A 141,508-nucleotide genomic window follows, 5' to 3' on the forward strand; every position below is an offset into this window, starting at 1 on the left:
TATTATATGTATATGTTGCAATATATTATATTGTGTGTATATATATATATATAATATTTATATTCTTAATTTTCAATAAAATTAATTTTGAATTGAGACATGCACGTATATGTAAATTATAAACGAGTCCGGTCATTGATTTACATGTTTGCATAATAAGGCACAAATTCTATAAACTGATTACTTTAAAACAAAATCTTATTATATGTCTATCAAAATAATTAAAATTTTATTTTTATTTTTTATAAAATAAATCCATACATTTTATTTATATAGGGAAGAAAAATATATTTTTCATTTCTGCAAACTTTATTTGCTTCTGTTCGTCCATTACTACAACAACAACAACAACAACAACAACAACAACAACAACAACAACAATAATAATAATAATAATAATAATAATAATAATAATAATATCTATTCTATAATACGATTAGGCCTTAGCCTACGTGGCAGGCCTCAAATTCTTTCTTTTCAATCTCAATTTGCAACGTGGCATTTGAGAATCCAATTTATATATTCTCATTCTCACTTTTAAAACAAAAGTCAGGCCTCCCTCTTCCTCACGCCTCCATTTTCCTCACCCCATTGCCGCCGTCCCTGAATCAGGTCGGCGTCGTCTCCCCCTTCACTGTCTCTCTCTTCTCTCAATCATTTTATCTCTCTAAAGTCGATTGCACACTCAAATTGAGCCCTAATTCACCCCCTTAAACTGTCTGCCTCTCTCTCCCTCTAAATTCAGGCGTCGCCGCCGTCCTAAGGGCGGCGTTGCTCCGCCTCATCTCTGACTCCCTCTTCCATTCCTTAATTAGTTCGATTATGTTTCCACTTCTTAAACCCATGAGAATTCTCTATTCGAAGCAATTAATACAAGAGCCCTAAGATTTCTTTTTCCTATAACCCGTTGCCGTTCCTTCTTCTAAACTCCGGCGAAATAGTCGCCGCTGAGCTTGCGGTTCGTCCGCTGCCGAGTCACCGCTGAGTTGAGCTGCCAGAGCAGAGCTACCAGAGCAGAGATGCCAGAGCCAGAGCAGAGATGCCAGAGCCAGAGCTAACCAGAGCAGAGATGCCAGAGCAAAGCTTCCAGAGCAGAGCTGCCAGAGCAGAGTTGCCAAAGCAGAGCTTCCAGAGCAAAGCTGCCAGAGCCAGAGCTAACCAGAGCAGAGCTTCCAGAGGGCCAGAGCCAAGTTGCCAGAGCAGAGATGCCAGAGCTAAGTCATTAAAGTCAGAGCCAGAGCCAAGTCGCCAGATCCAGAGTCAGAGCTAAGTCGTTAGAGTCAGAGCCAGAGCCAAATCGCCAGATCCAGAGTCAGAGCTAAGCTATTGGAGCCAGAGCGCGGAGCCACACGCCAGAGACAATTCGCCAGAAGGCGGAGCTATTTAGCAGAGCGGAGCCAAAGAGTAAAAGTCTGCCCCAAGGAAGGAAATCCAGAGCTACTAGACTGAGCGGGATGATGAGGACAAAATCCAACTCTGTAATTAGGGGACAACGACCTGACAAGTTATAATCTAATAATAGCCTTAATTAGTTTAATGGCGAGCATGCGGAATAGATGACCAAACGAATTTACTACTTTACCCCGACTGTAATGCCTATAAATACCTACGATGATGAAATAAAGCACACGCTCTCTCTTTTACTGCTTTAAGATCTCTTATCTTTCCTTTCTCTCTAGAGTTTGAACTAATAAAATTACATATATAAATAAAATATCTCACTACAAAAAAGCGCCGATTTACCGGCAGGATTTACCGGCGGCAGTCTCGCCGCCGGCGATCACCGGCGGCTTTTCGACGGCGGTGCTGCCGACCCGTATTTTTTGAATATATGGCGTTGATACCGGCGGCAACGTCACCGCCGGTGATCACCGGCGGCATAGCGGCCGGTAAATATTAAGGCCGCCGGGAATTTTATTTTTAAATTTTATTTTTTAATATTTAGCAGATAGCGGCGGCATCTGCCGCCGGTGATTCGCGGCGGTAAGTTGCCGCCGGTAAAAAGAGTGCGGATCGGGCTTTAGCGGCGGTAATGGGCCGCCGCTAATTTTAAAGCCCAAAATCGTGCCCTAACCCTCTCTCCTCCAGAACAGATCCCCCCCCCCGCGCGCCTCCAGCCCCCCTGCCCCCCCCCCTGCCCTGCCGCTGCCCTGCCCTGCTGCCGCCGCCTGTCGCCGTCGCCGGTCGCCGCCGTCGCCTCCGTCAAGGTAAGCCCCTCCTTTCCTTCTCTCTCTCTGTCTCTCTCTCACCCTCTCATCCTCTCTTCATCTTTCTCCTCCTAATTGCAGGCCAATCCTGCCGTCTCACCGCTCCTGCCACCGCACGGTTCCGCCGTCAACTCCTACGGTACACTTTCGTTTTTAATAGACTTTTATTTATTTGTTTATTTATTTATTATTTATTTGTTTGATGAAAATTAACATAATTCTAATTACTTTATAGGATGTTTAAAGTATGATAAATTGAAATTAATTTGGTAATTAGATACTTTATAGGATGTTTAAAGTATGATTAATTGAAATTAATTTGGTAATTAGATTAATTATGAATTGATTTAACTATAGTTACTTTATAGGATGTTTAAAGTATGATTAATTGAAATTAATTTGTTAATTAGATTAATTTTAAATTGATTTTCTGTTTTGGATGAAATGATATGTTATTATATATTGTGGGATAGATTTAATCAATTTCTTAAGGATCTTCTCCCTTTGGGATAGAAATTGATTATTTCTTAAGGATCTTCTCCCAACAAATGATTGTGTTTGCTTTTATTACTTTATTTTTTTTATTGTTTTATATGTTATTTTATTATTGTTTCGACATTGGGGGGCCGGGTAGACCTAGTATAGGTTTAGTAAATTAGGACCACTATGGTCACTATAGTTGCTGGTAGAGTCGAGCACTTGGTAGTTAGGATAGTGGGGTTATGCTGTCGAAATTTTCTTAGATTCAAGTAATTTATTGTATTTGATTTATTTTTATTCTCAATTAGAATTTGCAAGAATGAGTGATAATCGATCGTGGATGTACGCGAGATACAATGATCGTGCTGCATTTGAAACGGGACTTGAGAGTTTCCTCGAGTTTGCGATAAATCAAACAGCGTATACAGATGGAATTGGTAACATTAGGTGCCCGTGTAGGAAGTGTAAGAATAAAGTCTTTGCATCTGTACCTACAGTCAGAGAACATGTTACTAGGCGTGGATTTGTCCACAATTACACGAACTGGTGTTATCAAGGGGAAGCACCAGTGTATATGCCAGCAGAACATACTATAATGGATGAGGATGATGGGTCATACAGTAATTACCAAAGGATGGTGCATGATCATGCTGGACCTAGTAATTATCAAGATCCTCCAAATCTTGAGGAGCCGCCTAATCCTGACGCTCAACAAATTTATGACATGTTGAACGCAGCCGATAGTCCTCTATACCCAGACTGTGATACTTACTCACAGTTATCCTGGATGACACAGATGATGAGCATAAAGGTTGAAAATCACATGTCAGAGAGATGTTTTAATCAAATATCTGAGATGGTTCAAAAGGCTTTACCGAAGGATAACAACTGCCCTGACAGCTTTTACAGTACGAAGAGAAATCTGCGCGGGTTGGGTTTGCCAGTAGAGAAGATTGATTGTTGCGTTAATAACTTGACAAACATGATTTTCGTACCTCAATATCACATGAATTGTTGTCATTTTCCCCCATGAATTGATTGCTAATATGTGTTTGTATCCCGATTTTGAGTTTTGTTGAGTTTTGATTCCTTGGTGTAGTTTTGGAGTGATTTCAGGGAAAATCAAGGATTAATTGGAGGATTTTGAAGACATAAGATCGAAGTACGTCTCGATAGGAATTCGTGAGCGCAAACGGCGACCAAATCCGAGTCCGGACGAGGGAGAACGGAGCCGAACAAGCGGACTGCGCATAAAGCCCAGGCACCCGCGGTCCGGGCCGCGGCCACGGGCCCGACCGCGGGCCTCTGCTCCAAAATTGCCCAGTAACCCGCGGTCCGGGCCGCGGCCACGGGCCCGACCGCGGGCCTCTGCTCCAGAGCAGTCCAGAACGTTTTTGACAGTCACCCGCGGTCCGAGCCGCGGGCGCGGCCCATGACCGCGGCCTCCCCTGCTTCCAACCGCGTTTTCAACCGCGGTTCATGCCGTGACCTCGGGGAAGAGGCGGGGATCCGCCTTTTGGTGGGCCCAGACGTGATTTTTAGCCCAAAACTCCATTTTTCCCCTCTTTTCTCACATCATTCATTACACACACCCATTTTTCCATCTTCCCCAATCCTCCACACAAACCCTAACCTCCATTAATGCTCACACCTACCTTTTGAAGAAGTATTGAAGAAGAGAGAAGATTCAAGAAAGGCCATTAATAGGATTTGTCACTCATTACTCTCTCTTTCATATATGTATTTCTTTGATTTAAGTATGTTGTTTGTGAACATGGTAGGCTAAAATCCCCCATTGGTTTGGGGGTTAGGCTAGTAGATTATGTAAGGGATTGATTATTATGCTTAATATATGTCTTGATTATTTCCTTATTATTATCTTTTCAAGCCCTAGCTTTAATTCTTGTATGGATTGTTGGCCACTTTCTCTGCATTTCTAATTTGTGATTTGAATCGGGAGAGGATAATCACAATAGATTAGGAGCTTGAAACATATTGACTCAATAAACCGGGAGGTTGAGAGTTGGGTGAGAGTATACCGATCATTTGTGCTCTTGGGAGTTATAGGTTAGAAGTTGACCGGGGACGGCAACTATGACCCGTAATCTACCGTTTTAGTCGTCCGAGAGGGGGCTAGAACTAGTGGGGAGATCACTCTAGATAAATAGGAATATCAAGACTAATATTGAGCTAATTTGAAGTCCATTGCTAATCCATCGATGCCTAATCCCTAAACCACCTTCATCACTTAATTAATCCACTTTGTTTGATTGTTCTTATTTTGTTTTTGAATTTGTTAGTTAATCAAACCATTCACCTCCTTGTTTAGTCTAAATAGCTCTAGCATAATGACTTAAGGTAATCACTAGAATTTGACTACTAATCCTTGTGGAATACGACCTTGCTTCCCTATATTGCAACTACACCGTGCACTTGCGGCGTATCGAAAATAATAGCGAACAAGTTTTTGGCGCCGTTGCCAGGGATTAGTTTAGTTTGATTACTTGTGATATTTTGAATCATTGTGCTTAACTACTTTGGACATTTTACTTGCTTTATTTTATTTTATTTTTTTTTCAATTTTAAGATTGTGTCTTGACTCTTTTTTTCTTTTTGGTTGGTAGGTAGTGTATGAACACAAGGTCTAAGAGTGCACCTCTTATACCCATTGACCTTGAGGTTGAAGCATTTTGCCGACACAACAAAGCAAGAGCAAGAAGAGAGAAAGAAATGGAGGGAAACATGATGGAAAATCAAGAATTGATCCTCCAACTCCAAAGACAATTGGAGGCTATGCAAGGGCATATCAATGAGCAAGAGGCTCGAAGGAATGCACCACCACCACCACCTATTAGCAATATGTTCCAACCCGTGGTCCAACAAGGGGGAGTGCATGCCCCAAGAATCAATGCCAACAATTTTGAACTCAAGGCGAGTCTCATCAACATGGTGCAACAAAATCAATTTTCCGGTCTTTCTCAAGATGACCCGAATGGACATCTCGGCAATTTCTTGGAGATATGCGATACTATCAAGATAAATGGAGTCCCGGAGGATGCCATTCGACTCCGACTCTTTCCCTTCTCACTAAGGGGCATAGCCAAGACATGGTATCAATCTTTGGAGATTGGTTCCATCACTACATGGGAGAAAATGGCTCAAAAGTTCCTTATCAAGTTCTTCCCTCCAAGTAAGACAATGAAGATGAAGAAGGACATTGTCCAATTTCATCAATTCGATGGAGAGACCTTCTATGAAGCTTGGGAGAGATTCAAAGAGATGATAAGGAAGTGTCCCAACCATGGTTTGGATCAAAACACCATTATTTGCTCATTCTATACCGGGTGTAGTGGTGAGATGCAAAGAGACATGAATGCATCGGCCAATGGAGCATTGTTGGAGAAGAGCCACGAGGAGGCCGCCCACATCATTGAAAATTTAGCCGCAAATAGCTACCAATTTTCGGGGGAGATGACTATTTTGAAGAAGGTGGCGGCTACAACAAGCTCGGATCCGATAGCTCTTTTGACGGCTCAATTGACCGCTATGAATAGCAAAATTGATGCTATGTCCACATCAAAGTCGGAGCCTATAGTGGTGGAACGAACCAATATTGAGGATGTGAACTACATTAACAATAATCGAGGCTTTGGAAACTTTCATCCTCAACACCAAGGAGGGTATCAAGGGCAAGGGCAATACAATCAAGGATTTCAAACAAATCGCCACCCAAATCTTGCCTATGGTAATCCCAACAACTTCTTGCAACCACCACCCGGATTTGCGGTAAGCGATGGTATGATCAAGGAAGAGAAGAAACTCAACCTTGAAGAAATTTTAATGAAATTCATGACGGCCACTCAAGCCCACATGACGAGAACCGATGAAAGGTTGGAGGCTCAAGCGACCCAATTGAAAATGTTTGAGATGAAAGTGGGACAAATTGCCGAATCTTTAAGCAATCAACGCCAACAAGGGCAATTTCCAAGCAACACAATTGTAAACCCTAAAGAGCATTGCAAAGCTATTAACATACTAGGTGAGACAACCTTTGAAGAGTCCAAGATGTGCTTGGGAGAGGAGGACATGGTTGAAATAGAGAAGAGCAATGATGGAGGCATTTCTTCAAAAATGCAAAATGATGAAGAAAAGAAGAAGGAAGTGTACAAAGCTCCACCTCCTTATTGCCCACCAATCCCCTTTCCTCAAAGGCTTCCCAAGAAGAATGTGGAGAGTGAGTTCTCCAAATTCCTTGAAATCTTTCGGAAGGTGAATGTCAACATCCCCCTTGTTGAAGCTTTGCAACAAATGCCCAAGTATGCAAATTTTCTCAAGGAAGTTCTATCTAAGAAGAAGAAATTGGAAGAATTTGAAACGGTCAACCTCACCAAAGAATGTTGTGCCGTTCTTCAAAAGAAGCTACCTATCAAGATCAAGGATCCCGGGAGCTTTACTATCCCATGTGATGTTGGAAATGGTCGTTTTGGAAAGGCCTTGTGTGATTTGGGAGCAAGCATAAATTTGATGCCTCTCTCCATCTTCAACAAGCTTGAAATAGGAACCATTAAGCCAACCACGATTGCTTTGCAAATGGCGGATCGTTCCGTTTCATATCCTAAAGGGATAGTGGAGGATGTCTTGGTGAGGGTTGAAAAATTCATTTTTCCGGTGGATTTTGTGGTGTTGGATATGGTTGAGGACAAGGATGTACCTTTGATCCTTGGACGTCCATTCTTGGCGACGGGGAGGGCCCTAATTGATGTTGCAAAGGGCAAGCTCACATTGAGAGTGAATGATGAGAGTGTTACCTTCTCAATCCACAAAGCTCCCAAGCACAAAGATGAGGAAGAAAGAATGAAAATGGAGGAATGCAAAATGATGCAAGTGATCGAACCTTGCATCAACTTGAAGGAAAAATTGAAGAAAGAAAAGGGAGAGGAGAAATCTCCAAGCTTGGAGTTGAAGCTTCTCCCCACACACTTGAAGTATGCATTCTTTGGTGAGAATGAGATACATCCAATGGGGCAAGACCGTGTACTCCAACTCAATGAGTTAGATGAGTATCACACATTTGAGAAGTCAAACCTCTACAAGGAGAGGACAACAAGTGCTAATGACGAGATGATACACAAACGGGAGTTTGCACCCGATGATGAAGTCCTTCTCCTCACCTTTCGTCAATCACTACCTCCGGAAAAGCCAAGATCGAAATGGTCGGGTCCTTTCAAAATCAACAAGGTTTTCAATAATGGAGCAATTGAATTGAGAAAGAAGGATGGAAGAACCTTTGTGGTTGAGAAGGAAAGAATCAAGGTGTATTTGCCCTTGAAACCAAAAGTTGAAGTGTTCGTTGGCACCATCCCCGAGCCATGACACCATCGTGAAGACGTCGAGCTCACGACGTTAAACTAAGCGCTAGTTGGGAGACACCCCAACAAGGTACCCTTTAATTATTGCAAGTTCAATAATCACACACATACATATGTATTTATATATTAATCTATGTATATATTTATATATGTGTGTGGTTTTTTATGTTAGTTTTTTTTGTGAGTCCGAGACAACTTCTCATTATCTTTTCCTCCAAACTCATTTCCACTTTGTGTGAAATAAGTTTGGGGGGAGGGGAAAGATGGATTAGTTGTCTCATCTATCTTTTGCTTTACTTGTTTTTATTTGGTTTAGTTTTATTGTCTTGTTTTTGTTATTGTTGAATAAATGATAGTTTGAGAGTTAGTTGGGTTGATTTTTTTGTTTTTGTTTTGCTTGGGATAATTGTAGCAAATATTGTGATGATGAATTGATTGATTTTTGGGCTTATGATTGTTGTTTTTGAAAAAAAAAAGTTGTTGTGTATCACATGTTGATTTTGCATGTAGAGTTTGAACTTGTGACAATGAGCTAAATGTTGTACCTCCAAGAACTTGAAAAAGAAATGAGCTTGTGAGAATTGAGCCTTTGATTGTCATACATTTACAATCTCATTTTGTTCTTGAGTGTAAATCATTTGAGCATGTGTGTTGATCTCTAGAACTTGCCATGAGTCCTCTCTTGAAAATAAAAGTAGATGTGTTGTTAATATTGAAGTGATTTAAGGCCATCTTTGTTAGCCACTTAACTCAAATTGTGTCCAAATTCTCATATGATCCTAGTTTACCCAATTTGTGCCTCGTAGCCATTCTTTGAATGAACCAATGATAAAGGGGTAGAACTTAGAGTGTTAGTGGTTGCTTTGATGAAAAAGTTTGGGAAATGATTAAAATTGCCTATCAAGCTTTGATTGAGTGAAAATCACTAGTCCCCTATAAGCTTAAAAAGAAAAAGAAAGAAAAAGAAATGGAAATGAATGTGAATAAAAGAGCATAAAGGGGAGTGATTTGCCTTTTGAATCATATCATGATAAGTATCACTAAGGGTGAAAAGAAGAAATGTGGGGATTTTGGTTTTTGGTTGATTAGAAAAGAGAAATGATGAATTTGACTTGTTCATTGTGATTGTTAGATTGTGGGATATGAGTCATTTGCCTAAAAACACCTCACCTCACCAAAGAGCCCTCATTACAACCTTATGAAAGCCCTTGTTGATCATTATTTATAACACATTGAAGTATAGAGAGTTAGGATAAATGGCAAGCATATGGTAGATTGCATACATGATTCATTTTGAGTGCAAACACGTCCAATCTAAACACTTGAGAGTTGAGTGCATCATTGAAACATCAACATTTGTGAGGATTCAAGTTTGGAGGCTATAATGTTGAACTCATTATCACTTGTGACTTCTTGGAATGCATTTCTACTTGTGATACACTTTTTAAAGATTTTTGAAAAATTTGAAGCCCTTGAAATGACACCAATTCATTCTCACATGTTTGTTATATTTTATTTCTCTTCTCTTTGTTGTTTGGGGACAAACAACGCTTTAAGTTTGGGGGGTTGACAAACATGATTTTCGTACCTCAATATCACATGAATTGTTGTCATTTTTCCCCATGAATTGATTGCTAATATGTGTTTGTATCCCGATTTTGAGTTTTGTTGAGTTTTGATTCCTTGGTGTAGTTTTGGAGTGATTTCAGGGAAAATCAAGGATTAATTGGAGGATTTTGAAGACATAAGATCTAAGTACGTCTCGATAGGAATTCGTGAGCGCAAACGGCGACCAAATCCGAGTCCGGACGAGGGAGAACGGAGCCGAACAAGCGGACTGCGCATAAAGCCCAGGCACCCGCGGTCCGGGCCGCGGCCACGGGCCCGACCGCGGGCCTCTGCTCCAAAATTGCCCAGTAACCCGCGGTCCGGGCCGCGGCCACGGGCCCGACCGCGGGCCTCTGCTCCAGAGCAGTCCAGAACGTTTTTGACAGTCACCCGCGGTCCGAGCCGCGGCCGCGGCCCATGACCGCGGCCTCCCCTGCTTCCAACCGCGTTTTCAACCGCGGTTCATGCCGTGACCTCGGGGAAGAGGCGGGGATCCGCCTTTTGGTGGGCCCAGACGTGATTTTTAGCCCAAAACTCCATTTTTCCCCTCTTTTCTCACATCATTCATTACACACACCCATTTTTCCATCTTCCCCAATCCTCCACACAAACCCTAACCTCCATTAATGCTCACACCTACCTTTTGAAGAAGTATTGAAGAAGAGAGAAGATTCAAGAAAGGCCATTAATAGGATTTGTCACTCATTACTCTCTCTTTCATATATGTATTTCTTTGATTTAAGTATGTTGTTTGTGAACATGGTAGGCTAAAATCCCCCATTGGTTTGGGGGTTAGGCTAGTAGATTATGTAAGGGATTGATTATTATGCTTAATATATGTCTTGATTATTTCCTTATTATTATCTTTTCAAGCCCTAGCTTTAATTCTTGTATGGATTGTTGGCCACTTTCTCTGCATTTCTAATTTGTGATTTGAATCGGGAGAGGATAATCACAATAGATTAGGAGCTTGAAACATATTGACTCAATAAACCGGGAGGTTGAGAGTTGGGTGAGAGTATACCGATCATTTGTGCTCTTGGGAGTTATAGGTTAGAAGTTGACCGGGGACGGCAACTATGACCCGTAATCTACCGTTTTAGTCGTCCGAGAGGGGGCTAGAACTAGTGGGGAGATCACTCTAGATAAATAGGAATATCAAGACTAATATTGAGCTAATTTGAAGTCCATTGCTAATCCATCGATGCCTAATCCCTAAACCACCTTCATCACTTAATTAATCCACTTTGTTTGATTGTTCTTATTATGTTTTTGAATTTGTTAGTTAATCAAACCATTCACCTCCTTGTTTAGTCTAAATAGCTCTAGCATAATGACTTAAGGTAATCACTAGAATTTGACTACTAATCCTTGTGGAATACGACCTTGCTTCCCTATATTGCAACTACACCGTGCACTTGCGGCGTAGCGAAAATAATAGCGAACATAACTGCATGTTGTATTGGGGGGACGACAGTGAGCTAGAGAGTTGTAATTTTTGTGGTGCATCACGATATAAGGAGAACTTGCGTGCATCTGGAAGCCGCCGAAAGAAACGTGTGGCCGCCAAACAGATGCACTATTTTCCTTTGACGCCTCGACTGCAAAGGTTGTTTGCATCTGCGGCAACAGCCGAAAATATGCGATGGCATGCGACTTCAATAGAAGATGGGATCATGCGCCACCCAGCAGACTCTCCGGCATGGAAACACTTGAATTCAGTATATCCTGGATTCACCGAGGAGATAAGAAATGTGAGATTAGGCCTCTCTACAGATGGTTTTGCCCCATTTGCACAATCAGGGCGTCAATATTCTTCTTGGCCGGTCATTGTCACACCGTATAACTTGCCTCCGTGGTTGTGCATAAAAGAACAATTCATGTTCCTCACTGTCCTCGTGCCTGGGCCATCTAACCCAAAGATGAAGTTGGACGTTTTCTTACAGCCACTGATACATGAGTTGAAATATTTGTGGGAGGTTGGTGTGAACACTTATGACATATCGTTGCAGCAAAATTTTCAGATGCGGGCAGCTCTAATATGGACTATTAGTGATTTTCCAGCGTACGCTATGTTGTCTGGGTGGGGTACAGCTGGGAAATTGGCATGTCCACACTGTATGGAGAATACAGACGCATTTACACTAACGAAGAGTGGTAAACAATCGTGGTTTGACAATCATCGGAAGTTCTTACCTCGTGACCATGTGTTTAGGAGAAATAAGACTTCATTCTTGAAGAATAAGACATGCAATGTGGGTCCACCAGAACACAGATCCGGAATAGAAATCTTGAATCAAATTGAGGGGTTGGGCTTCGTGAAGGTTACCGAAGACTTCGATAACAGGAACGCTCAACTTGCAAAATATGAACATGTTGGGTGGAAGAAGAAAAGCATATTTTGGGATCTTCCCTATTGGAAGGACCTTTTGATTCGACATAATCTGGATGTCACGCACATTGAAAAAAATGTGTTTGATAATGTGTTTAATACCGTCCTCAATGTGAAGGGGAAGACAAAAGATACCGAAAAGTCGAGAGAAGAATTGAACATCTTCTGTCGACGGCCTGAATTGAAGAAAGTGGATGGATCCCGACTGTATCCAAAAGCATGTTATACGCTTGAAAGGGATGAAAAGAAAATCTTACTTCAATGGATCAAGAGTCTTAAGTTTCCCGATGGGTACATGTCAAATATTAGCAGATGCGTTGATTTGAACGCTCTGAAGATGCATAACATGAAAAGCCACGACTGTCACGTGTTCATGCAATTACTACTACCTGTAGCCTTTAAAGAACTTCTTCCTAAGAATGTTTGGGAGGAAATTACAGAGTTAAGTTGTTTCTTTAGAGAATTAACAGCCCGCAATATCCCAATACATGATATGGGAATACTCAATGAGAAGATATCAGTTACTCTATGCAAACTTGAGCGTATCTTCCCCCCGAGTTTCTTTGATTCAATGGAGCATCTACCAGTTCATTTGGCAGATGAAGCACGATTGGCTGGTCCAGTGCAGTATCGGTGGATGTATCCTTTTGAACGATATTTGAGGACATTGAAAAATCATATCAGAAACAAAGCCAAGGTTGAAGGATCCATCAGCAATGCATATATACTAGAGGAAATGTCCACCTTCTCTTCATATTACTTTGAGGATCATGTGACTACAAAGTGGAGAAATTTGCCTCGCAATATTGAAGAGTCTGTTGAAGACAGTGATGATCCTAATCAACTCTTAATCTTCAAACCAGTTGGACGTCCGATTGGGCGAATGACAAAGAGATACATGGATCCTAAAGAATACATGGCTGCGCATATGTATATTTTGAGCAATTGTGCGGAGGTTGCAAACACATATATCAAGTGAGTATTGTTGACTCAATTTATGTATATCAATTCTCGACGTACGTAACTTATAACTTTTTTCTTTATATCTTAGGATCTTCGAGGACGAAATGCGCTACGTAAATCCTTCACTAACCGAAGCCGAGTTAGAGAGTGCTTTCGACAAGGATTTTATGTTGTGGTTTGGCCATTATGTAAGATGTGACAAATTTATATTCAATATACATTTACTTGACTAAAAATGGGGTTGCAAAACTAAAAGATTGTATGGAACAGGTGATTCGCCCTTCTAACAATGATTTGAACCCGTATATCAAGTCGCTTGCAGCCGGGCCTTTAACTGAGATTGAGACATACTCCGGGTATTTTGTGAATGGCTATAGATTTCACACGACTGATCTTGATGGAGAGCGCGCAACTGTGAACAGTGGCGTGTGCATAAAAGGCTCGGTCTATGGTAGAGATGTGCAAGACTTTTATGGGCGTCTACAAGAGGTGTGTGTGCTGGAGTATGGGGGTATCCAATTAAGAAGACAGTCTTGTTCAAATGTGAATGGTTTGACTTGTCTGCTCGGGGAACTTCTATTGATACAAACTTCAAGTTGGTATCAGTGAACCAGACAAGAAAATATCAGAAGTATGATCCATTTGTTTTAGCGAGTCAGGCGGTTCAAGTGTTTTACTGTCCCTATCCCAGTACGAACCAAGCAAAGAAAAACTGGTTGTCAGCATGCAAAGTCAACGCAAGATCAAAGGTTGAAGTCTCCACTGCCGCATCTAACTCAACATTAGATCAACCGTTTCAAGAAGAGGTTGTTACTATTACGTCTACCCACACAACTGTGGACATTGACCCACCAATTCTTGTTCATCCCCTCGGTGGAATCGTTGACATTGAAGATGACGATGACCCAGAAGACGAGGACCAACCGTTCACATCTGATGACGACGCCAGTAATGATGATGACAGTAGTTGAGGTTATTTGGCAATGTATTTGTTTATACTTGTTATTCATGTGTGATTAGAAACTTCCTGCAATTTACAGACTGTCTATACTTATCTTAATCAATTTCTGTGACATGAGTGTTATTTTGATCACTGTATACAGGTTGTGTCTATACTTATTTGAATCAATTTGAAATAGGTACCATGTCTCATCGTAGAGGATTGTTGGGGTTTGGTAGTCGGTCTTCTGGGCCTGAGGCACAGTCCTCCTCAGGCTCTGGGCCGTATATTTCCGCTACTCCAGAGTCTGGTTCCCCTCCACAGAGCGCTGCTGCATCTGGGTCTAGAAGGCCCAAAGGCAAATCAGTGGCGCAGATTAGGGCTGAGTGTGTTAGGCGCGACGGGAGGATCCTCTTTCAGAGGAATACTGTTGGGTGAGTATTTTTATTTAAATCATTATTTGTCTATATCAAGTAATTTTTTAAATTATTTTGATATATTGGGACAGTAAGTTGATCGAGCCCCCGGGGATCTCCACCTGCTGCACGAACTCGTTTAAGAGGATTCCGAACCCAGGCGGGTACACGTGGAAGTTAACTCCGCCAACGGTGCAGGACTTGTATTTTGAGAAATTCAAGGTAAATGAATTTCTACTATATATAAATTTAGCATTATATATTGTTAAAATGTTATATTAATTTCACCAATATATTCAACAGAAAGAGTTTACTTGGAACCCTGAGGATGAGGCTGATGTGAAAAAAATGTGGTTAGACAAGGCCCGTAAAAGGTACAGTGACAACATGAGCGAGTATAAGAGACTGCTCAAGCAGAAGACCGAGGCAGGGGAGATGATGGAGACACCGCTGGGCATGTCCGACACCTTTTGGACGGGACTCAAGGCATACTGGGATCAAGATGAGGTTAAGGCCGTTTCTAGGCGCGCACGTGAGAACCGATACTCTGAGCCAGATGGAGTTGGTACAGGGATCAGTCGGCACGTTGGAGGGTCTCAGTCGAGTCGTATTCTGCAGCAGAGTCTGGTTAGTAATTATCGATTGAGTATTTATCTAATAAATATAAATATTAATATATATATATATATTACCTTATTTTTCTTATATAAATGCATGAACAGCTCGTGGATGGTGAAGTCCCCCCAACTGCATCTAACTACAGCACTTTCCTCCGCCTACACATATACGCAGATGGAACTTTTGTGTCAGAAAAGGATGCCAACCTTGATGTAAATGTTTAAGTTTGAACAAATATTAGTAATACATAGTAAAATGTATTTATTTTATAATAATTGTGTATTGTTATGTATGAATTAGGCGGAGATTCATCGTGTTGCTGCTGAGACAGGACGAGAGGACCGACTCGATGAGGTCTACTTGGAGCTCGTACGTCCCGGTAGGTCACGACTGTACGGCACTGGAAGTGCTGGTGTGAGCCAGTTCAGTAGGGGGTCTACCAACAGTACATGCTCTTCCCAGATGTCTCAGCGGATGTATGAGACTCGGATCTCCACACTGGAGGAGCGTCTCCAAAAGGCTGAGGAGGATAGGGCGGCCCAAGAAGCAGCACGTGAGGCCGAACAAGCAGCACGTGAGGCCCTTGAGCAGCGGATGAGTCAGTTCGAGGAGATACTGAGGCGGTCGGGTCAGCTACCTTGAGCATCACTTCTATGTATCTATATCATGTTGAACTTTTTTTTTATGTTATGTTTCTGAACAAACACAATTACACTTGAACTTTGTTTAACATTTGTGTTTTGTTGAACAATTTAATTGTTTTATGTTTTCAAATCGTTCTATTTATTGTGAGTGAATTCAAGGTATGCAAATGAATTCAAAATACATTATAATTACAAAATGAAAATACTTATATTCTATAACGTATATTGATAAAAAAAAATTAATAACATATTGATTAATAAATAGATATATTGTTTCGACATAAAAATAAAGACATATATGCAAATGAATTCAAAAATACATTAAAACTATCAAATTAAAATACTTATGATTAATAAACTATATTGATAAAAAAATTAAAAAAAAAATAAAATAAATTAAAAAATAAATTAAAAAATAAATATTTATTTGCCATAAAAATACGGGCGGCACGAGACTGGTCCGTAATTAACATTACTTGGATATAATCTCCTCATATTCAAATGTTATGAATATATGATATATATTGTATATTGAAATAGCCTTTAAATGATTTAATAGGCAATAGATATATCAATTATACGAGTGTTCTCTACTGGGGACAATTCAAAAGGAACTTCAAGGTTAAGCGTGCTTGACTTAGAGCACAACTAAGATGGGTGACCCACTGGGAAGTTCGCCTAAGGTTTGAAATATTGTATAAATACGAAAATATTAGTGGAGATAAATAAAATAAATAAAATAAATAATTTAAATAAATAAATAATTTAAATAATTAATTCATTACCGGCGGCAATATCCCGCCGGTAATTGGCGGCGGCAAAGGGCCGCCGGTAATCCCCAACTATCGACGACCATCGGTGTAGTGGTGGTGATCACCGGCGGCAATGCGACCGCCGCTGATTACCGGCGGCATATAGCCGCCGCTGATTACCGGCGGCAATGACCGCCGGTAAACGTTCGGGAAATCACCTGAGCTTCCCAAGAAACTCCACCGGCGGTAGGGCCGCCGCCAATCTCCGGCGGCTGAGCTTCGCCGTCGGGATTCACATCTCCGACGAGATAAATACCGGCGGTAGGTTGCCGCCGGTAATTGAATCGCCGGCGGCCGTCCCTTTTTTACCGGCGGCAAATGCCGCCGGTAATCACTTATTTTTTTGTAGTGTCTAAATTGTTAGAGTTATGTTTGTTAGATAGTTGACAATTGGAGTCATGGTTGAATATAATTTCATATTTGATGATGCTCTCTCAAACTCTAGATGAGATGATGCTCAAAACTCCAGACGAGATGATGCCCACAACTTGGTTGGTCTTAAAACTCCAAATGATACGATGTTCGATAAATCAGTTATGGTCTTTTAAATATCAGGCGAGATTATTTTCATAATTAGTTATGCTTTTAGAAGTTCGGAATTATATGATACTCACAATTCAATTATAATTTTTCAAACTCCATATAAAATTATGGTCAAAAGGCAAAAAAAAAAAAAAAAAAAAATGAACAAAATTAATAAATCTTGTAACAACAAATGCAACAAATCAATCCGCCATCATACCTATGTCAAATTTATATGTATTTCTACATTTTTTTTTTCTTACGCGTTAACTTTTTATAAAATTTCATATGAAAACTAATGGGTATTTTTATGATCTCAACAAAATTAATAATTTAATTGCTAAAAATTGTTGAGATTAATATAATTTAAAATGTATTACTAATTTAATTAAATTTAATTAATTATATAAAAAATTAACATAAAAATTTATTTTATATAATTATAATAAGAATAACATAAAATATATAAATGACAAAAAATATGTACCCGTCGAATTTCGACGGGTAATACACTAGTACAAAATGTAAAGTTTAATGTAGCAAGAGATCCACGGCCTTATTGATGTACTCAAACATTAGGATTATACAACTATTAATTTTATCCATATATATGAAAAGCGGTTATAAAAAACACATTAATTTACTCGATTAATTATATTCATATCATAGTCCTATACATTTCCAAAAACCATCCAAATCACGACCTACTTAAATAATTAGAACAAAAATGAGAGATCAAATTATTTAATACTACTACCCAAAAGAAATTAATTAAAGAAAATAATAGTGTAATTACATGAGGGAGCATGCATTTGGGTTGTCATCGCTGAACATAGCCATGTAACTGTAAGGGTCCTCGAACTTAACGGCGGCGACGGTGGCGGGTGTCGGGTTGTCGACTTTCCTGACGAAGCCCGGCGGAGCCTTCTTGTCGTAGGCCTGCGGCGCGTAGGGATGCGCCACCAGATTGTAGGGCACGTACGGCCAAATCTCCGCCTTCTTCCCCGTCGATTTCGCCTTCTTCAGCACCAGGGCCGGTCCTGACAGAAATGAGGCCCTGGGCGAAATTAGAATAATGGGCCCCCAATATATTATTGTACGCCATACATTGAAAAATAAAAAAATATACATTGTTCATACAAAGAAATTGCCAAATACTAATATTCCAAAACCAGAATGTGGATATGTTATTTGTATACCTTTCCCTTTAAAAGTCTTCATATGCTATTGCTACCAAATATCAAGCAAATTCGCATCCACATAATTATTTGTGCCACTAATTGATGATTGAACAAATTGAGCAAATAATTATTTTTTTGATTCAATAGCCTATGGCCGTGCAGCAAAAGAAAAAAAGAACAAATATACATGACTAATACAGGGATTAGAAATTTTTATGTGTCAGTATACTTCTCTGAATGACTAAACTTAATAGCTACTAAAATTACGACCTAAAAATATAATATTAATCTAAATATACATTATGAAAAAATATAATACAAGTTCTTCGCCTAAAGACATAACAGTAATACAAGTTCTTCGCCTAAAAAAAAGCAGTACAGGTTCTTCGAAAATTAAGTAAAATCAATAAATATAATAAAACATTACGTACGATATATAAATTTACATACTCAAAAAAACCAAAACCAAAAAGTAGATAATCTGAATTCAGAATCTGCAGTGTAAATTTTTTTTGCTCGAATAATTAGGCAGATAATCAAAAATCAAGAAATAAATTGATATAAGAGAATTCATACGATACCTTATATTTATATTCGCGATTCAATCAACGGTGAGAAATAAATTGCAGAGACAACGTTCTTCATTCTAATTTTTTCGAGAAGATGAAGAGGTTTTCTTTTTTCCAAGAAATACGTTGGAAGAGGACGAAATTTAATGGTATCTGATAAAACCTATAACTTTGTTAGACCCAAAATTAAAACCTATAATTAATGGAATATAATAAAAATTTTGGGCCCCAAAAATTTTGGGGCCCTGGGCCGTTGCCCAGGCTCGCCCACCCTCAGGACCGGCCCTGTTCAGCACCTTGCCTTGCTCCACGTACCCCGTCACCGTCACCTTCTGCTGCTTCCTGTTTATTTCCACAGATTTCACTCCTGCATCATTATCATCATTTTCAAATTACTAGCTAGCCTTTTCCCCACCTAATTAACAGACAAATTAATTCTATAATAATTACCTGAGAGAGAAGACAAGGCGTTCTTGACTTTGAGCTCACAGCCATCACAGTCCATTCTCACCTTGAGGTTTACTGTTTGAAATTGCTTCTTCTTTTTGTGCTTCTGTCTGCTGCTCATCATCTCTGATATGTATTCCAAAGTTCCTGATACACCCATTTTTCAGAAAACCTCAATTTCTCACTGCCTACCTATTTCAGTTTTGAAATACCTCGCTTGTTTATATAGACATTTCTGCAGATCAAAGGGGCTGTGGCCCCCCTCCCATAACACACCATTTTTTCGACATGGCATGGGATTATTTAATACAGAATGTTATTCACTTATTCTTGAGGTTTTTTAATTAATGTGTTTACTAGATGTGGGAGAAAGTGACAGAAAGTGAGGGGAAATATAAAGTAAAGTAGAGGAGTAGTTTAAAGTGTCAAACCAGTGGAAATTTTTTAGACCCAAATTCACCCAAGAAAGAGACATGTTTTGCTCTTTGTCAAAGGGTGCGAGTATTTTCGGGGAGAGGTGAAAAAAATTCACCATCTTGGAATAAAATTTCGATTATTATTATTTTTTAATTCGGATTCAAATTGTTCGACATAAAAGGGTACAAAAGATTTGAGGTTTTAACATGGTCAAATTTCATGAGACTCATAACAGATGTAACTATACAATATTATATGGAGTTTGAAATTAGTCCAACAAGTTCGCAATATTGGACATCAGATACTCAAAATTTTCGTACATGATACAAAATGATGAATACAACAACATGCTAGATTTAAAATCAAGGAAATACACCATTAATAATATAGAATTATCATCATGCTTTTTTTTTTCTTTGTAGATGATAATTAGCATCGATTTGAAAAGGAGACCAGGTTGATTTTTTGGGAAGTTACTATTATAGAAAGGAAGTTGTTTTAGTAAAATAATAATGGTGCAGAATATTAAAAAAATCATAATAATGGTTCAGCATTAACAAAATTACAACCACCAATAATAGAGGGGAATAGCAGTCACGTCCCGAGACGGGACACGTGGCCATATCAGATCGACGGGGTTCAAATCGAACGGTTTGAAACGAGCGAATCAATGTTTTGGTTTGATAGATAACTTGCGATGATATTTATGAAGGGAAATGCTTCACTCTTGCCAACTTTGAAACCGCGTGTATGAATTAATTACGCTGGGGAATCGTCTTTTTCTTTGTTATTTGTATTTTAAATTGGTTTTGGGAGGATTAAGAATACCCATTTTGACATCAAATATTAGCTTTGCTTATTTTAATGTTGTTGGACTCATAAATGTGTGTATACTTTCGACTAACAGCTCAGATTTCCTCCCCTTTTAAGTGTTGTTTTAGGTATTTTAGTTTTTCGGCTATGATACAACTTAATTAGGCTGACTCATAAATTCCTGATAATTTTCTTTTTGGAATTATCTATTATGTGAAGCAGATTATTAGATAATCAAGGATAACATTTTTTGCCTTTTTAGAAAAAGTATAGTTAAGTTGGAAAAATTTATGGATAAACTTGGATAACCAAATAATTGTTTTTCTTAATTTTAATTTAAAATTAATATGCATCGTTGATCTTGTATATATGATCTATATGGTTATTATTAAAAGAAATATTATTGTGATATAAAAAGAATCATTTTCATATAAAAGCACTATTGTAAAAAATATCATTATTAAAGAAACATTATTATAATATTAAATTAGCAATAATCTACTTAAAAATTAATCCAATCATTCATTTAATCAATAACAACAATGCAGATTAATTTTCAACCATATGGATAGAAAAGTTTGTGTCAATGGTTCGAAATATTCATTGAAAATGGTGAAAATCAACAATTGTCCACCCAATATTATTTTAATAAGTATAACCAATTTTTAGTATTTTGGATGTAATAATTCTTGTCTTTCTCTTTTGTACGTACAAAAATACAACCTCTTTTTTGTTTTGTTCTCTCTCTCTCTCTCTCAAATCCTAGTTGTTCCACCGTTAAAGTCCTAATCTTCTCGACGAGTTACTCTCTTTTTCTCTCTCTGTTGACCTCTTCTGCGATTTTACCGGTATGTCGTCGCCAACATTTTATTCTCCAGGTAAACTTCTCTTTTTCTGATATTGATGAGTTTCAAGAGTTTCAGATCTAAGAGAGTTATGAGATATAAATGCAGATCTAAGAAGACTTGGAACAAATTTATACCATCCGTATTAAAATTTATCGGATAAGCCTGAGGAATGGAAAGAGCCAACCCGCCTACTTGCACCATCCATTCTATCCATTCATAGATCTGTCGTACATATGTGCGACACGAATGATACGAAATATGTCATTTTGTATCATTTGTACCAAGTGTACCGATAAATACTTTTTGGGTGGTAAGGAAACCAATCTCGAGTTTTCTTCATAATACCTTCTAGATTTAATTTTGAGATATAGTTAGATTAGCGAGATTTCGTTTTGGTTTTGTGAGATTTGTACTTGTATTTATTATCGAATTTGTTATAAAATAAAAAAGGTAAATAAAATGTTGTTTCGAATTTGTATTATTTCAAATTTTTGTCGCGCCAGAACCTAGGACGAAATACAAATTTCTATTTTGCATCATTTGTCCTAAGCTGGTTTGTCGTGCCGAGTTTTAGAATGAATGATACAAAATAACATATTCATATCATTCGTCTCAAGAGGTTGTCGTGCCAAAGTCTATCGCGCTAGTGTTGATACGAATATGTAATTTCGTACCACTTGTGTCAAGGTCTTTCGCGCCAACACATAGAACGAATGTTACCAATATGCTATTTTAATTTGTATCATTCATCCCAATGTATGTTGCGCCAAGTATTTGGCACGAATAGTACGAATATGCAATTTCGCATTATTCGTACAATGATTTATCGCGCCAGCACTTGGAACAAATGGTACGAATATCTCATTTCGTATCATTTGTCCGTAATTAAAAAAAACTATAAAGTATAACTAAATCCATAAACTACGTACATCTTCATTCTTTATCATGTCTTTCACTTTCTTGTACTGAAGGAAAGCGTCGTACGGAGACAACGATATTTTATAATTTATTAATCTTATATATAAGAAATAATTGTTGATTTTCACTATATATTTTATATAATTAGTCTAAAAAATTCCCCTCAAAAAGTTATCGCAATCTATATACCTACTTATTCATGGCCATTACTTCCCCCATAAAATTCAAAGCTTGCAAATATTTAAAGTCAACATGACAAGATATCATAGGAAATATATTTGAAATTTTTGTGACGATGATATAAATAGAAATGAGTTAAGACGTGATTGGGGGGGACACAGCTGGAAGGAAACTGGTTACCATGACATAGTGCCCTAAAATTCCAAAGATTCCACGTCTCTCAAATTCAAGGTACAATAATTTTTTACAATGTTGTAACTATTTATTGTCTACTAAAATTATTATGATTTTATTAAAAGGACAATTGTAATTTATGGTCCGAATCTTAGCATCATTTGTGAATATAACTCGAATTTTAAAATATATAAATAAATAGTCTAAACTTTGAAGTTATTTGTAAAAATAACTCGAACTTTAAAAAGTATAGAAAAATAGCCTGAACTTTAGAGTCATTTGTAAAAATACCATAAACTTTAAAATATATAAAAAACGACACAAACCTTGAAGTCATTTGTAAAAATGGCCCGAACTTTAAAGTCACTTGTAAAAATGGCAAGAAGTTTAAAAAATACAAAAAACAATTTGAATTTTTGAAGATTTGTAAAAATGTTCTGAACTTTAAAAAATACAAAACTAGTTTGAATTTTGAAGATTTGTAAAAATGGCCTGAACTTTAAAAAACTAAAATGACTCGATCATTTCATAAATACAAAAAATAACTTGAACTATGGCGATGTAGAAGGTCTGAAGTTGATGTGAAAAGTATGTGAAAAATCTCAGTCTATCCATAAGTAGGATTTTATGAACTCGAAGTTAAAAAAAATCGTATTTTCAATAATATTTAAGAGAGAAGAATTATTTCTGCGAGATTAAAATTCATATGAGAAAAGAATTATTATACTTTCTTATGAATATTCCAAGTGAATTTATAATTTTTACATCAACTTCAAACTTTTCAAGTTATCATAATTCAAATCCGAAAGTGTAAGCTCATGCCATTTTCATACATTTTATAAAAGTTGAGGTCATTTTTTGTATTTAATAAAGTTCGTCCATGCCATTTTTTTATATTTTGAAAGGTCATGCCATTTTTACAAATGACTCCCAAGTTCAGTCATTTTTAGAAATGACTCCAAAGTTAATGCCATTTTTCTATATTTTTTAAAATTTGGGCCATTTTTACAAATAACTTTAAAGTTTGGACTATTTTTTTTATATTTTTTAAAATTTAGGTCATATTTCCAAATGACTTTAAATTTCGAACCTTTAACTAGCCCTTTATTAAATTGAATTATGTGTGGTATCTCTATCTCATGTGTTGTCACATTGTTTTCCACCTAAAGAAGATTTTGTCACGATATAATTTATCATATGAAGAAATGTATATAACTCCAAGAATATAATAAAATTTTGAATTTGAATTATATCGGAGAATATGACCCTTTAATATTTTTACTAGTGTTTCTTTATATAGACAATTATAATTTAAATCTCAATAGTTGGACTTTGTAGCAAATTAACTAATATTTTAGATAGTTTCAATAATGTTTCAGCATTTTCATTTAATAGTAATTCATTCCTTCTAATTGTTCGCATGAGTTTTAGATTGAGGTTTAAACATTCGTCTATCAAGAAATGCAAATTAACTGAAATGAAATTTTATTGAGAAAAAAGAAAACGAAAATGAAAAATAATAAAAAAATCAAAGAAAAACCCGTTGAAGGCACATCAGTGTAAACTAACGGGCTTCGAAAAACATAACAGAAAATCAATAGGCAAGAGCATCATCGTCAGAAAGATGAGAATCCATGATGGCCCCCCAACGTTGAGAAGAGACCGGCGTCATCGCAAGACCGGCAGCATCCCCAGGAGCGTAGATTGTAAAAGCATTGAGAAGAAGACCTTTGACTGTGGTTTCTTGGATCTTGCTCTGAAAACCAAAATATCCGAAGGCAAACTAACATATAGGAGCTCTGAGTAGCAGAGTGCCGTAGTCGGTGCTTTATAGAGGTATCAGAATCCCCTCCTTCCTGTTTTTTTAGTAGCGCCCTTAGGGCGCCCTCGGCTGCACTTGACATCAGTCGAATGATCGTCAATAACCGGCATATCAAGCGCAAAAGATGCCGAGTCCGAGGCAGCGAGCCCAATCTCCGAAGCAGGAGGCATCCCATCCGATGATTCACGCTAAATGCAAATTAACTAGTAATATTTTAGATAGTTTCAATAATGTTCTAACATTTTCATTTAATAGTAATTCATTCCTTCTAATTGAGGTTTAAACATTCGTCTATCAATAAATTCAAAATTGATTGAGAGTTTTTGAAATTTATTTGTTTGGGTTGCCTTCTCACACTATCAATTTTATCGTTAGGCATCTAATGATTAAGTAATTGAGTCAAAAGTTAGTAACACAAAATTAGAGTTTCAATTATTCGAGTTGCAAATTTGAACATTCAACAACAAATTCCTCTCTCATATTCGGACATCCAGGGATGGGGCTCTTTCGTCTTTAAAGAAAAATTAAAGAGAGTCAAATCTATGCTTAAGGAATGGAACAAGAGCACCTTTGGCAATCTTGAGCAGTCAATCACCGAACTAAAGAACGAGCTTCAATCTTGTGATGCCGTGGATGATGCTTTTGGTCTGGAAGAGGACGAAGTTCTAACAAGAAATGAAATCAGAGCCAACCTTTTACTGCAAACAAAGAAGAAAGTCAGCCTGCTACAACAGAAATCCAAGATCCGTTGGTTAAAGGAGGGTGACCTGAACTCTAGCTTTTATCATAAAGCTATTGTGGGGCGAAGGAAGAAGAATGAGGTTCACGGTTTAAAGATCGAAAACCAATGGGTTGAGGAACCGAGGGCGATCAAAGAGGGAGTGAAAAACCTTCTTTGAAAAGCTTTTTAAGAAGAAAACAAGGACGCTGCCGACGCTCCCTCGAGATTTTACAGTTAAATGTTTGTCCAATGAAGATAAGCTCGGCTGATACAACCCTTCACGGAGGAGGAGATTAGAGAAGCAGTTTGGAGTTGTGATGGGAATAAAAGCCCGGGACCAGACGGATTCAACGTGAACTTTTGGAAAAAGTCATGGGAGGTTATCAAAAAAGATTTTCTGCAGGTTATGCGTGAGTTTCATTCTAATGGGAAGCTTTCACGAGGCTGTAATTCGTCTTTCATCGTTCTTATCCCAAAGAAAGAGGAGATCTGTTCCCTTGACGATTTCCGACCAATTTCCTTAATTGGTAGCTTATACAAGATTATTGCAAAAGTTCTTGCCGGGAGAATGAAAGCTGTGATGGACTCGATCGTCTCGGAAAATCAGAGTGCTTTTATTGGTGGTCGGTTTATTCTCGATGGGGTCGTGATCCTGAACGAGGCAATCAACGAGGCAAAGAAAAGAGGTAAAACAAGGCTCATCTTCAAAATCGATTTTGTAAAAGCCTACGATTCGGTCGAGTGGGATTTCCTTGACCTCATGATGGAAAAATTCAATTTTGATATTAAATGGAGAAGTTGGATTAGAGGTTGCCTCTCCTCTGCCTCAGCCAATGTACTGATCAACGGGTCGCCGTCTGGTGAATTTTTGTTGGAGAGAGGATTGAGGCAGGGGATCCTCTTTCCCCGTTTCTCTTCCTTTTGGTGGCTGAAGGACTTCATCTGTTGATTGATAGAGCAGTTGGGAAATCACTCCTCAAGGCGGCTGAGATTGGTAGAGAAAAAGTTAAGTTGTCCCACCTTCAATACGCAGACGACACCATTTTTATCATGGACAATGAAGTTCGAAATGTGATCGCAGTTAAAAATATTTTGAAACTTTTCCAGTGGATGTCGGGATTGACGGTTAACTTCAACAAAAGCTGCTTGATGGGCATTGGGGTGGATGAGGAAAGGGTGGCTCTTTTGGCTGCAATGTTAAAGTGTAAGACCGGAAATACTCCTTTCAAATACCTCGGAGTCAAAGTGGGAGGACATTGTAAAAGAGTGGTGGATTGGAACTACATGGTGGACAAAGTCAAGAAGAAAAATGAGGGGTGGAAAAACAGGAAACTCTCTCTGGCCGGACGGATTACATTAGTAAAGGCAGTCCTCCAAGCTATTCCAACTTTCCAACTTTCCTTCACCTTTATGCCTAAAGCAACGGTAAAATCTCTTCACTCTTTGTTTGGCCGTTTTCTGTGGGAAGGAGGGAGGTGTGAGTCCTCTCGCTCGATTTCTTGGGTTAGATGGTGTGACCTGTGTCTCAATAAAACCGAAGGGAGGTTGGGACTCATTAATATTGAATGGTTTAATATTGCTTTGGTGATGAAATGGTTGTGGAGATTCCTTGCTGGGAAGGATGCTTTGTGGGTTAAAATCGTTAAATCTCTGTATGGGGATTTGGTGTGGGAGGAGGACGGATTGAGATGTGAAGGGAGGAGGAGGGCGATGACAGGGTGGTGGGATCTGATCGTGAAAGCCGGGAATGGGATGATGGGTGGCTGATTCGAAAACAACATCTCTCGAAGAATTGGGGATGGAAGGAATACGAGGTTTTGGACTCATAAATGGGTTGGGGATAAACCTCTTTCTCTCGGGTTCCCAAGATTGTTTAATCTCCGCGAGAATAAAGAGGAATTGGTGTGCGATTTGGGAAGATGGGTGAATGGGAGATGGGTTTGGGAATTTAGATGGAGACGGGAACTTTTCGAGAGGGAGAAGGAGAGCGTTAACACTCTACTGTCTTGTCTTTCTGGATGCGTTCTTATTGCAGGCAAAACGGATGGCTGGATCTGGAAAGAGACTAAGGATGGAATTTACACAACAAAATCTGCCTATTCCATTCTCCAATCTGGAAGTTCGGAGAGCTCGGCGCCAAACGACAGAGTGAAGATGACAGCAACGGTCTGGGACATTCCAGCCCCACAGAAAGCTAAAGTCACGGCATGGCGAGCGCTCAGAGATAGATTACTGACGTGCGCAAACTTGAGAAAAAGAAATGTCATGATCGATGAAGTCGAGATGAACTGTAACGCATGCTTCGAATCAGTTGAGGACCTTAACCATACTCTTCTCCGCTGTCCGAAGGCTTCGGCAATTTGGGATGGTATTTCAAGGTGGATTGGTTTCCAAACGGCCCGATCGCAAGCTGTGCAGGATCACTATTTTGCTTTCTCTCATTTGGGCAAAGGTAAGAAGAGTAAGTAGTTCTTGAAGTCTCTTTGGGTGTGCACTGTGTGGATTTTCTGGAGGCAAAGGAACGCAAGCAGATTCGATCAAAAGGGGTGGGACATCCCTGGTACAGTGGGGGAAATCATCACTAGAATGTGGAGCTGGATTAATATCTATAACATCTTTGTTTGGGATACTTCTTTTTCTTCTTGGTTCTCTCTTGGCCCCTCGGCCTTCCTCTGTACTTAATGGTTTGTGGTACCTCTGGTACCTTCGGCTCTATTTTAATCTACTTTCGTTTTTCTGGTCAAAAAAAAAAAACTTCTCTCTTTGTCATACGTCTAATGATTAAGTGATCAAGTTAGAAGTTGGCACCAGGGGCGGATCCAGAATTTGTTGATAAGGGGGACTGACCTTCGCCCCCGAGCCAAAATTTTAGAACAGTCCGTACAGTTCATTTTTATGTTCAAATAGAATTTTAATAGACTTAGGATTAGAATTCGATCACCTACTATAATAAATAACTATTCTCTTTCTATTGATTCAATAACACATACTCACATTGAAAGCAGATAAAAAACTACCGCTATTTATTTAAAAAAAAAATAATCTAGCTTCTACAAGAATAAACTTATTTTTATTAGTGTATTGAAAGGTATTTTTATTTTTTTTTCTGAAAGTTAGACTGGACTAAAACTAAACTATAAAGATATTAGGCTAATTATATTTAATACTCCCTCCGTCCGCCAAGATTATGGCAATTTGCTTGGGCACGGGATTTAATAAAATTGGTGATGATTTTGATGTAGTGGAGAAAGAGTCCCACCACTTTATGAAATGAGTGGTTGAAATTGAATTTTGAGTGGTTTTTTGTAAATAAAGAGTGTTAGTAAGGATAAAATATTAAAGAGGATGGTGGGACCATTGCCATAAAAGGAAAGTGACATAATCTTGGCGGACGCCCGATATAGTAATTGTGACATAATCTTGGCGGACGGAGGGAGTATATATAAGACAAAATTTTAGGCTTGCACTCGGTTGGAGCCTAATGCACCTACTATGTGGATCCGCCCATGGTTGGAACCACAAAATTAGAGTTTTCCAATTATTCGAGTTACAATTTTATGGTTGGAACCACAAAATTAGAGTTTTCCAATTATTCGAGTTACAATTTTGGTCATCGGACAACAAATTTCTCTTTCTTCTCTTCTCTCTTTATTATTTTTATTTTTTTGGATTATTTCAAAAAATTGTCAAATTTGAGTTATGAAACAAATATTCAATATGTATATTAAAGTAACGATAATTACAAAGTCTTTAATTTGGTGTAAAAAATATATAAAATGAATTTTGAATTAGTAACTTATGATAATTTAAAATTTTAAATATTTTTTTTCTCTCTTCTTTCTCTACTATCTCTTCAATGGTTTTTGAAATATTCTCTCTTTAATTTCAAACACACGTTTACTTTTTTTCATGCTATATTATTTGATTTATTTTTCTATATTTCTATTACTTTTATTTTTATAGTTATTAGAAGAAAAATAAGTAGATGTCAGATTTTGTGTTTTGCATATCTTTTAACTATAAGGACGTAACTTCTCTTTGATTGATAACTTTATCGTAAAAAAGTAAAGGATAATAAAAAAATTCCCTTTAACTCCTTCTGTTTTTTTCCCCCTCATCTATCTATCTATTTAATATATAAAAGAGGAATTTTTCCCTTCATTTTTCCCTCTCTTTTTCTCTCTCTTCTTCCACCAAAATTTTCATTATTTTTAGTTTATTTTTTTATATTGTAATTATTTTCTAAACGTCATCAAATTTGACCATGAAAAAATAAACAATATACATCTTATATTTAATATAGTATAAAAATCATAAAAAATTGAATAAGTTATGAAAATATTAAAATATTTTATTTTCTTTCTCTTCATTAAAAATTTATAACTTTTTATTTACGTTTGTATAAAAATATTTATTATGATTAATAATATATGCAGAGTGCAAATTTTCAATATCGAATAATTTTTAAATTTATTTAATAACTTTAATTATCATTACACTTTGTATAAATTGAATATTTTCATTTTTAAATTAAGGATTTTATTGAGTAATTGGTGTGAACTTCTCCCTCCGTCCCACTTCAATAGGCTCACTTCTATTGAGTACGGAGATTAAGAAAACTTACTTTTTAGTAGGAAAGTGGTAGTAAAGTGGTGTGGTCCACGCCAATTAAGTACAACTTTTTTACCCAAAAAGGAAAATGAGCCTATTGGAGTGGGACATCCTAAAAAGGAAAATGAGTCTATTGGAGTGAGACGGAGAGAGTATTATATTTTATTAAAATATATTTTGTATTTGTGTTATATTTAATTTTTTTATTGTTTAAATTTATTTATTTATTTAAATTTATCGTTTAATTTCGATGTCGATTCGTGCATCGCACGAATGGGTGTATACGAGTCTATATAAAAGAGGAGTTTTTTCCCTCCCTTCTCCCACCATATTAGTTGATACTTTTTCAGTTAACTTCAAAAGGTTGTTCTGTGTGTTTTGAAAAAACTATTGATAGGTGTATTCCCCCCCCCCCCATATATACACATATTCTAGACCTTCTGGGACCTAACATATATATATATATATATGTATATGTATATATATATATATATATAGGCCAAAGTTCAATGAAGAAGGCCTAAATGTAAGAAAGAAGAGAGAAGTAATCTCATCCGTTGATCTTATCTAATCTAACGGACATGATTTGTTCACGCCATGTTCAACGGAGTTTTTCGTTGAACATATGGGGGGTCGAAACCCAGAACCCCCAAAATATTGTATATGTTCACGAATGTTCAACGAAAAAATCCGTTGAACATGGCGTGAACAAATCATGTCCGTTAGATTAGATAAGATCAACGGATGAGATTACTTCTCTCTTCTTTCTTACATTTAGGCATTTTTCATTGAACCTAACCCTATATATATATATATAATAATTAATCATCTAACTTAATTTTTATAAAAATAAATCAATCAATTAACAATATTTTATATATAAAAATTTAATATGAAATTACAATAAATATTAATACATGTGATGATCAATAATCTAAATAAAGTCATGTTATAATTAAGATTAAATTGAAACTTGGTGTATTTTCTAGTCAGACTATAAGGTCATGTTATAATTGCGATTAAATTGAAAATTGATATTTTCTAATCAAATTATAAGGTCATGTTATAAATTAGAAAATTGACAAACTATAGGTATTTTCCGGCAATAACCCCAACATTTAACTATTTCCTCTCTTTTTAATAGTTTATTTTTCCTAACGAGCATCTCATATTCTAATGGGCACAACTAACCTAAATAGGTCAACATTTAACTCTATTGATAATTATTATATTTGTAATTTTGACTAAAGAATACAATACATGTAGAGGGTTTTTTTTTTGTTTAAACAATACATGTAGAGGGTTATCTCTATTCATAAACAAATAAATCTGGGTACCGAAATTTAGGTAGTCACATCATTAGTTTTAATAGACCAAATGATTAAGAAAAATGGGCCTTCCCCTAACCAATATTTTAGATAAATCTATATTGTCATACAAATTAAAAACTATATTATTCCTTTCCAATCAAATTTTTTTTTGTCAAACGTTGTCTTCTCCTGAATGTATTGTTCCTTCCGAGCAACTTCAAACATCAATTCTTGAGATATTGAATTTTCTAATACAATGTACTAACGAAATGAGATTTTCTTTGACAAAATGAAATGAAATGAGATATCTAGTGTGGTTTTACAATAGATTCATGTATAATGACTTTCGCTCTTGCCTACATTTTTCTTATCCTAATTCATAATGGATCCTTTATACAACTTAGATTTGGATACAATCATAGACTTGGAGAAAGTTGTATTGAAATTACAATACATAATCTACCATTTATGTTAACGAATTGACCAATTTTAAACTTATTGTATTATCTAATTCTTTAAATAATTAATTATATATATTTTATTAATCTAATCTATCAAGCAAAGTAAACTCTCGTAGGCTCGTAGCAACATCTCATAAGAGCCAATTAACGAAGAAAACCTCCCTAAAAATGATTTCATATCTAATGTCTTTTTTTAAAATTTTTTCTAAGTCTTAGTTGCATATACCTTCAAAAATTAATATATACACACATGACACATCTATGAAATCAGATTAAAAATTTACATGGAAAACATAGATCCTAAAGAACCAAAAGCTTAAAGGTAGAGCTAGGATGAGTTTCTCTTTATGCAAAACAACAAAGGAAATAGTAGCTTTTGGGATTGGAGTTGGAAGAGGTGCCAAATGCCAATTCTTAAAAGCCACACTCATCCAATCTTGATAGTTTATTCATTCTTTTTACCTCATTGTCTTCACTTGCTAGCATCTACTACAAACACAGTCCAAAACCCTCCAACTCCCCCACTCAACAACGCATCACAAAAATATGTTTTGATCTAGTGTTGCTAGATTTCACCACTCACATAAATTCATAAAATAAACACAAATGCTAACAGCATTATGAATCTTAGAAAAGTAGGGGTGTCAATAAGCCGGACCTAATATATATTTGCATAAATCCAAAACGCACTCCCAAGTATATGTGAGAGTATATTATAACTAGTTGCATACTCCTCTGTCATATATCTTATTTTCACATTTTGTGCAAACATGATATCCAATTGCCAAAGTTTTACTTTCTCCATCCCATAGATAATTACTCACTTCTCTTTTTCATCTGTTCCATTGATAATGATCTGTTCTGAAAATATAAATCACCTTCTCTCACAACAAGTTATGTGATCCATCATTTTCTATTACTTTTATCCTTTAATCACTATTCTTCTTAATAACTGTGTCGAACACTACTAAATCATTATCAATGGGACGTAGAGAGTATTTATTTATTTTTCAATACGATTGATTTTGTAGACTCTTCATATTCCCCAGATTAATTAAAAATAAAAAAAGTAAACGTCTCCACTTTCTTAATATACATTGTCAAACGATTAGAGATATTGATTAAAAAATACTCCCTTCATCCCTCAAACACATTCCTAAAGGAGAGTGACACGAGTTTTAATAAAAGTTAATTGTGTATTTGATGAGTGGAGAATGAGTTCCACAAAAAATAAAGATTGTAAGAATAATAGTTAGTGAAATTATTTTCAAAAGTAGGTTAGGAAGATGTTTTGAGGACGAACCAAAATGAAAAGAGAAGAAGATGTCTGAGGAACGAAGGAAGTATATTGGATAAGTTCGTAGCCATAAAAGAATTTCAAGGGGTGGGTGGTCTATTCCATTAGTGACAATTGTTCAAGCTGGCATTTCAAAAGTTCAAACTAAAACCAAGAAAATATATTCATGTTTATTCAGCAGGGGCCTTCCTACTTGATGCAAAAATCAAGAATAGTAAGAAAATGCTTCAATTATGCAAGCTGTCAATTTGGACTAATGTGCTCGAAACAACATTATATAATAAAAGCTTGGAACATAAATATTTGAATAAAAACAGACCTTATAATGCTTCCTTAGATTGAGAAACACACCTGCACCAAGACTAAGCTTGTTAGGTAAACAAGAATCTTTCTCAAATTTTTGAAATTTGCTGCACAAATGAAAAAATATCTGCAATCAACATAGAAATATTCTTCAGTACTTGTTAACAGATAAGGTTTCTCTGGCTTCCAGCTAAGTTCTATCAATATGATTTGAGAGAAGCCCTACCTCAAAGGCTACCTATTGAAATGAGAGTCCAAGCCTACATAAATTCCAAGTTAAAGTTAGTATCCTATAATAAAGGATTAACTTTTCCCAGAAATGGTGCATAAAAATGCAATATTTGCAGTTCAAGAAGCAAAAAGTGCAATAATAGACCTTACAGATCGGATGCCATTGAGCAACTATGGAAATATCACAAGACTGTAAGGCGTGCTCGAATTGAAGTTACACAAAAGAGAGAGAGAATCAAACAGAGACAACTGTAAAAAACTGTAAATGCCATGGTTGATGTAATATACAACCAAAATTGGGGAATTATGTATATCTCTATGTAAAGAAAGTTTTACTATTACATACAACAATACACAAGTGGAAAAGGGTAAATCAAAGGGGAAAAGGTGCTAGGAAGAACTCTACGTATCACCACCCTATTTCAAAGCCTAAATAAGAATATATAAAGAAGGAATGTTGTGATGGTGAATAGTTATGATGCAATGGAAAAGAATGAAGCTAGGAATCAGAATTTACATAGAACTAACAAAGAACTATATGTTATGTACTTATGAGAAGTGGGCTATGAGCATCAATGAAAACAGCTTTGCCAAACATGACAGGCATGTGGCGGAGGATTTGGAAGGTGTCCTTCCGGCTACTGCAGGAGCAACTGCACGACTATTTGGCGCACTCTGCTGCTCTGTTGTTGGCAGAGAATTAGAAGAGCTGTTATTGCCTGATGGATTTGGAGGCGCTCTACCATCAAGATCCTTACCTGGAAAGGAAAAATTAACATTCAGATTGATGGTGTGAGCTAGATAGAGAAACGAGGTTTTAGGTAGACTGGTAGAGAAATATGAAATATAAGCGCACAACTCTAATTCAAACTTAATGACTAAAAAGAATGTCTCAGATCTTGTAGAGTCCTCATTTATGTTTCTTCACTACATCTACAGAAAAGCACACTCTAGAGAGGGAAAACAATAGAATTTCCTAGGATGCCATGGACCAATCCTAATAAGATGCCATGGACCAATCCTAATAATAAGTTATTAGTAGTGCAAAAGCCATAAGTTGACCATGAAAAAACAGCTATTACAGACTCAGTATTATGGATTTTGTTCAAATCTTACAGGGACTGGCACCTCAAGGGACCAAGGCGTGATCTTGAAATTGTATGCATTTTTTAATGTTGCCATTAGTATTCTAGTACTTCTTTTTAGTACCATTTTGAAGTTTTGTACTTTTTTTATGTTCATTTTTCAAACTGTGAGTTCTAGCATATATATAATGAATCTTCTGCTAACAATCAAGTTACTGAGATTACTAAAGCCAAATAATAAAACATTAGCAAGCACAGCCTGAAGTATCACTAGTATACAGGTAGCAATATTTTGTTGAAATTGGTACATTTATCAGCAGAAGATGCGAAAAACAGCCATGCAATTGAATTGCGTGGTATTTGTTGTAGAATATTTTGTATATATGTTTTCTTATTTATCTTGTAACCCCAGTTCTCTCTATATATATGTGAGAGTCTCTTGTATTCTACACAATGAACATAATAAACTATTCTTCTCCTCTCCTGCGTGTCTCCATATTTTACCATTCTATATGGTATCCGGGTATGAATTCTTCACCCCAATCATCTCAGTAGCAGTGCGAGCCATAGCTCTGTACTCAGCCTCGGCAGAAGATCTAGCAACAATGTGTTGTTTCTGACTTTGCCAAGTTATCAAATTTCCTCCCAAATAGGTGCAATATTTACCTATGCATTGTGATAACCAAGCAGCTATCTACATTGCCAACAACCCAGTGTTTCATGAGAGGACTAAATATATTGAGATTGACTGCCGTTTCATTCGAGAGTGCGTCTTGAGTTAGACTATTGCTACCCCTTTCACTTCTTCGTCCAACCAGATTGTTGATATTTTCACTAAACCATTGGCGGAAAACGTTTCTCAGGACTTTGCACCAAGATGGACATGATCGATATATATGCTCCAACTTGAGGGGGAGTGTTGTAGAATATTTTGTATATATGTTTCTTTATTTATCTTGTAACCCTAGTTCTCCCTATGTATATGTGGGAGTCTCTTGTATTTTACGCACTGAATATAATAAACTATTCTTAAACTATTCTTCTCCTCTTCTACATGTCTCCATATTTTACCATTCTACAGTTTTATATGAACAAAATAGATAAATTTAAGCACACGCTAGAATCTGACACTCACAATTTGATTGAGACCAACCCATCTTGAAGTTTTCCCGATCATATACAATCTGATATCCAGTCATGAAGTTCTCTGCAAGACATAGTCAAATCAGAAAGATGATAGACAAAAGGGCATTCAAATGATGCCAACCAAATGGAAAAGGACACAAAACTCATTGCTGTCCATAGTAAAAGTCAAAAGCATTTATTAATATGCACTTACGTCCGATTGTCCCAATATCTCCATCCATGGGCTGTACTGCAAAACAGAATCCAACAGCTCCCTGTACCAAAAACAGACAATAAAAAGATTTTACATGTTTCGCATCTTAAATATCACCATTCATGAATTAACAATCAAAACCATCTATAACTCCAGAAACCGAAGAACCTGAGTTCCGTATATCACAAAAACTGGATTCTTGACCACAAAACTTTTGGATGTTGCAAACTTCAGAGTGAAAGAAGGAAGCTTAGGCACCCCATTGGAACTGTTTAACCATAAAACAATCAGCTGTGGTAGATAAACAAATCAGCAGGTAGCCATATGGTTAACAGTCAAAATAAACACACCTGGATTTGTAACAGTACTGCCATGGGTATCCTTCAAAACTAGATTTTGAAGCATTTACTTGTCTGTCAAACTACAACCGAAAGTGATTCAAAACAAACTTGCTTACTTTTACAGCATATACTAAACAGGATGAATAAAACTGAAAGAAAAAGGAAGACAAAGAATTACCTCATTAGCCACCTTTTCAAAAATTTGTGCTGGGAGATAAGAGAATGAAGACCCACTGTCAACCAGCATCTGGAAATCCGTATTGTCAAGACATAAACTCTCGATGCAGCAGGCATCCACTCCAACAATATAAGTTAAACTGTAATGTATCATGAACTAGATCAAACTTGATCTACAATGAACAAACAAAACAATAAAAGATTAGCAGCTGTTGTTACTTACTTTTTCCCATGCAAAGGCAAAAATGGAGTAGTTTGTTGGCCAGCTATTCCCTGGTCCCCGAAAAGTAGCCTTCCAGAATCATCTTCGTTAAAACATAGAGAAAAGGAGTTTCTAATATATCCAGCTTTTGCAAGAAAGCTTGCAACAGAAATTTCTCCAAGTCCAAGACCCAAGAGACCATCAGGAGCAACTCCACTCAGGTACCCACCAGTTTGTTTACTACCGCATCTAAAATAGAAGAACATACAAGCATCAATAAAAGAAGGGGCAAAATGTTTCTTTATGGTAGTTCTAGGGCACACTAAAGTATGAGCAAAGTAAAACGCACCCAATAACCACTGGAGCCTTCACAGATTTGTTAGATACATCTGAATGGCCTGGCAGGAGATGAAGAATATCTTCAACCAGAAATCCAGAAGTTGAGGTATCATCTGAATAGTAGTTGATGGTATAAGGACATTGTTGCCTAGGGTTCGGACAGTTTGTACCCAGTTCGCATAACTGATGGCTGCAAGAAATTGTTTTGCTAGTGCTAGAGCCAGAAGGATTGTACTCATTAAGATCTTTATCCTGCATAATAAATGCCCGAAAAACAAGAGGGCACCTGCCAATCAATCATTTGAAATAAGTGATAAACATATGACTAAGCAGCACAAACTTCGCAGCTCTTTGCTTCTGATACGAGTTCATACAAAACAAACTGAAAGTCCCCACCCCCCTCCCCCACACCAAAAGAAGGAAGTGTACGAAATGCAGTTTGTTTCCATGACTTGTAACGTACTTAGTTCATCCTACAACTCATAAACAAAAAAGTTCAGCCAATATAAACAACCAAGTTCAAACATCTATCTAAATGAAAAGGTAACGTTCTGCCTACGATAAACGTGAAACTTAACATTTAACGATATTTTTTTTTCTTATTTACTCCCTTAAATTAGATATGGCAGCTAATAAAAGCTTCCGTTATAAATAGTCCCATGATTCCACAAGTTCCACCATATAATGCATTCTAGTATGTGCTTCTCCATGAATAGGAGGTGGGAAAAGAGTATAGAGAATACTTGAAGTTATTGATAGAAACTCTTTTATCGGGAATCTAATTATAGAAATGCAAATGTTGATCCCCATCAGCAGTATTCTAATGCTTCGATTATGCAAGTTGTCGCTAATGGAATAGATCACCCACCCCTTGAAATTCTTTTTGCAAATCAGTATTCCGATGGTAGCAAAAGTGATAAGTGTTGGGACTCTTGGTAATTAAATCCAATTTGTAAAAAGGTTAATTTAAAGATACCAGATAAGAAAATTCCAACAAACAAACCTCCCTGAACCCCAACCCCCATAGGCATATGAAAGAAATGCCCAACTGACAGAGGGAGGCACATGGAGAAAGGCATTTGATTCCAAACATAAGAAAGGCAGAAAAAGACAACTATTATTTGCCACCATCAAAGTTCTACCACTAGAAAGTCTAAGGCCAAGATAATTGACCAGATTTCTTGCATTCAAATGCTTAAGCATCATGAAACTGCTATTGTGAGTCTATATACGGACTGCAGATTTTTTGCTTTCTCTCATATAAAAAAAGTTATCACTAAGGAAGGAAGTAAATTAGAACCAACTTGGGTGCTCATGGACCATTGAAAGAGAATGTATTACATACCAGGCTGCTATAGTAACTGGATGATAAAGGTGCACATTGAACACAATCACAGGGAACCCAAAATAGATCACTTCCAGCATCCAATGCCACAAGAAAAGACACTTTTGGTGTACCTATGTCAATCCACATATAGTGTAACCTGTTTGAGATCATGCAAGTAAAATGAGTGTGATAAGAAAGCAGTTCCCCCCCCCCCCCCCCACAACCCCAACCCAATTGCCATACTTCAGACAAATAAGCTTGATAATTTAATATTGCCATACATCTAGTAACCAAAACAAGTATGGCATACTCTAGCTTATGGTTAGCCACATAAAATGTGAGACAAGAAAAGAGTTTGTTTACAAGCTTCCCACTCCCCACCCGCCCGAAAATGTAGCGTCTATTGTTCTCCTCATCACAAGTAAATTTAAGTACAGTGGGAAAATAATCTTTTTTAGGAAAGAAAAAAAGGACTTTTTTTTTTTTCTGTTGGCCATTGTATCTGAGATAATTAAAAGGAAAGCAATACTAGTATCAATTGCATTGTCCAAGTTATTTCCCCATAGAGTAAGCTCTTAGGCATACTGCCTAGAGTCCAACAGATGCAATCCCCAAATATTAGCAACGATCTGTATTGCAGCCTATAGAAATTAAGATTTCTTAAAATGGCATATTTGATCAACTTTAATAAAACTGTAGGAATTCTCTAAATGCTAAAAGGCTCCTATTCTAGATTTGGCAACAGAACAGCATAAATATTCAGCTTTCCAGATAATTTCCGGTTACCTTCAAAAATTTAATTACACTGTTTATGAAAAAAACGAGTCACTCCCACAATTTTCGGGTTTTCCTAATAAATAGGCTGCATACCTTAGATCAGACACGTGAAACTAGAAGTACTCCGAAGACCATATATAACTATTCATCAATCACATAAATGTTCACTGTAATTTAATCTCCTTCACTTGTTCCAGAACAAGTTCCCAATTCCCATCACATAAAATGCGTGTAGCGAAAGTCAAATTAGCAAAAGAACTCAACGCTGAATACAAACACATAGATACAAGCTGAAGAGAGAGAGAGAGTTGCGACCATCCGAAGTCATTTCCGAGAGGCAATGTGGCGCTACCCTCAGAAGGGTAGAGAAATTGAAACTGAGGATTCAGCTTAAGCGTCTGGCGCTGGACGTCGCTGCTCAGCAGGCGCCGGTAATACTCCAAGCTCCGGCGCTGCGGCCAAAAACCATCACCACCGCCGCTCACACCAGCTCCATTCCTCAAAACCCTGGCATCCCGGTGAGCCTTGGCTTCATCCGAAAATCTATGCACCAGTCTCGCAGAATACACGATTGGCGCCCCTAATCCACCCTTAACACACAAAACAAGTAGCAAACCCAGCAGAGGTAACCGGATCTCCATGAATAGAAGGAGATCAAAGAGAGGAGAACTTGATTATCCACAGCGGAAGAAGGTATATATGTGTGTGTATTTTACGAAAACAAATGTGTACTGTAGTTGTAGTTGTAGTTGGTAGAAGAAGAGTAAATGCCTGAGCGAGAGAGAGAAGTAATGGTAGGAGAAGTGAGGAGAGAGAGAGAATGGGGCTAACTTGCGCCGGGGGAGGGGGAAGAGAGAGAAAGTGCGGTGAGTAGCTAATGAGGAGTGAGGAAGAAGATGCACAGCAGAGATCAGGGGATTGAGCATAGTGCGCGGCGTGGCGCATTTTAATACGCACCCGAAAAGGAAAGTATGAAAGTTACTCTTGTTTTTGTTTGTTTCCTTCTCTTCTTAGACGCTCCATATTCAAAAATAGTGGCTTTGGCAACTAAAAATCATGATTTAATTCGAAATTATAATTTTAACATCAATTTTAAAAGTGGTAATATACAATACTACACAACTCTCTCAACTTATATTCACATTATACCCACTTTTTTCAAACAATTCACCCCATATCCATTTCAATATTTAACTATTTCTTTTGGTACTTTCATATTCCTTCACCATTTTCTATATCTGACTTCGGAACATGTGCACTGACAAAGTGAAGTTACTTTTGACCGAATATTAATTAATTTCATCATACATTAATAATTTGATTTGCATTTGTAGAACTATGCGCACTTTATTAATTTAAATTGCACATATTAATTTGATTTCAGCATACATTATTAATTTGATTTCAGCATATATTATATTTTCTTTATTTACATTAGCTTTATTTTGATTTAATTTATTTATTGAGCATATATTATTACAATTGCGAAAAAAAATAATTAATCACAATTGCGCAAGAAACGAATACAATTCCTCAAAACCAAAAAAATCACAATTGCCCAAGATTAATACTCCCTCCGTCCCATTATTGAAGACACACTTTCCTTATTGGGGTGTCCCAATAATAAAGACACACTTCCAAAAAAGGAAATAATTAGGCAATTTAATTGGTAATTAACATAGCTTAAACCATCTCTTCCTTCTTCTCATTTCCGCCTCGGTCTTCTCAAACCATCTCTTCCCTCTTCCTTCTTCCCTCTTTCCCACTCCTCTCGGTTGCACCGCCCTCTCATATTTCCTCCGCCGCCCTCTCTCGTCTCCGGCGACCCTCTCTCGAGTGTGGTGTGTTGGTGTGCTGGGGGTATGAGGTGGAGAGGAGCAAGCCGGCGGCAATTCCGCCGAGGAAGGAAGACAACGTCGGCGGCGAAGAGCAATGGTCGGCGGAGATTTAACTTTCCGGCGGTGGACTAGGGTTTGCAGCGCGGCGCCCCTCCCTCTCTCTTCTCCTTCTCCGTCGCCGCCTGCTTCTCCTTCTCCAGCCGACGTCGGCTCTGGGGCCGCGCCGCGACCGCCTTCCTTCTTCCCCTCGCATCTCTCTCTGCCCGACTCCTCTCGGTTCTCCCTCATCTCTTTCGCTCATCTCTCTCTCCCTAGACTCTGTGTCTGCCGCGATTCGATTTTTGGGTTAGGGGCTAGGGTTTGCCGCGATTCGATTTTTGGGTTCGATTTTGCAGGTTCGATTTTGGTGTTGATTTTGGGTTTGATTTGGGGGTTGAATTTCTGAGGTGGTGGTGGTTGTCGTAGGCGGCGGCGGTGGTGGTTGTCGGAGGTGGTGGTCGTTTGCAATTTGATGCTAATTTTGAATCAGTTTTTTGTGCTAATTTTTTTGGAAAATTTGCGATTTCTAGTTTGTTTTTCTGGGCTCCATTTTTGGCAGCATAGCATAGGGAATCGGTGGTGGTGGGGGTGGTCGGCGGCGGCGGTGGTGGTGGTCAGTGGTGGTGGTGGTGGTGGGCAGTGGTGGTTCCGAGAAATGAGAGTTGAGAGTTAAGTCCCTAATTAAATACACACCACAACACTTTATTCCTTAAACTACCTCGTCTTAATCTCCGTGCCCAAATGACCTATGTCTTTATTAATGGGACGGAGGGAGTATATGAATACAAACTGATTTTTTTGGGAAACAATTGCGCAATGATTGGGTGATGAGACATTATCCAACTCACAATTTCTGCGCAAAGAATCCCAATTGCGCAAAGAATAATTTATGAATTCAAGTTGTTGATGCCATCCAATTGCGCAAAGAATGAACTAGTTTTAAAATGCAATTGCACAAACTGATGTGGTTCGATTTTGGCATAATATATACTCCCTTCGTCAGCCAAGAGTATGTCACAATTGTCATTTTGGGCGTATGCAAAGAGTATGTCACTTTTCTTTTTAAGACATGATCTCATATATTTTTCTTATCATTTATCTTTACAAACACCCATTATTTACAAAAAATACCACATCTTATTCAATTTCAACCACTCATTTTAAATAATGGTGGGATTCTTTCTCTACTACATAAAAATAACCAACCATTTTATTAAATCTCGTGACCAACCAAAGTGACATACTCTTGGCGGACGGAGGGAGTATTATAAATTCAATTTATGAAACTAGATTAAATTTAGTTTATAATTTTAAATGTTTAATAATTACTATTTATTTAAATATATATATATATATATATATATATATATTAATAATATAATTCGAGCAGGTTGGAGTTCAAAACCACACCGTTTTTTCAAACTCGAACTATGCAGTTTTTCAAATTTCAAACCTAACTGTACCATTACATGTATAAAAATCAAACCAACCCGTCATTTTCGATTCGATTTGGCGGTTTCAATTCGATTTTCCTCAGCTCTAGATGGGTTTGCATCGTATTTAGCGAAAGTCTTACACTTTATGACACAATTTGTTAATTTGTAAGAAAAATTAGGGGTGTGCACATGCACCTGTTCGGTTTTGGTTCCCCCAATTTTTTTTGATTGGGCGCCGAATCGATATATATATAGGGGTGAGCTACTGGGAGAGCACATATTAAAATATGAAATAAGAGCAATTTTTAATGTATGAATTTTATGTAGAACACTTATGAATTCGCTGTTTAAAGGTATGAATTGTGAAAAATAAATTTTTGCTACCTTTGGGATTCGAACTCAGGACCATAAATTCATCTAACAGAATTACAAATCAATCGTAGATCTTGATGATCTAAGGGCTGAAAATGATTCTTATTTTATATCTTAAGAAATGCTCTTATTTTAACCCTTACCTAATTTGTACTCCCTCCGTCCCATTAAAACTGGCCACCTTTCCTTTTTAGTCTGTCCCACTAAAAGTGGCCACTTTCTTAAAATAGAAATATTTACTCCCTTAAGATCAATTAAGTAATTTAATTAAATTTTCTAATTAAACCTAATCTCCCTAAATAAACACACACACAAACACAAACCCCTGACATCCCGAATTGGGTGCTCACCCCCTAAGCAGCACCGGCCGTGCGCGACCCCATGGCCGCCGCCCAACAGCACCGGCCGTCACCCCATAGTCGCCGCCCAGCAACAGCATCTGTCACCGGAAATAAGAAGAAAATGGGGGCCGCGAATGGAGAATCTAGGGCTCGGCGGCAGCGATTTTCCGGCCGTGCGAAATGGGGTTGAGCGGTGGAAATTGAGGGAGACCGGTGGTGGCGGCTCCTGCTGTTACTCGCATCTGCTCTCTCCCTCTCTCGTCGCCGGCCTACCTTGCCATATATCTCATCTCTCTCTCTCTTCACCGGAAAAAGAAAACCAGGTTGGGATGGAAGTCTGGGGCCGCGATTTGGAGGCCTAGGGCTCCGATTGGGGCGAGCTGCGGAGTATCGATTTGGGGGCCTAGGCCTCCAGTTGGGGCGAGCAGTTGGAAATCGAAGCCTGGGTCCGCGATTTGGGGGTGAGCAACGGAGTATCGATTGGGTTGTCTCTTTCATTTTTCTGGTTTTTGGTTGAAAATCGAAGCTTGGTTTGGGTGAGGAAGGTGATGCGCCGATGCGAAGCCTGATTTGGTTTTAGTTTTTGGCTGAAAATCGAAGCTTTTTTTAGTTTTTGACTGAAAATCGAAGTCTGGTTTTGATGGGCGCCAAAGCTCGCCTGCTGTTGACTCGCCTGTGAAGGTGAAGTATGGTTTGGGTGAGGGGCGAACGGCGATCCGGCGCCGGCGCCGCAAGATGCAGTGTAGTTAGGTTGAAGAAGATAAAGATAGGTTGAAGGAAATAATAATTAATTCATTAATTTTGATGGACCACATTAATTAAATACTAACTATCCATTTCTTAATCTCCGTGCCGAAAAGAATGTGGCCGCTTTTAACGGGACGGAGGGAGTATATATTATTTTTAGTTCTATTATTAAAAACCCTAATTCTATACTCTACACTGCACACAAAAATTAGATTCCAATTTCTCATACTGTAACAACACGACTCCAGACTTGACAGCTATCACGAGTCTTTTCTAGCGTGTTTTGTCCTCATTCGCACGCTCCCCGAGAAACTTCACATAGAGTTGCTCCAAGCCAAGCACGCTTAACCTTGGAGTTTCTTTCACATGGTCCCTCTCTTTCAGGTGCATTTCGGTTCGTTTATGTACCCCTCCGCTTCAAAGCACTTATTGGAGCCGCTCATTGCCCGTGTCTTGTGCACCGGTGATCACTTCTTACTTCTGCCCCGAGCGTCACATACCCACTAGCTTCCGCTTGGTTCATCCCCGAACCACATCGTGCTGCAAGAGGTTCGGCTCTGATACCATCTGTATCAGCCCGGCTCCAGACTTGACGGTTGTCCCTACAGACCAACACGAGTCTTTTCTAGCGTGTTTTGTCTTCACTCGAATGCTTCCCGAGAAAATTCTCAAGGGTCACCTATCCTGAAATTGTTTCAAGCCAATCACGCTTAACCTTGGAGTTTCTTCCACGTGGTCACTAGAAAAAAAGATACATCTTGTTGATATGAGTAGCACCTATCAAATTATTTAAAATTTCCTCGAATATGCAGTCTCATACCTGCATATTCTTGGAATCTTCTCTTTCAGCTGTGTTTCAGTTCGTTCATATACCCCTCCGCTTTGAAGCACTTATAGAAGCCGCTATTTGTCCGTGTCTTGTGCACCGGTGATCACTCATTACTTCTGCCCCGGGCGTCACAGCCTCTCTCACTAAATCCTACTGCCGTCTTCCCTCCCTTTAGCTGTCGTCCACCGACGCGGCGTCACACCTTCAGTCGTCCTCCACCGGCGTGGCATTGCCCCTTCGTCCATCTTCACGTCATCATCCACCAACGCGGACTGTGCAGCGTCCTGCCCTCAAATCCGCAATCCCTCTTCGCCGGTGTGATTTGCCGTGCATTGGCCCTCCCCCTCCAGCACAGAAGCAAGCACACAACGACGTCCACCCTTGGTCGCAACACAGCGGCATAGCCCACAGGTGATCGAAGATGAGGTGAGCACAAAGGAATATGAATTGTGGATGAAGTGTGGGCAGTTATTGATAAGCTTTTGTATGAATCTGATAACCAAGCCGAAACAACTTGCATGGCATAGGGTACTAGAATGAGGAACGTAGTCAGTTGACTGCTTCTTCGTCTTTTGGCATGGGGATTATCACACTGAAAAAATCATGGCGGCTTGCTCGAAAAGGTCTGCCCCATTGCTGAACTTTTGGCTGCAGTGAATGGTGTGAGCTTGATTCACCCTTTGAAGTTTTCACCGACTCGCACGATGACCAAGCTGCCGGAGGAGGCGCACAAGATTTTTTTTGTTGTTGTTTGTAGTTATCAACTAGACAATTTTCCCATTTGGTTGGAACATAGTATATGATGAATTTGAGTACGAAAATCGTCATGACCAGCCAAGATCATGTGACCCATTTTCTTAGGATTATGCCACACAAATATTGTAACACGAATAATCCTAACTAATTCAATATACTTATCAAATTCCATAACTTAACACATAATCACACGAAATTTTCCAATTCCATTTTTATTTTCTCAAACAAAAAACGAAATTCACATTTACCAAACGTACGGTTTTGTCTCGATACATAAAAATTTTAGCCACAAGTTCACTTACTTAACCACCAATCTATCATCCGCCTAAATTTGAAATATTGTTGCGAAAACGGGTTTTTATGATTTTTTTTTTCAGTATATAGTACATGTAATTATTGGTGAATGTCGGTATGCGATGATTAAAAAAATACTAAAAATTTATGAATTTAGTGAATAATGGAGAGGCAGCCACGCCTTGCTTTGATTCAAAGCATTGTCATTATTCAAACGTGCAAGCAAAAATGCAGAATCAACATGATTAGCCATTAATAAGATTTTTAGCTCAACTGCCTTAATCACGCGCATTTACATTTTTCTCGAATCTTTTTTTCTTATATTTTCACTGCAAATAAATTTGCGCATAATGTTATCTAACATGAAGTGCTGCATATCTATCTATAACTGTTTGAAAAAAACAATAGAAAAGAGGCACACTTTTACGCATTTGGTGGCACGATGCAACTATCCTGATTAATAAAATTTAATTAATATAAGAGCATCCGCAGTGGGGACCCGATAAGGGGGACTCGAGTCACCCCCGAGATCGGGTCGCCCACTGCAACCTCAGGTGACACGAGGCGAACCCGATAGAACGGGGCATATTCGATGGGTGAAACGGCGGGCGCGTGCTTTGCACGCGCCGATTTAAAATAATAATAATAATAAATAAATTCGAATTTTGAAAAATTTGGACGTTGGACTGGACCGTTTTTTTTTTGGTTTCTATCCAAATTTTTGGTCAATTGACCGATTTTATTTTATTTTCTTTTTTTCCTCTTCTATAAAATCTCCTCTTCTTCTCCTTCGTCTTCACTTCTCATATTCTTCTTGTTCTCTCTATTTCTCTTACAAAAAAAATGGATCCACACAATCCTAATTGGTACGATTCAAATTGGGTACCCGACCTCTCCAACGTGTACCACCCCAATTTAGCCGGTATTAACTTGGAGGAGGAGCCTCGCCCAAGCGAAGGAGATGTCCCACCGGCCGCCGCCCACAGTGCGTCGAAGCCAAAGAAAAGCGGGCGGCGGAAGGCTATGGCCTTCAAGGAGAAGGCGCCGGAAAGAGAACCGGAGGAGGGAAAGACCATTCGACACACATACACCCCCGAGGAGACGGACCTTATTGTCCGTATTTGGACGGAGGAGACGAACGACTCCATCCGGGGGGTCGATCAAAAAGGCGAGGCCTACTGGGGCCGAATTCTAGAGAGGGTGAACGCTGTCCTCGGCCTCGGCTTGAAGCCCCGCCAAATAAATGGACACTTCGCCCGAGTGGCCCAGGAAGTGAAGTTGTGGGAGAATATTTGGGTGGAGGTTTGCGCGAAGTGGCCTTCCGGCCACTCCGACGACATGCTCCAACATAAGGCCCAAGTCATCTTCCAAGCAAGGAGCCCAACTAGCAGCGCCTTCAACTACTGGAATGCATGGAGGCTGCTCCGGATCAACCGGAGGTTCAAGTCCATGTACCTTGAGGGCAACGTCCATTCCTCCAAGAGGACGAAGACGTCAGAGATAGTGGACTTCACTACCTCGGCGTTGGGCGAGGAGATCACGTCTTCCCGGCCGACTGGAAACAAGGAGGCGAAAGCGGCAGCGAGAGCGGCGAAGGGGAAAGGAAAGGCGTTGCAAAGCTCCGGGCCTTCACCAGAATACATGGAGAGGATGAACAGGTCGGACATCACATCAAACAAATGATGGCCGAGGTCGCCAAGTCCAACGAACTCAAGCAGAAGATGCACGACGATCCAATTTTATTCATGAAGACCGACGACATGAGTCCAGAAACCCTCGCCCTCCACAAGCAGCGTTGCGCGAAGATCATCGCTAGGATGAGAGAAGTTGGAGATCTTTAGGATTTTATGTTTTTAGTTTTTAATTAAGTAATTTTAAATTATGTCTTTAGGTTTTTTTCTTTTTTTTTTAAATGTAATCTTTAGGATTTTTAAAATTTAATGAAGTTTAATTTGAAGTCAATTGTGTTATTTAAATTTCTGCAATTAAAAATAAATAAAAAATACAATAATCAAAACTAAAAAGATCAGGTCAGCTATCATGTCATCCCACTGCAGCCTCACTGACCCAATGCGGTCCCCCCTCTATCAGGTCACTCCCACTGCTGATGCTCTAAATAAATCCTAATTAAGTAATAATTAAGTCTTATTAATACTTTATCGTATAGACGACCGCATATAAGTATGTTTTTGCATAGGAACTATATTAACTACTGCTTCACTCAGTGCTTTGTGACATTCATAATTCTAACACTAAGAGTGTAATATCTTTGATTGTAAATTTATCGTTTAAAATTTTTTTTATCACATTTTAGTGATTCTCATTCTTTTTCCTTTTTTTTTCTTTTTTGAGGGAAAGTGGTTCTCACTCTTTATTTATTTATTTTTATTTTATTTTTTTTCAGGAAAAGTGGTTTCCACTCTTTTTATCTCATGTTCTCTTTCGTGAAAAAATTTATAAAAATATTATGAAGAGAAAGAAAAGAAGGGAGAGAGAGAAAATGAAGAGATATAACGAGAAAAATAGAGATATGAGTATATATTTTGGGGAAAAATTGAAAGATGATAAAAAATAGAGAGATTAATACAATATAAAAAAATATTATCATACTTATAATTTGTGACATTATTATCATGAATTGGAGTGAAAATGTAAAAAATGCAGCCGAATTTTTTTTCCTTCCTGCCAAAAGAAAAATTTTCAACTAAGAAAACACGTGAAAAGAAAAAAAAAATGGGGCCCCATCATTTTTCATAAAAAATTACGCAACCTAATTTAGAACATGAAAGTTAAATTTTATAAAGTCTAAAGAAAGGAAAAATAATGAGTATTATTGTGAATAAAATTTGGATCTCACTATTGTTCTGAATTTTCTTTATTTTTTATTTTTATTTTTTTATATTTAACTTAAATATATTCAACTAAAATTATATTTTTATTTAAAAAATATAAAAATATTCATGTGGATTGCATGAATGTAAATGCTAGTAGTTTGTTGTAACTCCTCATGAAGATGTTTTGGGGGCGGAGGAAGTAATATATATTCAACTTTGTGATATCATGATAGGTATCATGTAAAAAATAAAAAAAGCAAATTCAACAGCAGTATTATATATTGAATTCGACTCAATTTGTTTATCCCAAGCAAGAGCACAATTACATTATCTTGCCTCAAATTTCAAATAAAGTACAACTTAACAAAAATCTAAAAAATAAAATAAAAAAAGATCTCACTTAAACAATAAAAACGACTCAAATTACAAACAAACAGCCGTTTGGCACAGGAGGAATTGCTGCAAAAGATTGCCAAAAACTATATACACTAACACGATAAATTATCACAAACGGAAAAAAAATAAAGAGCAAAATCTGTATCTTTTTGTGCATCTGTTTTCACTTTGAAGTAAATTTGCTAGTTTACCTCAGCTTGGGGCTTGTTAGACCATTGGAATTCTATTTCCAGATTCCTCGACGGCCCGCTTTTGCTCTCCGGCAGCAGCGTGTACTCGCCCGCAACTGCGCCTAGCATCACCACACGATCAATCTGGATGGTTACCTTCCCGAATGAGCTCTGCAGTTAAAGAAGTAGACCCAATAAGAGTAGGTAGGGAAACACGGTGGAATCCACTGAACACAGAGTTTTTGTGTAAATCTTGTCACTAGAACTCATTTACCTTTCCCATCTTGCTCTTGTTCTTGCATGAAATGTGAAGCTTCTGGCCTTTGGGAGGACTCTCGAACGACCACGAGAAGCTCTCATCCCACTCTGGATTAGGGCCGGTTGATACAACCTAGAGCAAAGGACAGTTGGAGTAAAACACAGCAAGAGCATGAAACGAACGTTTGGTGACGAGTGTAAATTCATACCTTGGTTTGCCGAGGGGGTGTGTTTCCGAGGGTTAGCTTGCAGTATACGCTAGCATTCCCAACGGATTGCCTCATGTTGCTGCCTCGCTTGATTATTACCACTAGTGTGCCTGGCAAACACTGCAGCAAAAACTCAGCTTTCTCCTGAAACCGTGGTGGCCCCGATTGAATCAAGTACTGTAGAAGGGGTATTGCATCTGCAGCAGCAATGGATTGCGCTCGAGAAACTTCAGCTGGACACGCCGACCATGCTTGCCTAAGAAGAAATAGTGCGTCCAAGGCAGCCTCTTGAGTTGCCTCTGAGGTAGTCTTGAGAGAAGCGACCAGATGAGGAATGCTTAGTGTTGCTGGCTCCGTTGCTCTAAGGCGGGGGAAGTTGCCAAAAAGTGCATTTAGAGCCTTCAGATACTCTTCATTTACTGTGCCAGTAGCCCATAAGTCTTTCTCGATTGCAGCTAGAGGAACAGTGAAAAAATTAGGTCTTTCATCAACAAGATATTAAAACTTAAGCTAGCTGGAATGAGGGAGGTGAATTTTACCTGTTATAGCTCTCACAGTTTCGCTTGAGGCGTATTCTTGAATGGTGTTGTTAGAGAAAAGAAGTTTGACAAACATAGCTGCCTGGATTGACGTTTCAGGGTCGCTAGAGCTGATTAGATCGAGCACAACCTGAACGCCACCAGCTTCTGCAACAGCCCTCTTGTTTGATCGGCTGTACATAACCAGGTTCTGCAAAGCACATATAGCTACTACTTTCATTTCCTCTGTAGGTTGATCTTCGAGGAGATTCACCAATGCACGACAGGCTGAAACAGCATCTGCTGTTCGGGCAAGAGCCTCGTTCTGGAATAGGTCACCCAGAGCAAGGGTGGCGAGTAACCTCGCCTGCTGACCTTGGGTTTGAGGATCCAAAAGGTATTGGGACAATGGCAAGATTGCAGATTTGGTAACTTTAGATTCCCTGATTTTCACGTTGTTCAGTAACACCTCGAGTAGTCTGGCAGCTGTTTCCTCACACTGATGACTTCTAAGAAGGTCCAGAAGCGCCTCGATTGCCCCACTTTCAGCCATTGCTTCAGCACTTGTAGAGTCGTCACTCTCCAACACGAGAAGAGCACTCAGAGCACCAACGACAGTACTCTCTGTTCCTGAACGCAGCAGCCTGACCAGCACTGCAACGGGAACTTCCAAATAGAACTCCGAACTAAATTGCAGGATGCTAGATAACACAGAAGCAGCACACTCCCACAAAGCATGAGGGAGAAGAGGATCTGACTGGAGTATAACATTTGATAGCTGGCCTACACCACCTTCTTTTGCAATTTCATTTGGCCATATTGTTGAAACATTAACGAGAGCACGAACAGCTCTCTGTTGCAAAATAGGAATGCCGGAACCAAGAATGCGTACCAGCGGAGGGATTACTTGCTGTGTTAGAGGATCTTTCTGAAGATGTTCCTCCATTAGCAAGTGGGAGAGAAGTTCTGCTGCTAACTGTCGCACTGCTGAAGCCGGAGAGTCAAGCAAAGGCAGAAGGGGTTCAATGGCTTGTTGTGATGTAAGAGTATAATCCGCACGGCACTGTGGATGCTCAAGAATATTAACAAGAACCTGCAATGCGCTGTGTTGTCCATCAGGTCCAAACTCCGATCTTGTCAGCAACAGGAACAGAGGCTCGACCACTTTTGCTGCAGAAGGACCTTTTGCAATGCTTGCATTGTTTGTTAGTATTCTAAGCAATTCAGAAAATGCAGCACAGAGAAAATCAGGAGCTTCATGAAGTATATCAAGCACACACTCTATTACTCCAGCTTTCACCATTTCCATCTTACAGGCAGGCCTATCTTTACCTAATTTAACTAGAGCTCTTGATATAGCTTCATGAAGCAAATAGTTTCGACCGTATAGAAGGCCTACAAGGGGGATGACGGCACCATGGGCAGCAACAAGTTCTGCCAGCTGGTCATCATCAAGGAGCTTATCTAATGCACGGACAACAGAATTGTGAGCTGGACTATACTCAGAAACAAGCAGAGAAACCAACGGCTCAACACAGCGTGCTGCTGCTAAAGTGGATCGTATCCTAGTGTTGCCAAAAAGCACACAGCACAATTCAGCAGCATCTCCCTTCAGCTCCATAGAGTAATTCGACGAAAGGATCCTGCACAGCACGTCAACTGCATTCATCTCAACATCAGCAACTGCAAGGGCTTTCGATGGGTTTTCATTCAGCAGTCTGATCAAGGCAGCAATAGCAGCATGCTGTTCTTTCTCCAAACCTGTACTCAGAATTTCCACGAGAGGCTGAACAGCTTGCCTGGCAGATTCAGCATTCCTTACATGATCAGCAGAAAATAAGTTTTCCAATGCTTTAGCAGCACTATATCTTGCTGCTCTTCCACCCAAGCGCAAAACTGCTACAAGTTGACTGACTGCACCAAATGCAGATTCATGTCTCCTTATCTCAGCTGTGCTGAACATAATGCCCAGTAAATCTGTAGCAGCTTCCTCGTATGCATCTTGGGGGCCAAGAGAAAGATACTTCGTCAAGCCTTCCAAGGCCCCAGACTCTACCATGGCAATTTGATTTGTAGGGCAATCTGTAGCAAGCTGGATTAGAAGTCCCAGAGCAAGAAAAGGTGCTCCAGGACGTTCTGGAATAGGTTTAAGCAAATCCACTAATGCTGGTATAGCTTTCCGAGAAGTAGCGCCAAGCCTGATGTCATCTACCCTGAACAATCGCTCGAGGGCCACTTGATCAGGATAACTAACCAAAGCAAAGTCCTCTGCCAATTCCAAAAGGTCCTGTATATCAACATCAGCACAACCAAGCAAGGAAATGAGTCCTGCTGGTGCTCCTGAATTTGCAACCGAGAGAAGAGTCCCCCTGCTACCATTACAAACAAGACTTGCTACAGCTTGTGCAGCAAAATATCTGTTTGCTCCCTCTTCAGTCCTCAACAAACTAGCCAGTACAGGAATCACTTTCATAGTTGCATGAACACGTATGATATCTCGATCTTGGAACAATATTGCTAACAATAATGCACAAATCCATATGCTGCCATCCTCCTTATAATCAGCCTGAAGAAAAGAAGAAGAAAAAATCAGTGCAAGTTTTTTCAAGACTATGCCAGCAAGGTTGTGCATCAGAATCTAAGCCAACTAGTACACTCAAATGAATAAAATAAACCACATACCAGTATGTTGTGTGTAAAGGATTCAGAAATTTTTTCGGTGAGAACTTCAATTGCACCAGCCTCCATGATCTCAACTTTGCTTCTGTCATCACGACTAGCAAGGATAGAAAGAAGCCAAGTAGCGATATTCACACTACTGATGACTGACGTACTTTTCTCTTCACTTTCTTTTTCAATTATCCTGGAGATACTTATAATATCCTTGCTACCCTGATCGGCAGCAGGGGGAGACTCTGAAGAAGCTAACATTCCAACAAGAGCATGAATGAGTAATATACTCATATTAGATCCATTTAAATCTTCAACTACTCGTTGATAATTGACTTTCGCAGTGCAGACGAGTAGTGCAGCTCCTCCAATTTTGATCCTTGCATCTGAGGAACCGATCACCCTTCTTGTAATAGATGAAATGCATCCAGTGGCAGAGGCAATAGTATTCCCAAGAACTAGGGGCTGAGCCTGGGCGAGCCGAGATAATATTTCTATAGCCTTATCCTGTAACAATGGTGTGGCATCAGCAATACATGAGACTATTGGGGTAATGCCACTCGGATATTCAGCAAGAACGGTCCAAGCAGGTTTTACTTGCTCACCATCTCCTATGGATCTGGAGAGAAAAGCAAGTGCATCTAACGCCTCCGATGTAGCAACTGACCCACTGTCAGCAGTTTCGAGGAAAGAAACTATAGCAAGTACTGTTCCATTACGATTCACGCATTCAGTTAAAGAAGAATCAATCTGACGAGAACGAAGAAGACGGGCAATTGCCGCTGCTGCATGGATCTTGCCAGCATTTGAGCCTTCACGCAATACTGTAGTGGCAGGTAAAATAATTTCTTCTGAGATAGCTTTTTCTGAAGCTTCATTGTCTAAAAGGAGATTGGCCAAAGCACAAACTGCTTGCTCTGCCACGTGCAGTACTGAAGAGTTAGCAAGCACCACCAATGTAGGCAAAGCACCTCTAGCAAGAGCAGCCACATCACGGTTCTCTTTAACTGAGAGAAATATAGCAGCAAGGCACCTAGATACTTCTGCTAAGATGGTTTCAGATTCAGAGCTCAAAAGTTTCATGACAGATCCAAGAGTCTTAACAGCAATGTTAGTTTCACGCAAGTCTTTTCTGACATCAAAGATTCCAGCAAGAGCCAGTGCAGACCTTGCCTGAGTCTCTTCCTTGAGAGAGCTCAATATTTTTATCATTGTCTCAATTGCATCATTTGCTGCACTGCCTTCACGCACCATATCACTTAGAGGGGCCACACAGAGCAAGCTTTTTAATGCATCTAATACATAAATTTTGGACTCAGGCAAATCGCTGACTAGTAATGCAGTGAGTTGGCTGATAGTTGCTGTATCTGACTTGTGAATCAAATGATTTAAAGTCTTAGCAGCAATCTCCTTCCCATTGGGTCTTCCATTCTTCAATAGCCAGAGTAAAGCAGGAACGGCATCAGCACTTTCAACACAAGCACGTATATCCTCACTATGATTACAGAGGTTACCAAGGATGGTTGCAGAATCTTCTTTAGCCTTAGCAGACCCAGTTTCCAGAATTTGAACAAGTGGAGGTATACCACCAGCAGCAGTAATAGCCCATTTGCTATCATCGTTTTCATGGGACAGAAGGCAGAGCAATGCAACAGCACACTCTTGTTGTTGTTCCGATGATAGACCAAGAAGAGATATTAAAAGTTGAATCCCTTCACGACCTTGAAGGGCCTGCCACAATGTACCCTCATTGTTGCAAAGAATAAGTAAAGATCTTATCAACTCTTCCTGAACTTCGTCTGTTGCCATTGTAATCAAACCTATAAGCAGCCTCTTTGCATCAGAATTTGCAAGTTTGCTTGCTAGTATTCCATTACCATACAAACTGGCAAGGGCTTCTATTGTGCGCTCCTGGATTAAAAAGGGCATCTGAGGTTTGAGCTGCTGTAACAATGTCTTCTCTACCTCTTCCGGATCTGATGCTCTAGCATATTCAGCTTTGCTATCATATATCATCAGGGCAGAAGCTAATGCACCCAGCGTGTCAGCTACTTGTGCAGGAGATGAACATGATTCGAGGCTTTGACCAAGACTTGAGATAACGTAAGACAAGCCACCAGATATATTTGCAAGAGCACACATTGCGTTCTCTTGCAAAGCTTGGGCAAACTCACCCTGCATAAATTCTTTAGAAGGAGCTATTGTAGCATTTATCAGAACAGGAATACCATTGGCATTAGCGATCTCCCGCCTGGCTTCTTTGCATTGTGCAGAAAGAGATTTAAGAGCAGATGCAGCTTCTGCTCTAAGTGGAGCTTCATTATCCGGCCCGAGTAGCTTGAGGAGCAGTTTAGTAGCTTCTGCAGCCAAGATTTTGGAACAAATAGATGCATCTTCCATCATCATGGATGCAAGGAGAAAGCACACATTTGCTTGAGTACTTGACTGGCCTGTTGTAAGCAACTTGACCAGTACATCAACCCCTCCAGCTTGTATTGTTGCTGGCCAAAATCCCTCGGTGCTGCTACAAAGATTCCGCAAAGCTCCTGTTAGTAAGTGATCGACCTCATTTCCTGCCTTAAGTCCCTTATCTAATTGCTGCCACAAGGCAGGGACAACCCCTTCTGTTGAAAATATTTTTGACCCGACATGATCCTTCGCACCACCTTGAGACACAGCATATATGGTCTTTGCTGCTGCAATTTGGCCTTCTCTCGAGTTTGACTTGAGAAGACCAAGCAATGGGGGAATACATCCACCAAGTAATACTTTGACTCGTAGTTCATTCTCTTTACAAAGAGAACCCAACACTACAGCAGACTGTATCTTTATCCCAAGTGATCCAGACCGAAGGAGAGAAACGAGAACTGGAACCGCTTGCGAATGTGATCCAACTGCACCAAAAGCATTTTCCCTTGTGTTGATTAACTCAAGTAATTGCCTCAAGCATTTCTCTTTTTCCTGTGATGATGAGGAACTCTGCCGCAATTGCTCAATACATTGTGCAACACTTGCTAATGTTCCATCTGGGTCCTCCATGCTACCTCGATCTCTGAAGGTAAATAAGTCTCATGACTATCAACAAAATTAAGCTAAATATAAACTGAAATGAAATCAAGCAGAAAAAATGAAGTAGATATGAAACTGATAATTCACTACAATAGCTATGGAAATAACAATATTCCTAGACTAAAATTTATATAAAAAAAAAAAAAAATTAAAAAAAACACTGCTGTTACTTACAAAAAATAAATTCAATAGGTTTAGGTAAAATAAAGCTTCAACAATGAAATGCCACACCATATATAGCCATTAGAAGAAGGTAATGACCTCAGATAACTTAGGGAGCTAATAAAGTTTAGATGAATTCTGGACTATCTCATTGACAACACATGGAGGGTCTTAACACGTATGTCTAGATTTCAGGAACAAGTGTCATCGCTAAGCAACAGCTCTCAGTTAAAAACACATACAATTATAAAAGATCAACCTTATTGAAAAAAATAAAAGATACGAAACTTAATTCTGTGCATGAGTCAAAATAAAGCAACTGGCTAACCTTGAACCCATTTTCATGAGTGCATGGGGGGTAGGAGGTTCTGAGTCATGAGGTCTACCTTCCCCATTTCTCTCCTACAACAGAAAATAAAAAAAAACAGCTCAAACTAATGTTAACAGATAGCCCTGAAAATGGACACTTTAGGAAATGGAGCAGGACTACAAAACCAAGCAAAATCATGACATGATAGCACATATGCAACCTAACAAATGATATAATGCTTTTCGTTTAGAAGAAAGCAGCACGAGGATTGGTAAATATACAAACTAAAAGAATTTTTAACAAGGCATTCAGGATCTCATCTTAATCTTTTAAGGAACCAGACTGGTTAACTCAAAGTAGAGAATACATGCAACAGATTAATATTGGAAATCAGGATTTTCAGGAACATGCTCTCATAGCTGAGAGGTAAGAAACTAATAATCTCCTTCATAAATAACATTATAAAAAGAAATGAAGATGTAACTACTTAAGGATGAGTCATTGATCTCTTTGATACCAATCTGAATAACATGCAGAGCAGAATTAATCTCAAACAGGAGAAATCTCATTATGAGTAGTGCATGTGATCTGAACACTACAAATAGAATCAGAAATAATTCATTCGGATCCAGACAGTTCAGCAGATTTCAAGATTTAACTGCAGAGACAGTCGTAGACAAACAAAAAACTAGTTAAGGTAAACAAGTTTACCATGTCATTAGAGGGAATGCTACCATTAGGAGCAGCGACCCTCCAAGCTATTGTAGCCGCCAGCTTTTCTGCGATTCTGAAGCCTTCACTTCAGATCCGGATTGCCCCCTCACAGCAGCAGCGTCCTGTTCAAATCACAAGTCAGCCGCAGCACATTTAAAGCTAACTAGACTAAATCAAACACAACTATAATCTATTAGTGAACTTCGTTTGATAGCAGAAATGTCAGTAATCTGAATGTGAAATCCAACTGAAACGCCCCCCACTAAAAAATAATCATCTTGCCTCATGTTAATTTCACAGAAAGTTGCATCCATTTGAATTGATGACTAAAAAATTATATCATCATCACTTGTGGAGAGAGAGAGAGAAAGAACTTTCAATTGAATCAATCATACGAAATAAGCAATAAAGCAAATCCTATAGAATTTCAACTAAAATGGTTTGAGAAATCATCGGATCAAATACATCCATGTAGAGAAGCTGACAACTTTCACGCAAAAACAGTAAATCCAGATCACATACTGCGAACCGACCGGCAAATTCTCCATGGATTTAAAACCAAATGTGAGAAACAATAAGATCTAGCAGATGTGGAGAAACCTTTTACTAGATTCAGCGGAATCGCATTAAGATTTCCTTCTTCAACAATGTTGGTGAGCTTCTACAAATGTAGAGCGAGAATGGTGAGATGGAATCTGCTCTATCCCTCTCTTTTAGCAACTCTCTCCTCGCTCTCTCTCTCTCTTTCTAAAATGAAATCAAATCGAGAGTTTCGTAGCTGACACGCGAGGAGAATAGATTGCTTGGAGAGAGAAAGAGAGTGTATTGTGATGTGTCTGTATGTAATGTATATGTGAGAGAAGAAGAGTGACAGTGTGTGTGGAAGAGAGAGAGAGAGAGAGCTGTGCTGGGATGGGGTGGCGGACCACCGACAGCTTTAGCGACCGCGGCTGCAGCTTCGGCTCAGCTCGGCTCTCTGCCGTTAGCTGAATACTAAGTAAAAATTACTCCTTCCTACATTAAAAATGTCCTACTTTATAATTAAGTATTTTATACCCAAATTCAAATAATGAACATATTTTATCTTTTTGATGGTGATGGATTTGTTTGATTTTTTGTAAAAGTCTTATACATTTGATCGATTTGACAGCTATTAGTCAATGATACATATGATCGGTGGGTGGCTAGATCATCTGATCACTCGACCGGTAATCATATGTACTCTTGATTGATAGTTGTCGAACCGTTGACTCATAACTATCAAATCGATCAAATGTTTAAAACTTTCACAAAAATCAAGCAAACCCATCAACATCAAGGGTATTTAAAAAATAGGGGATATGAAATTTATGTTTATGAAAGATGACATTTTTCATATACTATAACTTAAGGAATTGAACATTTTAAATTTTCACTCAAAATTATTTATGCTACTAGTAATATTTTTAAATATGTCAAAAAATAATCGTAAATTATTTAAAAAAATTATAGCAAATGTAGAAAATCCAATATTTTTACTAGGAGATAAAATATAATTTTCTTGTAACATCTTATCATAGTATATTTCTACATAAATTTAGTCCTACGTTTAAAACAAATGATCAAACTAGTAGATAATATGTATACGCTCAATATTTATTTTTAGAGTTACGTTGAGGAAATATTGAAAAACTTAAATTAGATTAGCTAAAACTTGTAAGTAATTAGTAAATACGAGTATTTTGGGTAACTTTACAGCTATTGTAGTATATTTAGAAAAGTTGATTTCAAGTATCAAAATTATTGGCCCATTTTATTTAAGAAGTCTGATGTTGAACAAATATTATCTCAGTATTATTGATCTCTCTCTATATATATAGGGAGCGGTTATTCAATAAACCACCCTTATTTTAAGAATTACGAACCAGCAAAAATGCATAAATTTTATGTATAACACGCATGAATAAACTGTATAAAGGCATGAATTGCGAAAAATAATTTTTTGCTACCTTTGGGATTCGAACTCAGGACCATGAATTTATCCAACAAAGTGATGAATCAACCGTAGATCTTGATGATCTAAGGGCTGAAAATGGTTTCTAATTTATATTTTAAGAAGCGTTCTTATGTTAGCCTTCCCCTATATATATATATATATATATATTTTTTTTTTTCCTATAAGATTTTCTATATTTTTAATTTTTAATTGGATTATAAGCTAATGTTTGTAATAATATTGTGGAAAATGTCATACTTTAGAAAATAATTTTCTTGCATTAAAACATATCCAGGAGTTAAGTGTGTGTGTGAATTGAGATATATCTATATATATATATATATATATATATATATGGTGTGGTTCTAGAGAGAACTACATTATTTGTGAGAACCATCAAATCTAATGCATCCATAGTAAAAATTAATACATTCGTTGTTAAAATTAATGTACTAAAAAAAATTGCTCCCTTCAGGATTCGAACCCACGTTCTGCATTCATCCAACAAGGTGATGCATCCACCGTAGATCTTGATAATCGAATGGCTGAAAGTGGTTCTTTCTTTATATATATATATATATATATATATATATATATATATATATATATAGGGTGTGGTTATAGTGAGAACCACACTTATCGTGAGAACATAAGAACCATTAAAATCAATGCATCTACTATATAAATTAATGCATTCGCTATTAAATTTAATGCATCCGAAAATAATAAATTTTTTGCTCCCTTCAGGATTCGAACCCAGGATCTGCATTCATCCACCAAGATGATGCATCCACCGTAGATCTTGATGATCGAATGGTTTAAAATGGTTCTCTGTTCTAATTTTATTTAGTAGTTCTTATTTGAACCTCTCCCTATATATATATATATATAATATTTGCTATAGTCTATAGAAGTATGTACAAATTAAATTATTTTCTCATTACAATTTCGTTCAACCTATTTACTCTATGATTGAACATCTTAATCTCTCTCTCTCTCATGCAAGGCACATAACATAAGATACACCTAATAAGGATGGTGGCGAACAATAATTAATTAATAAATTAATGAATTTCAGTTTTGACAGACCATGTTCCATTTATTTGTCTCAATTATAAGTAATCTTGAATCCCACATGCAGTTAAGAAGTCCATATCCAAACCAACATGCCAATCATCTTACAAAATTACAAGAAACGTAAAACATTATTAAGGAGAATAAATTATTTCCAAATTTCACGGACCCCACTATTCCTTGAGAATTAGCAAAAGAGCCCTCTAATTGGTTTACACAATAAAAACATCATTTATTTACGTGTAGCGTGAATATTATTGTCGTCTTACTTGAGATTTGATTTCAATTATCCCGAGTTTTGATATCCCAAGTTTTGAAAATTAGCAAAGATTAGGTTAGGTATGACATCCAAACCACAGGAAATAGGAAATGGTAGGCCAGCAATGAGATATTACAAGAATCGTCCACGCCTTATCGCTATCCAAACTCGAAAATTCGACGCCCCACAATTTTTCAGAAGGCGTTGACAGAGACAGTGTATGCCCCAAAGGATTCGAGGCTATAAATTTGAAATATTCTACATCACAAGTCACAGTTAAGAAGCTTGAGGATTTTTATTTATCATGGCTCCGTACAACAGTATAAGCACAGGAAAAGAAACCTCTGCATTCGGTTTTCAATTACTTTAGGGCGGAGACGAACCTGGTGGCTTCACAAAATTCAACTCGAGGTTGATACGTTGTATGGTGGTTCATGTTAGGCTGATTGAAGTGGCGTAGGACTGCAAAACCGTCAAAGCTTGTTCTGTGATGGCTCTCTCTCTTGCTCGCCTGACCCAGTCGGTCACAACTTCTGCCGCCTGGCTGCCTCTAACCCCCTTCTCAAGAATGTCTGCAGCTTCACACAGTTTTCCTTGAGCTAACAGAATGTCGACTCTGTTTATGAGAGATTCGACTCCTTCACCCGACTCATCAGCCTCCTTAACCTGAACTCACAATGAAAATATTCATAGGCGTGAGGTTTTATTTTGTATTCTGAGGTAGGGTGCTGAGCTGCAAGGTAGAAAATGCACCTTTAACCACGATGCCACTTGAGCCAATGAATGTGACAATATCCCTCCGCCACCAGGTGGAATTAAACTGAAGTGCCTCAGAGTCCCCTTCATGGCATCAAACTGTAAAGACACGAAATATATAATGTAAATCTCTATGAAGACACACACGCGTGCACGCACAACGGGTGCATTTACAAGAAAACTAGGCAAAACGGGTAAAATTGACCCATCGGGAATCAAGTTAAACGAGGGTCTCTATCATCCAAAATTTCATAAGACGGAGAATTTGGTAGCAGACAGATAATTGCAACTTGCCTTGTGATTCAATTGGGACAGGGTATCTGTTCCATATTTTTTAGTGTCTTCAGGAAGTGAAGAGAGAACTAGAGGTATTAGTGAGTCTTTGTCAATGTCTTCAAGATGATCGCGAACAGTCTGTACTTCCTTTTCAATTGGCAACCCTTTGGATAGTGCATCCTCCAATGCCAATGCACCCTGCAACATGAGTGATTAAAGGAAAATCAGAATCAGTCAGACAGCCTACATATGAGTGCTCAGTCCAAAACCATGTCGTACAATCTAAGGAATTAGAAACATTGGAATCACAATTACACATTGCATTGATTGCTGTGTTTACCCAATGAAAGTTTTGCATTCAAACTATCCACTTCTTCCCCCTCTCTCTCTCTCATGACTCACAATATATCAGCTCATACACTTACTCTAATAAAAAGTCTTACTTTTATCTTGAATGATCAACAAAGTGGTAAAGACATTAGATCCATGTTCAGCTATGAAAATAACAGTCAATAAGCTAGGTGTAAAGATGGATTCAGGGTCACATCTAAAAGCATGTAGTAACTAATATGGAAATTAACACCTACCAGAGCAAGCTTGTGCGCAGAATGACTCTGGCGAGCTTCTTCAGAGCGTGCATAAAATGCCATGCACAAAGCATTTATCTGCACAGAACAGGAAGGGGTCCATAACTTGTACTTTAACGTTTTTGGAATAGGCTTAATGACTCCACAAAGAAATCAACATTAGCAAGTATCATACATGAAGATTGGCTTCAGCCATTTTCTCAATCTGGGAAGCCTTCTCACTTGCAATTGCCGCAGCCAGTTCAGCTTTAGCTATATCTTGCATTTCCTTGAGTCTTTGTTCCACTTCCATTTCCTGCACAAGAAATTCCAGAAATTGAATCGGTAAGTTAAAAGAGTTGAATGAGTTATATTTTATAAAGTATTGCCTATAACATAATGTTGAATCGTTGATACCTTCTGCTCGAGTTCTGTTTTGAGCTGTTCTTCTAATTTTTCTTGAAGTGATTTGAGAGCAACAGCTGCTTTAACTCGTTCTTTTGTTAATTCCTGAGAATATTTCAAAAACGAACAAATTCAGTGGGCAGATAAATATTTTTGGTCCATACAGAACTGAGGAACCCCTATTATCTTTCTGGTTGAAATGCAGATATTCCACTTCCAAAAGGAGCAATTTCTTTCCAAGGTAATCCTCAGCTAGCTAAGGATGTGAATTCCTTATGATTTTCAAGCACAACATGCAAGTAAAAACAAGATACAAAGATTTCTCACTTTCTAAGTACTCAAAGGTCGGGCCATTGTGGACAGAGTAGATGGGAGAAAAGGAAAATGGAAAACCTGGGTATATTTATACACATGCATTAATCAGGAGATCTAAGGAAAAAAATGCTATCACTAATTTTTCCACCAGATTGATAGTGACAAATGATGCAATGAAGATTGAAGCAAAGATATCAGGCAAACCAAATTACATTCCATTGGAGCGCAAAGGAAGAAGTTAGAACCTTATCCAAAATGGCTTCTCTCTCAGCATACATGAGTTCCCTGACCCTTGCATCCTTAAGTTCCTTTTCATATTTCTCCTGAAGAGTTGATGAACGTGTTATGTGAAACTTATAAGCATGATATACAACTCATGTCAACTAATGTCATGACATCTCGAGATAAATCCTCACAATAAGGCATTGGCCACAATGCAACTGAAAAGCAAAACTTTAATAAATTACAGGAGAGTGTGTGTGTGTGTCTCCTAACCTTCATAGCTCTCTTCTCTTCTGTGGAAGAACGAGCATCCATCTCTGCTTGTCTTTCCTCAGCAGCATGTATGGCTTGCAAGAAGTCAATAATCAGTTTTCCATCATTTGTTATGTAACCACCACCGCGGGCATCTTCTGCTGTGGAGCTAGTATCCTTCAATATCAGACATAAAAAGTATATAAGAGAAAAGATCATTCTTTTGATAATAATGAAGATATTGCTTAATATCAACAACTAAATTCTTCTTAATAACTATTTCAGGAAATACCGACCTTATGATTGTTGGATGAAGATGAAGTAAATTCTTCAGAATTGTCACTTAAAAGATAATCGCCGAGGAGGGAATCAGATTTTTGCAATATATCGCCCTGGACAACCTAGCAAAAGTTGCATCACACGAAATCTTGAATGATCCGCCCAGCAAACAATAACTGAAAACAGCCAAGTGAAATTTAACCTTGCCTCGGAAGCTAAAACTTTACCTCTTGTATGTTGTCGGTTGTGGTTGGCTCTCTTTGTACAGACTTTATTTCAGTGTCAGGAAAAGTATTTTCAGCTGAAGTAACAGTGGTTGTGGTCTCAATTGCCTTGTGCTGTGGCTCATCAGCTCCCAACCCCCCGCCCTTCAGATCAAAACTTTCTTCAGCTGGTTTACCAGTTTCATCATCAGATGAAAAGCTGCTCTGAGGAACACTAGGAATATCTCTCCGTTCAACGTGATCGACATTCACTGGTGTCTGAACTGTAGCAACTTTTTCTTGAAAACTTTTATCTTCTTCAGTTTTAATCGAGTCTGCATGTGTTTCAGTATCTTGCTTGGCATGGTCTACAAGGGTACTTGATTCACCTGATTGCCCTGAGCTGCTCCCAGAAATTATAGTACTAAATCCACTAGGTTGATTGTATGTGCCTTTTTGTCCTGGAAATGCCTCTGTAGCCTTATCACCAATCCCAGCATTGGTGTATTCCCTGATGCTTTCCTTCTGCCTCCCAATATACTCATCAAGAGCACCATAATAGTACGCAGCCAGGAGAACAGAACCCAATGCAAGGCCTCCAGCGAGAATCTTTGGTACCCGACTCTGAGGTTCAGGGACGTTGCTTCCTGGATCAAGCTTTTTTGGTCCATTTTTCTGAGAAACAGAAAATGCCCTTCTGGAAGAAAGATATGAAGGTATCTGCATATTAAATCAATTTTCAGAAGAGAACAACAACTTGAATCATCTCACTTGTAACTGCAGTGGTCCATATACACACGCCCAATATAAATACCAGGTATAAATTTTGGAGACTTCAGGAAAGAAGCAAACCAAAGAAACCCAGCACCAAGACAATCTTTATTAATTCAAGTTTTTCTTTCTCATCTTCACCAAAAACAAAACCATATGTCATTGCATTTTCTTACTTATGCAGCACACCTTCCAATACATCGCATCAAAGCTATTCTCTCCAATATACTTTCATCAGAAACTGCAAAAACATTACCGAATCATAAAATTTGATTTTCTTTCTTTTCAAATTTACATAACATAGTAGAAGAAAATCAGCATTTCCCAATCCAATTCAATAATCTAAAGCACATTGCATTTTGTATAATTCACAATGATGCAGCAGAATAATAATATTTCACTAATTATTCATACACATCAGTCCAGGCGCGTACACAAAGTTATACAAACAAAATGAATTAGCACCTGAGTTGTAGCTCGCAATGGAAGCCTACTGAGTGAACTACGAGATGCGAGCTGTAGAAGTGACCTGCAAAATCGTTGCCCAACAAAAATTACCAATAGAAATAAATAAACAAAAACCCTTGATACAAGATTAATCGGATATATAAAAAATCCATGCGTTTCATATATTTAGTGAATCATATGATACCTGCGTAACATTGCGAAATTGGATTCTGAAATTCAGCAGTGCGTTGAAGAAGATTTATTCTGTATTTATAGTCTTGAAGAAAATTGCAGACCCGTAAGAAGTGGGCGAAAAATTTGAAGGGAAAAATAGTCGAAGCTAGGTGGAGATGAGTTGTTAAACAAGACAACACGATTTTTCCCTTTTGATTATTATTTCTCTTTTTTTTTTCAAGGTTCGTTTGGTTTTTGAACTCCAATACTTACTTTTCTTATCTGTCAATTAAGATATATACAAGTAATAACATTTTAAAAACTAAATGATTTTTCTTTTTTTTGGGAATTATTAGGGTCAGATTGACATCCCTAAAGGAAAGCTAACAAATCTTATTTTCAATTATTCTTTTCGAACTAGGTTCGAGCCAATGCCTTCCTAGTGAGACAGGAGTATCTTTTTTTCCTCAAAAGAAGAAAAGAAAAAAGATTGTAGTTTTATCGTATACCCAAATTTAGAGCTGCTAAAGCCGAGCGATCCCAACAGCGACGAACATGGGTCCTAACAAGCAGCAGAAACAGCGGCGATTCAAGAAAGACAACCACCGCCAACACGCGCACGGTCCGTCTCATCAGCTCGACAGGCAAGAGCGCATTTTACTTCAGTACTTTTCCAACTTCAAACCTTAAAACTTTCATCATGTTTAATTGGGTGGCTTGAAAATTAATCAGGGATGCAGATGATGGGTCTTTGCCGACTGATCCAGGTACAGTATATGTACCTTCTTCCGCGAAATCTTCGGTTGTTGCGTTCTTTTTAATCATGCACCCCAAGTGTTTGATCAATTGCGCTAGAGTCGTTTCAGCTAAAGCATAGTTTGAATTCGCATCGACTTATATTGAACTCTGTCATGGTTTCAGCAGCAGCTGAAGAGGAACAGGAGCAAAAAGTTCCTGCCATTCAGCTCGCCATGTGGGTTCGTCTCTCCTTCTCTCTCTCTAACAGTATACATATGACTGTGTGTGTGTGTGGGTTGAATCGTGGTGTGTGCATTGCTTCTATTGCTCTAAACTTATTGTTATGTGGATTCAGGATTTTGGGCAGTGCGATGCAAAGAGGTGCACTGGACGCAAGCTTGCAAGATTTGGATTTTTGAAAGAAAGTATCTGTGTTACTTCATTTTTGTCATCCTATTAAGAAAATACGTCCTGTGTTGCCTGAGTTATTTCTGCTGAACCATTTTATAACAATATTTTGCAGGAAATGCGGGTTGGTACTGGATTTGGAGGAATTGCTTTGAGGTAATTTTGCAGTTGCTCATAACTATTATTGAAAAAAAATCATTTTATTTGGTTCGCATGTGATGTTTATGGTGTGGAAAACAAGAGGAATGGCTTGATTTCTTTCATCGTGGAGTTAGATTTTATTCCCTGACTCTGGAAATCTGCTACTGGTCTGTTAAAACTTAAAACCTAAAATACTTGTAGTGGGAAGAATAAGTAGAGAGCAGCCATACACGTCAATTGAGAGCTCCCTCTTCAGTCATTTTTTGCATTAGCAATACTATTTTGTGAACTCTATGTCAAACATAGCTCTTACTCACTCTCCCAACTCATAGAGCTAGAACGTTATACGTTATGAATATGCCTCTTAACATTAGTGTGATAGTGCAGTGCTTAGGTATCATGCTTTGGGAAGATTAGTTAGCTTAAGCTTGAGCTTTATCTGAATGTGATACTAAAAGATGATTTACATTTCCTTATTTGATCTACACTCGGTTTTCCTCCTAATCCATGTCATTGCTGGATTGCTTACATTGTTTCTGATTTTATTTCCATGTATCAGTCCGGTTGGAACACAATGCGTCTCCCAAGAGGATCTTGAATTAATAAAAAGGCGAGGCTTAGCTGTTGTTGATTGCTCGTGGGCACGCCTAAATGATGTGCCTTTCACCAAGCTGCGTTGTGCTGCTCCTCGTCTTTGTATGGGTCTCAGTTTACTCTGACTTTCGGCAATCATTTGAAGTCTCATTTAATACTTTCATGATTTGCATACATTTATATGCTTGTGGATTTAATTTGAACATAAACCATGGATGGAGCCTTACCAGTATGCGCAATTTAAGGGGATGTAAGAATTTCGAGCTGCAGTTCCTCTCTCCTCATAATTTGTGTTGACTTATTCATTTAATTTGAACTGCAGTACCTTGGTTGGTAGCAGCAAATCCAGTAAATTATGGCCGACCTTGTGAGCTTTCATGCGTTGAGGCACTAGCTGCAGCTTTGATAATATGGTACTAAACTCGAGCATTTATGTATCATTGGTTTAAATAGTCGCTAGACTTCTTCTATGACATCGTTAATGGTCATATTTTGTGAGTACACTTGAACATGAATTAAAGTTTAACAAATACAAGATCTGAAAATAGTGAAGCAGTTTATGATATTTCAGTCTTCGATTTGAACAGCGGAGAAGAAGAAACTGGAAATCTATTGCTCAGCAAATTCAAATGGGGTCACGCGTTCTTGTCTCTGAACAGGTAACTTTGGTCTACCCCCAATCTAGGGTCGTCGGTCATGTACATCTGCTGCATCTGGGAAAGCTATTAGGGTCTTCCTAAGTGTTTGGGACATGCAAACTGACCCCGTCTGATCTATACAGAGAACTTCTCAAGGCATATTCTGAATGCAAGAATGGCGCTGACATGATTGCTGTCCAAAACGATTGGCTTTCGCAGCAAAACTCACGACCTTCAGACGAACACCTAACTAAAGGACAAGGTATGAGAATCACAAACTGCATATCTTTTTTTTCAATTTGAAACAAGCTTACCAAGCCACACGTTTCACACTTGTTGGTGGAGATGATAAATTTGAGTAATTATGAGTTTCGTGTTACAGGAGAACGTTCTGGATCTAATAAGGACGAGGATGGGTCGTCCAGTGGCTCCGAGGACGGGCTTCCCCCGCTTGAAAGGAACATGAATCACTTGTACTTAGAGGAAAGTGATGAGGAAAGTGAGTGAACTACTTTATACTGCTTCTGAGAGGTGTTTTATCTAATATGAACGATATTTTGCAAGAAAAAGAAGTGTTTTTTACCCCTGAGCTTGCCTTAATGCCAACTTTCTGCTCTTATGCCTAGTAAATAAGCTCAGTTTGGTCGATAGTTTTGCTCTCTCTCTCTCTCATGCCTAGTAAATAAGCATAGTTTTGCCGCTCTTGGTATCTCCTTTTAGTCTGAGCCCACGTTTGGTTCAAGTAGAGGAATGGAAAGGGAATGGAATCAAATAAAGGAGTGAAATGGTAACAATAACCATTACTTTTATTGAGTGTTTGGTTTAACAATGGAAAGGAATCATTAGTAAGGGATTCCCTTTCTTTTGTTTCCCCTCTATTTTAAGGGGTAACAAATTGGGTGATTGGAATACCCTCAAGTAAGGGTAATGATTATCCCATTACTCAAACCAAACAACAAGTAACGGATTCAATTACTTGATTCCCTTTCCAACCTCTAAAAACACTCAACCAAACGTGGGCTGATAGTTTTGTGCTCTCTCTCTGTCATTTAGAGTGTTTTCTTGTCTCCTCTAATTTTCTAGAGAAATTTATGTAGGGGAAATGGATTCAATTGAATGAAAAAATTGTTTGTTTCAATAACTATTGTCGCAAACAAAAGCAAAAATACTAGACGTCCAGTTTTGCAGGGCAATTCTTTATAGTGTTAGATAGGTAAAAATGCCCTTTGTTAGGTGTTATATGAAAAATGTTCATGTGTTTATGCTCAAATCTATATCTATATAATACTCCATAAAAGAGGAGTTCTTTTTCCATCAAATTTTCTCTCTTCTATAATCTTTATTCTATTTTGATTATTTAAAAAAAACGTAAATTCATGAAAACAAATTCAATATAAATATTAAATTAAATATCATGGCAATATCCGAAGTGAATAAGTTATGATCATTCATAATGTCAAATTTATTTTTTTCTCTCTCATTTACCTTTAATGTTGAACATTATAATCTTTTTTCATATTGTTTTCATTTGTTGATGAAAAAAATAAGTACATGCTATTTTTTTTTCAAAAAGTTTATATGATTGTTTAATTATAATAATTTTAAATTTACATATATTAATAATTTTAATGCAATTAAGGAGAAGACAATTATATTGATTCATTTTAGAACTTTTCAAGTTTATAAATAAAGATTTAAAAAGTGAAATTTGTAATAATTTTAATATACATTTGTAGATGAAAAATTAGTCAGATTTCTAAAAATTATAATTGAAAATATTATATAGATTTATTTAATTTTTGATAATTTGCTTAAAATGAGATTAAATTAAATTAATTTCTTTATAATAATAATAATAATAATAATAATAATTATTATTATTATTATTATTATTATTATTATTATTAAATTTAATATTGTACTCTTTGAGTTGATAATATTGTTATATACACCATTTCAAATAAAATATTAATATTTATATAATCAAAAAATATATTTTTATTATCAATTAGTCTAACTCATAAATGATGATATTTTTACATTTTTGCATAATTTAAATTTTAAAAATAATAAAATATATTGTGGTTCGTGAATCACACGGGAGTGCATGTAACTCAATTGGGGAGAAAGAATGTAAATATCAGTTTCTAGATAGCAGAACAATTTAGAATATATAGTGAGCCAATTATTTCACAATCATATCAAGTCACATAAAAACCATTACGCAAATTATTGGGTACATCCGGTCGCATAGTATGCAACCGATTTGAAAGTTTACATTTCTTCACAATAATGTTTATTTTTATTCATAAGAACTTTTACTTTTAGTTATTTTCACTCATTAATACTTATATTCTTAATTATTTGGTCAAGTAATCATTGTCGTAATAAAAAGTAATTATTGTTACAATGAAATGTAGTACAATACTTATAAAGTATTACATTTATTCAAGATAAGTGTCACTTTTATTCATGAGAATTTGTACTATTACATAAGGGGCCGTTTGATTTGCAGTTTAGGATTGATTAGGATTAAAATTATCTTGAGAAATTAGTGTGGATTAGTGTGGATTTATATTATTTCATAGGTGTTTGATATCATGGCTACTTAATCCTATATTGTGTTTGATATCCGTAGGATTATGTTCGATTATATTATCTAATACCAAAACTATCCTCATATAATTTTAAAAATATCATGTGTGTCCACCATTACTTGGGCATTTGCATCGATATGCGTAAGGAAGGGTAGCAGAATTTTTATCCAACTTCGCAGTATTAAAGTTATCCAAGGGGGGAGGGCCGGATTATTAGTATGGATTATTCCCACAAAATAGCATGTAGAAGTAGGATTAAGTATGAGTTGACCACATTAATAGAACATGATATCAAATATCACACTAACCTGTATTAATTTAATTTATCGTACCTATAAACCCATATCAAACAGGCCCTAAGTATACATTTGTGCGAACAAATGTATATCTTATGCTATTAAAAGTAACCGTTCGCATACTATGTGACCGGGTGCATGCAAGACCAACCCAAACCATTAATCCAATCAATAAATTGAAGAAAAAATATAGAAAAATAAATTTATTGGAGCAAACTCCATAAACTTCAGTAAATAGAAGTGTAATTTTTTTTATTTGGGCCCATACGAAAGTTCAAAACAAATACTTTTCGAGCCCAACTAAATAGTATTAGTATATTATACTCCAACTTCAACAGCATAATATATTTACGAGGCTGGGTTTCACTTTTAGGGTTTCAGCCAGTGCCTTTGAATTCTATAGTGTTCTCCACTTGTCCAGCTCGGCCGCCAAGCCCTAGCTCAACTCTTCGTAACAATGGTGACCGCGAAGAAGACTGTAAGAATCTCTTTCTAGCTTCGATTTTCTCTTATCTGTTTTTTTCAGTTTTCGTTTTGTTGTTTCTCATTTCTCAACATATGGATTTGGTTTCTATATCCACAGAAGAAGACTCATGAGAGCATCAACAACAGATTGGCTCTGGTGATGAAGAGCGGGAAATACACGCTTGGTTACAAGACCGTGCTCAAAACTCTCCGCAGCTCCAAAGGTTGGTTTTTTTTTTTGCTTCAAATCTTTTTTTTGGGTTTTTTTTTTCGTTGTCGTTTTTTTTTTTTTTTTTGTATTAGTGCGTAATGGTGAATTCCGTGAATCTGAATCTATAATTTTAGGTAAATTGATACTGATCTCGAACAACTGCCCGCCGTTGAGGAAATCGGAGATTGAGTATTATGCCATGCTCGCCAAAATTGGAGTTCACCACTACAATGGAAGTGAGTTGACTCTCTCTTACTCATTTTTTCTGTATTTTTGATTTATAAGAATTGTTTTTACTGTGATCGTTCTGTTTTGGAAATGGGCATTGTATTTCGTTGTTACTAATTTGCTATTTATCAGCTGAGTTTGATATTTTTTTGCTGTTCTTCTGCAACATATAAATGAATTTGATTACTGTTTCCTAATATTCTAGTACTCTGGTTATGTTAATGATGACTGATTTGGTGTAGTGTTGAAGGTAAGAACTCTATAATCAAAATGACAAGTTTTTTTGATCTAACGAATACAAAATCACATTAGATATTTGTAATTTTGTTTGTTTTCTACTTGTTTCTATTCTTCTTTGATCATTATCTAGTGTTTCATTGTTATGTTTGAATCTTACAATTGCGCTTATGATTCCACCTGCAGTACGGCTATCTTTATTGCATTGTTGTGCCACGATTCTTGTATGTTATGCTCTTCTATTGTCCTAGAAGTTGTGTTCCCTTCCTTCGCCCCATCAGCTGTGATATACGTTTTATAGCATTTGGCTTATCAAGTTGCTCGAACTCTCTGTAGTTTGAATATTTTTGTAATTTTCCCTGTGTCTGGACGAATTTCTTTTGAAATGCTAAAATACTATATTTATAATTATAACCTTATATACACATAATTCTGCTCTATATTTCCATGTAAGTTGTGTTTTGCTTGATTAAGTCACTGAGACAACTAAAGTTTGAGCTGTATGTATCCTTTACTGACTTGACTCACTTTATGCCACACCAGATAATGTCGATTTGGGGACAGCTTGTGGAAAATACTTCCGCGTTTCATGCCTCAGCATTGTTGATCCAGGTAGTTAATTATGTCATATAGCTCATCGCCATCTTTGAAGCTTTTTGGTATTTTTTTGCACCTCTGATGTTATGAATTTTTACCCTGCAATGTAGGTGACTCGGACATCATCAAGTCGTTACCCAGTGAACATTGAGAAGAGTCTGTCTTGTATTTGCCTTTTCTATTTCTTGTTATGCTTTCTATTTCAATTTGTAGAACATTTGGGAATCGCTATAAAGTTTTTTGACCGTGGAATTCATTTGGTGTTTTCAATAGCACATTTTTTGGACTATCCTAATTGAGAATTGGATTATGGAAATTCTTCTATTGTGTATACACTTTGGCTTAGGTGAAATTCTAGAGAACACCATCCTATATTAGCCCCATAAGTGGAGTCATTTTGCAATTATAACATGATTTTGTCATTGTTGAATTACAACACCTCTTTTAATGGTTTTGCAATTATAATTTATAACACTCGATTTCTTTTTCGACGACCAGGTAATGAAAATAAATAATACTACATTGAATTGAATTTGATAAGTAATGGTCGATTCCCCTGCGTGACATCTCCACGTCTTGGCGTTAATGGCTAAGCGAAATTGTAACAAGAAAGATGAAAAGATATGTATCTAATAATAGTCTTGTTGAGAGGGCGCTTCCAGTCTAATATAATCGTACATAACTCCAGCAAAAGGAGTTTTACCCGTTGCTTGCTTAAGATAGATGGTGTTTTTCCCTTCCACAAGTTGAGATCCTGCTATATCCACACCGTACACCCAATACTTTCCATGAATCCCATGTCTTGCTATTGCGTTGTCTCTGCCTATTCGCCCCGTTGAGAAATGGGGCTTGCTTGTATTCGGCTCGTTGATCCATATCTAAGATTTACACAAGCGAGCATACAATTACAGATACATAACTTATTCGACAAAAAATAAAATAATTCATTTGTACACCTGTATATTTGCCATGGTAGCAGATGCTAGGGCAATCCTGAGCGTATAGTCTCCAACATTATTAATATTTGTCAGGTTAAATAAAATCTGCCATGTTGTAGGTTCATATGTATTGTTGCTTGTTTTCCTGCAAAATGGTCATCATCAGTTAACAATTTCACACCACCAACATGAAGAAAAATAGTATACTCTTACGTTCTCGAATAAGTGTCTCATATCGTTAAAAATTGTATACCAACAAAGTGGATAACTTCACTCCTTTTTACCTTTAATGATTGCATGAAACAATGAAACAACTAAAGATTTTACATTGAGAACAAAGGTAGAATGAAAAGGTTTTGACATGATTTTTTTTTATAAAATCGTGCAATAAGGATAAAATTTATGTGGATACTTATTGGAGGAGATTGAGATGGAGAGTGTATTATACTACCTTGTAACATGGGCAAAAAACCAGTCTTTTCTATAATCACTGTCCTCGACAGTATAAATCAGATCATTGTTAGGATAAAGATCTTTGTATCTGTCCCATAAGCCGTACTGTCTGTACCTGCATTAGTGAAACAAATTTGAGCTTAACCCAATTTTCATGTCATTCGATTTGGTGATATTTTTTGTACAAAATACTAATAATATGATGGTTTTATAGGAATAAAAAGAAATAGAATTTACTTTTCAGTGTGGTTAATGTATAGCTTGTTAATAAGGTGAGGGGCAGGATCTGGAACGTAGAACTCGAAAGCAGTTCGATCAGGAACACCGATTTCCCATAGAGTGGGCCCGCTTCTTGGAGGGTTGTACACAATATCACCTATTTCAATCTTACTACCTAAAAACGTACACGTGCGCAACTGCAACTTCATTTTATGTATGTATAGCATAGATGCAATAATCTTAATAAATACCTGGAATTATGACAATATCCTCTTCATATTTAAAGTCCCCTATTACTCCCGGAACCCAAGCGTACAAATTATAAGTTCCTGCTCGAACATGTTGGATGGTGAAGAACCCTTTTTTATCAGCTCGTGTCCAAAATTGATAGCCCTAACAAAGTTTTAAAAATAGAAAATCAAAAAGAATATTTTGTGAAAACACGATATTGATGATATATAATTACCTTAGAATCATCTTGAAAAGATCCGTCATCTCCAGGGGGAGCCAATCCGACATATGCGGATCTTGCTGGGATAAGGTGGGTGCTAATATAGTCGTCGTAGAGGAGCAAGCAGCCGCGGATCTGTCCTCGTTGTGTTGCATTAGGGAAGTCCTCAGATGATGGGAAATCATACGGCCATTTCTTTGTCTCTCTCAACATCTGAGTTATATATGTTAACTAGTTAAATGTGTGTGTAAGAAAGAAAAGAAAAGAAAAGAAAAGAAAAAAGTAATAAACAAACCTGGTTTCTTGCGTCTCTCCAGAGAGTGCGATGATTAGTGGCTGAATCGGAGTTGAGGTATATGAAAACGGGGCCCAACACCTTCTTCCAATGCTCTCCGCCGCGTAATTTCACGCCAAAATCCGGTCCCATGTAATGGTTACTGAAGAAAATCTGTTGGAAGTAAATATTAATTATAGTCCATTGAAAGAAAGAAAAACAAGTAGTATATATATATAGTTAGAGTTAGAGTTACAGACAGCTAAGGCAATTGGACCAGCATGGGAAGTAAGATCGGTTTTGATGGGAGCACCAACTCGGATTTCATCGCTGGGCGTTATGACCCAAAATCCGATGTGGGGATGCTGGGAGGAGGCGATCCATCCGTGCACGTGGTTGTCCTTGTTGTCGCATGAGTATTGGTACTTGTCATCTACCTCACCATTCAGGCTGGGATCACTGCTGTTTCTTATCACAACTGCTTCTTTGTAAGCAAGAACCCTACCCGCATCTCTGTCCCTGCTTGTAGGCATCACCCTCTGCTTCTGCTCCGAAATTGCCATGTAATTGAACCTAGCTATGCATGCATGCATTAATAATGAATACTACTCCATTACTTTGGATGGATGATATATGATCTTACATACATGTTGTCATCAAGCTTGAATGCGATTCTTGATTCGTCTATGTTGAGGTCAGGCCAATTTTCCAAGTGTTCAAATATTGCATACGAGTAGAACCCTGAAACTCCGCGCACCATTATGTACCTTCATGCACTCAACTTAATTATCATAATCACGTACAGGGGCGGAACCAGACTTTCGACACAAGGGTCCAATTTTTTTTTTCTCAATAAAATTAATAATTAAATAAAAAATAAAAATAAAATAAAACTAAAAATAAATAATAACCATTAACACAATTATATAATGTCATATAAAATTACATAATAAGTCAAAAAAAATAAAATAAACATAATATTTCTATCCTATTTTTCATGTTTTGAAACATCTCCATATATAATAGCTTCATTAGTGACATTTATTGATATGATAATTAATCGTTGAAGATGAACCATCTATAAAAAATAGTAGGTGATTATAATATCGTTTCATTTCTTACTACTTATATTTTTAAGTCAATCGAAAAAAAAAGAAACAAAAATTGATAGAGAAATAGAACTTAAAACAAAAATTCGTGACAACACTGAAAAATAAAAATAATTAAAGAATATAGTACTAGAAAGAACTCATAACATACATATGTAAAAATTATTATTTTTCTGAAATCACGAATGGCGAGGTTATCAATTATAAGACCAGCTTTGTCCAAATTCTAATTATATTTTATTTTAGTATTTAAGATTATTATTATACAAGCTCAAATTGAATATTAACCATGAAGTAAATATACGAATAGGCATTATAGAACTTGCTCTAGAGGAAACAAGTATTACTGTATTAGACAAGAACTGAAAATGGACAGATTAACACCACAAACAATTGACAGAGGGAAGAAACAAAAATGAGAAAATTTTCAAAGACTGGGGATTGAGTGTTATATTATTTCCTATTAAAAATTAGTATAGAAACTATATATTTTTTATTTTTAATTAATATATGTAAAATGACAAAAATACCCCTAGAAATTTTGAAAGATCCCAAGGGGTCCAATGACCGCACTGTCCTCTCTGGCTCAGCCAGTGATCACATATAATTAATTCCACAATCAAAATTGGATTTAATTTGGATATATATATATATGTATACCTCTTGTCTATGTGGAGGGGGACGACATTTTCACTTAAGGAAGCGTTCCATGTCTTGATGAATGAAACTTCGATGTGATCATCAGTCTTTGCAATTATCCTGAATTTTGAACACTCCAGCCTGCACATGCACAAAACTAAATGTTTCTTAATATCTTCCTTTTTCTATTTAATTCGGCGTTTAATATGCTACGTTATAGAGGATAATTACTTATCAAAATTACTTTTGCCAATCTCTGGCCTACTCCACACAATATCCCAATACCTATATTCAGACCAACAAAACAAATGAATTAAATCAGCGATAAATCTCTCTTTTTTTTAATTAATAGAATTAATTGATTTTATTACTCACCCTCTTTGATCAGCTTTGAACTGATTTTCGAGAACATTATGAATTTCTTTATAAGCTATGCCTTTGATTAGTCCAGTCGGATTTATCAACCTCAATTTAACAATGCCATTGTCTATCTTCACCTGCAAAACCACATTAATTAATTCTCAATGAAATGAATTAACACATCCATCATATATAGTTGAAAAGAAGGGTTAATACCACAATTCGCGATTCACTATCTCACAATTAATTAACCCTTTGAAAAATTAATGCGAGAAATTTTATAGTACATATTTTTAGGCTTACTGTACGAGGTGATACATGAAGCTTGAGTGGAGAAGACGAGCTATGTGGAGTGGAGCTGCATGAACTATTCAAACTATCATAAGACTTTACAAATTGGATTAACACACATATCTGTATAGCCACATAGATGTATAACATTTCCATTTGCAAACTGGAGGGGGTTCACTTTGAAACTGAAAATCGGATTGGTACAACCTTCAAATATTTATCCTCTAGTAATTAAAACAGTCCTTCTACATACGTTACATAAGTAATTAAGTATCCTAGCTAATTCAACAACTTCGTAAATTAACATTTATATATATAATGGATACTATATATGCAGTCGTAGACTCGTTGTTACAAAGAAATAACGAAAGCTAATAAACGCAAAGGGTTCATTTATTGATTCAACGGGTTTATTCATCTCCATAATCAGAATAATCTGACAAATATAACTTTATTAAGTATAAATACAAATAAAGGCTAGTAGTAAACTACAAATCTATTTTAAAATAGAAATTACAAACCTGTCAAAATATGATGAATTCTATTTGTGAAAAACATGAATTCTAAAAAATAGAATTTTCCTCTAAAATCGAACCTAGAATCACGAATTCATTCAATAAAGTAATAAATTAATCTATTATTAGAAATGGCCGAAAAAGAAAGAGAGAATTTGGGAAAGAAGAACTTCATGAACGAATCACAGCAGTGTAAGGTGGTGAATTTATACAAAGCATGCAGTGCATACAGCAGATGTCACGTTGCATGCGTGCCTAGCTCGTAACCACTAAGAGCATCCGCAACGCTCTACTCGATGGCTTACTCGAGTAGAGCGTTGCCATCGTGTAGGGGCGTTGCGGGGGGGTGTACTCGAGCATTACTCGAGTGCTCGTGTAGCACTCGAGCGGTGCGTGCTGTGCACGCGCCTCAATTTTAAAAAAAATTCCAACGACTTTTCTAACGTCAATTTTGATTTTTTTTTTCCAATGGCTCTTTTAGCCGTTTGCCCCCCCCCCCCCTTTTTTTTCCTCTTCTTTTCTCGCTATAAATAATATTTCTCCCTCCCTCGTTCATCACAACTCACTCCTTCTTCCTCCTTCAATTTTTCTTGCAAAATATCATCTTTGTTCTTCCAAAAATGTCGTCATCCGAACATGATTCTTCGCCCGATTCCGACGAAGTAGCTGAAAGGTTCATGGAGTTGGTAGAGTTGCAGAAACAAGTGCTTCAATCATACTGCTCCCCACCGGCGCCCGATCATACGTCCACCGTGATCGTGAAGAGGCCCATGTACGTCTTATGCAAGACAACTTCATCGACAATCCAACGTACGACCCTACTTTTTTCCGGTGTCGTTTTCGCATGAAGAAGGAGCTGTTCTTGCGCATCGTCGAGGCTGTTCAAGGTGAAGATATTTTCTTCCATATGAGCACTGATGCAATCGGTCGACACTCTCTTTCTCCTTTACAGAAATGCACGTCGGCTATCCGCCAATTAGCCACCGGGGTTAGTGCGGATGTTTTCGATGAGTATCTCAAAGTGGCCGACTCAACCGGGCGTGTATGCCTCAAGAAGTTCTGCAAGGCGGTCATATCTGGGCTTTTGGAGCCTATTACCTGCGACGTCCAACGCCAACTGACGTCCAACGCCTCCTTCATATGCACGAGGCGCGACACGGTTTTCCCGGGATGCTCGGGAGCTTAGACTGCATGCATTGGGCGTGGAAGAACTGCCCAAAGGCGTGGCACGGCGCCTACACACGCGGGGATCAGGGAGAGCCCACCTTGATATTGGAGGCCGTTGCATCCCACGATTTGTGGATTTGGCACGCCTTCTTCGGCGTCGCTGGTTCAAACAACGACATCAATGTGCTGAATCAGTCGCCTCTCTTCTCCGACGTGTTAGGAGGAACTGCGGCGCCGGTGGTCTTTCATGCCAACCAGCGCGAATACCGGATGGGCTACTACTTGTGTGACGGCATATATCCGGAGTGGCGTTGCTTCGTCAAGAGTCCATCAATGGCAACCAATCCGAAGGAGGCAAGGTTCAAGAAGATGCAAGAATCGGCACGGAAGGATGTCGAACGCGCCTTCGGAGTCCTTCAAGCTCGGTGGGAAATCATTCGAAGTCCGGCACGCAATTGGTACGTAGAGCACCTTAAGGACATCATGTTGTGTTGCATCATTCTCCACAACATGATTGTGGAACACGAAGGTGAAGCGGCTCTCAACTGGAGAGATGATGACGGGGCGTCTAGCAGTGCTGGACAAACACCGGTGTCCTTCGAGGAATATGTGTGAAGGGATACAATTCTCCGAAATAGACATCTACATGCTCAGCTCCGAAATGATTTGATGGAGCACGTTTGGGCACGTTTTGGACCTCTACGACCAGAGTAGTTAATTTTTAGAAATTATTTTTATTTTTTTAAAGTTTTATGTAATATTTAGAATTTTAAAATTAATGCAATTTAAATTTGAGCAATTAAATTTAAATGAAAAAACATAAAAATCAAAACTAATGTTATCAAGTAGGCTATCAAGTAACCCCAATGCAGTATTACTTACTCAATGTGGTCATCCACTATCAAGCAAGCCCATTGCGGATGCTCTAAACTATTGCCAACTAAGCTAGAATAGAAAACGACAATAAAAGAAAATACATCAGCTGAAGATCAGCTGGTATATTGTGGAGCAATGCACTAGCCATGCATGCTCTTTATTCTCGCAATATTTATCGTAGATATAAGGGCTAAAAATAATAATTTATATTTTTAAATAAATTTTATATATATAATACAGTTAGAGATTCATGCGCCCACGATTCTTTCTCCTACATGGCGCAATCATATTCAAGTATTCTTATTTATCTTAAATTCTTCATTTACACCTTTTACAATTTATATTTATTTTAATTTCCTATTTCACATCGAATTTTTATGAAACTTTGCCAAATGAAAACTTATGCAAAAAACAGTTATCTTAATAAAATTTGGCCATTTAATTAGCTGGCCAAATAATTAGTTTTATTTTTTATATAAAAAAACGTCATGTTATCTTTAATTAGTTGAAATGTTGCATTAGATTTTAGTTAATAATCTTTCTTTGCAAATATATAGCTATCACAATTGGGTTTATTACCCATTTAATCACACATCTCTTTTACTGCTGAAATAGAAATTTTATTAAAAGCACACATCTCTTTTACTGATTTCACTGAAATCATATTATCGAAGCTAAAAATAAAAGTAAAAACTTGGGTTAATTGCCCATAAAATACTAAACTTTCTTCCAATTCTGGTTTTGCACACAAACTTTGAACTGTAGCGTGAAAATTACTAAACTTTAGATTTTATCTGTTTTTGCTACTAATTCAAATTCCTGTCAAATATCAGGCTAATATAACGTGCCAATATTTGACATGACGTATTTATTGTTAATTTCTTATTAATAAAAAAAGAACACAAAGCAAATAACCAAAATTGTCAATAACTTAATATATCAAATCAAATAATAGTATTTTTTTAATTCTCAAGTTTAAATCAATTTTTTTCTAATTCACTATTACACAACTTATTACTCCAATATATAAAATAGAAGTCATTCAAATAGTATAAATATATATAGTTTATAAAAAAATTAATCTTTAAGATAATGAAAATTTAATAAACTTTATTACTTAGCTAAATAAATTTTTTTATATATTAAGTTATTGATAATTAAAATATTTTTTGGCTGGCACACCTAAATTCGAAGAATCCCCTTACTATTATTGAATTTATTCAATTAATTAATTCAACTTAAAAAAAACTATTATTTGATTTAATATATTAAATTATTGACAATTTGAGTTATTTACGTTGTGTTCTTTTTTTATTGATAAGAAATTAAATAAAAAAAATATTATTTTGCCAACTAATTGTCACGCAAGAGTAAATACGCCACGTCAAAATTGGCACATCATATTATATATTAGCTTGATATTTGGCCGGAAATTGGATTAATAGCAAAATCAGATAAAATCAAAAGTTTAGTAATTATCACGCCACAATTCAAAGTTTGTGTGCAAAACCAAAATTGGATGAAAGTTCAGTATTTTATGGGCAATTAACCCTAAAAACTTCAACCAATGAGAAATTCACAGTTAATCGCTGAAATCATCATTCAATCAACAACTATAAATATTTATCAATTAAAAGAGCTCAGCTTGACGAAAGAAAACCTTGGCTGAAAAAATCTCAAATGAAATTAAATATACGCAATCTACGGAAAGCCTTTATATAGAATCAGAGAAGTACGCATTTGTGGGTTGAGATTTGGGGGCAAGCTGCAGCCCATTCTTGCATTAGGTGCAATGATTAACATCAGAAAATATCCAATATCGATTATGAATATCCTCATTTTTTTTTTTTAGAATTACAGGAGGTATCTAATATATAATCAAATAAGCAATCCGCACACAAATGTAACGAGATTAAACCCAAGACCTCTCACAAAGCCGGGATTATGAAGATCATCTTAATTTGTAATATTTCTTTTGGGTTAAGTAATTGTGTTTTTTTTTTTTTTTTTACAATGGTTAAGTAATTGTGTTGTGTTTTATATAGTTCGTTTGAATGAGACAATGGGTCAAGTAATTTTTAATTTTCTCCAATCCCACATGGAATATTTAGGAAACTTCATCATATAAAAATTTAAATAAAAGGCGTATTTCTATTCACTCATTTGACAAGAAAACCAATCATAATTATTCTACATTTATCTTAAGTAGAATTTAGCCAAATAAATAGTTGTATTTTTTTATTGCAAAATTTAATTTGACTAATTAATTCTCAAATTAATATTATTACTAGTCATACATTATTGGACAATTTGTTATTTTGTAAATGTAATATAATACTATTATCTAATTGATGCTCGATATTGACTAAAAGAATTTAAATTGGCATAATTAAATTTCAGTAATATGCCAAATAAATAATTTATTGGATTTAATATGACCAAATAAATAATTTTCGCTAAATAAATTTGTCTTCAAATCAATTTGGTCAAATTAATAATTTATTTCCTACACTCTATATTAAATTGTTGTGTACATTAATTCATTCTGAATCCTAGAATTTTAGTTTTTAATAATATTAGTGAAAATATTTACTAGGGTTAAATACACATTATCGACGGGTACGGCCGTACGGGTTTAATATTTGTGTTGTAAATTTGTAATGTATGTAAACAATCGGCTTGGGTGGTTATTTCACAAATCACGAATTTTTCCTAACATATGATTTCTCCCTTAGTCAACTTACAATTAATAACAACTAGTATACGCCCATTCGTGCGATACACGACGGATATCGAAATCAAACGATAAATTTAAATAAATAAATATAAATAATATTAAAAATAAAATATAAACAAATACAACATATGTTTTAAAAATATAACATAATAATTAAGATCAATTACTCAATAAAATCTTGAATATAAAATTATAAATTTTCAATTTATACAAAGTGTAACGAAAATTTGCATTATGCATATTATTATATAGTATTATACATCATAATAAATATTTTCATACACAAACATAAATAAAAAGTTGTAATTTTTTAATGAAGAGAAAGAAAATAAAATATTTTATACTTTTCATAACTTATTCGTTTTAAATTCGTTTTTGATTATTTTTATACTATATTGAATTTAAGATACATATGATTATTTTTTCACGAATCAAATTTGATGACGTTTAGAAAATAAATAAAATATAATAACATAAAAAGCAAAAAAAAAAGAGAAAAAATTAGTGGAAGAAGAGAGAAAAAGAGAGGGAAAACATGGAGGGGAAAAACTTCTCTTTTATATACTATATAGATTGTCAATTCTCAATCTAATATTAAATTTAATTAAGACATAATAATAACAAATATGTTAATATAAAGAAATATAAAAATTCATACAAAAATTTAATAAATCTAAATCATATTTGAAATTAATTTTTTAAGATTTAATTAATTAATTATCTGTAAATTTATATTAATATAAATTTCAACCTTTAAAATTTATTTTTAAGCTAAAGAGTTCTAAAATGAACAAATATAAGACTAATCTTTTTAGTTACATTAAATTGTTATATAAAAAAATAGAAAATATTAAAAATGATGTCTAACAAAAATATAAAAAATAAAATAAAATAAATATTAAAAAATGAATGAAATAGAAAAAAAAATCGAACGTGTTATTCAAAGAAAGGTGGTAGGAGAGAGGAGAGGATAGATGAAAGATGAGAGAGAGAAAAAAATTGTGACTTTAAATGATAATAATTTATTTATTTTAAATTTATTTTTTATAATTTTTACATCAAATTAAAGATCTTATCATTATCTTTAATTTAACATCCATATAAAATATTTTTTTTATATGTAAAAGTTGATGAATTTTAAAAAAGAATCAAAACAAAATATGCAAAGTAAAGAGAGAAATTTTTGTAGAAAAAATTCGTGCATGTTTTATATATATAGATTAACTAATACTCCCTCCGTCCCTAAAATAACTTCCTCTTTTTCCATTTTGGGACGTCCCCTAAATAACTTCCTCTTTCTTTCTTTCCATTTTTGGAAACCTACCCCACCACTAATAATACTTTATTTATTCTTATTTTTCACTTTTCACCACTCCCAATACTAATTATAACACTTTTCACAACTTCCAATAATAATTATATCACTTTTTCTCCACTATCAATACACTTTACAACTTTTTATTAAAACCCGTGTCGTCCCCAAAGAGGAAGCCATTTCAGGGACGGAGGGAGTAGATATTTAATGAGTAAATAGTGGGATAGATTGTGGGAGAGAGAATAGTTTTTTTTATAGGAGAGAGAAAAATTGGCGGTAAAATTTTATCGTTAAACTGCTCTTTTATATTATATATAGATTATTCCCCATCTATTTTGTGTGAACTTTGATTTGATTTATATTACCATATCTTTTGAAAAACTTGAATTTATATGAAAGGATTAGATATAATGTTAAAATATATTGAAATTTTCAATTTCACATCAAATTTATAATATTTTCTAGGGTTAAATGCATGTAATATCACAAACTTCGGTCGAAAGACACTTTGCCCACAAACTTTCAAAATTTTATTTTTTTTATCACAGACTTTCACATTTGTTCAATTTTCTCACCGTTTACATTTTCCCCCAAGTCGAAATCAATGTGACGCTGATGTGATTCACTGGCACGAGCCACATTTGTTGTCATCCGGTAACTTATACGCAACATTTTATTCTTGTGCGAAACTAAGTCCTTTTGTACTCATTTGTTTAAAATTGAAAAATCAAAACCCTAAATACAGTTCTTCATTCTCACATTTGTAACCTGTCAGCCATATATAGCAATGAGCAAGCATTGACTGCCTGTGGTGATGCAAGAAGAAGTTGGCGGGAGGAAGAACTCGGCTTGGAGGAAGAAGACACAGAGAGGAGAAATGTCGGCCACCAATTCAAGTATGAGATTGGGAAGAATGGGAATTGAGGCGGGATAAAAAAGGGGGATCGAGAGGCTATGGCTCCTGCCGACGAGCGTAGAGTAAAGTTAGTAGCTTCCGGCGAACATGAAGTGAAGGTAGAGGCTTTGGAATGTTAACTTTGATCCAGGGGCAATGAGACCTGGCGCACCCATAACCGACTCATCCGTGTTAACTTTGATCCAGGGGCAGAGGGCGGCCGCTAGTGAACCGAAAGGAAAGCAGGAGGCGGGGTAGCTCTTGCAGGATCGCCGATGGCATGCAGAATAAGATAATCAGACCAGGCATTGCGCATATGACCAAGGTTCTTAAAGTTATCATTGATCTCCTGAAAAACAACTTTGATCGTGTGAAGAAGACGTTTGTAATAAAAGGAAGTACCCTCAAACACGCAATTATTCCATTGCATCCAAATAGCCCAAATAAGGGTAATAATCTCAGCTATCCAGAAACAAAGGACCTAGGAGCTGAATTTATAATTCCAAGTAGAGACAAGGAAGTTGTAAATGTTCGGGCCCTTTGGGGCATGGATGGCTTCTAACTGCTGGAACCAGACGAGGAAATCCAGCCAGGCGCGCTTCACAGAATTACAGCTCCAAAAAAGATGATCAGCATTCTCAGCGTTCCTGAGACAAAAGCAAATGATTTTTGTAATTAATTAGTAAGTATTAGCTAGTATTCGAGTTTAGGATGAAAACGGCCAAGATAGAGTGTAAATTAATTTTTAATCGTGCTTGAGATTGATACGAGTATATATATTCTGAATAGGTTTGATAAATTGTATAATTTTCATATTTATACCTTTAATTAAATTTTAAAATTTTCAAGCTTAGAAGTTAGATGTGGTATTTCAAGCTTCAAACGAGATGGTGCTCAGAAGTTTGAAGTTCAAAAGCCAGATGTGATTTTTCGAACTCTAGATAATGATATGGTCTTATAAGGTCCATATGAGATGATCCTCAGATGACAAATACGGTTAGAATTTTTTTTATCCATCAATTTAAAAATATTATACAAAATTAATAACTTTTCTATATCAGTCCTCCATCATTTCATACATTTAAAATACAAATTTTTTTTTACTTATTTTTCTAAAATCTTCGATCTCAACATTAATTTTTTATGAAATATCACCAATTAAAAACTTATGTAAAAGATATTTTCGTTCTTCAACTAAAAATTAACATTTAATTGACAGAAGTGGTTGAGATTAATATCATTTAATTGATACCACTAATTTAAATTGGTCAAATCAAATCAAATTAATTAATTTATATACAAACTATTTTATAGTTATGATCATTAAAATAATATTTCATCTATCCCATGAAATTAGTCCTTTATTACCTTTTGGGATGTCATAAAAGATAGTCCATTTTTTTAATTAATATTATATAAAAATATTAGTTTACTAAACTAACCTTATTTAATGTTTCATTCAAATGTGAAAATGACGTGTAAAAATATTAAATACGAGTATAAAAAATAAAAATATAAAAATTAGTATTATTTTGAATAAGATTAAATGCGTTTTATTAATATGTGTGAAAAGTGAAAGGGGACCAAATTGGTAGGACGGAGGGAGTACTCCAGAAAATAGTTATAAATCCCAACATAAAGTGATTTTTGTCGAATTTCGACGGATTACACATAAGTGCATATATTATATTTATATTTATATTTGAAGGGTGTGTTTGCTTTTTATCCCTCTAAATGGAGAGATAATATAACGAGGTATAAATTTATCATTTCAAGTGGGGACCACATTATCTTGTTTGGTTTGAAAGATAATATATTTATCCACTCCTTATAAAGTTGTATAAAATTATACCATCATTTCTTATGTATAAAATTATTCATTTATCAAGGAATGAGGAACTGCTCGAAAAATTATACAACCTGTTCGATTTTTTTATACATCAAAGTAGGGTTGTAAACGAATCGAATCGAAGCGAATATCACTGTATTCGATTTGTATTCATGAACTTATTCAAGATTCGAATCAATATTCGAATACCTTTCGAATAATAAATTTGATTCGTATTCGATTCGAATTAATATTCGAACTATTCGTATTTGATTCGAATATTCGATTCAATTCAAAATTTTATAAAAAAAATATATAAAATAATATTCTAAACAATATAAGATTATATATTCAACCTAGAGATATGAAACTGAAAGAAATGTAAGTGTTTGCTTTTAAGTTTAGGGCTTAGAGATATTAAGATTTAGTTTTAATTATTTTTATTTTTTGTTTAATTCATTTAATTATAATTTATCAGCTTATCTATTTAATCATAAGGTTTAGGTTGGTTGCTGTTATACGTTTATTTATTAGTTATCTCTATTCAATTATAATTAAATTACATAGTTATAAATAACATATTATATATATATATATATATATATATATTATAATAAATATTTAATCGAATCGAATAATTACGAATATCGAATCGAATTTTAAAATTTTCAATTTGTATTTGGTAACTAACCAAATCAAAAATATTATTTGTATTTGGATTCGATTCGTAAATTTTTGAATACGAATATCAAAATTCGAACACGAATATCGAATCGAACAAAATTATTTGATTCGTATATAACCCTACATCAAAGCAAATAAGGTATAAGATGGTAAATATAACTTATCCCTTCTTTATACCTCAAACCAAACACATTAATAATATGAGTCCCACGACTTCGGTTTATGGTTCTAAGATGTTAATTTGAACACGTGCACGATATTCTAAGTTCGGCCGGCCCAACCCAAACTTTAAAATCATCTGAGCTGTTATTATAAGCCCGACGAAACTTTTTCTATTTACTTAATTTTATTTAAAAAGTGGGTCTCAACATAATATAACATCATTTTATGTTTTTGATAAAATCACATATAAAAATGGAATGGTGGTGGTGGGGTGTTCGAATTTGGATGGAATTGAAACCACGTAAACATCTAAAATGAATGTTCCTGTCAATGAAGTGACATTTTCCCCACAATATAAAATCTCATGCAACATTTAGGTAAGCTGTAATAGTTTTGACGAAATCGAACCTAATCTTCTTTTCCACTTTCGAATTTATAATTTTCCTCCGTCAACAAAATCTATACCTACCCGAAAAATATGGCTACCAGTATTTTAATTACGTCATATAAAAAATATTTGAAAAACGGATATGTATGATTTTTCTTAGATCTCACTATAGTTATTTTCAATGCACAATAGATAATCACATTCGAAAAATTATATCCCTAGTTGTGTAAACAAACCAAGTCGCTTGCGAACTATTCGGAGCTCGGTTCGAAAAAAACTTGTTCAAGTTCGATTACAGAAGCTTGATAAATAAACAAACCAAGCTTGAGCTTAATAGTATTCGGCTCATTAGCTCGTGAACATGTTCGTCAAGTAATTCAGCTTGAAAAATATAAATTATTAGTAGATACAACTTATATTTATCCACTAAAATTAATAATAATTGTATTTTAAATATCTAATTAATTTTATTTGTCATAAGAAAATAATTAATATATTTATTATTGTAAATAAAATAATTTATTTTAAAAATAAAATAATCAATATTTTGAATATAAATATAAATTTTAGAAAGTTCGTATAGGCTCGATTAGGCTCGTGAGCCTCAAAGTATTCGGTAAGTAAAGTTCGGGATTCGATTCGATACTAAACAAACCAAACTTGAGCACACCACTATTCGGTTCGGCTCGGTTCGATTACACCCTATATCCCCTCCGTCCACCATCAACAATATCATTTCTAATGTTATTATTTTGGTTTGTTCACAATATCATTTTCACTTTTATTTATAATATAATATGATCAACAAACTCCACTCACAATAAACCACGTGTCGTCTACAAAATGAAAACGATATCATGAATGGATTGCAGTTGATGCAAAATACATAAGGAATTATTAAATTTAAACTTGAAATATTTGATCTGAGAAATACCTCTGATTCCACTTGAGAGCTTACAATAGATATGTTTTAGTGATTAAAAAGTCAGGAGTCTGACTTAATAGTGTACCCAAAAGTTTTCAATATAAATTGGCAGCGTGAGTGAAATATGAGTGTGTGACACATGGCATCCCTATCTCAAATCTGTGCTCATATCTACACCATGGCAATGCTCTTCTTCTCCATCCTCCTCCTCGAGCTCGCCATCCTCGTCCGCGGCGCCGCCCGGGCCACCGCCCGCCGCTCCCTCACCACCGATCAATTCCTCAAAATCATCGATCAAAAGGCTCCGGCACGGCGGTACGCGGCGGGGCTGGGGTTCGAAACCTCGGAGTGCAGTGTTTGCCTATCCCTATACGAGGATGGAGACGAGGTGAGGAAGCTCAAGTGCAATCACACATTCCACAAAGGCTGCGTTGACACGTGGCTGCAGCAGGACTCCGCCACGTGCCCCCTCTGCCGGCGGCCGGTGCTGCCGGTGGACGTGGTGCTGAAGCACCGCAACCACCGGCTGCAGGAGTACTACGACGGCGGCGATGAGGAGCTGATGATGATGCTCTACGCCTTACATGGTAATTTCTTGAGGAGGTTTTTTTGATTATTTTAATTTTAAAGATTGTAAATTTATTTTATTTTACTTTGGTAGGTGTACACTAGTTAGAATTTTGTCTCTTATTTTTGTTATCTAGCTATTTTATCAGGTTACGCGGCTTACGCCATATCTATGAGCAAACATTTAATTTAAGGTGATCTAATTAAATTAACTAGAATTAACTAAAATAATCTATAGAGATTTAGGACTGCTTACCTACCATATAAATATAATAAAGTCATTTGTTTTTATATTTTTGTAAATTATTACTACATTTTTTTTTAGGGGATTGTATATTATTACAACAATTAATGTTGTCAAAATCAGCTGTTTGAGTCGTCGTTGACACGGCAAAATAGTTTCTATTTGCTACTGATTATTTTTTTGCTTCTAATTAATTCCTCAAATTTGAATTTTGTTATGGTGTTTACCACATACAATTTATAACTACAAATTTGAATTTTTGTCCCAAAGAGACACCAAGCGGTTCGACCTTTTTGTGTGAACAGTGAGGTATCGGGTTCAAACTTCACTGCTCCCTCTCCCCAACTCCACCAAGTAAAAAAAAAAAAACTTCATCTTATAACCGCTCCCCCTTCCCCCAAGTAAAAAAAATGACTTTTGCTTATTAATTTGTCGACGTTTCTCCTCAAAAAAAAAAAAAAAATGGTTTGTCGACTTTTTTAGCAGGACGCGCACTAATTATGCATTACTTAGTAATCTTTGGATTCTTCGTCAATTTATTTATATGTGTAGGTCCTGACTGAGTTGGCAATGTTGACTTAAACAATTTTTAATCTTTTGTGATAACCCATTTGTAAGGTAAAGTTGGAAAAATATCGGCCTTAATGATGCTAACATATTTAGTTATTCATACAATATAGAAGAATGAAAACATGATGATAATTGGAATAATTAAAACAATAAATTAATATTAATATACTAATTTAATTAAAAAAATAAATAAAATGGATTATATATTAATTTAGTCTTTTTTAAAATAAATTATAGTAAAATATAATATACTATTATTATATAATAAGTACATAATATCCTATCAATAATTTTTTTTATGTAAAATAAATAGGAATATGTAATATAAAAATTAAAATACTAAAATTAAGATAAAAGTATTTAAAATAAGGTTTTCTAGTTTCAAGAAAAATATTATTACTTAAAAATATAAGTTATTTAACATGTTAAAAATTTAAAATACTATCATAATATTTTTATTTTAAATCTATTTTTTTATATATCATATTCAAATTAAAGGTATTTTTATTATCTTTCATTCTAGACGCCTATATTGCATATTTTATTTGAAACGTAACCAAATGAGAATGGAAGGAAATTGTGCTCTATCTATAAAATGAAGAAATTTAAAATTTAAAGATCAGTGGAGCTTGAGGAGTTAATAAATGGTTAGTTTGATTTGAGGTGGTCTCCTGTACATGTGGGTGTACCGTACACCTGGATATAAATGACACTAACACTAACACTATTTTATTTTACAAATGACACTATCATGTTATATAAATAATACTATCTCGAAATGACACTAACACTGTATTGAAATGACACTATCACTATATCGAAATGACACTAATGCTCCGAGTTTACCGTACACCCGGGTGTACAAGATATTTTGTTATTTGATTTTTATGTATTGATTTTCAATTTCACATAAACTGTGACATTAATTTCTCTTTAATTTATAAAATTGTCATTGAAATTGATTTAAAATAAATTTCAAATTAGAGATTTCTTTTGATATATTATACTCTCTCCGTCCATAATATATATCTTTGTCACTTTTATTTATAGCAGTAGAATCCACATACTTCACTAATAATAATAATAATAATGTGACTCAAACTCCCACTACAAGAAAACACGCGGTTAACGACCGAAATTAACGACCGAAATTTTCGGTCGTTAATTTTGCGGCCTTAACGACCGATTTACGACCGTTTAACGACCGATTTTATTTTTTATTTTTTTTTATTTTTTAACGACCGAAACTTCGGTCGCTAATTATTATTTTAATATTTTAATACTCCCTCCGTCCACGAATTAAAGCCCTACTTGCACTTAAATTTTTGTCCACCAATTAAAGCCCTATTGTGCTTTATGTACCTTTTTACTCTTCTTCTTTTCCTATATTTACTACCCTTTGCCACTAATGGACCCACCTTACAACAACTTTATCATTTTTATATTCTATATTTATTACAATTTATCACTAGTGGACCCACCACACAACACCTTTAACACTTTAGTCAACTACTTTATCACTTTAGTCAACTACCCTTATATTTCATCTACAACACCTTTTTTAGCTTTCTTAGTCTTCGTGCCCACCCTCAAACGGGGCTTTAATTCGTGGACGGAGGGAGTATTTAATTTTTCTTAACGACCGAATTTTCGGTCGTAAAATATATTTTTTTTTTATTTTAATTATTTTTTTAATTTTAACGACCGAAAATTCGGTCGTTAATATATTTTTTTTATTTTTTTTATTAAAAAATATTTTTTTTAAAAAAAATTATTTTTTTTTTGAAAAAAAAATTAATTTTTTAACTTATTCGGTCGTTAATATTATTTTTTAATTTTTTTGAATTTTTTTATTATTTTTTTAAAATTTTTAAAATAAAAAAAAAATATTTTTTTTTAATTATTTTTTTTAAAGACCGAATTTTTCGGTCGTTAAAATTATTTTTATTTATTTATTTTTTATTTATTTATTTATTTTTTATTTATTTTAATTTATTAATTTATTTATTTTATTTATTAACGACCGAATAATCGGTCGTTAATATTATTTTTAAAATTTTAAAAATTTTTAAATTTCATTTATATTTTTATTTATTTTTATTTTTTCATTATATATAAATATTTAATTATTTTTTAGTAATTTTCTATTTAATTATTATTTTCAAATTATAGAGATTATTTTTAATTATTTAATTATTATTTTTCGATTATTATTTAATTATTATTTTCTATAGAAATAATTAATTATTTAATTATTATTTTTCGATTATTATTTTATTTTTATTTTTCTATTTCTATTTAATTATTTTTATTAATTTTTTATTAATTTTCTATTTAATATTATTTTTAATTATTTTACAAATTTAATTATTTTACAAATTTAATTATTTTTATTAATTTTCTATTTAATTATTTTTTGATTATATATAAATATTTAATTATTTTTTATTATTTTCAAATTATTTTTATTTTTATTATTTAATTATTTAATTATTATTTTCAAATAATAATAAATTATTAGATTTATTATAATAAATTATTAGACTTATTAGATTTTCTAAATTATTAGATTCATAATAATAAAATTATTTTTCAAATATTAATTTTATTAATATTGATTATTTGATTTAATATTGATTTTGTTGTATTGATTATTATTTTTCATACTCATATTTTCTTTTCTTTATTTAATTACTATAATATTAATTTTTTACTATTTTAAATTCGATCGTATATTTATCGTAAATGTTTAATGATATTTTATATTATCTCGACATATTATAAGGTTATGAATGATTAATGATATTTTATATTGAATTAGAGTTTAAATGAATTAATAGGTACTATATATATCAATAATACGAGTGTTCTGTACTGGTGACTACTCGAAAAGAACTCCGAGGTTAAGCGTGCTTGACTTAGAGCACAAGTAAGATGGGTGACCTACTGGGAAGTTCGTCAAATGGTATGCAATTAAGGTCAAAATACATTAGAAATACACTAAAAATACTTGTGGGATACAAAGATATATATATAAAAAAAAATTATTTTTTTCGAAAAAAAAAATTATTTTTTTTATTAATTTTTAACGACCGAAAATTCGGTCGTTAAAAATAAAATTTCGGTCGTTAATTAAAAAAAATAAAAAAAAATAATTTTTTTTATTTTTATTTTTTATTTTTTTTTCTCTTTTTAACGACCGAAATTTCGGTCGTTAAAAATAAAAAATCGGTCGTTAAATTTAACGACCGAAAAAACGGTCGTTAAAACTCGGGCGACGATGCAAACAACGACCGAAAAAAACGGTCGTTAAATCGGTCGTTAATAATATTAACGACCGATTTTTGGGTTTTAACGACCGAAATTTCGGTCGTTAGAGCTGCATTTTCTTGTATAGTCCACTCACAATACTCACTATTATCTACTATTATTTTTTAAAATTCATATCGCCCATAAAATGATACTTACTATAGACAGAGGGAGTAGATATTTGGAGGGGGCATTGTTTTTTCTAGACGGAGTCTCCCTAATATAATAATTGGCCGTCACATGCTTCATCCTATGATTTATTCTATTGTATTTTCTTGTGATTTAATAATTGAAGCTCGTACCATTATAACTCCTAATATTTGACAAACGTTATGTCATTGTGGGCACATGATATATATCATTCGAGTTCGGTGAGTTATTCACTGAATACTTACACCAACGTTGGGTGAATGATTGATATGCCACAAATGAATTGTGAACATCAGTTATCAGCAGTGAAACTCGTGCCATCCCCTACTACTATTAAGAAGTTAGTTGGGGACGAAGAGAGAAATTAGTATTAGTAAGAAATTGTCATTTCAACAATTTTGTGAGGAAATGAAACAATCAAAGACAAGCTCCTGTAGCACCACAAAATAATCAGAGGAGACCTCTCTCCATCCCCTAATCCCTCAAAGAGTGGTTCAGCTAATAATGGGAGAAGATACAGAGGGACAATCGAACAGAGCTAGAGTCACGTCATGATTCTGGGGACCGACGTCATAATTTTAGGGACCGAAAAATGGACATAGCATATTTTTTATATAAACCTAATAGTTTGGAGTTTTTAAAAACATTTTCTTATAGTTTAGGACATTTTTAATAAATCAGGTATAATTTAGGGTAAAATATGATATTTACTCTTTTGAATTTGATTGTGTTGTATTTAGTGAAAAATAAAATTAAAAATTAAAAATTAAAAATATTATTTTTAAGTTAAGAAAGATAGAGTATTATTTTTAAATTGAAAAAGCTGTGAGTTTTAGCAAATACTCCCTCCGTCCTGCTATTCGTGGCACGTTGCTTTTCGGCACAGAGATTAAGGAGAAGCAAGTTAAGTGAATAAGGAGTGTGGTGTTTGTGATTAAGGGGTTATTAATTGTTTCTATTTTATTAAGATTTTATACTTGTTACAATTTTGATTTAATAATATGAATAGCTTGAGGTTCGCATTCAATGACTGAGCAAAAAGAATTTTGTTTATAAACTGATAAATTAGAGATTCGTAGAACAAAATTAAAAATATCGCAACAAAATAAGGTCACAGCCAAAAAATTCAAAACATTTGAAACAAGATTTGGCAACATTTTCGACTTTTCTTTCTTCTTCAACAAGATCACAGCAACATAAGTAGAAAAATTCAAATGACTCAAAACTAAAAATTTCAACAATTTCCATAACCAAAAATCAACAAATTCCAGAATCAACAAATTCCAAAACTAAAAATCTAAATTCAAGAACCATATTCACTAGCTGCTATTCATCCGACAGGATGAGAGAGTGAGAGAGAGAAAGAGAGAGAGGCAGGGGCGCGACTATCGTCACCTGGAATCGAGTGGAAAAATTGGAGATCTAGGGCTCGGTTCTTTTACAGAGAGGGGTGTGAAGTCTGTGAAGTCGCTGGAGTCTGTGGAGCCGCCTAGGAGGCAGTGAAGTCGGTGTGGGCAGCGCACTCCGCCGTCGCCGCTGGTACGAACATGGGCGGATTTACTAATCTTTTTTTCTATATATATGTATTTAGCTTAATATGTACATAGTTCAATTCATAGCCCAATCTAGCCTAAAAAAAGATAATTTTTTTAACATATTAATAAAAATTAATTTATTTTATTAAAACTAGAATAATTTTTAGAAAATGTATAGATGTAGTTCTTTATGTGCTTCAAATGTACCTATTATTGAATCAATAAAAAAAGTACAATTATATATTATATTAAGTGATTGATTTCTAATTCTAATTAAGTCCATTAAAATTCTACTTAGACACAAAAAAAATTGTACAGACTGTCCAAAAAAATTTGGCTCGGGGGGCAGTACAATACCTTCAAGAAGTTCAGCCCCCCACCAACAAATTCTAGATCCGCCCCTGGCTACGAGCCCTAGGAGGTGGTGAAGTCGGTGTGGGCAGCGCACTCCGCCGTCGCCGCTGCTACGAGTCCTAAGAGATGGTGAGTCGGCACGGGCAGCGCACTCTGTCGTCGCGCACTCCGACGGCACTTTGTGTTAAGGAGGACGTGAAGGGTGGGAGAGTGGTGGAGGCGACGATGTGCCGGCGAAGAGAGGGAGAGATAGTGAGCGGAATTGAAGGATGAAAAAAGAGAATGATTTTAGGGCTCCCTCAAATCCGTAATTAGCACAATTAGGGATGGATTAATTAAGCTTAAGCTATCCCTTATTATTTCCCAAAATAGAAACGAGTCATTTATGTTGGGACAACCCAAAATGGAATATGTGCCATGAATAGCGAAACGGAGGGAGTAATTTATTAATATACATCTAATAATTTTACTAATATTATTGAAATAATGTTTATCCGTGTTTGATCACTAAATTCTTAGCAACAAAAACTGCAACTAACACAGTGTAATTGTAGCAAATAAACAGTAATCGAGTATCGTATCCACAGGGAGTGATAAATGAAATCACTCTAAGTAATCCTAATAAAACTCTCCTAATAAAACTCCAGCAATATTCAGGCAAACAATTAAAACTAAAATCAATAATGCAAAACAGAGCAAATAAAAATCAATTAAGAAAATCGGGTATTAAGGTACCCGAATATTCTATTAAGCCAAATCGGGTAATTCGGGTACCCTAATACCCGATTTACCCGAATTTACAGTTTGACTTTGAAAATTGCCATTTTGACCGGGTAATTTAGGGTACTTGGGTACCCGAGTCGGGTATTAGGGTACTCAATTAAGAATTCGGGTTCAGAATCGGGTATCTCTTCTCGGCCTTATTCGGGGTCGGGTACCCAATTTTTTCGGGTAAGGTACCCGATTCCCAGCCTTATGACCAATTTTAGTCCAACCTTGATGAAAGATCACAACACTATTCATAAGTTTCTCTAACGAACACCTATGAACGTAGATTAATAAATCCCTTAGCGCATTCAAGACTCAAATGAATAAATTAACTCCCAACAACACACAAAGAATAGCTTCCTATAGCTTCACCTATCGCATTCAAGACTCAAGACTAACACTATATCATGCATTCCTGAATCGGCTGAACAATTATCACATTCAAGACTCAAACTGAACAGCTAGACGTGTAAACTATTGGCCAGATAATTCACAATAAATCAAACACCAGGAATCATGAATCACAAGCTGGAGGGCAAATTGATATCAATAAATCAAGCACACATAATTAATCAACTATGTACAAAGCTTGGCTCAGATAAAAGAACTAGCCAGACATCAGAAAATAAATCAAAAGCATAATAAATAAGAAAGCAATAATAAAAACTGAATTAAATCCGGAAGAATGTTGAATGACAGCTTGAACCTTGCAGGAAAATAATATATGAAAACAATAAAATTCTAAGTCTAAAACTGAAAAGATGAAGAAAAGAGGTGAAGAGATGTGTCTAATAGGTCAAATAAAGGACCTATATATAGGCACAGGGGAAAAATACAGTCCAAAGCTCGAAAAATACTGAAAAGCGCATAAAAATAAAGTTTCTCAGACGTGCGGCAACCTCCCCTGCGATCACCGCGGTCTAGGCCAAAAAAGGGCACTTTCTGATCACGGTCGCCAGCTGGGTCGCCGCCCACTGTGCAGAAATCCTTCTTCACCCGGTGCTCACTGCCGGGTCGCCACTATTACGCTGTTGCACGCGACTTTCTTGTTTCAGTCATATTGCCGTCGTCCGAACTCCTATTTGCAATCCGTTTGCGCTCACGAACTCGTATCGAGACGAACTATAACGTCTATTTCAGATCGTTTTTCCAAATTCGAACTCAATATTCCTATAAATTTCTTCAAAGTACGAGCAAGTATCACGCTTCACAAGATAAAATAATATAAGCACAAAACAATAATCCAACACTCAATTTCTTATAAAATTGACATCATATGAACACTAAAAACAATGGAAACATGAGTGTTATCAGTGTTGAGCACCAAACTAGTAATATTGCGTTTCAAAACTCTACATTCTAAAAAGTACTCCTTCTATCTGTCATCAATATGCAGATTCTTTCGAATTTTAATAAAAAGTTGCTTAGTATATCGGTAGTAGAAAAATATATGGTCCCAAATTAAATGTATTGTTAAGTAAATTGTAAGTAAATAAATAAATTATGAAAATTATGTGTGAAATAATGTCAAAAAATAAGGCGTGCAAAAATTTAAAAACGTATAATATATATATATACATATATATAGGGAAGGGCTAAAATAAGAGCATTTCTTAAGATATAAAATAAGAATCATTTTCAGCCCTTAGATCATCAAGATCTACGGTTGATTCGTAATCCTGTTGGATGGATTTATGGTCCTGAGTTCAAATCCGAAAGGCAGCAAAAATTTATTTTCCACAATTCATACCTTTATACAACGAATTCATACGTGTTCTACATAAAATTCATATATTAAAAATTGCTCTTATTTCTTATTTTAAGATGTGCTCTCACGGTAGCCCACCCTCATATATATATATATATATATATATATATATATATATATAGCCCTCCATCCGCCAAGATTATGTAAAATTGCTTGGGCACAAGATTTAATTAAATTGGTGATGATTTTGATGTAGTGAAGAAAGAGTCCCACCACCTTATGAGATGTGTGGTTGAGATTGAATTTGGGGTGAATTTTTTTTTTTTTTTTGTAAATAAAGACTGTTAGTAAGGATAAAATATTAAAGATGATGGTAAGACCATTGTCTTAAAATGAAAGTGACATAATCTTGGCAGACGCCCGATATAGTAATTTTTACATAATCTTGGCGGACGGAGGGAGTAGTGTTTTACTCCATCTCGTTGGCTTATCGTACTATTGGATAGCATGATCGGGCATGACATCTAATTTTGTTAATTTTTGTAAGGGTGATTCTATTCATAGCCTCCGTTTTACTCTGTATAGCCCTCTATCTAAAATAATACTTCCTCTGTCTACGAAATTTATGTCACAATTTCTTTTTTCGTCCGTCCATAAAAAATATGTAAAAAATTTATGTCACAATTTTTTTTTTCGTCCGTGTTTTGCCTCCTAGGCCTTGAATTAGTGGACGGAGGAAGTAATATTTTCATAATTATTTGTTATTATTATTTTAAACGGGGTCTATGATTAAATTACCCTCTTTGTAAATGAATTATTTGGGCTGCTGGGTTGACCCATATCCTTTATCATGCTGGGCTCATTAATCTTTATTTTCGTAATTGTATTTCACCTCAATTTGTGTGTTATTACAAATTACGAAGCTAAATCTAACTATTATTATTATTATTATTATTGAGAACAAAATCTAACTTATTATTATTCACGTAAAATATATACCTTTCAATCTCGTTGCCTTATTGTCATGCTACTATTTATCAAACGAAAGCTTTTTACAATTAGTATTATTGCACTACAATTACATCCTTAAATTTTTTCTTCTTCTTCTTCGCCGACATCCTTACATCACTAATATCTTATAATCTCGTCATACTTTTCAATTTCAACCGTCTCGTTTAAAATATATTACATTCCATTTTAAGACATTAACACATAACAAACCCTTTTAAATTTTTAATATATCTGATAATTATAGTATGATATACCACAAAAATTACTCTTTACATTTTCTCTACTTAATCTGAGAAAAATATTTTTTAAAAAGAAACTACTTTTTTTTTTCAATTTTATTATAAATAACTCAATTTATATTTAAAATATCTACATATTAATACCGGTATCCAAAATAAATGAGATATTTTAAATTGAACAGGGAAGTGCATTATAATTTTTTAAATAAAACCTAGCTCCCAATAACTTGACACAAAAGACAAGGGATATAAATTGCTTACCATTCTCTAAAAGCACTCTAGGTAAAGGATTAGATTCTCAAGATAAATAAATAAATAAGAGTAGTACTAATTAGTTATAACGTTATCACTATTTCTCTATTAATTTCCCTCTTCTACTATTCAATCTTGCAATTTTTTCCTGTAATTTAATCACCAGTAAATTAGAACTTTTTGCACCAAAACAAACGTAATGAAACACAAATCAAAACATACAAAAGCCCATGGCAAATCTGGTTTCAAAATGAAATAATCATTTAATTTACATAAAAAAGCGTATATAAATATACATACAAGAATGGAAAATTAGATGACTAAGCAGAAAAGAAGCCATTGGTAGCAGCAACAGTGATCTGTGATCTGGCCTCGAAATTCCTCACCATTTTGTCATCCTTTACTAACAGCATCATCTCTTTCATCCAAGAAGCAGATGACCCTTTGAATCTCTGCCCCAAAACTCCCACACACGAAAACATATCAATCTCCCCACCATTCATCTTTCTTGAATTCTTCACCCTCCTCTCATACTCCTCTGCAACCAAGATTGCAATATCTGCCATTTTCAACAATCCCTCTCTCTCTCTCTACAATAATTTCTTGCACTTGTTTGAGCTTTGCCACTGTTAGTAATGATGGATAATGGTGGGGTTTTTTGTGTGTATTTAAAGGGGTGGGAGCAATATTGGATAAGGTTGCCAGGTGATGACTGATCCTAGCTACAATGTTTTAGCATTATTTTATGCAAGGATTTAGGTAATTCAGGATCATCTTTCTTTTCCCTTTTTAAGTTTTTAAAGTTTATATATTTATTTATTTATTGCAGTTTACTGTGAGCCGATTTCTGTGGTCAAAGGGCATGAATAGAATACTGCTTTGCCGACCAAAATGGCAGTTTTCTTGAGATTAAACTAATACTAAATTAGTTAAAATGCTTTACTTTTTGGAAAATTAGTGGAATCTAATTTGTTAGATGTGAAGATCATTAAGTAAATTGTTTATTGAATATACATCTAAATAAATGTATATGGATTATATAAACGGCTGATATTGCAATATGGAGTATGATACTGAAAGATGCGAGTTTTGGGACTTCTAAACAAGCAATTAGTTGCATTTCCTTTTCATACAGGCTTGCATTTCCCTCCATTTCTATAGTTTAAAGTCATTTTTAATGAGATACGAGATCTTTTTTTCTGTATTTCTTATAAATGACCATTTTCCCTCGGTAAAAAAAATAAACGATATCAGTTGGTTACATACACAATAAATTAAATAAATAATTCATGTAAAGATGCTTTAGGTGCTAGAATATTGAAGGACAGCATTTATAATGTCTAAACCGGTTATTAGGCTTAGAATTTTGCATGAATATTTTGATAATTTTTACTACTTGCTTTGGTGGGATTCGTGGGAACTCGTTGAAATTTGAAATTCATCGTGTTTGTTTTTGTTGGAAAGAGATTCTAACTTGAATATATTATACACACATGCTAATTAATTGATTATATTTTTTTAGGGTTAATTGTGTATAATATCACGAGCTTTGCCCGAAATCCATTTTCCCCATGATCTTTAAAAATTCTATTTTTTATCAAATACTTTGATATTTGTTCAATTTTCCCACAATTTTTTTTCCAATTACCAGAAAAATGAAATAGCAGTGACGTGAATTTAATTTTACACGTAATACTGACGTGGAATATATATTGTTAGAAATAACACTGACGTGAAATTTTATATAAAGTGGCTCATGCCACTATCTCCAATCCAATGTGGGACACTTCAATATATATGAATTTTAAATTACACATAATATTAAATCATACTCCCTCCGTCTCACAAAAACATGAACAAAGAGAAATGCACGGGTTTTAAGAAATGTTAGTTAAGAGTTAAAGTAAGTGGAAAATGGGTCCCACTTTAAAAGGTGTTGTGAGAGTAATGAATTAATTAAGGAAAGTAGTGGTGGGCCATGATGTACTAAAATGGAAAGGTTCATGTTTTTGTGAGACATCCAAAAATGGAAAAACGTTCATGTTTTTGTGAGACAGAGGGAGTAATAAAAAGCCCTAATTTCTTTTAATTTCTCATTTTTATCGGGCAAAAGGAAATCAAAGACTTCTTTTGCTGCTAGAAAGAAACGATTGCTCTCCTTTCCACCACCTCTGTTGAAGGGTTCCTCTCCAGACCAGTGCGAAAATCGTGGCACCGATTGCTCGCTGATTGTTGTCGCCGATTGCTTCGTGTTTCCAGTCTTTCAAACCAGTGCACCGATTGTTGGCGCCGGTGCTTCGCCCATTGGCGGCACTGATTGCTGAAACGAGAGTTTTAATGTTTAAATTGAAACACGTCGTTTAATTTATCGAAATGACGTGTGTCGGCGAGCCACATCAGCGCCACGTTGATTCCGATTTGAGGATAAAAAAATCGTGGGAAAATTGGACAAATGTTTAAGTACTTGATAAAAAATGAAAATTTTAAAGATAGTGGGGAAAATGAATTTCGGACAAAGTTTGTAATATTATATGCAATTAACCCTATTTTTTACATTATGTATTACTCCTTCCGTCCCACGAATCTTGAGTCACTTTCCTTTTTCGGCCGTCCCACGAATCTTGAGTCATTTTCTTTTTTGGCAAAAAAATCCCTTTTATTCACCTTTTTACTTTTTCACCTACCACACTTAACACACTAAATACTACTCCCTCCGTCCTTGAAATAATTTCATCTTTTTTTCTTTTTGGGACGTCCCCCCAAATAACTTCATCTTTATTTCTTTCTAAGAGCATCCGCAATGGGGTTCCTTGATAGCCTACTTGATAGTGGTTGTGTTATTGAGTAGGTAGTGCTGCATTGGGGTTACTTGATAGCCTGCTTGATTTTTTTAGTTTTTAAAGAGGAGAGAGAAATTTTTAAAGAGGAGAAGAGAATTAAAAAAAAAAAAATTACTCGTGCATACTCGATAACTCGAGTAGCACTCGAGTAACACTCACTTGCAACGCCTACTCGAGTGCAATACTCGAGTTCGAGTAAGGCATCGAGTAATGCGTTACTCATGCTCTAATAATTTGGACAACTATCCCACCATTAATAATATTTATTTATTCTTACTTTTCACTTTTCACCACTCTCAATATTAATTATAAAACTTTTTCACAACTTCAAATAATAATTATAACACTTTTTCTCCACTATCAATACATTTTATAATTTTTTATTAAAACCCGTGCCGTCCTTAAAGAGAAAACTATTTCAAAGACGGAATGAGTATTTTCTTAATTCTCGTGTCGAAAAAAATTGACTCAAAGATTCGTGGGACGACAAGAGTAATATCTTTAGAGAAAGTTTTCTATAAATATGGCACAGGCACACTATAAGAGGGTTTATTTAATTATTTTTCTTTTTGAGGAAACAAGAAAATTTAGTTTCAATATGAATTGTTTGATTTAACAATCTTTTTGCAATATAATAATTATATAAATAAGTTAATGACAAAAAAGAAGAATCAAGTCAAGAAAAAGAAAGAAATTAAAGAAAAACGTGTAATTTGGTAGGGGCCAGGAGTGAATGGCATAATAAACCACATAGAAATATGTGACGGGGGCGGTGGCGACGGACCACGGGCGTCGAAAGGGTACAACTACTTATAGCGGCTCCGCCTTTTAATTTGCTGCTGCTTGTACTCTGATTTCTTGGTTGGCTGGCTCCCACAGATTGCTTTTCGGCCTATTTTTGTGATTTCCAAATATTTAAGGGTAAAAAGTTTTGAAAAGAAGTACCTATTTGGGATATAATTCATATGAAGTAAGTATTTCAAGACTTTTGTGATAGGGATATACTACTTCGTTCGTCTCATTACAAATATTTTATTATTTTTGGATACAAAAATTAAAAAATGTGTAGTTAATAAATAAAATAAGTTGGTAAAAATTGTTTAAATATTAGTATAAAGAGAATATGCTGCCAAAAAAAGAATCAGACATTTATAATGGGACATCTCATTATAAAAAGTTGAACATTTGTAATGAAACGAAAGGAGTATTAATACTACTTTTCTTTGAGGTTATGACGTACACTATTGGACTTCACTCTCCGTTACATTTTCTAATAAAACATTTTGAGGGTGTTAGATTATGCTTATTTTAAAGAGTTTATAAATTTTAATAGTTTATTAAATGTTTTAAAAATTTATAAAATATAATTTTTAAATAGTTTATAATTAATCAAAATATTTAAATAATTGAGCTTATAAATTCAAAAAAAAAAGTGAAAGACAAAATTGAACAGTGATGAGCTTGAAAAAGTATATGATGAAAATAACAAATTTCAATTGAATAATATTTTTAAAATGATTGTTATACATAAAATTATGAAAAAGATAAGTTAGAGATAAATGAATTTATTTTTTGAAGAATTTATAATTTTAGAAACTTATTTTAGAGGTTCTATATTTTTAAAGATCTTATAAGTTATTTAAAATAATTTATAAGATCACACATTTGAATATGAGTGGATTTTGAAAATAGCCACTTTGAAATAGTAAACTTAAAAATTGTCCACTAAAATAAAAACATAAAAAAATGGCCACTGTTACCAAAATACCCTTCCACATTAAAAATTAAAAAAATGGCCACTTTACATCACCCCTTTAAAAAATCCCGCAATTCACAACCAGTGTGAATTCACAACCAAAATTTTTTGGCTGTGAATTCACATTGGTTGTGAATTGAGAATTCACAACCTGTCGAATTCACAACCAGAATTTTTTGTTTGTGAATTCACAACTAGTCGAATTCACAGCCAAAATTTAACTCACAACCAGTCGAATTCACAACCAAAATTTAATTCACAACTAGAATTTTTTGGTTGTGAATTCACAACCAAACGAATTCACAACCAAAATTTAATTCACAACCAGATTTATGTTGGTTGTGAATTCACAATCAGTCGAATTCACAACCTGAATTTAATTCACAACTAGAATTTATTTTGGTTGTGAATTTGAGTTTTTAAAATTTGAATTCACAATTAAAACTGTAATTTATTTTGATTGTGAATTTATAGATTTGGTTGTAAATTCAAGAAAATTAAGTTGTGAATTCATCGAGATAGTTGTGAATTCAAGAACATTAAGTTGTGAATTCATCGACCTGGTTGTGAATTCTTAAATCTAGTTGTGAATTCATAAATATGATCGTGAATTCAAGAACATTAAATTGTGAATTCATAAATTTGGTTGTGAATTTAAGAACATTAAAAAAATTGTTGTACAACACCAAAATACAACAACTCAATCCACCATCAAAATACATCAATTCCTCTAAATCAACAATCAAAATACAACAATATATTATCCGAATCAATTCAATCTACAATCAAAATACAACAATTCCTTCGAATTAACAATCTCAACATTCAATCTCCGAATCAACAATCTGACCCCCACAAAAAAACATGCCTCCAATTGAATTGAAGCTACATGAATAATCCTCAAAATTACAACACAGGGCTTCAAAAACTTGAAAAAAATGTTAAGGATTAAAAAAATCAAGTAGTCGACATGGAGAGCAGAGGATAGAACTTGAAAAAAATGTTAAGGATGAAAGAGTTTACACAGAAACTGCAATCAATTCACCAAATCAGAGCGGTACAGTACACAAGAATCCGATGAATGGTATCAACATCAAACAAAGAATCCCCTGTTTGAAGAAGAAGAAGCCAAAGGAGCGCCGCCCCTACCTGACGTCGGAGATGGCGGAGGCGACGAGGCCGGGGCAGAGACGACGAGGCCTGGGCGGTGGCGCTTCGCGGCGGGGAGTGAAGCAGAAGATGGCAGAGGCAACGAGGCCGGGGGCGGCGGCGCTTCGCGGCAGGGCGTGAAGAGAGAGACCAAGGCGGAGGAGCTAGATCTAGCTTCGCCAGCGGTGGTGCTGCGGCCACCACGCCGAGATCTGCAATAAGGAGGCCGAGATCTGGTCGCCGGAGTCTAGGCGGTGGAGTCGCCAGACCACGGAGAAAGGGAGAATAGGCGGTGGTTCGCTGTGCGGCGCTGCTGCTGTGCGTTGTTGTGGTGGTGGTTCGCTGTGCGTCGCGGTGGTGGTGGTTGTGCGGCGCTGCGATGCGATTGTCGGTGGCGGCGGCGCGGTGGATGGGCGGCGGCGAGTGGGAGAGGGTGTGCCGGAGAGGGAGGGAGAGAGAAAGAGGATCGAAGGTGTTGTTGAAGTGACCGACTATTTTTTAAAATTTTAAAGTAAGGGGTAATTTTGTACTTTTACACAAAAATTGGCCATATTTTAATATTTTTATTTCATAGGCTAGATTTTAATTTTACAATATGAAATAGGCTAGATTTATATATTGACACTTTGAATATTCTCAAGTCTCAACAAAATAATACTCTTATTTTTAAATAGATAAATGAAAAATGTTTATAAAATATCTGAATCCAATATTTTGTTGAAAACAATAGCAAGACAAGAGTGGTTTTCCTCCGATCAGTACACATGTGAGCAATAGGTAAACACAATTAGATTTGAATCGCGGTAATCACGACTTTTTAAGTCTCAATCAAGGTTTATTTCTTTATTCTTAGTGTTGTTTTGTGGATTAAAGCCACAATCATAGCAAGGACATAATACAAATAAAGAAACGCATATTAGGTATGTTTGGCAGATAACTATTAACTCCACCACCAAATTCATTGAATATCTATACTCCTTTTCTCCGCAATGACAGTACAGTATAATATTTCCATTTTAGTTATTAATTCCTCATAAAATATAATTCGAAATTATAATGTAAAACGGTGGAATAGTTTTTGTCTATTGGTTGCACATGGGACTAAAATCATATGTCACATTCAATGAATCTTACTTTATATTTCGCACATGCGAAGCGTTTAGTGCAGTGAGTCGATGGAGTATGTTGAAGATGAGGAGCATTTGCGGTTTAGGTTTAACTCAAGCATATGATGAAACAAGTAATTCATGTCATCCAATTCTTTGGTGTAAGAAAAATGGAAAATATATGAGTTAATACAATTAGTTTCTTCTCATCCCAGAATATGAACACAGATCGAAGCAACATCAACAGCTTCATTCTTTGTAATAAGAAAGTGTAAGACTTACACCGATGCCGAAAATATCCCCAAAGTCAGCGCAGCCACGCCCCGTCTCTATGTACGCTACATGTTATTTAAATCATAAGGGTGTTTATAGAAGCCCGAGCGCCTTCAGCTGATGGACGTGCTCCGAGGGGAGAGACGGGGGCGACCAATCTCCACCGGTCATCTCATCGTCAACATCCTCAACCACGTATTCCTAATGGAAGCAATGTAAGCGCGTTCACAACACAAAAACTTGGAGATGTAGGAAACAACGAGGGAGGCTCGATGAACAAGACTCACCTTCGTTAGCATTCGTTTGGCGAGTATGTGGTAGTGCCGCTGCCAAATCCTTTGCCCAACCATTGTGGCGACAAGAATAGTGTAGAATATGCCGATGATGGTAAATAAACCTAACACTATTATAGCCACTACTAACAGTAATGGCAATCCGGCTTCGCCAGCCCCTCCCAGCCAACCGCATTCAGTAGCCGCTCCAGCGCAGCTCTCGAAGCATGTGGTACAATCAGTCCACATGCAAAGAGTACCAGGCAAATGGCAGTCAGCACACACACTGCAAGAATAGATGAAGAACGACGATTAATAAGAAAATTATTATTTAACGAAGATTCGTGGAGTGGATATCAAGAGTACAACAGAGAATTAGATAATCCCAAGAAAGTAACAAAGAAAAAATAGCAGTAATTTGAGATCAGAATTTTTACTCCTCTAAAACCAAAGATTGGAATTTAATAAAACTTTCAAATTGGAGTCCCTTCATAATTAATCTCCATTATTTGTAGTAATAAACAGAGTGGACTCAGCGAGAGGGTGTAGCCAGAAATATTACTACTAATACAGCATAAAAAGAAAATGAGGAAAGATGAGTTATTTTTTGTTTACATGTGTTCAAGGAAAAAATCTGACACAAAATTGATAACGTACCCAGGATGGCAACAAGAAACACACAATTCCCTACAAGGCTGAGCAAGATCATTGCGCACTCTTCTGTCGTAACAAGTTATAAAGCAACCAGATAAGCCCAGTAAAGCGAAAAACAATAATGCCCCTGTGAAAAATAAAATGGGATTTCTTCGACATATTAGAATCAACTAATAAATCACAGTAAAAGGATAGACATACTCCAAATAAGTGTGTGCTAATACATGCAGCCATTGTCTACTGTCCCAATTAGTCAACAATAAAACATGCATTCATTGGACCAATTTTGCCTATTGTATGAAACAATTACAAGCAAAAAGTCGGTCCGCATCAAGGATTCAGGATTATCCATTCTCCATACCTTATATATTTACCTTCTTTGGACCGTTGCCTCCATCCATGAGAATAAATTATTTGATTTTTTACCATTTCATTTTTCAGACTAAAAATTTATATTTTTCCATCAAACCATAGGTTTTACATTGACAGAGATGAAAGATTTCTTTCTAGTATAGCTCTACTCCAAATAATGTTAATGTGATCAACTGGCTCAAAAGCTGACAACTAGTAGCATTGAATGATAATTTAAATTGTCAGTTCTTCAATGACATAACAAGCAACACTCAATAGACAGTTAAGATAGACCATTCATGCAAAACTGATAAGTACTAATGAATTTGTTCCCATAAGACTGACTTTTGATTGAATTTAGAAAGACAAATAAAGAACTCAGATTATTATGCAGAGGTTCTTATTCATTAATACAACTTCTCAACTACTCCTATACTAACTAAAAGTATTATAGGATAAATGTTATCAGAAACGTAATTGAAAATTTTAAGACGGAGTAGATAAAAATATACTACTATAAGTAAATATGAAGAGCCCTAAGTTGCAGAAACTTGACAGTTTTTCTAGCTGTATGTATCTACAAATGCACAAAGCTAGAATACCAGCACATGACTTTATTAAAGAAAACAAAAGGGCATAAGATTTGCTGCATTGCTTGGATTCAAGACGCTTCCTTCAATTCACACCTTCCCTACGTAACTAATCTTGTCTTACAATAAACATTAAAGTGCCTATATTTCAAACATCGGCCATATATAGTTCATCAAAGCATATGGTATCTTTAACCAGAATTTAATCTCAAGATCTTTTGTGGGACACAATTTGTGATATTCATGCCACCAAAAATGTCCAACCATAAAAACTTCAACAAATTAGATACAATAGTCGATTCTTTCAAGATTCATTGTTGACAAGAAATATTTTACCACATATGTAGTAGAAACTAAGTTCACTGTCGAAGCCCCAGATGTGACGAAGCCAAAATTTCTGATAACGATCTATAAGATACATCGAATATGCCAACAGAGCAATAACCTGTAGCAAGGAGCATGATTGTCATAATTGGGCATCTGAAGTCTTAAACATGCCCACCCTCACACACTCACTCCAAAAAGCAGGTATCGTAGTGCAAAAGAAAATTAAGAGATTAGAAAAAATAAACAGAAAACTCAAATAAAACCAAATCGTAGTCAAAGACCTACCAATTGCACGGAGAAAAAGATAAACAAAATATCTCTAGTGACAAAAAATCGAAACTTCATTGTCCGCCATTTTCTGTCAGCAACACCATGTACCCTTATATAATACGGAGCCTTGCAAGTCGTGCAATGAGCAAAGGCAAACCCTTCCTGCAGGACGAAGGAAATGGATTAACATTTAACACCCTCCTACTAAAATACAAACTTCGAGGATCACACTACACAATTTGGTCAGGAAACAACCTCAGGAACTAAGAACTAGAAGAACAAATATACCTTCACTAAGAAAAATTATAAACCAGCAGATAAAAATTGTGAGGCCCTAATGTGCTAAAATTAAGAGCCTCAATATCATGGAATTTCATCTTCAAAAAGAGCAATTACTTATTAGTAGAAACATTTCCGCCCAAAGAAAAGGAAAAGAAAAGCTGCATTGAAGGAAGAACAAAACCAAAATTTGCAGAAGCATCAACAGCAAATGTCAAGCAAATCACATTCACAAGAAACTCCAATCATAAGGAAACATATAAAGACAATTTATTTGTTGAAACTTAGAGAATAGATTTACCTTTACGGCACGCCAATGATCCAGGCATTCCCTGTGAACGTACTTTGATGTGCCTTTGCACTTGCAAGGAGCAATAAAATCCCTACCTGATTACAACCAGAGTTGAGAATCTCAAACCATTTTATTTGGCATAATTCAACTACAAAAGCTATACATAATGCTGCTCAACATTTCTAGCTCCATTACCGAGCACAGAACTGATCAATATACATAACTCTTTTGGATAACCTCACAGCTGGAATGCTATCAAATTTGCAGCAAATTACACGCTACTTAATAAAATAAAATAAATGCAGAGCCCCTCGTTCCCCCCCCCCCCCCCCCCCCCCAAAAAAAAAAAAAAGCAAACCACGACGACGTACACGAACGATTCGGAGCAAGATTACTTTTTTCCACTGAAAAGGCAACCAGCAGCGAGAAATTGAGTAAAACAGTAGGGATTTTACCGTCAGTTTCAAGGCAAATCCGGCACTGAATTTGCTCATCAGGGCCGGCCTCAAGGTCAATCTCAGAGGGGGCGGCGATTGGAGCCGGCGCCATCAGCGGTAAGGAATCAGATTGCTCCACACCCATCTTAACACAATTCCCGACACTAGAATTAACCAATTCGAATGAAACTTCACAAGGAGGTACCAAAAAGACCCCCTTTGGAAATTCGCATACGATTGCACGGTTATTGGATTCCTCAACACAAAAATGTTAGAGCATAAACTGAAGATTGAAGAAAATGAAAAGGGGTTTCGGAATTCAATCGCGTTGAAAAGTGAAGTGAGGTGTAGTATAAGATGAATCGAATAATTCAAAGCAATATTTACTAGTGATGAGACTAAAATCGTTATTCAAAAATTTTAAAAATTAATAAAATGTCTGAGCCCGGGTTCGAACCGGGGACCTCTAGTGTGTGAGACTAGCGTGATAACCGACTACACCACCCAGACGAGTTGAGTATATTGTTACATGATTAGAAATAATACTATTAGTTTGAACGTAGACAACTTCTTTTGTTGAGGCGAATGTAGACAACTTCATTTAAATCGATATATTATACTCCATCTGTCCGCGACCGTTTTCATATTTGCCATTTCGATCCGTTCGCGATATCGTTTTTACTTCTATTTATAAATGTAGGGTTCACAAACTTCCACTCCCAATAATAATGGAATCCAAACTTCACTTATTACAATATTTACTAATATCTACTATTATCTACTATTTTTCTTTAAAATTCGCATCGTCCACAATGTGGAAACGGTATCGGACAAAGAGTATTTATGAGTAATAGTTGCAATTACTCATCGTAGCTTACAAAGTCGCCCAAGTAATTAGGGGTCTGATAAGTATCACTGATTTACCCAACTAATTAATCAAAATGGACTGTACGGCCCAACTTAACACTAACAAATCCAACACTTGTAATTGGACCAAGTAATGCCCAATCCGGATCTAGAATGTCCACTCGGTTAGGTCGTCTTTCAATGGTAGGTGCAAAAGTTGAGTCAAAATCCAACTTTTGTACCTCCAAAAGTTGGGTAAATTTTACTCTCTGTACATTAGTAAAGACAAACAAAATTGATGTCTCATCTGTAATTGTAATTGTTGTTTATTGATTTTGTTAAGTACGGAGTATTTTAAATCAGAATCACTACTTTACTAGCAAAATAATCTATTCATCAAGAAATATCTAATTAAGCTTTATACTCCGTGCAGGTTATTCATCTTATACAGAAGTAGAATTTATTTCTTTATTTGGAAGCATCAACCCAACTTTCCATTAAGTTAAAAATCATAAACAAAGACTATTTTTTATATTGGGGGAAAAGTCATATTTTAAAAAGAATTAACGAAGAAGCGCAACTTGATTGGATAAGAGCTTTCCCTTTAATCAATAAATCGGTATTTGAGTTATCTAAGGAATTAGTGCGTATAGTAATTAATTTAAAATAGGGGTTATTGCCAAAAAATACATATACTTTGTCAATTTTCTGGTTTATATCATGACCTTATAATTTGGCCAGAAAATACATCAATTTTCAATTTAATTGCAATTATAACATGACTTTATAGTTTGGCCAAAAAATACACCAAGTTTCAATTTATTCTCAATTATAACATGACCTTGTAATTAATTTAGTATAATAATATCAAGTTTAATACATTAAATATTTTTAATTTTCTTTTCATCTCACAATATACTATATATAAATACATATATATTTGATAAATATACATCTATATGTAAATAATATATAATATTATTTACTTTTTAACATAGTTTCTATTATATATGTACGTAATTTTTTTAATTGGTCCTAATATTTTATAATTTCACAATTTAAATAAATAAATACTTATTATATATATAATATATTAATAGAATATTAAAATCAAATATATATATATATGCATTTGTGTGTTGAAAATGTAGATATATTTAAGCCATCATATTTTTTTATATATACATATATATATATATGTATATATTATGAAATAATTAATCATCTAACTTAATTTTTATAAAAATTAATCAATCAATTAAAAATATTTTATACATAAAAATTTAATATAAATACAATAAATATTAATACATCTATGATAAAAAATAATCTAAATAAAGTCATGTTATAATTGAGAATAAATTGAAATTTGGTGTATTTTCTGGCCAGACTATAAAGCCATGTTATAATTGCAATTAAATTGAAAATTGATGTATTTTCTGACCAAATTATAAAGTCATGATATAAACCAGAAAATTGAGAAAGTATATGTATTTTATGGCAATAACTCCTTTAAAATATAGAATTCATGCGTAATAGTTCATTCCGCGTTGTGTGTATTCCCATTGAAAGATTCTTATAAATATTAAATTAACCTTGCATTGGAGAGGAAATATATGAACAGTGTTGTAATTAATGGAACATGAAATAAACCTATCTTAATTATAATTTCTTGATAGCCGCACGAACTAAGAGTTCCACTACATAAGTCATGCATGAAAACAGTATTCCTAAATAAACCCTCATCCGCCGCTCGTAGACATGGTCGGTAATGTCACAAATTTAACTTAATACCATAAAACACAAACTCCTACCGTCCAGAGAGGAATCATAACATGCTACTATCATCAACATTCACTTCTTCCTTTTCTTTGGAGGCTGTAGGGCTTCCTCCTCCTCGTCCTCATCTTCCTCCTCGTTATCCTCTTCCTCTCCGTCATCATCATCGTCGTCGTCGTCATCATCATCGTCTTCATCATCATCATCTTCTTCATCATCATCGTTGGGGTCCTCTTCTCCGGCACCCTGTTCCTCATCATCTTCATCTTCACCATTCTCTTCGGGCCTACCCATCCCGCCACCCAGACCGTTTTTGGCAGCGGGGATCTTGCCCTCGGCAGGGTTTGCATCTTCCTCTTCATCGGCATCATCCTCATCATCGTCTTCATCGCTGTCTCCGTCATCGTCTTCGCCATCAACTGGCTTGCAGGGGCAGGAGATGTGCTGATCTCCTCTCAACTTGGGTTGGTTTGTTATTAGTTTCATGTATTCCTGAAGTTCACAACATGTAATAAGAGTTCTTATTATACATACCAAAAAATATTCGACAACATCTATGCTACCCCATGAAATAGTGAGCTAATATCGTTGATTCTCTAACAAATGCTTTAATTCTTAATTTTCTTATATTTCTATAAAAGTTTAAATTCCACGTCATACAATTAGTACGTAAAACGGGTCGGGTAAATCAATCATAAGTAGGGGTGAGCATTCGGTTATATGGTTCGGTTTTTGTTAAAACCAAACCAAACCATATTTTAGTTCGGTTTAAAAAAAAAAACCGAACCGAACCGAATTAACCGAACAAACCGAACCGAATTAACCGAAATTTTTATAATTAAAACCGAACCGAACCGAAAAACCGAATTAATCCGAAGAAAACCGAAAAAACCGAAATTTTTGAAAAAAAAACCGAAAAAACCGAAATATTCGAAAAAAAAACCGAAAATTCCAAAAGAAAAACTATAAAATTAAAAAAATATTAGAAGTTAGATATTATAAAACTATAATTAAAATAATACATATATATATATATTTATATATATATATATATATATATATATATATTATAAATATAATTCGGTTTTTCGGTTTTGTTCGGTTTTAAAAAATCCGAACCGAACCGAACCGAAAAACCGAAATTTTATGAAAATAAAAACCGAACCGAACCGAAAAACCGAAAAAACCGAACCATATTTTAAAATTTCGGTTTGGATCGATTCGGTTATTCGGTTTCGGATTTTTTGCTCACCCCTAATCATAAGAATTCTCGTTTCACTAACGGTGACAGAATAAACCAAAGGAATATTCGAAGGCCGTCGTCACATAACATGACTCATCCAATTATTACGACCAAGTCTTTTCAAAAAAAAATTATCACGACCAAGTCTTTTAAATTTATTTATTTGATGAATTACAATATCTAAGTGTACACCACCACAAATTAATAAAATGTTCACAAAATTAAATAAAAAAAATATCTCAAAAATTATTTAATATTAGATCGAATGAAATAATGTTTCTAAACAAAGACGCTATGCTTCCCGAATATGAATCTTCAAATTAAAACGTTCAACACGATGATATTTTTTATTTTAATTTTTTTTTTAGAGAAACACGAAAATATTTTAAACTCCTATCCACCTTAAAAATTCAAATTGAAGTTTTAGTAAATGAAATCTATTAAAAACGTAACACAAAATCAACAAAATTGAGCACCATAAATTAAAATTCAAGTTCTGACTATGATTTTTTAGCATCTTTTTATGAACTTATCATTACTGTTCAAATCTATAAAGCTGTATTTTCTATAACAATAAAAAGGCCCATTTTCCAACTTCTTGCAAAATTTGAGAGCAAGATTTATTTAATTGTTAATTACCTGAAAGAGGACTGTGACTGCAAGCTGAGCTTTGACCAGCGCAGAAACCAGCGAAGCCGCTAAAGCCACTTCTCCGCCGGCGCACATTAGCAGGCTCTGCTGAAGTGTGGTTAACTTAACTGAACCGCAATTAATCTCCATCTTTTACTCGAAAATTTTAGCTGTAAATAAACCTCCACCGTCAGATCTGAAAATATATACTACTTAATTCCCAATTTCCCATTAACGAAAAAAAAGAGAGCCTGAAAGTAAGAAACTACGGCAAGAAAAATAGAAATAAAAAATAGAAGACGACAGAAACCTACTTTCTCTGCAAATAATTGAAATTTTGAATCACAAAAATCAAGAATTAAGCACTGCTAGATACAGTTTATTTTCCTGAGAAAAAAATGCAACAAAAATGAAAACATTAGTAAATAAACTGTTTAGAGCTAAAAAATTGCAGAAGAAACGAAAAAAATAATCGCGAATCCAGATCCGAGACGATTCTCTCACAAATCTGAAGTCAACCGTAAAAAATCCAGAAATTCAGTCGAGGATCATGAAGAATCTGAGTGTAAGTATCTTCAACGGAATAAAGAAATTAAAAACAAACAAAAACCAGAAGCAGAATTCGCGAAACAAAATTTAGAGAGAGAGGGATAGAAATCTTACAGAAGAACAGATCCGAGGCTGGATGGAGGAGATCTGAGGATCTGGAGAGCTAGAAGGCGGAGGAGCAGAGATTTGAGGCAACTTTCATTCTGGACCGTCCGATCGAGAAGAGAAATCTATAGAGACAGATGTAAATATAATTGCATGAAAAGAAAAGCAGGAAAGAGTTGTGACTGGTGATGGTGATTCTTGAGGGAGCTGACCGTAATCTCCCCCAGAGAGGGGTTCGGGCAGTTCGGGCAGCGTTTGATCAAGCCAAAAATATCCTGGTCACTGCTGCCCGATGATTCGAGTACGAGTGTCTTTAGTTAAAGTTAATTTTGCATTAATTGTGGCATTTAAGAAGTTGATTAAGAAATAAATTTCATTAATCGGCCATCAGTTTTTGGGAAAAATACAATTTAGTTGGGCCGCATCCTGGCCCATTAACAGCTCACATTGCTCCCCTCAACATACTCTCTCAATTCACAAAAATTATCACATTTCTATGTCATTTCTGACGTTCATTAAAAGTATATCACTTTTTTAGGATATAGCTCAATGTCTTTTCCTTATTTTTTTTCATATTGACCCATATTTAATTCAATCTCAACCACTCGTTTCATATAATGATGAAACAATTTCTTCACAACATAAAAATCATTAATCATTTCATTAAGACTTGTGTCCATAAAAAATGTTACTTTCATGTACGAATGGAGTATTACCTATTACTCCCTCCGTCTACGAAAGAACTTCCTAGGAGGGAGTGACACGCGTTTTAAGAAAAATATTATTGAGTGTATTAAAAGTGGAGAAAAAGTTGTTGAGTGTATTGTGAGTGGTGAAAAAGTATTATAATTAATATTGGGAGTTGTGAAAAAGTGAAAGTAAGAGTTATTATAAGTGGTGGGGTATAGTCCAAAAATAGGTATGAAGTTCTATTGTGGACAACCCAAAAAGGAAAGATATGAAGTTCTTTCGTGGACGGAGGGAGTATATTTTAAAACATAAATCTTCAATGATAAATCAATTTAAAATTAATTGCAAATTGAGTTGTAATTTTATGATTAGAAAAAAGTCAAAGATTTTTATTTTTGTTAAGTAGGTTTCCAGTCTCAATACCAAATTAAAGATTTTGCACTCAAAGACAAACATGAAAGTGTAGAGGAATTGACTTAAGTTGATTGAAGAACACCACAATAACACACAATAACACATGACTTATCGAAAGAAATTCAAATGTTCGGCGTTTCGATGTTAAAAAAAGTGCATGTGAGTTTACAAAGGAAATATGACACTGTTTATAACTGTTACAACATCAGGGGCAAAATAGTCCTTTTCGAGCAGTACACGGCGGGACAATTTCGTTATTTTAGCTATATTTCTTTTTAAACCGAAGAGTATCCCCTCTTCACGCATGCAACATGAGTGGAGTGATGTGGCCTGACATTGTATATGAAGATTTCCTCTAACCGTAATCTATTGACATATCTTTTAAAGTGCAAATCACTGATCGTCGCTTGTTTACGTTGAAATAGACTAACTTGTAGTTAGAGCTGCAAACAAACCAAGCCGCTCGCGAACTATTCGAAGCTCGGCTCGAAAAAAATTCGTTCAAGTTCGTTTAGATAAGTGTAGTGACCCGCTCTTTTATATATTTTAAATCCAGTAATGAGTGTTTATTTTTGTTCATCAGTGAATGAAAACGGTTATTATCCTGATATGAATTCAGCTTATGATCCTGAATTCATATTATTAAAGCAGTCAATGATATTATTTCAGAGTTATAACTGACTTAGCAAAGTCACGTTATTATTTTTAAGCGAGATGGAATTAGATTTTATTTTTACTCAAGTCGTGGATTATTTCTGACTCATGAGTTAATTAAATCTGCGGATTTAATTTAATTATTAGAAAAACAAACGAATTAAATCTACGGATTTAATTTAGATTCATTTTATAACTTATCGATTTTAGAGAGATATCACATGTCGAAATCGATATTTATGTAAAAATACAGTATCAAACAGAATCGAAGCCAGTATTTTATTACAGTTACAGAATCATCGAGACATAGAAAATACATCATTAATCTTTTACTACATTTTTTTATTCTTTCTTTTCTTTCCACTACTTTTGCTCCCCACTTCATTTTGCCACTAACTCCACTTTTTCACTATCACCATTATCATCAATCTTCCCACTAAACTTTGTTTCCATTTTCTTTAAACCACAATCATCTCCACCATTATCATCAATCAAGCAACGTCAACCAATGTATCAGCCAACATTATAATCTTCACTCATTTCTTTAACACCAGAACCAGAAAAATTGAAGGAGATAGAGTTGTAAAATTTCTGCCAACTTCAAAGGAGGTAAGCTTTGGCTTGAGCTTCTCCATCTTTTTCCATGATTTAACCTGCAATTATCAAAGAGACATAAAAAAATTTATTCATTTCAGTTCATCCAAAACACCACAAACGAAAAGTGAGAGGAAACACTCATTCACTCTCTGCCAGAAACATTAAGGTAAAGATTAGTATTGATTCATCATCTCCTTCCAATTTCAACCTGCATTTATTGAAATGAACAAGTATGATTTATTTCAGAATCCTTCCACTTAATCCACCCACAGCAGCCAACCAACACCAATACCTCAAGGTATTTTATGTTATCTCGATTCACTATCTTCACATACATTTCAACCCATGCTTCATGTACTAGAAGTTCAGAAATATAGGATGAAGTATATTACAGAGGGACATAGCAAATCACATATGCGTACATGATTTATGGCATTCAACAGAAATAGTTTGATTCATACTTTATAAATCGGGAAAACGTAGAACAAGTGCGCCACATTTAGACTTAGCAAAACTGCATTCTTTATAGTACAAACACCCTAGCTCGTGATCGGACAATTTTAGCTATGACATCCTCACACTGTTAGATGTTAGCACTGACTTTTCTCACTCAACTGAATCAATATGCATACTCCTCGACACCAATCGCGTAAATGAAAACAAACGAGACTAGAGAACTTAGCTTTAGATTTAGTGGTATTGGACTGTCGGAGCTCTGCGACTCACGGCGACGGCGGCTCCGGAAGAGGCGGCTGCCGGACTCTTGCTGTTAACAGCAGCGGCTGCCGGTGCTCCCAAGCGGCGGCGTTACCTCAGCAGCGGCGACGTCGGCGGCGTCGAGCGGTGAAAGGTAGAAGACTCCCGACCTCAGCGATGGTCCTTGCCGATTCTGAAGTAGCAGCGCGGCGAATCTCGCCGATTCTGGAGTGCAGTGGCACGGCGAAGCCGGCCTTCCAGTAGCAGCGGCGAAGGGGCTGAGTGGTTCTTGATTCAGAGAGAGCAGTGGGTGGACGGCGGCTGGACGCGGGGGCTGGTCGGCGGAGGGAGAGATGTCGGGCCTGTTTCAACGAGAAAGAAGAGAGAACCAAGGAGCAGTGGTTGTCGCCGCTCGCTCCGGCGAGCTCGGACGGCGATGACTTCGGGAGAGAGAGAGAGACGAACAGATCTTGAGAGAGGAAGAGCGAAGAAGGCAGAGATGGACGTGAGGGAAGAGGTTCGACCGCCGATCGCCGGAATTACAGAGACGACGACAACGGATTCAGGCGAAGAAGCTCGCCTTCATGTTCCGCAATTCCAGAAATCGAGAGAGTGAGAGAGGTCTGTTTGAGGGTTGTGCTCGGTGAACCAAAAAGGAAAGGGAGGCACCGGACCTAGGCACGTCGGTAGTCGACGCCGACCGGAGAAGGAGGGCCGATCGAGCGCCATTTTGAGGAAGGGAGCGTCGACCTTGAGAAAGAGGGAGAGAGCTCGACTGTGTTGGAATAAAGAGAAAGGCGAGATTGGTTTTGGGGAGAGAGAGAACCGAGTGTTAATGAGATGGGCTCTTCTTTTAATTTGTGCTTCTATTTAATTGAATTGGGCCAAATTTTTGGGCTCTATTTATTTTAATAATTGGGCCGAAAATTTTACCTCTTATTTATTTTCTTTGGGCCTTGTTGTATTTATTTTCATGTGGGCCTTTATTGTTTCTCTTTGGGCCGAGTTTACTAATGAAAGCCCAACTGCATTTTATTTTAATTGGGCTTTATTTTAATTTATTGGGCCTTTGTTATTTATTCAAATTGGGCTTTAGTTTAATTCATTGGGCCTTTGTTATATTATTTCGTTGGGCCTCGTTTAATTTATTTAATTGAGCCCAGCTAATCAAATTATTTATTTATTGGACCAAGATTTATTTAATTACTTGAGCCGATGAATTATTTCAATTGGGCCTCTCATGTTAATTATTCAAGCCCACTTCTACTTAATTAATTATTAGGTTGCCTTATGTTGAGCCTTTTTATTCATTTAATCTTATAACATTACTTGATCCTATTTATTAAGCCCGATTAATTATGAGGTTATAAAGCGAATAAGTTGAAGTATTTATTTATTTTCTATTGATTACGAGGAGCGGGGTTTATTTAATTGACGGATTAGAACACCCTAAGAGAACGGATTAATTTTTGTTAATTATCCGGCTTCATGAGACGAGACTTAGCTTTTGTTTAAATCCGATAGCCTGGATTAACAATAGAAATTCCCTAATTATTATTTCAGAATAATAATTCATGCATAAGAATCATGCATCATTAATTCTGTATTCTCAATAATTGAGAATTTTCCCTCGATTTAAAGTCTTACGTTATTTTCTTGGATTAAAGGTCGAGCGCAAGAATAAGAGCTCGTCAAGGAGTCATTAATCTGTAGCAAAGCTTTGCTATCAGGTGGGCATTACTTTCATATATATCAAATGAGTTTAAATGTTACGTTCAAACAAGTTATTTCATGACTAAATTAATTGAAGTTATTTCAAATATTGTCTTGCCATAAAATGTTTCAATTTCAGTATGATATCTATCTGATGTGACTTTTATCATGTAATCGAATTCGGGTCTTGAGCAGTTGATAGCTATCCTGCCAGGGCTAGTGTACACCAGTGACCGTGAGTCATCTAGCGGGTTGGCCGGTCAAGTGACCGTGAGAGGTGGCCACCTCTCCGGCACAAAGTTCCAGATATGATAGATTACAAGAGAACTTAGACTGCAGTCGAACTTTAAGAATCACAAATGAATTTAGTAAGCTTGGGCCTTTTAGCGAAAAACTCCCTTGCTGTACTGTTTATTATGGCATGACAATTTACAGTTTTGAAGCATGTATTTTATACTTAGGCATACGTGCCCACTGAGTACTTTTGTACTCAAGCCCTGCATATATTTCTAAATGTGCAGGTTGAGCAGCTGCCGATGGTGATGAAGTGACGAGTAGGATTCTTTTGTCTTATTATGTATTAATGAACTCTAGGGTTACATGTCTTCATACATGTAATCAGAACCTTATTCCGCTGCGTACTCAGAAGTTTTATGTTTATTTGGCTAAGTCAGAAATATCTGAACTTACTAGTTATTTGAGTTTATACGACTAAACTTCTGTTATATTATAAATATTCCTTTTGTTTAAATGATGAAATGTGATCCTTTCTTGTTTGATTATTCCCCTTTCTACCCCGCTTCTAATCTCCCTCCATTAGTCACGGTTTCCCCGGCTTAATTATCCTTAATTAGGTCTGGTCGTGACAATAAGCTCGTAAAATAAACAAACCAAACTTGAGCTTAGTAGTATTCGGCTCGTTAGCTCGTGAACATGTTCGTCAAGTGATTCAGCTTAAAAAATATAAATTGTTAGTAGACATAACTTATATTTATCCACTAAAATTAATAATAATTGTATTAAATCTCTAATTAATTTTGTTTATTATAAGAAAATAATTAATATATTTATTAAATAATTTGTTTTTAAAATAAAATAATCAATATTTTGAATATAAATATAAATTTAGAAAGTTCGTATAGGCTCGATTAGGCTCGTGAGCCTCAAAGTATTCGGTAAGTAAAGTTCGGGATTCGATTCGATACTTAACAAACCAAACTTAAGCACACCACTATTCGGTTCAGCTCGGTTCGATTACACCCCTACTTGTAGTTTTGTGCCATAAGATTAAGAACTTGGATCTTTCACTCTGCATCTGATCTTCGGTTCATAGGTGACGACCATATTTGGTGGTTATTTTCTTGGAGGCTAATTCATATGTAACTTCTATTCTTTCGTCCCTTCATTCCCTTTTATGTTGACTCATTCTTTCTTCCCACAATCTTCGGTCTTTATTTCGTAGAATGCCAAATTTCATCCTTATCAATTTGTTTGTTATACACTCTCTCTTTCCCTTTCTCCCCTATATTTTTATTCTTTTGCAAAAAATCATGAGTGCGTTAATGAAAAATATATTTTGTATGTATCTTCAATTAAAGATCTCGACAAAGGCTTTAATTATATACTTCATTCGTCCCATTAGTAATATCCCGCTACTTGTCGACGCGAAAATTAAGAAGAGTAGAGTTAGTGTATAAAATGAGGTGGACCCAATGTTAATAACATTTTTAATGGTTAATTTTTTTACTACTAAAACAAGTACTAGTGGGACATTCCAATATAGTAATTGAGACATTACTAATGGGACGGAGGAAGTATATTATATGTAAGAAAATAATTCAGATTGAATAAGTTATAATAATCATTTAAAGTTATAAAACAAATTATATACATATATATATATATATCACACATATATATTGAATGTTTATGTATAAATATATACAACTATTATATATATATATATGTATGTATATATGCACTAGGCGACGTGGCAACATCATGTATATTTTTGTGTACAAAGTTATTCATATTTGTGTTTATATATATGCATATGTGCATTTGAGTCAATATATGAAAGTAGCCACTTTTTTTAGTAAACTTAAAATTTACCCACTCAAATAAAAACTTTAAAAAATACCCATTTTTTTGTTTTAAATGACTAAATTGCCCCTAAGATTAAAACTAAAAAATTACCCACACCAAATCTAGATCTCTCTTTCCCCTCGGTCTCTCTCTCTACGCTCTGTCTCTGTCTCTCTCTCTCTCTCTCTCTCGCTCTCGCTCTCTCTCTCCATTTGTTCCTCTCATCCGGCCAGTAGTTGCGCGACGGGCTGGAGTACGGCGGTGGCGAGAGGTGCTGCGCCAGACGACGTAGATCTCGTGACAACCGTATTTAGCACCGCCATTCGCCCCTGCTCCACGCTATTTCAATTTCTAAAAGCTTTGAAGATTCTGTTCGAGCGATAGGTAGAATTTGAGGGAAGTTTTGGTGATTTTGAGTGAATTTGGTGAATAGGTATTTAATTGTCGAAGCAAATGTTTGGTGAATTTGGTGAATAGGTATTGAATTGGTAAATTTGAGTGAATTTGATTGTCGAAGCAAAAATTTGGTGAATAAGTATTGAATTGGTGAATTTGAGTGAATTTGGTAAAACATGATATGAGGCAAAAAAGAAAACAAAAATACAAGAATTAATTAATTAAATTATATCAATAGAAATAGTAGTATATTCTATGTTTTTTAATTAATATAATCGACTATTTTGATCAGGTATACACGATAACTAAAAATCTCAATAACTATACCTGATAATCGCACCGCCAAACCAAATAGCAAATATTATCAAATTCCGATTATCCGATAATCAATCAAATTTCGATTCGCTCTGGGTATTAATGAATACTTGATTCTCAAATAAGCAACTCTAAAGAAAATACATAAAATAAAATAAAACTGCTGAAAAAGCATAGGGCAAAAAGCGCCTAACTTTAGGGCAGTCGTTATAGTTGTATAATTACATGAAGTTGCATCAAATTATCCAAATTCATGGGAGAAGGATCAAAGAGTGGAATAGTTAGATGAATATTTTAATTTACGTGACGACACATTATTAGCCATTCCTAGTGGAAAAAGCACTTTTTAAAACGCACATTCAAACTAAAAATAATACTAATAATAAAGAAAATAGTGCAAATTGTTGCGTGTATCTTTCTCTTGTTGATTTAGACACATATATACATAGAGAATATGATGAAAAGGAAAATCACTTCCACAAGTAGCGAACCATTATTCCACCTTTACACCACAATCATGGCGCCTCTACACTATGACATAAACAAGAAGATTGTAACTATCGAGTTCGATAACATCTTAAATTGGACAAAATTGGAAAAACTACATAAAAAAGAAGAAAAGAAACACAAATTTACGTCCCCAAAAAACCCTAAACATGGAAATAAAAGGCCTTTTGATTTTGATTTTGATCTCGAAAAGATATTTGAGTGTATTTATATATGCGCCACACGATTCAATTCAAGTCAAAAGACATGGCGGATGTGTGCACCATTTATTATGATTCATTCGACCAAAAAACTACAAATGAAAAGAATAAGTCATTTTGAGGGATGAAATTATAAACTACATATAGTCGTTTAAGCTTCACCATTTACTTTGATATTTTCATAGCCCAACTTGTTTCAATTAAATCATGTTGATTCAATTTTGTGCCATCTATACGTAATAAACATGCAACATGTCGAACGTGGGACCCTCTTATATAATATGATTAGGAATTTCTACTCATATTAATTTTCTCTCCTACGTACGTAGAATTATGTGAGATTTGTTTTTCTTCATATTTTTCTAAAATCTCAAGCTTTTGCTTTGAAATCACTTTTTATTTGATTCTTATTTTTATCACATCTCTTATCCTACACTGCTTTCTAATTAAACTTCATTCATTGAAAAACTTATATAAATAGTTTTTATAATCAATGTGTATTTTCCTATCTCACAATTACTAGTTTGCACTACCAATTTAATTGGCTAATATATTAATTAGTGGTCAATAAATAATTAAGTATATTGTTGTTGATAAATTTAATCTAGTTAAATTACTTTTGCCAATAATTAAGTTTGTTAAATAATGTTCCAAAAAATGTAAAAGAAAAAGCAAATTATCAAATAATGTTTAGTCTTGTAATAACCTTTTTATTCCATTAATTTTATTTTCCTCACTTCTAGTATTCCACATCACTTTATAATTAAACATAAGGAGTACTTATAATCAATGTAAACACAATTATCTGCATAGGTAGAAAGCAAATTGCAGTCCTCAAAATTTGAGTAGTACTATTTGGATAAAATTTGTCCGGACAAAAAAAAGTTAAATATTTAAAAAAATAAATTAATTTAAAATTTTGGTTCAAATTTAAAAAGGATTTAGTTAATTTATTGTTTTCTCCACATTGTAATTTTTTAACATTTTTTAAAAAAATAGTATTATTTTTTTGTAGTTTTTGTACTTTGAAAATAATAAAAATTAAAAAGATTATTAATTTTTTTTAAAAAAAAAACTAAAATAGGGAGAAAATAATAAAATTAACTAAATTCTTTTATATTTTGAACCAAAAATTTTAAATATAATTATTTTTAAAAGTATTTAACCTTTTTTATTCGGAGAAATTTGTCCAAATATCTAACATTATTGTCAAAATTTTCAGAAGTAGGCGACTTTATCAATTAGCTTGTTTACTTTTTGCCCTAAATTTCATTTTAAAGTTGGAATTTATTACGGTTTTACGGCTACCCCTTTTAATGAGATTATCTCAAATAGTAAAATTTAAAATTTTGATGGCCTAAAAATGCCACCCACCACTGTGCAACTTGGATGCTTTTGGAGACATTTAATTTCGTCAATTCTTATTTATGGCACTAAAAATGCTACCCACCAATTAGTGCATTTACTCGAGATATATAGTGTATCACTAGTGCACATCGCTACTTGCATACTTAATTCATATAATAACTTTTTCGTGTTTTTTATTTGTTTTCTTTATAAATTAAGTTTTGTTTAATACAACTGAGTTCTTTCGTATTGTGTTGTAATTGAGTGATCTGCAAACTTTTGTTTTGTTCAATTGGGTTCCTAATATTTGAGGTGTATATAATGTACGTACTACTATATTATATACTCAAGTTTTGTAGTGTATGTTATTGAATTGGATTTTAGGCTCAACAACACAATTCCTAATAAGATCAACTATATAATATATATATATTCAAATGTATTATATCATCCTCTCTTAAATACAAAATTATCACTTCTTTAAGGGTGTTGCCTGAAAATTTATACCATATGTCCATTTTTTTATTACGTGAAAGCAAACGAGGTGATAAATGGAGCTTATCATTTCCTTATACCTCAAAGTAAATACACCATATATATATATATATATATATATATATATATATATATATATATATATATATATATATATAGAGGGCCGCTATTCAGTAAACTGCCCTTAGTCTATAAAATAAGACTAATTTCTGATCATAGATCATAAGGGAGTTAACGGTTGTGATCAAAATTTTGAATAATATGTAGTTCATGATACAAATTCATATAATTCGTACACATTCACAGCTGGAGGGTATAATTGAGAAATGATTTTGACCTTCCATATCTACAACTACATAATTCCAATTTTCACGCCTATTAATTATGGAATTTAAGATTTAAAATGATTTACGCTCAGTTTCTGCACGCAATTGACGCTAGTGAAAATTAAATGAATTGAAACAAAAATTGAACGCAATCAATTTGAAGATATACAGGGGATTACGATTATGATTTAATACTTCTATTAGAAGTACATCAAACCTTCTTAACCAAAAATATGCACGAATCTATATTTGTTGCATGAATTATTTTTGGTTTATGTATGAATTTTTATCTGTTGCATGAATTATTTTTGGTTATGTATGAATTTTTACATTTTTTGGATAATCTGATTGCATTAATTTTTTTTGTTTATGTATGAATTTTTATTTGTTGGATGAATTATTTTTGGTTTATGTATGAATTTTTACTTTTTGGAATAATCTGATTGCATGAATTATTTTTGGTCTATGTATGAATTATTTTGTATGAATTATGGAATGTGGGATAGTGGTTGAAACACAATTAAGGAAAGATTAGTTATTAAAATATTGAAATTACTTTTATATCCTAATACAAATCTAGCGTTACTTTTATGATCAAGATCAGACCGTTGAATTAAGAAAATCTAATGGTCTATATTTAGTCTTATTTTATAGGTTAAGCTTTGGTTTTATTTTAGCGCAACCCTATATATATATATATATATATATATATATATAGATAGGGTTAGGTTCAATGAAAAAAGCCTAAATGTAAGAAAGAAGAGAGAAGTAATCTCATCCGTTGATCTTATCTAATCTAACGGACATGATTTATTCACGCCATGTTCAACGGATTTTTTCGTTGAACATTCGTGAACATATACAATATTTTTGGGGGTTCTGGGTTTCGACCCCCCATATGTTCAACGAAAAAATCCGTTGAACATGGCGTGAATAAATCATGTCCGTTAGATTAGATAAGATCAACGGATTAGATTACTTCTCTCTTCTTTCTTACATTTAGGCCTTCTTCATTGAACTTTAGCCTATATATATATATATATATATATATATATATATATATATATATATATATATAGGGGAGGGCTAGAATAAAAACACTCTTAAGTGTATAAAATATAAATGATTTTCAGCCCTTAGATCATCAAGATCTACGGTTGATTCGTAACCATTTTGGATGAATTCGTGGTCCTGGGTTCGAATTCCAAAGGTAGCAAAAATTTATTTTTCACAATTCGTAACCATGTTGGATGAATTCGTAACCCTGTTGGATAAAATTCGTACATTAAAAAATGTTTATATTTATATTTTAAGAAGTGTTTTTACTGTAGCCCTCCCCTATATATATATATATATAGAGAGAGAGAGAGAGAAAGGTTCAACATAGAATGCTAAATATTTAAAGAATAGAGAATTCACGAAACAAAAACGAACAGATCTATAATTTTAATGAATAAATCAATGTACCGTATGAACAACATTTTGGCCTTGGTTCAAATCCTGATGGTGGCAAGTTTTTCTCTATTTTTATTAAATACGTCTGTTCATAAGTTATGTTGATCTGTTCGTAAAATGTATAGATTTGTTCATGATGAACAAAAAGATAATTCTCTATGGAACTCAACCCTATATATATATATATATATATATATATATATATATATATATAGGGAGAGGATCCTGTGAGAATCACATCTTTTTGTGAGAACGGAGAACAAATCACAGCTCTTGATTTGGGCATATCCAACGGTTGTTCAACAGTAAGACATGAACATCCCTGTTCATGTGTCACATGAACAACGATGTTCATGACTTGCTATCATGAACATCCTTGTTCATGTGCTTTTGTTCATGTATTTTATGTATTTGTTCATGGTTCGCCATGAACATTGTTGTTCATGTGTTTTTGTTCATATATTTTATGTATTTGTTCATGGTTCGCACATGAACATCGTTGATCATCAGTTTGCACGGGAACCTAACCCTATATATATATATATATATATATATATATATATATATATATAGGGTGTGGTTCTAGAGAGAACTACATTATTTGTGAGAACGGGAGAACCATCAAATCTAATGCATCCACTGTAAAAATTAATGCATTCGCTGTAAAAATTAATGCACTAAAAAAATAAAAAAAAAATGCTCTCTTCAGGATTCGAACCCAAGATCTGCATTCATCCAACAAGATGATGCATCCACCGTAGATCTTGATGATCGAATGGCTGAAAATGGTTCTCCGGTCTTCTTTTATTTATGGTTCTTTCTTGAACCTCTCCCTATATATATATATATATATATATATATATATATATATATATATATATATATGGATGAGATCAAGTGAGAATTACATCTTTTTGTGAGAATGAGGAACCAATCACAGCCCTTTATTTGGACATGAACAACGATTGTTCAACATTAAGTCATGAACATCGTTGTTCATCAGTTCACACATGATCCTTTCCCTATATATATATATATATATATATATATATATATATATATATATATATATATATAGGGGGCGGTTATTCAATAAACCACCCTTATTTTAAGAATTACGAACCAGTAAAAATGCATGAATTTTATGTATAACACGCATGAATAAACTGTATAAAGGCATGAATTGCGAAAAATAATTTTTTGCTACATTTGGGATTCGAACTCAGGACCATGAATTTATCCAACAAGATGATGAATCAACCGTAGATCTTGATGATCTAAGGGCTGAAAATTGTTCCTAATTTATATTTTAAGAAGCGTTCTTATTTTAGCCTTCCCCTATATATATAAGGTTTGGTTCAAGTGTAAACTCTATCTTACGGTGAAACTAGATCCTATGAACAAACACATAAAATACGTGAACAAGAGATAGTCAAATGGTGAACAATTAAATGTTCACGTGTATACAAGATTCAACCATCTTTGTTCATGTATTTTATGTATTACAATTGTTCACAACTTGAATATCTCTTGTTCACGTATTTTATGTGTTTGTTCATAGGATCTAGTTTTCATCGTAAGATAGAGTTTACACTTGATCCTTCCACTATATATATATATATATATATATATATATTAATGAACTTGCAAACTTGCGAAATGAATATGGACTATAATTTCATGAACGTCTTTATAAATTTCATGAACCACACCCCTTTCCTAAATATTTTCAGCAAAAAACTCAGAGTTTTATCTACCAAAATTCGACATTCTCATATTCAAAATTCATGATAATTATAATTTTTTTAAGAGGTGGTCTCCCGTGAAACCAATTTTCCGAATGACACTACTTTAACATATAAATGACACTTTAACATTTTCAATGACACTACTTCAACATACAAATTATACACTTTAAAATGTTATAGTGTCATTTGTATGTTGAAGTAGTGTTATTATGAAACCGGTTTCACAGGAGTTTTTGTATTTTTTTAATGAACTTGCGAACTTACGAAATGCACATGGACTATAATTTTATGAACATCCTTATAAATTTGATGAACAAAAAGTTACAACTACCATTACACATATAAGTGATCTATGGATAATCCTATGCTCTGAATCTCTTGAAACTTGCAAAGAACTTTCAAATATTTAAAATGAACAAGGTTTACAATTTTATGAACAAGCCTATAAATTCAAAAAATATTACGACTGATATGCGCGTTTCTTAAATTGTAGTAGTATAATTAGGACAAAAAGAATATATTAATTAAGCATAAGATACGTATAATTAAAACCTTCCAAAAATAACTAGATTTAATTTGATTTACCTTTATTATAGTATATATCTTACGGTTATAAATAGTATCAATTTACAATTGTATCCTTCTTTAATAAAAGGGTCGTTGTGATCTGCCCTCCACCACTCGTTGTGCTCCACCGCGCCTCCGCGCCTACCACTCGTCCTTCTCCCTCCATCGCCTATCACCCGTCTATTAACATAGGAACAACCATATTCTATCTATTCCAAATCCGCCATCTCCCTCCGCCGACTGCTCCACCCCCTGCTCCGCCGCTGCTTGCTTCCCTTGTTTCGCCGCCTACCTGCCAGATCCCAGAAGCTCAACCCCTAATTCGAAACCTTAACCCAAAATCAGGTAATAGTTATTCTTTTCTTCCCCATGGCTGAATGCAGTATTTTGGAGATGGAATTAAATAATTCACACCCCCACATGAAATGAAATTTTTACAAAATGTACTTTTTCTCATTGTAGAAATTAGATGTAGAGAAAGTTGTGTCTAGTTGAGCTGACATTAGTAAAGAGTGGGATTGAAAATATATAGAATAGTATAATAGAACACGGTTAGAGAACAAGTCTTCCATGATGGTTTGATGTAAAAACGGGGAATTTACAACAAATTGTCACCCATTTTTTTGTTAAATTAAATTCTTTCTGTAGGATGAGTTTAACACAATTAGGGTTGTCAAACCTTGCGGGCCGGGCCAGCCCGGCCCAACCCAGTGGGCCTAGGCATTTTTTTGGGCCGGGTCGGGCTGGCCCAAAATTTCAACGGGCCTCGAAAAATGAAGCCCAACCCAGCCGTATACGGACCGTCAGGCGGGTCGGGCCAAAACGGGCCAAAAAATTGATAAATTTAATATATATATATATATATATATATATATATATATATATATTACTTCCAAAAATTAATAAATTAAATCAAATTTAAAGAAAAAAATTGAAGACAAATTCGATGAAACAAATAACTACCACCAAAATAATAATACAAAAATATTACTCATTTTTAAGTCAAAATAAAGTAAAAGGACCACCAAAATGTTTGAAAGCTTAATCATGTTCGTAAGATGCTGAATTAGAAAAAAATATATTTTTATAATGATTAGTAGACTAAGAGTCTAAGACTAGCAGATTAGGGAAATATAATTAAATGATGATTTAAAAATCCTAATTGGCTAATTATTACTTATTAGACTTATTTTAGTTATTATATTGGAAAAAATGCCTATTTTCTATAAACTAACCAACCGGGCCAATTTGGCCTAAAAGCCAGGCGGGCTTTTTGGCCCGTGGGCCACGTGGCCTGGCGGGCTGCATGGGTCGGGCCAGATAGGCCCGTTTTTTTTTGGCCTAAAAAATTTTAGCCCAGCCCAGCCAAAACTATGGGCGGGCCCATCGGGCCGGGCCACTTTCGACTCATTTTGACAGCTCTAAACACGATCTACTACTAAAATCATACATATTCTCTAATAAATTAAGGCCAAATACATGCTATCTTGTTTCGTGCAAGTGACACAAGTCACAAAAGTTATTTTGATTATTGAAATGATATATTAGTGAATATGAAGGAAGCATACTCTTTTCTATCTTCATTAGAAAGTTGTTGTTTTCTTATATATATATCCAAAATGTGTTTGAGTTATATCATGAATTTGCTATACTAGAGTATTGTTTCTTGGCGTGCATGAGTTATTGATTTGGTGAGTGGAAAGGGAGGCTACTTTGTGGGGTGAAATTTGCTGCTGACACGCTTCTTTAGCTGTTGGAAACATATATGCAAGTTGATTTTTAGTTTTCAAGTTATGGAATTTGTTAACCAAGCTGCTGCCCCTTGATGTGTTCTTTAATGGAATAACATATCTGCCCCTTGATGTGGACTTCTCCACTGTTAATCTTTTTCTTTTCAATATTATCAATTTTAATACTATATTCGTCCATACAAAATAATCCTAAAGAAGGGCAATATGTGTTTTAGTAAAAATATTTACATATTTTGTTATTAAAAAAGAGGTCTCACTTGAAAAATAACATTAATAATAATTAATTGCTGCCATTTAATAATCCTAAAGAAGGGCAATATGCTGTTTGCTTTATTCATATCCAAGGGGATCGAGAGCGTATTGCATTCTTTCCCACCACATGAATATTTTCTTTAATAATGCGATTCCCACGACCACAAGATCTAATTTGCTGTTTCCTTTTCTGCCCTTGATAAATATGATTACCTCGTTTTTTATACTATAGTTTATGATCATAAATTATAGTATATTGAAGGTGTCCAAAAAATCACTTATAGAGATAGGGCCGTCCAAACTCTTGATTAAGACCTTTTGTTTTATATCACATTTAATATATAAATATAATAAAGATTATTGTTTTTAAATATAACACAACCAAAGTAAGCGTCATTCTCGGTAGAAGTTACATGTGGCATTTACTCATATTCTTTTTTTTTTTTAGGAAAACATTTACTCATATTCTCAATGGGGTTCTAACCAAAACAATACATAAAAGCTTATTCTCTTTAGATCATTTTGATAATATTAAAATAAAATATTCTTTACAATGGAGGATCTTCAACTCGATTAAATCAAAATCGCCATGAATCTAGCTAGTGTCTGTAGAATCTCTGCATAAGTATTTTTTTTGTTCCGAAATCATGATTCATCAATTTGTCTAAACAGGTCGAGTAAGACCTATATCATAATCAAAATAATAATAAAATTATAAATATGTAATAAAATATGAGTATCGTACGTCTAACAAATCTTGACCCTTGGCTTCGAACCAACCTAAAATTTTGCAATAACTTGTATTTATTGATAACTAATGCTCCCTCCCATTTTTATTAGATGTCGTTTTGTGATATTAGCTAATTTATAATATATATATGTCGTTTTGGTTTTGATTACCATTTACCAATACTATCCTCACTTAATTCACATAATTATATATATTAAAATCCTTTTATTTCACATGAATATGATACGCACAGTTTTTTTTAGAATTTCATTCAAAGAATTAACTATTATTAATCGAGGTTAGTTTTGACAAAAATTAATTTTATTAATTTGTGTGATTGAGCTTAAAACGAGAAATAAAAAAAATGGAAAGGAGTAATAGGCACAACTACCCATATTGACAATAATTTTGCATGCCCTTGACATGCATGCATGGGTTGAGTATAACAGTAAATTCAATAGAAAAAGTATTAGTTGTAAGAGTATCCACGAGCGGAGTAGGCGCACGTGCGAAGCTTGCACCGATGCTGGGGAGGGAGGGGGGAGATTGAAGCTGTCAGGAACAGAAGAGGGAAGAGAGAGAGGCCGCTGCAGGAAGGCATAGGGCGAGTCGAGATGTGAGATGGGGCTCGACTGCTGCAGAGCCAGATGGCTCAGCCGGAAATGAGGCTCCCTCATTATGGATGCACTGATCAATTATGAATTTGGCACGTGAGAGAGCACGTGAACCCTAAAGATTATCATTTCCACTTTGGAATTAATTTAGATATAATTATTACCACTATGAGGTGTATTAGTGCAAGTAGCGTTTGCACTTAATTAAACTAGCATATATAAAAGGTTGTTCCTTTTGTGGTAACAGGGTTTTACACGCATGATTTATGTCCTTATTTCATAAAAAATAAATAAATATATATATATATACATAGTGCAACTAATTGGATTAGTATGTCATCAAATACAATCTTTACATACTGCCATGTCAACTGAAGTAGCAATTGCATAAATTATTTTCGATTGGACAATAATTTAATAATTAATGCTATCGGTCATCTTAGTGTAATATCATTAATAGACGCGAAACCTATCATCCTATAAGTCCAACTATAATTTATTTTTAATTAAATAATAGTTTTAGTGTCCCACTGACACTGTCGTCTCTATAATTCTGGTTGTTACATCGATCTAATTTTTTTTATATTATGGTTTAACTGTCATAGGATTTGCAGATATGGAACGTGAATTTGTTCAGTACATACCAAACATAGTGACTGCGAATAATAATAATAATAATAATAATAATAATATCGCCCGAAGAACGTATCTACATCATCTAGTATAGTGCTATATATTTATAATATTTATGCATATATATTAAGTGCTCAATATGTGCATATATATATATATATATATATAGTGCATGTGTGTATAATAACCAGCAGTATTCAACACATTTCAGTAGGTGCACTATCTTTGAACTAACACATATATAAATTAAGATATTTAATTAATAAAACACTCTTATAATCGACCCGTCACATAGAATTTTCGTGTAAGGGTTTGTGGAATTATTGCACATATATAGATACATAAAATAAAAATAAAAACTAGTATTAAATTTGCTGTAAAAAATTACTCCCTCTGTATCATTATAAGTGGCTCAAAACTTTTTAGCACGGAAATTAAGAAGAATGTGTAAATTAGTTAAAAGTGGTAGGATCTATACTTTTTTAAGGGTTAAATTTATCCATTTATAAATACATGTCATTTATAATGGGACATCCCAAAATAGAATACACGTCACTTATAGTGGGACAGAGGGAGTAATATAATCATATATTGTTTTGTTGAGGTATAACTTACTAATTTATATGTCGTCTCATCAATAAATATTGCAGGTATCGTACGATAAGATCAACAATTCAGAAAATATATTTATAGAATAAAGCCTCCTGAAAAGTGCAATAGTGAAATACATGTGACAAGAGATTTGAGTGATCATATATAAATTGAAACTCTTACTAAATTAAAAGACTTTTTTTTTTTTTGGAAAGTCATAGAATAAAATAATGACAATAAAAAGTTCTTGGGCGTCGATAAAGTAAGACTCATTTGTGAAGCTCCATCCAATCTCCAAAGGTTAAATTGATTACAAATCTTTCAAGACTTAGGTAGGGGTGAGCAAAAAATCCGAAACCGAATAACCGAACCGATCCAAACCGAAATTTTAAAATATGGTTCGGTTTTTTCGGTTTTTCGGTTCGGTTCGGGTTTTTTTTTCATAAAATTTCGGTTTTTCGGTTCGGTTCGGTTCGGATTTTTTAAAATCGAACAAAACCGAAAAACCGAATTATATTTATAATATTTATATAAATATAAATATATATATATATATAATATTTTAATTATAATTTTATAATATCTAACTTCTAATATTTTTTTAATTTTATAGTTTTTTTTTGGAATTTTCGGTTTTTTTTTTCGAAAATTTCGGTTTTTTCGGATTTTTTTCCGAAAATTTCGGTTTTCTTCGGATTAATTCGGTTTTTCGGTTTTAATTATAAAAATTTCGGTTAATTCGGTTCGGTTTGTTCGGTTAATTCGGTTCGGTTCGGTTTTTTTTTTTAAACCGAACTAAAATATGGTTTGGTTTGGTTTTAGCAAAAACCGAACCATATAACCGAATGCTCACCCCTAGACTTAGGTACATAAATGACCGAATTAACCAGCTAAATGCAAATATCAATAAATTCATTTTCTAAAGAAAATAAATATTGATCGTCCCCGTTTTAACTAGATGTAAATAAAGCTTTAACAGAAAAAGAACAAGAAGAAAAATAAAATAAAATAAAAATAAAAGAACTGTGGCAACTCGAACGAGTTAGGGTTATGAATGACTCAAAAAATTTATAGAAAAAATCAGAGGTTACAATGTCTCTAAAAGATTTGAAGAGTCATTGATTAGCAAAAAAGTTGAGGTTAGGGTGGGTTGCACAACTTTAGAGGTAACATATTTGGCTTCATTAATCAATCTGTTTAATTAAAAGGAAGATTTGGGGTGTTAGTGGATAGAATGTGTTATACGTATTTTAACGATAATAAAATATAAATGGAAGTACAAATCAGATAACGGAACAAAAGCAACCTTAATTAAAAGATTATTAATATGGCGGCATCTATTATTGGTCTGGCTTGCTATTTGGTGGAATTTCCGGTGTAAAGACGAATAATATGTAAGAGTAGATTATATAATAGTACTATATAGAAATTGTTTATTGTAGGAAATTGGTTTTAAGTTGACCAATATTTAATTAATTTTTTAGTATCGAAAATATTTAATTTAGCAGAATTAAATGGCACAGATCAATCTACGTTTCGAGTAGATGATCGCAGTATATTTATTTACTCAAAACTGATTTTCGGTGAGTGAGAAATAATTAATTAAAGTTGGGTACTTGCAATGTGAAGTGGTGGGAAAATGATAAGCATTAAAGAGATATTAATGTTTATCCCACATTGATTTGTGGATAATATTTATTACAGTATAAAACTTATTACATCAAATCATGTAATAAAAACTGTGTGCACACGTGATGGGTTGCATGGCCCACATGCGTGCGCCGCCGCCGCCGTCCACCCGGCCCCCGTTTGGGCCTATATCAACCAGATGGGAGGACCTGTCGATCTCCCAGCAAGAAGCTTCCACAACTTGTAACACCCGTTTTAATGGGACGAGATGGAGTTACATGTGTATCTCATCTCTACGCCAAACGAGAGGGTGTAACTCCCCAGACAACATTTGAATTCCATCAATTGGAATTAAGGCTGCAGAATTCCTGCATACAAGCTCACTTTGCACTCTCAGAATTCCTTGCCTCGTTCTAGTTCGCCCTGCATTCATATAGTCCAAAGCTCTGTCTTTGCCTCATTCCAGTTCGCTGGAGCTCGCTGGTCTGCGGTGCTGCTCGTTTCATCTTTGGAGACGACACGCCAAACTGAGAGCACTACCGGGGCGTATCTCGTCTTGCGGATAGAGGATCCTCCTCGACTCGGCTATTGAATTCAAATTTAAAAATTTTAAAATTTGCATGAGTCAATCACGTCTAAAAACAAGCAACCAGCCTAGGGTTCTCCTCGGAGTTATACTCTTAAGATGTCATAGGAATTTGTGAGGAAGGAGAAAGAAATAGGAGAAAATTCAGATTTAACCAAATTGGGAGAAATAGAAAAAAAATTGGGAGAACAAATTAAACTCGATTTGATTTTAATAGAAAAAATACAAGTGATTGAGAAATTGATGTGGATTTAATCAAATATGTAAGATTACCTGCTATTAATTATTATGGATGTGAATTTGTGTTGTTAATATTTTTCAATTCACAACTAATTCGATGAATTCACAACTGAATCGTTAATGATTGTTGTGAATTTGAGTTTTAAAACTTGAATTCATAATCAACACTAACTATTCAGTCGTGAATTCAAGTTTTATTTAATTTCACAACTAGCAATAGTGTTGGTTGTGAATTCGAATTTTAAACCTTGAATTCACAATCTATACTATTTTCTAGTTGTGAATTTAAGTTTTAAAACTCGAATTCACGACTAGAACTATTTCTAGCTGTGAATTCAAATTTTAAAATTTGAATTCACAACTGAATAACTAATGTTCGTTGTTAATTTAGGTTTTAAAGTTTGAATTCACAACTAAAATTAATTCTAGTTGTGAATTTGAATTTTAAAGCTTCATATCTAAGAATAATCTTGGTGTGATTCAAATTTTAAAAAGTTAGTGGATAATTCTTAAGTTTTTTGTTTTATGTGAATGGTGAAAATGGTAAGAGTGGTCAATCTTTTTTTTAGTGGACAATTTTATACTATTTTAAAGTGGCAATTTTCAAAGTCCACTCTTTAAAATTTATATATATAGGAATAGCTTTAACGAGATCTCTCATAAATGGTGAGATTTTCGATTGATTTGTATATATGGCGAAATTTTATCAATTTTTTGAATATCATTATTCAACATTTATACTGTCTTATTCAACACTATATACTAGCTTATTCATTATTCTCATTTCTCATGAAACATAACAATTTCACTAATATATATATATATATATATATATATATATATATAGGGAAAGGTTAAAGAAAGACCACTAAATAAAAGAAGAATGGAGAACCATTTTCAGCCATTCGATCATCAAGATCTACGGTGGATGCATCATCTTGTTGGATGAATGCAGATCCTGGATTCGAATCCTGAAGGGAGCAATTTTTTTTATTTTTTTGAGTGCATTAATTTAACAGCGAATGCATTAACTTTTACAGTGGATGCATTAGATTTGATGGTTCTCACGTTCTCACAAATAATGTTGTTCTCTCTAGAACCACACCATATATATATATATATATATATATATATATATATATATATATATATAGGGGAGGGCTAGAATAAAAACATTCTTAAGTGTATAAAATATAAATGATTTTCAGCCCTTAGATCATCAAGATCTACGGTTGATTCGTAACCCCGTTGGATGAATTCGTGGTCCTGAGTTCGAATCCCGAAGGTAACAAAAATTTATTTTTCGCAATTCGTAACTCTGTTGGATAAATTCATACGTGTTCTACATAAAATTTGTACATTAAGAAACGTTTATATTTTATACACTTAAGAGCGTTTTTATTCTAGCCCACCCCTATATATATATATATATATATATATATATATATAGGGGTGGGCTAAAATTAAAACACCTTTTAGAATATAAAATGAGAACTATTTTCAGCCCTTATATCATCAAGATCTATGGTTAATTCATCACCTTGTTGGATGAATTCATGGTCCCGAGTTCGAATCCCATAGGTATCAAAGATTTATTATTCTTAATTCATACATTTACACAGTGAATTCATACATTTTATCTAGTTCGTATTTTATATATGTTTCTATTGAGAATTTGATTTTCGTAAGAAATGCGAATAATGAACCAAATCAATAAATTCTTTGAACATACCAGTATAACTGATGAACATGTGTATCTATTTAATTTGTTAAAAATTATGTCACCTCCAAGATTCGAACCCACACCAAAACGTCTGTTCATAAAAATTATTGATATGTTCATCAAAATGAAATAACTTGTTCACAACTGTACGGAAGAATTCTCAATTCTCAATTAAATATTTCTCTCTCTCTCTCTCTCTCTATATATATATATATATATATATATATATAGTGAAACTTTAAAATGACCAATTCCTTAAGTTATATATGAAAAATGCTCTATTCTTTAAATACCCATGATGTTGATGGGTTTATTTGATTTTTTGTGAAAGTCTTACACATTTGACCGATTTGACAGCTATTAGTTAATGATTTGACAGTTATCAATCAAGAGTACATGTGATCGATGGATGACTAGATTATCCGACCGCCTGGATGGTTGGATCATTTAACCGGATGGTCATATGATTTTACCGGCCGACCAGATGGACGGTCGAATAATCTAGCCACCCATCGATCACATGCACTCTTGGCTAATACAATACTTAATTTGGGAATAAAATTTTTGATTGGATAAATTGGCTAATACAATATTCTTTGTGAGACTCTTTCTTCACTTAAAACAAATTTCATAATAATTATTAAAAGTTGTGTTCCAAACCAAGATGCCGAAATCCCGTACTATAGACTCAACCTAACTGAAATTATAGCGAAGTTGGAAGTCACAAACTCAACGATTCTAAACTATATACTCCCTCCGTCCCTAAAATAACTTCCTCTTTTTCCATTTTGGGACGTCCCCCAAATAACTTCCTCTTTTTTTCTTTCCATTTTTGGACATCTACCTCACTACTATTAATACTTTATTTATTCTTACTTTTCATTTTTCATCACTCTCAATACTAATTATAACACTTTTCACAACTTCCAATAATTATTATATAACTTTTTCTCCACTATTAATACACTTTACAAATTTTCATTAAAATCCGTGCCGTCCCCAAAGAGGAAGCCATTTCAGGGACGGTGGGAGTATATGGTTTAATGATAGTACTTCCTAAATGTGTCTCAAAAAAATTTAAATAATTAGTTATAATTAAATAGTGTTGATAGCAGGAAGTTGATGTGTGATGAGATGGAGGGGTTAATGATTGATTGATGAGGTCAAGGGGCAAGTAAGCAAAATGGTAGTGAGACTGACCTGGTGCGCATATTCAACGCAAAACATAACCACTGTTGCTTTGCTTACTTTAATTTAATGGAAATCTCACCATTTTTTTTCTCCTTAACTGTCCCAACACTGTAGCTTACGATAACAACACACACACACACAGTGAATTAGAATATCCAACTTCCATAATCTTCCCAATAATTTATATGCAACAGTTGCAGTAACCCTCATCTTTTTTTCTTCTTTTTTTTATATGGGCATTTAAATAGAAATAATTCGAAAAAGATGTTGCCTTTCCAATCATATTCGATGCTTCATCTTGTTCTTCTTCTTCAGTGCTGCAAACTGCGCCATTGGAGATAATGGAGTTTTGATCAAACACTGATTCGCGGAAGGCCTCCGCTTGAGCTCCAACTTACTTCTCCAAGTCGGCTCTCCCTCTCTCTCTCTCTCCCTCTCCCTCTCTCTCTCTCTCTATATATATATATATATATATTTGTGTTTCAAAGGTTTGCTATTGGAAATGGAATCTAGCTAAGTGTTGATCTAGCAGATTCTTGATTTGATTTCTTCTACAAGTATAGGATATGTGTGATCAATGAAGAATTTCACACAACATGTGAAATATGTGTGAATTCTATGAAAAAAAGGTGTTTTCTGTAGCTTGTTTTGTACTATATATATGTTGAAAAGAAGCACGCAGACGAGTTGTTCTTGTATGAGGAGAAACCCACAACAGCTACTCGTGGTGTGGTTGTCTTGTTGTTTTGAAAGCTCTTCATCATATCATGAAAGAACTAGAGAGAAGAAGTTGTAGCATGCACTAGGAGCTAATAGATATATGGAATGTAAAGCTCTACAATCTCCATAATCCAACATCTTATTCTTGGATTCTTTTATCCTCTCCTCGCAGCGCCTCATTTCAATTTGATGAAGTTAAACAGGAAATATTCTGCATAGAATATATGAAGCAATTTTAGAAACTCAAGATTCTTGATTTTGGCAAGTTCCCACCTGCCAAATCGAAGCTTCATATGAGTTTAAGTAGATAGAAATTCCAGTCTTACCTAAACACATGCGTTCTGTGACATCTGGTGTTTCAGCTTATCCTCATACACTCAAGTGTTGTTGCATCTTGCAGCATGAATTCCACGACCACACAGTTCGTTCCCTCACGAAGGATGGGCTTATACGAACCGGTCCATCAGATGAGCATGTGGGGAGACTTTAGAAACACCTTGCTCGACTCATCCCCGCCTCCAGAGCTGATGCTGGAGGTCAATGCCAATCTAGACAACCAGGTCATAAGTTTGCTGTAATAACTGTCTTCACTCTGTTTAATTTATTGTCTGAACTCGATTTCTTGTGTTGCAGTCAGAGGATACTACTTCACATGGAACTTTTGCAGCTTCGCATAGAAATGATCAAGAAGCAAGCAAACCCGATGATAAGGTTCTGAGACGCCTAGCACAGAACCGGGAAGCTGCTCGTAAGAGCCGTCTGCGAAAGAAGGTAAGACCACTATCGTCCACCACTGCATCTTCTAGATTGTTCCTTATCGAGCTCGTTTTGCAGGCATACGTCCAGCAGTTAGAGAACAGTAAACTGAGACTCATTCAGCTCGAGCAAGAGCTCAATCGGGTCAGACAGCAGGTAGAACAACGATATATGCTGGACCTTTCATCATTTCATTCTTACGAAAAGCAGAATCTAAAGCACTAGTGTTTTTGCAGCAGGGATTGTGTGTAGGTGGTGGTATAGATACTAGTCAGCTTGCCTACACCGGAAATTCCAATCCGGGTTCGTTCGCCTTCTTTACTTACGATTATGCTCGAATAAGCATTTCATTCTTGAAATCGTACGTGCAGGGATCAGTGCGTTTGAACTCGAGTACGGACACTGGGTGGAAGAGCAAAATCGACAAATCTCAGACTTGAAGAATGCTTTGCATTCTGATATGGGAGATACGGAGCTGCAGATCTTCGTTGATGGTGGAATGCAGCATTACTTCGAGCTCTTCAGCATGAAAGTGATGGCCGCCAGGGCCGACGTTTTCTACATCATGTCCGGCATGTGGAAGACGTCGGCAGAGCGCTTCTTCCTGTGGATCGGGGGATTCCGCCCTTCAGAACTCGTCAAGGTGAAGATAAAAACTTGCGTAAGACCGTTTGACAGATGAAATATTCATAATTTTGCATGGCCGTGTACACAAGACTCGTCTCCCCGTTTCTTAAACACGCACGTGTTCTACTTGGTTCTAACAAAGTGTAATTGTACGTTCACCAGCAGGTGCTCTCGCCACACCTTGACGCCTTGTCCGAACAGCAGCGTCTAGACATCGTTAATCTCACGCAGTCTTGTCAGCAAGCAGAAGATGCACTCTCACAGGGGATGGAGAAGCTCCAGTTCATCCTAGCCCAGGCCATCGCCGACGGCCTACTGCGGGAAGGGAACTACCTACCTCAGATTGGAGCCGCCATGAACAAGCTCGACGATCTGGTCAGGTTCGTCGTTCAGGTAAAGATCTCTATCACCTCATCATGTTTCTTGCTTTATCTCCATCTTCGTCGTCTGTCACAGAACATGATTATCGTGCAAGCAGGCTGATCATCTCCGACAAGAGACACTGCAGCAGCTCTCGCGCATCCTCACCACTCGTCAAGCCGCCAGAGGCCTCCTGGCCCTCGGGGAGTACCTGCAACGCCTCCGAGCTCTGAGCTCGTGCTGGTCATCCCGTCCTCGTGAACAAGCCTAGA

General features: G+C 35.3%; 14 protein-coding genes and 2 non-coding genes across 33 annotated transcripts in view; 7 read left to right on the forward strand and 9 right to left on the reverse strand.

Annotated features, from left to right (window-relative positions):
- The first annotated feature begins 2,114 nt into the window (after positions 1-2,114).
- On the forward strand, positions 2,115-15,767 carry LOC131003574 (uncharacterized). The gene is made up of 7 exons (XM_057930104.1): positions 2,115-2,207; positions 2,289-2,346; positions 14,159-14,393; positions 14,468-14,597; positions 14,679-15,002; positions 15,098-15,205; positions 15,294-15,767. Exons 3-7 carry the CDS (start codon positions 14,164-14,166, stop codon positions 15,633-15,635), a joined length of 1,134 nt encoding a protein of 377 aa, XP_057786087.1. The 5' UTR covers positions 2,115-2,207; positions 2,289-2,346; positions 14,159-14,163; the 3' UTR covers positions 15,636-15,767.
- On the reverse strand, positions 5,889-5,995 carry LOC131003576 (small nucleolar RNA R71). The gene has a single exon (XR_009094717.1). It is a non-coding gene; the product is annotated as a small nucleolar RNA R71 (small nucleolar RNA).
- Positions 12,562-14,105, forward strand: LOC131003575 (uncharacterized). The gene is made up of 3 exons (XM_057930105.1): positions 12,562-13,031; positions 13,108-13,207; positions 13,290-14,105. The coding sequence occupies exons 1-3, from the start codon at positions 12,628-12,630 to the stop codon at positions 13,626-13,628; spliced, it is 843 nt and encodes a 280-aa protein (XP_057786088.1). The 5' UTR covers positions 12,562-12,627; the 3' UTR covers positions 13,629-14,105.
- A 1,825-nt stretch (positions 15,768-17,592) lies between the features above and the next one.
- Positions 17,593-19,481, reverse strand: LOC131003544 (heavy metal-associated isoprenylated plant protein 23-like). Its single transcript, XM_057930059.1, has 3 exons — positions 19,172-19,481; positions 19,006-19,088; positions 17,593-17,988 (listed from the first exon to the last, which is right to left on the reverse strand). The coding sequence occupies exons 1-3, from the start codon at positions 19,326-19,328 to the stop codon at positions 17,764-17,766; spliced, it is 465 nt and encodes a 154-aa protein (XP_057786042.1). The 5' UTR covers positions 19,329-19,481; the 3' UTR covers positions 17,593-17,763.
- A 7,499-nt stretch (positions 19,482-26,980) lies between these two features.
- LOC131003561 (uncharacterized) lies at positions 26,981-27,530 on the forward strand. Its single transcript, XM_057930078.1, has 2 exons — positions 26,981-26,999; positions 27,097-27,530. The coding sequence occupies exons 1-2, from the start codon at positions 26,981-26,983 to the stop codon at positions 27,528-27,530; spliced, it is 453 nt and encodes a 150-aa protein (XP_057786061.1).
- A 5,994-nt stretch (positions 27,531-33,524) lies between these two features.
- LOC131003554 (aspartic proteinase-like protein 1) lies at positions 33,525-39,801 on the reverse strand. 4 transcript variants are annotated; one of them, XM_057930066.1, is made up of 10 exons: positions 39,177-39,801; positions 38,103-38,241; positions 36,768-37,009; positions 36,440-36,667; positions 36,218-36,356; positions 36,049-36,119; positions 35,867-35,966; positions 35,699-35,759; positions 35,495-35,566; positions 33,525-34,032 (listed from the first exon to the last, which is right to left on the reverse strand). In XM_057930066.1, exons 1-10 carry the CDS (start codon positions 39,500-39,502, stop codon positions 33,824-33,826), a joined length of 1,587 nt encoding a protein of 528 aa, XP_057786049.1. In that variant the 5' UTR covers positions 39,503-39,801; the 3' UTR covers positions 33,525-33,823. The 4 variants fall into 4 exon arrangements, with proteins under 4 accessions (XP_057786049.1, XP_057786051.1, XP_057786050.1 ...); XM_057930068.1 differs by having other exon boundaries at positions 38,103-38,215; positions 39,177-39,797; XM_057930067.1 differs by having other exon boundaries at positions 36,768-37,043; positions 38,103-38,215; positions 39,177-39,797.
- An 8,798-nt stretch (positions 39,802-48,599) lies between these two features.
- On the reverse strand, positions 48,600-57,690 carry LOC131003543 (protein CELLULOSE SYNTHASE INTERACTIVE 1-like). Of its 2 annotated transcripts, none has more exons than XM_057930056.1 (8): positions 57,424-57,690; positions 56,821-56,945; positions 56,128-56,201; positions 52,581-55,620; positions 49,920-52,464; positions 49,381-49,835; positions 49,188-49,304; positions 48,600-49,084 (listed from the first exon to the last, which is right to left on the reverse strand). In XM_057930056.1, exons 2-8 carry the CDS (start codon positions 56,821-56,823, stop codon positions 48,926-48,928), a joined length of 6,393 nt encoding a protein of 2,130 aa, XP_057786039.1. In that variant the 5' UTR covers positions 56,824-56,945; positions 57,424-57,690; the 3' UTR covers positions 48,600-48,925. The 2 variants fall into 2 exon arrangements, with proteins under 2 accessions (XP_057786039.1, XP_057786040.1); XM_057930057.1 differs by having other exon boundaries at positions 57,346-57,642.
- Positions 57,691-60,232: 2,542 nt separating this feature from the next.
- On the reverse strand, positions 60,233-65,010 carry LOC131003565 (MICOS complex subunit MIC60, mitochondrial-like). Of its 2 annotated transcripts, XM_057930087.1 has the most exons (13): positions 64,829-64,867; positions 64,642-64,705; positions 64,366-64,417; positions 63,430-64,125; positions 63,220-63,324; positions 62,945-63,100; positions 62,695-62,772; positions 62,147-62,239; positions 61,926-62,045; positions 61,751-61,828; positions 61,182-61,361; positions 60,885-60,986; positions 60,233-60,797 (listed from the first exon to the last, which is right to left on the reverse strand). In XM_057930087.1, exons 3-13 carry the CDS (start codon positions 64,375-64,377, stop codon positions 60,564-60,566), a joined length of 1,854 nt encoding a protein of 617 aa, XP_057786070.1. In that variant the 5' UTR covers positions 64,378-64,417; positions 64,642-64,705; positions 64,829-64,867; the 3' UTR covers positions 60,233-60,563. The 2 variants fall into 2 exon arrangements, with proteins under 2 accessions (XP_057786070.1, XP_057786069.1); XM_057930086.1 differs by lacking the exon at positions 64,366-64,417 and having other exon boundaries at positions 64,829-65,010.
- A 104-nt stretch (positions 65,011-65,114) lies between these two features.
- LOC131003569 (uncharacterized) lies at positions 65,115-67,897 on the forward strand. Of its 2 annotated transcripts, none has more exons than XM_057930096.1 (10): positions 65,115-65,441; positions 65,530-65,564; positions 65,722-65,774; positions 65,891-65,956; positions 66,059-66,099; positions 66,644-66,780; positions 67,001-67,091; positions 67,266-67,337; positions 67,460-67,578; positions 67,699-67,897. In XM_057930096.1, exons 1-10 carry the CDS (start codon positions 65,353-65,355, stop codon positions 67,821-67,823), a joined length of 828 nt encoding a protein of 275 aa, XP_057786079.1. In that variant the 5' UTR covers positions 65,115-65,352; the 3' UTR covers positions 67,824-67,897. The 2 variants fall into 2 exon arrangements, with proteins under 2 accessions (XP_057786079.1, XP_057786078.1); XM_057930095.1 differs by having other exon boundaries at positions 65,153-65,441; positions 65,719-65,774.
- A 2,653-nt stretch (positions 67,898-70,550) lies between these two features.
- LOC131003535 (60S ribosomal protein L30-like) lies at positions 70,551-72,199 on the forward strand. The gene is made up of 5 exons (XM_057930043.1): positions 70,551-70,687; positions 70,793-70,898; positions 71,020-71,121; positions 71,894-71,962; positions 72,058-72,199. Exons 1-5 carry the CDS (start codon positions 70,667-70,669, stop codon positions 72,096-72,098), a joined length of 339 nt encoding a protein of 112 aa, XP_057786026.1. The 5' UTR covers positions 70,551-70,666; the 3' UTR covers positions 72,099-72,199.
- A 377-nt stretch (positions 72,200-72,576) lies between these two features.
- LOC131003562 (probable rhamnogalacturonate lyase B) lies at positions 72,577-76,521 on the reverse strand. Its single transcript, XM_057930079.1, has 12 exons — positions 76,406-76,521; positions 76,262-76,315; positions 76,052-76,171; positions 74,930-75,049; positions 74,543-74,855; positions 74,304-74,456; positions 74,024-74,221; positions 73,809-73,950; positions 73,576-73,732; positions 73,337-73,453; positions 72,904-73,030; positions 72,577-72,825 (listed from the first exon to the last, which is right to left on the reverse strand). The coding sequence occupies exons 4-12, from the start codon at positions 75,040-75,042 to the stop codon at positions 72,577-72,579; spliced, it is 1,569 nt and encodes a 522-aa protein (XP_057786062.1). The 5' UTR covers positions 75,043-75,049; positions 76,052-76,171; positions 76,262-76,315; positions 76,406-76,521.
- Positions 76,522-88,351: 11,830 nt separating this feature from the next.
- Positions 88,352-88,786, forward strand: LOC131003563 (uncharacterized). The gene has a single exon (XM_057930080.1). It carries the CDS (start codon positions 88,352-88,354, stop codon positions 88,784-88,786), a length of 435 nt encoding a protein of 144 aa, XP_057786063.1.
- A 17,068-nt stretch (positions 88,787-105,854) lies between these two features.
- On the reverse strand, positions 105,855-109,876 carry LOC131003529 (uncharacterized). 2 transcript variants are annotated; one of them, XM_057930033.1, is made up of 7 exons: positions 109,495-109,876; positions 109,049-109,134; positions 108,484-108,630; positions 108,208-108,316; positions 106,934-107,057; positions 106,292-106,562; positions 105,855-106,205 (listed from the first exon to the last, which is right to left on the reverse strand). In XM_057930033.1, exons 1-7 carry the CDS (start codon positions 109,619-109,621, stop codon positions 106,098-106,100), a joined length of 972 nt encoding a protein of 323 aa, XP_057786016.1. In that variant the 5' UTR covers positions 109,622-109,876; the 3' UTR covers positions 105,855-106,097. The 2 variants fall into 2 exon arrangements, with proteins under 2 accessions (XP_057786016.1, XP_057786015.1); XM_057930032.1 differs by having other exon boundaries at positions 105,855-106,562; positions 109,495-109,874.
- Positions 109,877-109,912: 36 nt separating this feature from the next.
- On the reverse strand, positions 109,913-109,986 carry TRNAV-CAC (transfer RNA valine (anticodon CAC)). Its single transcript has one exon. It is a non-coding gene; the product is annotated as a tRNA-Val (tRNA).
- Positions 109,987-111,965: 1,979 nt separating this feature from the next.
- Positions 111,966-115,030, reverse strand: LOC131003530 (uncharacterized). Of its 6 annotated transcripts, none has more exons than XM_057930038.1 (5): positions 114,841-114,991; positions 114,638-114,753; positions 114,289-114,361; positions 113,984-114,144; positions 111,966-112,593 (listed from the first exon to the last, which is right to left on the reverse strand). In XM_057930038.1, exons 4-5 carry the CDS (start codon positions 114,122-114,124, stop codon positions 112,177-112,179), a joined length of 558 nt encoding a protein of 185 aa, XP_057786021.1. In that variant the 5' UTR covers positions 114,125-114,144; positions 114,289-114,361; positions 114,638-114,753; positions 114,841-114,991; the 3' UTR covers positions 111,966-112,176. The 6 variants fall into 6 exon arrangements, with proteins under 6 accessions (XP_057786021.1, XP_057786022.1, XP_057786017.1 ...); XM_057930039.1 differs by having other exon boundaries at positions 113,984-114,170; XM_057930034.1 differs by lacking the exon at positions 114,289-114,361 and having other exon boundaries at positions 114,841-115,030.
- Positions 115,031-138,643: 23,613 nt separating this feature from the next.
- LOC131003536 (transcription factor TGA1-like) overlaps positions 138,644-141,508 on the forward strand; it is a 3,289-nt gene continuing 424 nt past the window's right edge. Inside the window, exons 1-8 of one of the 6 annotated variants that reach the window (XM_057930047.1) lie at positions 138,644-139,179; positions 139,894-140,053; positions 140,127-140,264; positions 140,328-140,405; positions 140,489-140,552; positions 140,621-140,892; positions 141,039-141,269; positions 141,355-141,508. The exon at positions 141,355-141,508 is cut by the window's right edge and continues 424 nt beyond it. In XM_057930047.1, coding sequence (XP_057786030.1) covers positions 139,895-140,053; positions 140,127-140,264; positions 140,328-140,405; positions 140,489-140,552; positions 140,621-140,892; positions 141,039-141,269; positions 141,355-141,507 — 1,095 coding nt within the window. In that variant the 5' untranslated portion in view covers positions 138,644-139,179; position 139,894 and the 3' untranslated portion in view covers position 141,508. Of the gene's footprint in view, positions 139,180-139,893; positions 140,054-140,126; positions 140,265-140,327; positions 140,406-140,485; positions 140,553-140,620; positions 140,911-141,038; positions 141,270-141,354 lie in introns of all 6 variants that reach the window. The other 5 variants (XM_057930048.1, XM_057930046.1, XM_057930045.1 and 2 more) reach the window with 5 other exon arrangements.

Source organism: Salvia miltiorrhiza, unplaced genomic scaffold, assembly GCF_028751815.1.
Source record: "Salvia miltiorrhiza cultivar Shanhuang (shh) unplaced genomic scaffold, IMPLAD_Smil_shh original_scaffold_220:::fragment_1, whole genome shotgun sequence".
NCBI classification, from domain to species: domain Eukaryota; kingdom Viridiplantae; phylum Streptophyta; class Magnoliopsida; order Lamiales; family Lamiaceae; genus Salvia; species Salvia miltiorrhiza.

Excerpts from the sequence above, each read along its gene's own strand:
- LOC131003575 (XM_057930105.1), top strand. The coding sequence starts at position 12,628 with ATGGAGCATCTACCAGTTCATTTGGCAGATGAAGCACGATTGGCTGGT. Across the intron at positions 13,032-13,107 it reads GTTGCAAACACATATATCAA|GATCTTCGAGGACGAAATGC; the intron begins GTGAGTATTGTT and ends TTTATATCTTAG. Across the intron at positions 13,208-13,289 it reads TGTTGTGGTTTGGCCATTAT|GTGATTCGCCCTTCTAACAA; the intron begins GTAAGATGTGAC and ends TGTATGGAACAG.
- LOC131003574 (XM_057930104.1), top strand. The coding sequence starts at position 14,164 with ATGTCTCATCGTAGAGGATTGTTGGGGTTTGGTAGTCGGTCTTCTGGG. Across the intron at positions 14,394-14,467 it reads TTTCAGAGGAATACTGTTGG|TAAGTTGATCGAGCCCCCGG; the intron begins GTGAGTATTTTT and ends ATATTGGGACAG. Across the intron at positions 15,206-15,293 it reads AAAAGGATGCCAACCTTGAT|GCGGAGATTCATCGTGTTGC; the intron begins GTAAATGTTTAA and ends TGTATGAATTAG.
- LOC131003544 (XM_057930059.1), bottom strand. The coding sequence starts at position 19,328 with ATGGGTGTATCAGGAACTTTGGAATACATATCAGAGATGATGAGCAGC. Across the intron at positions 19,089-19,171 it reads CGCCTTGTCTTCTCTCTCAG|GAGTGAAATCTGTGGAAATA; the intron begins GTAATTATTATA and ends ATAATGATGCAG. Across the intron at positions 17,989-19,005 it reads AAGGCAAGGTGCTGAACAGG|GCGAAATCGACGGGGAAGAA; the intron begins GCCGGTCCTGAG and ends GTGCTGAAGAAG.
- LOC131003554 (XM_057930066.1), bottom strand. The coding sequence starts at position 39,502 with ATGGAGATCCGGTTACCTCTGCTGGGTTTGCTACTTGTTTTGTGTGTT. Across the intron at positions 35,760-35,866 it reads TTGTGATATACGGAACTCAG|GGAGCTGTTGGATTCTGTTT; the intron begins GTTCTTCGGTTT and ends TTTTTGGTACAG. Across the intron at positions 35,567-35,698 it reads AGATATTGGGACAATCGGAC|AGAACTTCATGACTGGATAT; the intron begins GTAAGTGCATAT and ends TATGTCTTGCAG.
- LOC131003543 (XM_057930056.1), bottom strand. Across the intron at positions 49,836-49,919 it reads AACTGTGAGAGCTATAACAG|CTGCAATCGAGAAAGACTTA; the intron begins GTAAAATTCACC and ends CTGTTCCTCTAG. Across the intron at positions 49,305-49,380 it reads CACCCCCTCGGCAAACCAAG|GTTGTATCAACCGGCCCTAA; the intron begins GTATGAATTTAC and ends CCTTTGCTCTAG.
- LOC131003565 (XM_057930086.1), bottom strand. Across the intron at positions 63,325-63,429 it reads CAACCGACAACATACAAGAG|GTTGTCCAGGGCGATATATT; the intron begins GTAAAGTTTTAG and ends AACTTTTGCTAG. Across the intron at positions 62,773-62,944 it reads AAGAGAAGAGAGCTATGAAG|GAGAAATATGAAAAGGAACT; the intron begins GTTAGGAGACAC and ends TCAACTCTTCAG.
- LOC131003569 (XM_057930095.1), top strand. The coding sequence starts at position 65,353 with ATGGGTCCTAACAAGCAGCAGAAACAGCGGCGATTCAAGAAAGACAAC. Across the intron at positions 66,781-67,000 it reads TTGTGCTGCTCCTCGTCTTT|TACCTTGGTTGGTAGCAGCA; the intron begins GTATGGGTCTCA and ends TTTGAACTGCAG. Across the intron at positions 67,092-67,265 it reads GCTGCAGCTTTGATAATATG|CGGAGAAGAAGAAACTGGAA; the intron begins GTACTAAACTCG and ends CGATTTGAACAG.
- LOC131003535 (XM_057930043.1), top strand. The coding sequence starts at position 70,667 with ATGGTGACCGCGAAGAAGACT. Across the intron at positions 70,899-71,019 it reads AACTCTCCGCAGCTCCAAAG|GTAAATTGATACTGATCTCG; the intron begins GTTGGTTTTTTT and ends CTATAATTTTAG. Across the intron at positions 71,963-72,057 it reads CCTCAGCATTGTTGATCCAG|GTGACTCGGACATCATCAAG; the intron begins GTAGTTAATTAT and ends CCTGCAATGTAG.
- LOC131003562 (XM_057930079.1), bottom strand. The coding sequence starts at position 75,042 with ATGGTGCGCGGAGTTTCAGGGTTCTACTCGTATGCAATATTTGAACAC. Across the intron at positions 74,222-74,303 it reads GGAGAGACGCAAGAAACCAG|ATGTTGAGAGAGACAAAGAA; the intron begins GTTTGTTTATTA and ends TATATAACTCAG. Across the intron at positions 73,951-74,023 it reads CTTTTCAAGATGATTCTAAG|GGCTATCAATTTTGGACACG; the intron begins GTAATTATATAT and ends AAACTTTGTTAG.
- LOC131003563 (XM_057930080.1), top strand. The coding sequence starts at position 88,352 with ATGGCAATGCTCTTCTTCTCCATCCTCCTCCTCGAGCTCGCCATCCTC.
- LOC131003529 (XM_057930032.1), bottom strand. The coding sequence starts at position 109,621 with ATGGGTGTGGAGCAATCTGATTCCTTACCGCTGATGGCGCCGGCTCCA. Across the intron at positions 109,135-109,494 it reads GATTTGCCTTGAAACTGACG|GTAGGGATTTTATTGCTCCT; the intron begins GTAAAATCCCTA and ends GGTTGTAATCAG. Across the intron at positions 108,631-109,048 it reads ATCATTGGCGTGCCGTAAAG|GAAGGGTTTGCCTTTGCTCA; the intron begins GTAAATCTATTC and ends TTCGTCCTGCAG.
- LOC131003530 (XM_057930034.1), bottom strand. The coding sequence starts at position 114,124 with ATGGAGATTAATTGCGGTTCAGTTAAGTTAACCACACTTCAGCAGAGC. Across the intron at positions 112,594-113,983 it reads CAGTCACAGTCCTCTTTCAG|GAATACATGAAACTAATAAC; the intron begins GTAATTAACAAT and ends TGTGAACTTCAG.